Genomic DNA, 144,179 nt, shown 5'->3' on the forward strand with positions numbered 1-144,179 from the left:
CATCACTATCTTTAACCTCTTCCATTATCATGATCAATAATCATTGTGCTGTACATTTTGAAGCTATGTTGCATACTTTGCGGAATTACCTATTATCATGCCCATATTACTGATGTAGAAACTGAGTGTTGCTATGGCAGGAGAGGGTTCCCAGCTTCGGGCAAGTTTACTATGAATGCAGTTAGACCAAATAAAGACAACGGAAAGGTTGGGGGTTAAAAGGGGTTCATACCAAGTTTATTCTCATGGTGTTCACCCAGCTATGTACAAGCGGCAAAGACATTCTCCATCTCAGTCTCTCCCGGCTCTGGCGCTCTCCCAACTGCTCCCCACCTCGGGGCTCTCTCCTCCCTCCCTAGCACAGTAGCTGTGCAGCTTCGCCCTCTTGCTTCCTCTCTCCACTCCCTGGGGTCTCTGCTTCTCGGCTTCCACGGCTCTCTGGGTTCTCTTCTTCCCCACCCCTAGCACCCGGGAGGAACTCTGGGCGGGTCTCTATGATGACTGGCTGACCCCGGACCAACTACATCCCTGCGCTTGCCTATTTCCTCTCCACTCTCCCCTGGGCTGGTACTTCCATGACTGACAGTTCACTCCTGGTAGCTCTGTGGCTGGTAGACATCCTGCTGCCCATAGGCATGCAAATAGATCCTTTATGTATACAAAGGGTGATATTAAAGCCAGGTGAGAATCCTGGTCATAACATTTCCATTTTCTCTACACTGAGTTTTAGAACTGTGAAGTAAATTTGGCCAACATCTCGAAGTAGGAAAACAACACTACTAAGAGGGTACTATCAGCCAGACTGGATCAGAAGCTTTCAAACCTCTCAGATTGATTTTATTTTCCCCATTTTACACAGAAAGGAACTAATGTTCTAAGTGGCTCAGTAATTTGCCCAAGGTCAACCTGTTTGTAATGTAAGGGCTCTAATTATCGTCAATTTTAAACCAAATGCAATTTCTTCCAAGGTGTTTGAAGCATACAGGGCCCTGTCCCCTTCCCACTAGATATTTGCTGCTTTTCTTCCCCAGAAGATATCTTCACATCAGATAGTCTGTAAAAACCCTAAATAGGCCTCTACCTAACCTCTTGATCTAAATTGATCACCGAAATCTCATTACTTTAGCCAGTAAATAGACTAGATATGGGCATATGACTGACTCACTTCTGGCCTGCAAGATACAACTGGAAGCTTGCCAAGGATGAAAACTCCTGGAATAAAAATACAAAGCTTCAAAAGGATAAGACCTTTGCCATTCTTGTGTCTGGAAAGCAGAAGTAAAGCCTGGAGCTGTAGCATCCATCTTATATTCATGAGGCAATGACCATAGTACACAAGCCCCAAAGCCAGTAGACAGAAGGTGACAGAGCACAGAGATAAATGGCAGTGTTCATAATGACATTTTTGATCTGCTGTGCTAAACTGTGACTTCCTATGAAAGGGCAAGCTCCCAGATCCTATTTCAGACAATCAGAGCTTAGTCTCTCTCCAGTCAGCAAGAAGTACACCCACCACCCCTAGACCCTGCCAACTGACCAAAGCCACGACTCATCACCCCCCCAACTATCCCCAGGCCCAGCCAATCAGCCAGAGCCATGGTCATCACCCCCCAAAACCGCCCTGGAAACCCACAAAACCTTTGTTCTGGGGAAAATGCACACTCGTTCTCTGGCACCTGGCCACTGTGTTGGCACAGGTGTGAGACTGAGCTCGGGCTAGCTCGAATAAAGGCTCTTTTGCTTTTGCATCGGTGTTGGCTCCTTGGTGGTCTCCTTGGGATTCACGACTTTGGGCACAACACCTAAATCTACCATTAGGGTTGGCTTTGTTTGTTTCTTTCCATCTGAATACATTTCTAACTGAGACATTGACCTCACAGTCGTGCCAGTAGCTATAGGACAGAGCAAAGGGGGTACCCACCAAAGGCACCTCATCAGCTAGGATTTAATTACACTAATCAGTATTTTCTAGGCATTCCCTTAGAGTACTTCCTTGTTTGGAGTCCTAGCTGAAAAGCCATTATCAGTGGTCACACCTAAACTGCCAGTGAATTCTAAGGCAGAACAAAAACAAAAGTTGCCACCAGGAATCCTTGGTCAGATTAGATTGCATTAACATTATGACAAAAAGAATTACATGCATTACCTTAATCACTCACCTTGTACTCCATGCCATGCTTAGCACTTTACATTCACTATTTAATATAAATATTACTCTAGGTGATAGTTACATCAGTACTATTTTAAAAGTGAGGAAATTACGTAAAAATAATAGCTGGTTCAACCACAGACCTATAGCTGGAATGTGGTACAGTCAGGATTTGAATCCAGGTCTCTGTCAGCACGAAGGTGTTTCCCTAGTTGTCTGAAAGTAGAGCATTCTTGTGAAAGCTTTTATAAGCCAAAAAAAGCATAAAGCTAAGATGCAGTTACATTAATTTATATGGAAAAATTCTTGAACTATCCCAGACCCCCAAAATAATCTCTCAGACTTTTTTGATACTTAAGAACACATCTTTCTAACGGATGCACAATATAAATCAAGGTAAACACAGATGCTCACAGACACAGTTCAAAGCTACAGCAGCTTGAGGCTGAGATGCTGAGAAGCTCCCAGGAAGGAGTTTGGCGGTGCTGTTCAGGGTGTGCGCTGCCTCTGCTAACGGCTCGCTGCAAAACGATCATAGTGAACACTCTTTTGGCTTTTTTTTTCCTTTTTTTAACTGAGGTAAAATTGGTATATAACAGGTAGACAATATTATAGGTGGACAACATTATAATTCGACATCTGTATGCATTACAATGTGATCACTACCAAAAGTCTAGTTACCATTCACTTGACCCCCTTTACCTATTTTGCCTGCCCTCTATTCCCTTCTCTTTTTGCCTTTTTTCATAAAAGAGAAATCCTCTTAGGATTTCTTTTAAAACAGGTACTGATGTAGGTCTTTCATAAAAACCAAGTGACATAATGCAAACTTTCTAAAAGATACCAGTATTCCGTCTTTAAAACCAATCAACTGAATGAAATGACTGTCAGTGATTGGATGTTTCATTCAGTTGTGATTACCTTAGTTACTTGTGAACACCTTTGAAAACCAAGTCCATTAAAGCCAGTTCGTGGTTCAACTGAGGTGCAGCTTCCATGTAGACTAAGAGCTTTGCAACCCTGGAATCCCTTGGACCATGTTTCCTTTTGATACCCCTTTCTTCCCTAGGTCTAGTGTAATTCACTTACGCTTAAAGAGTCATTTAGCCTCTGCCCTGGGGATATAAAGTTGACTAGGAGACATTCATGGTCTTCAAGTTTTTTTCAGTGTAGGAGTAGAAACAAACATGTGCCTAGGTAGAGTGCCAGGCACATTGGAGATGATCATTAAATGGTTCCTGAATAAACAAATAACTGAAATCAATGAATAAATGGACAAAGCAGGCAGCTGCCTGTTATTTTACTATCAGTAGTTGATTCTCACTGTGTTGTCCCCCTTGAGGCTTGGGTATGTGTCTTCCTGCTAAAAGAAACTATCCTCCCCCCACCCCACTCCCAATTTGTCTCTTACTGCAAAAAATTAACTCACTGAAAGAAAACACTTTCCTGTCGAAGAACACAGTGATTGGTTGTCTCATTGACATCTCTGCCACAGGCACCTAAAATATATGGACGGCAAAACAGAAGCATCAGTGCAGTGTGTTGTCACTTGGTTGTCATTCCGAAAGCAACAGAGGGCTGTTGACCCTTGCTGTTAATGCTTTCAGGGAAAAAATACACAAAGCACTTGAAAAACTACATTATGGGATGATCTAATGCTTAGTTAGAGCACTGAAAACACCAGTAAAGGAATAAAAATATTTATGATGTGTATTTTACTTTGTATTCATATTTGAAAATGTACAGGTGAAAAATACAAGCAATGAATCCTTTGAAAATAAAGCATTTCATCTTTGCTATTTATTAACTACATGTGCATAAGACTAAGCTTGCTCAAGTGGAGATATTTCATATTCTCTCTCCTTGTTACATTAATGTTTGATTATATATCCATCTGAGTGAGGTGGCGGAGGTTGGAAGCAGGGGAACAAGCATGCTTGTGTACATATCCAGAGGTGGTTTACTTATTAATTGATTTTATAACACAAGCATTTTCTAAGTACCCACCCCAGACAAGGCAACACAAGAACTGAAAGTCCCAGGGTCACATTCCCAATTGCCTATTGAACATACTCCAGACACTTTTTTTAACAGGTCCCAAACTCAGTTGCCTAAGATTTCTAATTCCCAACCCAAACCTCTGTTCTTAGTCCCAGCCTCAGTTAATCTTAGCAGTGTTCACTGTGTCACTCAATTTTTTTTAAATGCTTGAAATTATCTTTGATTCCTTGTCCATTATCCAACATATCAAATCCCTATGCTGAACAATGAGACATGAAGGTACTTTTGCTGGGAACATTTGAACTTTTATACGTTTTTCAAAATTCCACCCTGTCTTCCTCTCCTATATACCTTGAGAGGTAATGCAGCACTGAGGTCAAAAGTTTCTAGTCTGGATATGAATGTGGATTCTATGTCCGGCTGGCCTAAGCCTTGAAAGCTGTGTGCTTGCCACGCAGTAGTATTCCCAAATACAAGGTGTTATTTGTAGCAGTTGTAGCAGGAGGATGAGGAGAAGGAGGGGAAGTGGTAGACCCATTTGGATATAGGAAAATTTATTCTCTCTTACAATAGGAAGAGTAAGAATTAATTAACTCAGCAGTTCCACAATGTCATAAAAATCACAGGTTCTTTCTTTTTGCTCTCCTACGTGGTCAGCTGTTTTGTCACAGTTCACAGTATCACATCTGAGAAAGAAAACATCCAGTAGAAGGAGCTGTCCAGCCCAGTGTCTCTTTATGAAAGGAAAGAAACATTTTTTAGATCTTCCCAGTGAAAATGCCTTCATGTCTCATTGTTCAGACTGTGTCACATGGCACACCCCTCACCAATCACTAGCAAATTAAGTGGGTTCCACAATTACCTTAGACTAATCAGGATTTATTCCTGAACTGGGGATGTGGGCACTTCAGTGGGAAGTAGATGCACAAACCCAGTTGGAATGCCATTACCGATGAAGGGGTGACAGTGGGTCTGTTGGACAGGGACTCAGCAATGATCACAGTAAGTACATAGTTGCAGTTCAGGTCTTCATTGCTTCTTGCTTCCTTCCCTCCTCAGTCTCCACATCTCAATCTCCAGCATCACCACAATGTTGCCAAATCTTTTTAAAATACAGACTCAGTGCCTCCTTAAGCTTTTGCTTGGTTTTCTACATATATTAACAAAATGCAAATCCCTCGGTCTTCCTCTGTCAGTCCTTTACACAGTGGTCCAAGTTAATCTTTCCAGCTTTGTTTCCTGATGCCTGTATTTCTCCATCTACCCACCACACACGGGCATCATATGCGCTCAGCTACACAAATAAATGTACCAGCAACTTCCACAATTCTAAGCCTTGTACTCACTCCTCCTTGAACCTAGAATAATGTCCTCTCTATTCCCGTCTAGCTGCTACGATCTCATTTATCCTTCTACACACTTCGACTGCTACCTCCATGCTGAAGCCACATACTGAATTTGTCACTCACTCCTTTGTACAACATCCAGGCATCAAAATATCCCCAGAAAAGAGACTAAAGTATGCCTCTCTGGCAGAACTGCCCTCAGAGAGAAAAACAGCTACCATTGTAAGCTTTTTGTCATTATCTGATTTTTTAAAATATGGTCATGATATAGTAAATATGATTATGCATAACTGGTTACATTAAATTAATTTAATTAAATGTAAGAATAATATTATCTATTTGTATTAAATGTATATATAAATATCAAATTAAATATTCCACGTGAGAGTAATACCACCTACCTAATGAAGTTGTTATTACGGTTACATGAAAAAATAGGTACAAAGCATACAGCTTAATATAGGAAAAAAAGTTAATAAATGTCATTTACCTTGACATCCCTTTACATCCCCCACCTTTACTTGTTCATTCATGAAACAAATATTTATTACTTACTATATGCCAGGCACTGTGCTAGGACACCGTGAAGAAGGGAGGCAGGATTGCAGTTTGTGGAAGAGATGGGGGTAAGCAGGAATCAGTAGACAGATTGCTCCCCAAGGGTTGAGTCTGTGGAATTGCAGATGAATTTTAAATGACTGCATACATATTACATGAAAGATTAGCTTAGACACACATTTATAGTTTTTATCATACTTAATTTCCTAACAAGAAATTGGTGCAATGCCTGCTAGTAGGTGTCAGCAATCTAAAGACATATGGAGATCACTGTGGGATATTTTCCCTTCTTATTAGTGACCATAGATTTAAGGTTACAATAGTTACTAATTTCTTCAGGCCATATTAATTTATGAAATATACACATATATGCATGTTATTAGATCACAGAAATGTATATCTTCAAATATAATTCTGTTGAAAGCTTGACACTCTCTGAATGAGAAAATAGCCCCTGAATGGATAATTTGGTAATTTTAATAGAGTTTATTGAGATTTTTAAAGACAGTTGCTTTTTCTTAATACTATTTGATGATTAATGACACATTGATAGAGAATTAACAGCTATCTTGTTTATACAATTCATTTAAAGGGCTGTTAAGCCCCAAGCTATGATTTAAAAAATGATCTAGGCTCAGTTTAGCATTCATTACATTAAACATCTCAGCCAATGGCAGACCAGAAAAGTAAATATCACTTCATCAACAAAACACAGAACCACTAATTGACAGCTGGCAGAGTCCAATCAGATATCTCTGCAGACAACTGACTGGCCTCTTTTGTAGCATCTGTTTTATTTTGCTTAACAACTCTGCTCCTTTCATTTGCTCTTCTAGAAAAGAGAGCAGAAAGGATAGCATGTAAACCAGCAAAATAAAATGTTAAGTCTGTGTCTATATATAGTCTTAGTTGGTGGGAAACAGAGGCCATGGTTTTATTTATGATTTATCCCAAAACTCCTGAGGGAGAAGTATAAAATTTAGTCAAGTGTCAGGGTCTAAGTTTGGACACTCTGATGTCAGGTATGCAGATTTTAACAAACACAACTGAAATGAAACATGAAAGAATCAAAATAATTTGTGTAGAAAAAGTTATTACAAATCTAGGCTATATTGTTAAGTGTTTATGTGGGGAGATGATGTAGGAATTCAGTAATCTCTCCCAAATATTGTTTTTGTTTTTGAAAGGCCCAAAATTCTTTATTTCTTTTCTTCCATTTAATTTGTGATTAGTTTAGCTGATCAGGAAATGCTCACCTAGTGGAATGCACAAGGGAGGAGAATGGTGTTTTAGATTTAGGATTTCTTTTGTTACACACCCATCCAATTTCTATAGTTAGTCACAGCCTCATCCACCCTACCCTGTCCCTCTGCCACAGCCCCACAAACAAAGAAAAAGAAGGAAAAGAAGGGAGAGAGGACAGAAGAACCAGAGGGAGAAGGGAAAAGACCAGTCATTTAATATGTTTGCCTACATGGCATTCTACCCTTGAACCTTCCAAATGCAACTTTATACATTGTCTTTTGACATTATGCAGTTTGGAATCCTGAAAGCTCTCAGTTTAGACAACTAAATTATTGCTTGTCAATTTAGTTTGGGATGAAAGACAGGTGTTTTGTTTCACAGTAAAACTCCATTTAGAGTTTACATAGGCTCTAAATCCAATCCCAGCTTCTTGTTGTGGGCTGGCTTTGAAGTGTATCACAGTAGGAATTATCAGTCAGGGCTCCAGCAGTCAATCCACCCAAGATCCTTCACCCTGGTTCCTCTCGATGGGCACGCCTAATGCCGTTTAAAAGCAATTGAGATAAAGACTCCTTCAGCTCCAAGGGTTAGAGTTCTTGCTGATACCTCACTACCATTTTGCCTCCAACAAAGAACTAAACTGAGCAAAGTTGAAAATCCCTATTAGTCTTCCGAGGAACCAATGCGACAGTCTGATTCTTTAGGAAACATTCATTAGGATTGTTTTAATCTATTGAACAGTTACCTCTTTCACATTTCCATTTCAGTGAAATGATGTAGTGGACCTTCTCTTAACAGGAAATTTTCCTGTAGTACATATGCATGTGTTACTCTGATCTGAGGAATTTAACATAAAAGGCCCAGCAGAGTGGCTACAATTATTCCATTACAAGTTGAAAAATAAAACCTTTCTATACACTTCTTCATTTGTCTACCCTCCTCCACTCTGCTATGGTTTCACCATTTCTAGTATCATCTATTCTAATCTGTGATAATGAAAACCAGTCACTCATACCTATTACCAGGGTATGAGAGAGCTCTCAATAAGTCTAAGGAAAACCATAGCTCTGGTATCACATTGTTTTCCTTCTACAGTGGAAAGTGAGTAGTGGGACCATTATTTAACATGGCTGAGACTAGCTTATACATAGAACTCATAATACTTACTGTTAACAAATCAAAACACTTTTTTTTTTTAGTATTTCCTTTGTTTCCAATGCATTTTAAAGCAATGGAGGTTTTAAGGTGAAAGAAGCCTTAGTTTAATATCATTTCCAACTTTACAACCATTTTAAAGATGAGGTTAAGTAACTTGATAAGATCAAAAATTCAAATAGTTCACAGCAGAGCCAGGATTAGATCCAGCTTTTCTGAATGAAAAATTAGTTCTTGTTAAATCACATAGTCTTGAATTGAATTTTTCATGCAAATAATGTTTAGAATTCTTCATGGGGTTGCATAAGTCTGTTATGATCAAGTTTTGGGTCCTATGTAGGCATGGAAAATTTCTAGTTAAGGTTTAATTCAGAGAATATTATAAGCACATATTTATCATAGTTACATAAATTCAGTTCCACTTTGAATGTAGTAGTAGCTTTTTTACTTTTTTTCTTTCCTGAAAGTGCTTAGATTAGAATGGAGGCTTGTGAAAAAGTTCTATATGAGCTTCAATAAATTAATAAATCTCTTTCAATGGATCTGTAAAGCATCTTAAAGATAAAAGCACTATCTTATTTATTATCAGTCTTTCAGTGCCTAGCATAATGCCTTATCCATAAAAAGTCCCTAATTTGTTGAATTTCTAATTTGATGTGTTTGATTCAAGTTATTGATCCTATATTATCTATAATTCATCTGACTAGCTATAAACTATATTAATTTCTTTGGGCTAATTTGCCTATTAACCAGTCAAACTGTTACTGGTCCATCCTGGCCTTAATGTTCAGCTAGAAGCAAAATGATAAGATAAGGGCATGACTTCACCAAATCTCCTTTATTTGGCTATTATAGGATGTATAGTAGGGGGAGATAAAAATAAGAATAGTTGGGTTTTCTTGAAGTCTTAAAAATTTCCTGTATTGAAATAGACAAAATATCTAACTACAGTCCGGAAATAAATGACCAGATATGTTTTCCATGTGTCAAACGAAAACAGTAATACTAAACTACTGTGAAAAACCAAATGCGATTAGATGTGACAGTAATGAAAATGTTAAAAGCAGGTAAACAGAAGGACATTGGGAGTAGAAATCATAACAAAAATAGTAACCCTGGGGTATACTGCATATTCTGGGGGTCAGAGTGAGGATCTTGGGTTCTTCTAGAGAAAGAGTTCTTCAGGTTCTGGGGCCAATGAATCAAGACATAAAACATATAGTAATTGACAACGAGGGTATCCCTACTGGCCTTTCACTCTTACTCTGCCTATAAAAAAGAACTTCATTCAAATGCATGGTTGACAATGAAATGGAAGTTTCATTACATTGCCCTACTTATGACCTCACAGTTGACCTCCATGTCACCCCTCAGCCAAAATATTAGAGGATTCACTAAACGCAGTTTTAAGTTAGATTCAGCCAAGTTTTCCGAAAAGAAAGCCAGAGTATTGTATTTTCAGTGGTTGTCTTTTAATTCTGTGGTTGAGGGCTCCTGTGACATGATTAGCTTTAATGATATGATTAATTTATCAGTCTACTGCCAACATTTTTTTCATTCTTCATTTTCCAGGTATCTCCTAAGCTGTTAGGAACAAGCTATCTATTTTTCCTTGTATTGCAGAAGGTTAGTATTATTGAATTAGTTTTAGAATTTATCTGGATAAAAGGTAAGTGAAGAGGTTAGGATTAAAACCCAAATAGAGAGTGTGGTATGGGTGAATTTTCAGTCTGACCTTTCTCTGCTTATCTGAGGATAAATCAGTTAACTGTTTAAGGAATCAATCAAATCTAGAAGGTACACACTACATAGTTAAGCAAATTGTTTGTTTTTGATGATTTTTTTTAAGCAAACTTGTTTTCTTTAGCTTTTTTTTTTGAAGGCAATAAGAAATCATACAAGCACAATGCAAATCAGTTAATTTATTAAAAGCAGGTCAGTCAAAACTGTCCTTCGGCATTACATATATCAGTTGAGTCCTTGCTTTTTACCATGAACATTTATTTCCCCAGTTTTTTGAAACCCCTGAAAACACATATACCAGATATTATGCAAAAGACTGAATATGGTTTACATACATTTATACTACTATTTTTCTAACAGAACAGCTTAATTTCATTTTAAATGCATGATTACATGCATAACTTACACGTAGTTATTTGCTACCATGTAAAATGGCCTGAGACTTTTTTGAATTAAAGAAGATATTCTTGAGTAAAAATATTGGAAACAATGGCTTGAATCAAATGTCATTTATTTTTTCCAGTCTTCAGTCATTATGCCATAAAGTAGGTACATGTCTGACTTTCCTCTTCAGGAAACTATGTTTGCCAAATAGTCATTTTAGGGACTTCCTAAACAAAAAACTCATATATTTTTTTCTCTTTGACCTATAGATCTTGAAACACATCTGAACTACCTCTTAATTATCTTTAGGAGCTGTAGAGAGTTGTTAGGTATCCCAGTTATGGTTCTGTGGTCACGTGGCACTTATATTTGAATGGAAGATTTTATCAACTTAATGAATGCTGGATCCTTCAAAAAGTGATTTTTAATAACATAAAGGTCAACTCTAAAATTTTGTATTCATTGGTTTCTACAAGATGAAGTCCAAATTCATTGAAATAGTATTTAAACTTCCTGACAATTTGGTCTCAATCTATCAGCACTTTATATACTAGAGTAGGTATTGGTAAACTTTTTCTGTAAACATTCAGAGAGTAAATATTTTAGGCCATGTGGGCCATACAGATTGGGTCACTACCATCAATTCTGCTGTGTAACACAAAGGTAACCATACAGAATATGTAAGTGAATGGGTGTTGCTGTGTTCCAATAAAACTTTATTTATGGAAACTGAAATTTGAATTTCATATCATTTTCACATGTCACAAAATTAGTCTTCTTTTGATTTTTTTTCTACCATGTAAAAGTTTTTAAAACATTCTTAGCTTGTAGTTTGTACAAAAATAGATAATGATCTGGATTTGGCATGTGGACTGTATTTTGCTGAACCTTATATTAGGGTCCCAGAGAAGTTCATATTTATTCTGAACATACCCCAGAAGTTCCTATGTTTCCATACCTCTCCTTATATGGTTTCTATATTCTACATCTTTCTCTTTTTACTTTGCCTAACTAAATAAACATTATTCTTGTGAAACTGAGCTCAAGCGACACTATCTCTGAGAAGCCTTCCATGATTAGAACTCACCCTTCCATGCCGAATCAAATTCTTATTCCACTGGATTCCAATACTACTTTGTACATTCTTGTTATAAGAACATGAAAAACTTAGGTGTCTGCTAAATATTTCTTGAACAAATGAGTACATGAATAAATGAATGATGGAGACACAAATGAAGGATTGGTGACAAAATTGTTCCCTGAGCTATTTTCACATCCCGAATATGAGCTTTACAGGGCAGCTAGTTGTACTCAACTTTTTATCCCAAGGCCTGAAAAGCGTTTGGCTCATGATAATATTTTAGTAGCTTTTTAGAATTAATGTTTTGAGGGTATATCTCAGAGACACACCTATGGAGAATAGATTTATTCTTTGTGGACATTCTTATGTTTTGGGGTTGAAATAGTTCAGTCTGATTCTGTACAGAATTGCCATACCTAGACCCCTGAAGCTAAGTTAGGAATACAAACAACCACTTTTCTGTCACTACTTGTAGACATATGCTTGTTTACGTTTAGCTAATTAAAATTAATCACCCTAGATCTTCCTTCCCTTCAAGGGCATTACTTCCCATTAACTTCAGTGAAGCTTGTTTGACTTCAATGGAAGTTTTTTTACCTGTGTAGGGACAGTGAGGAATCAGGACAAATATCTTTAAGGATGTCATTTGTCACCATGAACAAAAGAATTGAGATCCTTAGGCATGAGGCACGGTAGCACACTTCATATGCCTCTCTTAATTCTATCCTTGCTGACAACCCATGACTGCCACATAAAAGGAAGCATCAGAATTATAATTGAATGGTTCTGAAATATCAGAGACGGGGCCTCTGAAAAGGAGGTTCACAAACTTATTCTTTGGCAAGGTTAGTAATTTGAGTAACTACATGCGGCCTGAACACTGTTGACAGCATGTCCAGCGCAACAGCATATGCATTCGCTTTGAGTTGGTGTTGAAGAGGAAAGCATGGTAGCTTAACTTTATTCCTCCAGCACAGTTTTCTTTGACAACTTCCACTATTCAGAACACCCCTGAGAAACAGAAAGTTAAAGAGAGAGAAAGGCATCTGTGCAACCACAGTGATATCATAGAATCCATGCTTTACAACTTGAACATTTTATTGGTAATACAGTTATTTCATGCAGAGTGTGAGATATTAGGAGTGCTTGGCAAAATAGGGGTGCCAGTCTGGTGCACCCTGGTGCCAATGGGATGCAAAATTTCACATATTTTAAAGGTTCTCTAGATATCAAAATTTAAGTCAAGCTAGGCTTGTTGTTTCTAAGGCACTAAATTAATTATAGGCACAGCGTGAAGGCCTCCCAAAGATGACTGGTCCAGAATTCCCCCTTAAATCTAGCATATAGCAACTAACTGCTTCAACTGTACCTTTATAAGACTATTTGCAATATTAAGTGAGATTTTATGTATATATCCCCAGCTCTAGGGTTTTGGCACTCAGTTCCTTCTTGACATCCTTAGCTCTTTGGAATCAAATAGAATTATTAGCTGAATAACCTGGAAAAAATACACAGCAAAGGATCACAGAGCAACCCACATCCACCCAGATGGAGAAGAGGGTATAAGGAAAAAAACAGTATTTATTCAATTCCAAGTCTTACAGTGGGGGCTTTAATATGTCATCTCATTTAAATGTCCTAAACAGTCCAATAAATAAGGTGTTACTGCCTGTAATGATAGTTGTAGTTTATAATTAAAAATTTTTAAATGTAATTATAAAAAGGACTGTTCCCTAAACCATATTCATCCTCTGCTTGTCCTAGTTAATTAGTTTCTCTCCATCTAAACAAAATACCTGTTCTTACCCAAAATTCCATCATTAAAGTCACCATCTTAGTTTAAGACACTGTCTCTATAAAAATCTTCTATTAAAGTGCACTTTGCCTGGGTCAGATAAACACTAAGTCATTGCAAGGCAGTAAAACTTTGACAGAAATCAGGTAGTCAGACTCGAATAGTGTTGCCTTTGAGAGAAAAAGGGAAAATGGAACTCTGAGAGAAAGGTAGATCTTAGATGTAGAAACCAGGAACAATCCAGGTACTTGGGGTGCTAGCCCGCGCTGGCTAGTGTGTGTGCTGCGGTTCGGAGTGGTTGAGGACTGTGTGGATAACATAAGCACCCTGGGTAAGGATGCACCAAAATCAAATTCCATGTGCTTCACATTTCTGACAAGGACAAAAGGCATCACAGCAAACATAAAACCCTCCTCTCTGGTTGGACAAGTCTCCAGCCAGAAGGTCCTCTGCCTTCGCTTGTATTGGCTCTCCGGTGCAGCAGCAGATAAGCATTGTGTGGGCTTCAAGGCAGGCACTCCACTGCAAAACTGAAGAATTATAGTATTAGTCACCATAATCAATGTTAAAGCCTAAGGCTGGATTTGGATGGGAAGCTGAGCCAATCTTTCAATCAACGAATGAGACATTTCTATTGGCAGAAGTTTCTTAGTTCCATTTCTCAGATTCAGGGAGAGTACTCTCTGGAGAATTTATTTCTTATTGTTTTTGCTTCTTCTCATTGTTTTTCTCCATAGAGTAGCTTAGAAAATTTCCTTTTAACCTCTGCCTCTGATGCCTATGTAAAGGTAGTAGGATCCCCTATATGTATACATTCATATATAATTTCTCTCTATATGGATCATTTCAACTCATCCAGATTCAAATGTGTTATCTCATACAGTGTTTCCCAGACTCTTCTGATGACAACTGTTAAAAACACCGATCTCTGAGCTCTAGAACCCACGCCTGCTGAGAGAGGCTGGCAGTCTGCACAGTTAACACATAGATGGTTGTCGCCACTGAGCCATCGCCACCAGACCTGCTCCTCTTCCTGTGTTTCCTGCACAGAGCCTAACACTTGGGGACATACCACTCAATAAAACTTCAATGGAATGAATGAATATATCTCACAGTTTCTGTAATATCAAGTGGCCAGTCTATTTCTCCAGCATCCACCCGGTTAGTCCTCAAAGTCTGCTGACCTTACCTTTATGAGAATCTTGGATGATCCCCTCCTTCCGATTCTCATTCTGCTATCCTAACTGAGGTTCTTTCCATCTCCTCCCTGAAGTAGATCCACAGCTGCTTAATTAATCTTTTTCTTTATGGCCTCTTCCACTGTTAGCTAACCCTTCAAGTTCCACCAAAGGAATCTTCTTAAAATGCAGATCATTACATTGCTTGAAGATCTTTCAACAATCCACCCTTCTCCCTGTAAACCTGCAGTAGTGTCTCCAATGCCCAGAACCTGGCATAAAATAAACCCTAAAATTTAGAGATGTAATTTGCACTCAAAGCTCTTCAAAACCTGTCTCAAGCTAACTTTCCAGTTCCACCACTTGTCTCCACTTGCATCTCCTTCAGTGCCGCTGCAGCCCCCACACAAGCCCACACCCTGCTCCTTGCATTTCCCTTCCATTTGCATTCTTTTCGCTTTCCTTGTTCAGGCTGTGGTTTCTGCCTCACATACCCATTCGTTTCCCTCCTCTTTCTCTCCCCAAGTAGGTAATCTCATTCCAGCCATGGAGGAACTACCTCAAATTTTTCTAAGCCTCTCTCTTGAGCCATGTTAGCAGGGCTACCTGAGCCAGATCAGGGTCTTTTTGAGTCCTGACCTCTGTCTCTCTTTTGGGGTGCTATGACATTCCCTGCAACCATGGGGTTAAACAGATGCCTCAGGAGGTCTGGGGCTTGAGCTTATGGTCATCCTGGGGCCCATATGGCCAGCCAGTTCCAAGAGAGTAAGTGGTGAATGGATTTCTCCTGCTGGTCAGTTCAGTATTTCTTTTGGGGTACCAGGTAATAAAGGTAAGACTCTAAAGTCAGACACAACAAGGAGTACCTATCCTCTGCCAACCTTTGGCTTAAGCCATGTACGTGACCCATGTGTTAACTCTCATCCATGTTCTGACCAACCACAGATGCCACCTTCAGTCTGTAGTAACTGAAGGTGGTGAGGGTAACTACACCTCATGCACCCATCATTAGTGCATTCAGAGAAGTCACCCTATCCCTTCCTCAGGCTTTGCGCTGCATATCAGACAGTCCTGAAGGTGGCCACAACTGTCTCCTCTGAAGGCTTCAAAGATCATTGCTCCACAATGCCAAAAGGTCCTTCCCATGAATGTTCTGATGATTAGTTGTTTAATTGATATGCTCACATCATACTATCCTAGGTAGGTTTAAGCCATGCTGATCCAAGGACAGACATTTGTTCTACAAATGGGACCATTCTTCCTGCTCAGCACCTCGTCCCTTGTTTGCTCCACCTTGCTGGTAGAGGAGTGTGGCAAGTGGAGGTGCAGACAACATTGGAAGAGATCACATTCAGGGAACAGTGACTATAGCCCAGTTAGTTTAAGAGAAAAACATGCTGGAAGATGTACTGCTCCACATGTGCACAAAAGAATTTTGAACTGGAAATTCAACATGATCAGGAAGTAAGTTATTCTTCACATTTTTTTACATACTCTAGGCAAGTCTTATATTTGTGGTTGTCATCAATGAAAAAAACCTCTTTTGAGAGAACTCTCAGAAACCAGGTACTCACAGACAGTGCAGTCAGTGCTGAGGTGGCATAAGTAATATTGCAACTAGTTATACATTTAAAAATAGTACTGGGAACCTGCAGAAGCAAGAGCCATACTGTTCCGATATGTACAGGTTCCAAAGAGTCATGGCATTATAAGTAATAACAGCATTGCTATCTTTTTCTCATGGTGGAAATTGTGCTTTTAGTCAGAAACAGTAAGTCTTAAAATTAAGAAAAATAGAAGAAAAAACTTGAGAGAAAGTTTCCTGCATTTGATCAGAAAGAAATGGTACATGGGCACTGAAACATTTACATAGACATTGATTGCACAAGAAAAAAATGCCTACTTTTTTTTCCTACCCCTTTTTCTAAATCTTCAGTGATTGGCCCTTTAATTTGTAATATTATTTAAATGGTTATATAGAAAGAAGGTCCTGCATACCTTAGGGACAGCCTTGTTGGTCATGTACTGTGCTAAGCAATTTATGTGCACCACCTATTTTCATGTTCAGAACAATTCTATGAGACAGTTAATATTTTACTACATAGAAAATGAAATCTAGAGAAATTAAGCAGTTTGCCCATGCATACAGTTAGTAAATGGCTGAACCAAGATTCTATTCAGGACAACCTGATTCTGATGTATATATATGTAAACCTTAGTAAACCTAGAACAATTCTATCCAAGCCAAGCTGTAGTTCCTGGATTTAGGATTACCCTTTTTTGTTGTGGGGATTATTGTCATTATTATCACCATTACTATCATCAAAAAAATATTTGTTGAATATTAGCTATGTGCCAGACATATTCTAAGCATTTTATGTGCATTATTTATTAAACAATTTTAACAACCAAGTGAGGTACATATCAATAACTATATAAATGGAGAAATTGAGGACCAAAGTGGTTAGGTAACTTGCTCAAGGTTACTAGGCTATCATTGGTAGAGTGGAAATCAAACAAGCCGCTTTAGAGCCCATGGAAATCAGAACCAAATATTCTAGTTTGGTGACTTCAACCTATATTTCTGAACTAAATTGGTACTTACTAGACACACAGCATCACAAACCATAACATATATATGACTAGAATTGATCTATGGTTTGCTCTCTGGTCTGGTGATTCTTTCCATTTATTTTCACAGGTCTTGGCAGAATCTGAAAACTTAGCATGGCCAGAAGTGCCACTTCCGGTTCTTGTAGATACAGCCTTACTGGAAAGAGTCACATAGTCCAAAGGGGCAGATTTGCAGCTGGTTGTGGTGGGGTCACAGGGATGGAGCCACAGCTTCAGTCACCACTGAGGGAGAACACCTCAAATTTGAATACATTTTAATTCAAAAATATGAAATCATTCATTCATAAGGAATTCATGTGTGTGACCATATGTATGTGTGCAAATATATGTGTCTATCCTGTTTCTTGCATATTGATTTTTTGCTTATTACAGTATTTCCATTTCCATATATGAATAGGAGGTTTTATAACTGAAGGTGTATATTTAGACATAACACAGATATAAGGAATTTATAAAATATCATGCTTGCTATAGATGTCTTAGCTTAGATGCAAATACAACAAAACACAAATATCTGGCCAAAATTCAATAACAATAGCAATAGCCATACATGTAGTACTATTTAAAAAATTCAGATAATTGACTAAAAATTTCAATTTTCATTCAGATACCTACTACCATGCTTTTTATCATTTGATTTTTATTTTTCACTACTAGGAGCAACAAATATTTTACTCCTTCAAATACTCTTAGCAATAACATACCTACAAAAAAGCTGTAATAAAAATCTAATGGCTTAGAGATTTACAAATGATCATTTTTATATTAATTTTTTTTTTCATTCAGAGCAAAAATTCTGATTCTTTTACCCCCATCAATTCCCAGTTTTGTTTCAAGATTCCACTGATCATTTACAAATGGTGAAAACCTCTTTAGCCTGCCCTATATTTCATCAGGTGACCGAACTCTGCATTTTGATTTCTAAATGGGAGATAGATGTACTGTAATGAAAACACAAAGAAACAGGTTTATAACTTGGTACATTATGGCACCAGGTTCAAAGCAGTGCTGTACGCCTTTGTTTCTGACTCATGCAGATAAACTCTAGCATTTTCTAGGACTGTAACGATGCAGAATATGAAGGAGGAAAAAAAGAAAGAGAAGGAAAGAAAATGAATTAAAACAAAGCAAAACTCTAGGGATGGTTTAGGCTGCAGGGTATTTTCCCAGAGTTCCGTCCAAGAATAATCTAGTAAAAATGTGGACAGAGAACCACCGACCCCTGCTTTCCCCCGAACATATGCAGCTCTGATCAGTCTGGTATTTCAAGAGAAACAAGGTCCTGAACCCGAGTCCTCAGACACATAACAAAGCGCACTTCACAGCTGTGATGCACGGCGACGATCGGCACTGAGGCCTGAGTGGGCCCCAAGACAATGCCTCCTTTATCACCCAGAGGACAAATATCTAGACAGCAATATTTTCTGCTTGAATGCTTCAAGCAGCTCGGGCAACTCCTGACTGAAAGGGAAAACTGAGCTCAGAGTGTTTGCTGAGTGATTATTTTAATTTACTACTTGATGTAAATCTAAATGAACTGACACCCAGCTCGAGATGGACAGAAAACAATCATTGCGGAGGGTGGGGGGCTGTGGGAATGAAGGGGGGTGCACAGGAGAGGGGCTGATGTTACGCTGGCGTTTGAGGTTTAGTGCGGGTTTAGCCAACTTCCGCAACGGCAGTGTTATAGATGGGGGGCAGGCTCAGCACTGCGGTTCCTTCTCTCAGCTACCATAATAAGTTCGGTAATTTTGTGCTGTTTATTTATCAGGCGAGGATAACAAAGGAAGCTGAGGAAGTCCGCTCTGGAGGCACCATGACAAAGCACCAGACAGAAAGCAGTCACGTGCGGGGAGATGAACAGAGACGCCACTTCTCAAGCACCTGATTATTCTTTCTCAGTATTTAGAAGCAAAAATTACCCTTAAGAAAAACAACGGCAAGCACAACACAAGCTATGCAGATGAGAAAATGTGGTAAGACAGGCACCGCAGAGAATTACAGGGCAACTTGACAACTAAGTTCTAATTCCTTTATAAAAGGCTATCTTTCTTTCATGTCAATTACTTGCCCAAACTTAGTGGTAGAGAGAGAATATATTTTTTTAAGGAATTGTTTGGTTCTCTCCTCCCCACTGTCACATTTGGCTCTAGTTTTTTAGAGTGGAAAGTTCTTCATATACAATGAATATTTCTGAGAACTAGATGGCAAAATCATAGCTGTGTCTGGCTAAGATGAACATCAGATTTCTTTGTGGTGCTTGTAAGATATTATACAAAGCATCATTTCTCTCTCCCCTCATGAAACACTATACTAAATAGTCACAGGACCAAGATATAGATTCCTATTTCCAGGTTTGTCTCTTCTGCCTAGAAATGACTTTAATGTCAGCCATGTCTGCCTAGCATCCCCTTTAGAAAAGTAGCAATGTTTGCTAATGAGCTTAATCCTTGTTGTTTGTAGCACTGTTATAAGTGGCACAGGGTATTGATATAAATCCCCATGCATGATTCTGAAAATATGTCCAATAGAGAAAAAATATATCACCCCTGGTTCTCCACAATCACAGTATAGAACCAATTTATGGTTTCTATCATTTTTCCTTGTCCTTACCAACCAGTCTGAGTAGTGTATTTGTATAGATCTAGACAAATAATTGGACAAATATATATATGTAATATAGTGTTCATATCTTTATTTAGTGAATGAAACATTGATACACACACACACACACACATCTGTTGGGTACAATGCCAAGCTATTTCTATGGATATGGGTCACTGCCTTTCTAACTAGGAGCCCTGGAGTTCTCTGTAATGACCTTGGACACTGCCATGGGGCTCCCGCCTATGGTGAGCAAGGAAAAACCAGAAGAGTGGGTCGTCCATAGGTATTTTTATCTTTTTTACATGTTGGGGTTGTTGAAATTTTGAGTAAGATTTTATTTCAGAGAAAGCAATGAAGTCTTTGTTTTTAAAAAAGATTTTTTTAAAGAGAGGATTTTCTTAGAAAAACTGCCCTAGGTTGTCCTTAAAACACTATGTGAAAAGTAATGGAAAAAACACAGTCACCTGTCCAGATGCTATCACTACAGGATGCCTAATGCCTTGTGGATGAGACACACATTGGTATTGTCTCTGATATAAAGCTAAAACATTTGCAACAATACCTGTTCCTTTTTTGTCTCTGACCATCTCTATTTATATATTTAGGTACATATATGCAGTGTGGTACCCCAGTAAAATTGTTTTCAGTATCCTTCCATGTCTATTTTAATGCCTTTCTGGTGATAGGTTACTTGTTTATCATTTTGTATATCTTAGCAGCTCGTAGGTGTACTTAGGTGCTGAGGATTCAGACGTGATTAGAATAGGACCCCAGAATTAGTTTGATTCATACTTGTTTTATTTAGGAAGCATAGTAGGATGGGTGAATTATGTCAGATAGATTGGGGCTGGGCATATAAGTCCTTTCTGTAGCACAAAAAAATGTCATAAATGGCCCCCATGCCTCAGTTATTGGGGGATTCCCATTTTGTGAATCAAAATTGAAGCACTCCATTGTCAGTAAGGTTAAAATATACCTCTTTACAATACCATGTCAAATTTGCAGGTAAGGTACACAACTTGCAAAACCCAGCTATCAATTCTTAACACATTTCTTTTTCAGAAAACTAATTGATGCTTAGAGCTTAGACCCTAGAGCAATCTTTGTAGGAGAAATACGGCTTCCTTCTGCTTTTTTAGGGCATGAAGAAGTTGACTCACAACATGGCCCTTTTGAATGTCTCCAACAGTGTCACAAAGAAGAAATTGTTGTCTTGGCTTATAGTTTTATCTGACTATGATTTATAGGCAAAGAGTAGCAGAAAGAGAAAAGAACAGATTTGATTGAGTAATACAAGAGAACGTATTTGATTGAATAATCAAAATAGAAATTTTCTTCTAGATTATCATTCCTCACTCACACAAACTTGGACAAGCCCAAGTAGGCACTTTAACAGGCTTTTAAAATAACTCTTTCATAATACAGTAGACCATACAAGACTGTTTAGATTATTTTATTTCCATAATAAACCCTCATTAGGTATATTTATCTAATGATATGACAGAACTGAAGGGAAAGGGAATATAAAATAATATGTGCGTGTGTTAAACATTAGCCCTTGCAGATTTATAAATAAATTACAGATAATTTATAGAATCATGTCATATTTATAATTGCATGTTTAAAGCAATCTTCTTATGGTAATTGCATTGTATGGCCAACTCTAAGAAGGGGGAAATTATAAATTTGTATTTCCAGAGTTTACTGAGATGTGCTGTCTTTTTTAGGTAAAATTGTATTGTGTAAAATTCAAAGTGGAAAATGGAGCTTCTATTTCTGTGTGACTCATACTCCATTACTAAACATTCCAAAAGCAGAGCATAAAAAATTAAATGTTCACTATTTCTCAAAGAGGTCATTGCTTAAATTCCAAATTAATTTTCAAACAAGTCTGCTACAAAAGAATCAATAAACTTTGTATGACAAAGCAAAACTCTACCGGTGCCTTCATGAGATATAATATACACATCATGCTTTGAGAAGAATGAAGAATTTCCCACACAGCCTTCCAATATGTGTTGGTACTCATAATTCCTTCTGAAATTATTTCAACATAGACACAAGAGTGAGGCTATAAAGTGCCCAAAGAACCAAAAAGCCAAACCCACTGGTCCCAGATGCATCAGTTATTGTTAGAAAGTTTCTTCTTGACACCTTAGACAGGGACAGTTAGGTGAATTAACCTGTCATTGTGCTGAGAAGATAAAACACAGTATACTGTATACTTCTAAAAATATAACATAACCTTATGGGGTAGGTTGAAGGCCCTGTAAATTCATACTTTCAGAGGAGAAACTGATGCTTAAGATAATATACCCATATAAATTCATTCATTCAGCAAATATTAATATTCAGTAATTACCTACTCCCAGGCATTGTTCAAGGTGCTGGGAAAACATCTTTGAACAAAATAATGCCCCTGCCCTCAGGGAGTTCACATTTTAGCTTTAGAGAAAGAAAGTAAAATGATAAAGAAAAACAAGCTAAGGTATGGAGAAGAATAAGAAAGATAAGCATAGAGTAATAAAGGGAAGTACTTTAGACATAGTTAGGGATGTCCTGCCTAAACAGGAAACATTCGAGAGAAGGTGTTTATGAAATGAAGAAGCATGTAAAGATGTAGCCATAAATCATTTTAAACAGTGAGCTGGGAATAAAGCTGGTATGTGTTAGAACTGCAGGTATAAAACAGAATGAGAAAGGAGAAGAGAGGTGAGGGAAGAGGTCAGTCAGGATATGCAAGGTCATGTGGCAGTAACACACAGCCCTGCAATCTCAGTGGCTGAAGACACCAGAGGTTTATTTCTTACTCACACCATGTCTACCACAGTTAGTGGGGAGGTCCTGCAGTGTCAGCCTTGACCTGGGAGCCGGGGGCACAACAGCCACTGTCAGGAGTGTTGTCAGTTATAGTGGCAGGGGAAAGGAAACCTCAGAAGGGTCTTCTACCAGCAAGTAATATCCCAGCAAGGAACTGACACATCACTTCAGCAAACCAGTCATTGGCCAGATCTACTTAAACCACCACACTCAGTGATGGTGGGATGGGGAGAAGGGACAGCCATGGGCAGGAGTACAATTTTACCATGGGTCCAGTAAGCAGAGACCAATACACAGTTTGTAACCAGTATTAATGAATCCTATGGTAAAAATACTGGATTTTATTCCAGTGAAATGGGAAGCCATGAGAGCATTATGAGTTGCTTTTACAGGATCTTCTGGCTTTTGGGTGGAGAACATAGAGTTAAGGGGGCAAGAGGGAAGCAGAAAGATCAATGATTACATTACAGCAATAAGTAGGTGAGAGATAATAATGGCTTGGGCTAGGGTGGTGTGGTGTGGTGAGAAATGCTTGGATTTGGGATGCCATACAGAGTAAAGTTACGCCTGAGAGTATAAAAATAGCCTAATAAAACATACAGGGAGTAACAGTCTATGGCCCAACTGGGCAGAACAAATTCATTTTTAAATCACAGCATTGGCCAAACAAAACAAAATTTTTCAACTTCTGTAGTAAACCATGTTTCTTAGTTAAGTAAATCCAGTTTAAGTAAAAAATGAGTAAATAAAGCAACCAATTCACCAGTCCTTGGTCTGAAGAATTTTAATGATGCTGTAGCAGATACATGGTAACACATAAACCTGTATTAAAGCACTCACCTGCCAGATAAAAAATCAGCTTAATCAGAAGTGAAAGACTGATCTAACATCTATTCAAAACCCACTATATAATTTCTACCCCAACTGAATTGAATTTAATTATGTGAATCTTGTGATTCTAGGCTTAAAACATAGGCTACTAAGCCCTCGCCTTCACTGAATGGTGATGCTACCAACATCCAGTGTGCAAAGTTTAGTGTGTAAAGGATTACCTGACATGCATCAACGACAAACCTGTGTGCCCTCAGATCTGGGGTGGGGGGTGGGGGCATGGGAGCCAACATTTCCAGCAAGCACTCCATTTGGATGTAGGCCATCTAAGGACCATACCTTGAAAAACTGTGGCTCAGCCTAATTCTTCAAACAATTTACAAATTCGACTTTTATTGAACATGGAAAGAGCTTGTACAGTCTTACAATTCCCAGTAAGTTCCTATACTATTCTTGTATGTGGTCAGCAGCTATTATCACACTGAGCAGTGAGGGAGAAGTCTCGCAGGGAAGTGATCCACCAGACGCCATGGTTACCTGCTTGTTTCCTTCCCCCCTCCCTGCCTTCCTCCCTTCCTTCCCTTTCTCACTCCTGCTTTCCTGCTTTCCTTTTTTCCTTCCTGTCTCTCACCGCCCCCCAACACACACATTATTGAGCTCTTCCTACACAGTCTTCTAGGTGTGCCTAGAAGGTGTTAGGTTCCAGAAACATAGCACTGATTGGAAAGAACAGAACTCTGTCTTTGTGTTGTGTATATTTTATAGGAAGCTGTCTTTCTAGCTCCGAGAAGTCTTATTAACAATACTTCAGTGAATGAACAATATTCACTACTCAGGCAAGAATATTTTGACTCTAGTCAAATGGTAGTCACCATGAAAATGAGTGTCAGGAAACTGTAACTTTGACTCGGTATTTGGTTGGAGTCTAGAAGAGATCACTTGTATGGATACAATCCCGGGTATTAGAAGGAATCAGATGGCTCACCAGTCTTGCTACCTCCTCCTCTTTTTAAAGTTTACTGCAAATAACATTTTGTTTCCTAGGGCCTCCACAAATACTCCAGGCAACAACCTTGCCCAGGGCTCCCACAACTCTTTTCCTATGACATATACACTCTCTATATTGGGGGGGTCAACTCAGAGGCTAAGCAAGTAACATAAATGAGCGACATGCATGTGCGTGAATGCCTGCCAGACACTGGAGCAAACAGAAGAGGATTAAGTGCTCGTTGTTTCATGTGGAAATTTGGACCACAATGTTTCTAAAGCTAAGGTTTTTTCACAGCTGAAAATCTGGAATATTATATAAATTTCTCCATTTTAAACCAGTAACTCAAAAATTTCAAATATTATATAAGACAAATAAAACATATCCACGAGCCCTATTGGATCTGTGATTCTCCAGTTTGTGGCCTCTGTATACACCATAAATATTGGCACTTGTCACTTAACATTGAATTCCTGTAGCATCCAGGGAGGCTGTAAATTCCATGAAGGTAGGATCACTTATCCATTGCATCATCTAGCCCAGTATTGATCATGTGGCAGGTGGCTAGAAGGTAGTGTGCAGTGAGCAGGGACTCAGAATCAGATTGCCTGTGTTAGAATCCATGCTACGCCATTTACTAGCTATGTGACTTTTGGCAATTTTCTTAGTTTACTTGTGCTGTACTTCCCTTAACTGTTAAATGAAGGTGATATTAGATGTATCTATCCCATAGCATTATTTTGAGAATTAAATGAATTCATATTTGTGTAACACCCAGAACATAGTATGAATCATATAAGTTTTTTATGCAAGTTAAATTAAAATAAATGCATAAATATTTGTTATATAGAATTGAGTGATCTACTAATACTTCCAACTTCATTTAATGATAGGAACTCTAAAAAATGAGTTCTTTTTTTCTTATTTATATAGAGAACCAAAGTATACATAGCTGACCCAAAGAATATCAAGAAATGTAAAACTTAACCATGAACCTGTTGACATTTTTCTTTAGACTTATTTTTTTAAGATTTAAAAAATGTATTTCTGCAAGAAAACTAACAAAGGCACATGAAATAGTCTTTGCTTTTTAATATCAAGCCACAGGTGTGTGTGCTTCTAAACAGCTGATGAACATCTGGGCCACTTAGTGCACTGGTTTTTAAAGTTTCCCATTATTTATTCATTATGTGCCAACCCATTAAAGCATTTAGTGATTCCTCATAAATTAAAACAAACTGATTAATTGCATCAAATGTTCTAAAAAAAATATTTTTTTAGTGTCATGGATTTCTATGCTTTTTTTCCACATTGGAGTCACACTGGTAGACAGGCTGCACATAGATTTCCTGTATAAGATATTGAGGCATAATTTAAAAGGCACTTCTTATTTTAAAGAATGTCTCCTATTAATTTCCATTACAGAAAATATAATTTCATCAATTGTTATAAAAGAAAAAGGATATTTTGGCACTCAGACACTGCTAACAAGAACTGTAATAGTAGTTATTTTATTTAATCCACATAATATTCCCATTCCCCTCAGTTTTACAATTGTTGAAACTAAGATTTATAAATGTTAGATAATGGAAAAGCTGCCCCCATTTCACAAAGCTAGAAAGTGCCACAAATGGGATTTGAACCCAGCCTGGGGTATGGCCAGAAGAGAAATGTTTTGGAACCTGTTCAACTTCATAAATTGTGTTTTGAACTGATGTAAGTAAATAGAGAGTGACGTTAAGCCTCAATTCAATCAATCAAAAATATTTATTGAGTCACTAGTACATGCCAGGAACTATTTCATTCTCTGACTCTTTTATTATCTATTTCTATACAGCAGAGGTTAAGGATTTTTTACTTAATAACATACACAGAACATTGCTTCTATATACAGAGCAGTGGTTCTCAAAGTGTGGTCCCTGGACCAACAGCATCCACAGCATCTGTGAACTTGATGGAAATGGAGATTCTGGGGCCCCACCCCAAACTTGCTGAATTGGAAAATCTAGGGGGGAGGCCCAGCAATCTGCATTTTAACAGACCTGGAAGGTGATTCTGATGAATGCTAAAGTTTGAGAAGCTCTAGTAGATTGGCAGAGAGCCCTTACTAGAAACGATGGGGGGTTGTAAAGAAAGAAAAGGATTTCTATATGCAAGGCCTTTAAAATCCTTGGTATGAACTCCTGTAGAGAACGGAGCATTAGCAAACATATTGCAAACTGATAGAAATGAGAAAATTCTGAGAGGAGACCTGATTCCCTGAGGATAAGTGGTCTTCTCTGATTGCAGCACAGAGGCAAACATGGCCCTTAAAATGTAGTGTTCCTACTGAGTGCATTATTTGATTCTCCCTCAGAAAGTTTCTCCCTGAGGTGTAATCCTGTGTTAATCTGAAAAGCACACACCCCCTTTCCCTTACTGGCCCTCCTCCCCTACTCACAAAATGTTCATCTCAGAAAGCTGTCCCCTGATCAACCAAGTCTACCTGTGTAAATGCTTTAATTTATTCTTCTTTGCATTGATTTCTCCTTTTCCCCCTATCCATCTTTAATTATGGGGCTAAAACCATCAATCCATTCAGAAACAGACTGGCCATCACTTGCAATTCTCTGAGCCTCTAGTGTGTCATCTGTTGAATGGGTGAATTTCCTTCCTGGTTCCTCCACCTCTAAATTTGTCTGATTCCAAGGATCTATGGCACCCAGACCAATGGTAAGTGTATGTGAATTAGGGGACTCTGGCTGATGTGATCAGTTTAGACACTGCCTTGATTAATGGCAAAAGCCACAGGGAACATAGGTACCCAATGAACCTCTACGTCAGTGCTCTCAACATAAGCCAGATTCATCCCATATATTTTTATGGTCACTGAGTCTCGGATGATCTTTCCAAGAGGGGGAATAAGAGAAGAGCAAGAGAACGTGAGGTTGACTTTCATTTGCCTAGATTCCTATTTTGCTCTTCCATGGCTTTATTTATATTTTAAATATGAAGAACACCATTTATTTGTATGTTTGGGGCAGAGCACTACTTTTAAAAAATTAATTGCAGCTTTTCTAGAGGAAGGAGGATGGTCAAGATGAACCACAGTGGTGCCTTGCAGCCTTTAGATGTCCATTTTTAAAGCTTTATTTGGAAAATGGCACATTATAATTGACAGACCTGACAAGCATTCTGGTTTCACGGGCCACATGTCAGGATTCCTGCCCTGTATTTCCATACTGCCGAGCACCTCCAGTGTGTCCTTGAACTAATTTAAAATCTCCCTGGGTTTCAGGTTCCCCATCTTTGGTGAAGGCCCCACATCATCTGCCGTGCACTTTGCAGGATGTTCCTAAGCATGCAGTATGCTGTCCTCCAGCCTTGAGAGATTGCTTATCTCTTTATCCACAATGTTGATGTCTATTTGCTTATCATTTAGAGAGAGCAGCTCACACTGTATATCGCATTCCCCCAAATAACATGTGAATTGCATCAATCAGGGAAAAAATTTGACAACTGGTGTTTTAGTGCCATAAACCCAGTTGGCTAGGTTATTTTTCCCATTTTTTGACTTGTTTTTGACATCACACAGGTAGGAAAACAGCTTAAATTTTCTTAAGACTTTTAAATCCAATATTTAAGGCTAGGAGGTTCTCTCTTTACCCCCAAATTCTGTGAGTTTTAATTAATTCCCAGAAGGGGAGAGAGGTGCAGAATATCAGATAGTATCAGACCCAATACCTCTAACTGATCTGTGGCAGAAAGAATACCTTTAATAATGACTTACATGTTTCAAAAGCAGAAATTTATTTCACATACTGCAGTAAGACAAAACAAAAGGTTCATCTGCTATAGGTATAAAGAAGCAAAGTGTTAACTGATAATCATGTTGTTTTCAATAGATTTTAAAAAGAAAATGTCTGAATCCAAAAGAGGACAGATTCTTTCTTCACTCAGGGCTTTGGAAAGGAACAATTGGCATGTATAATCTTGTCCACATTAATTTTTACCTCCATGGTCAAAAAGCTCCACCAGACTGAAACTTGTGTAGAATTTGCTTTCTTTATTTGGTTTGATCATAGAAGAATTAGCTCCCTCGGTGAACCAATGTGAAAAGAAGCTAGTTTGGGGAAATAAGCAGTGTTCACAGGAAAGAGCAAGTTTGAGGCAAACATATGGTTGAAATGCTCTAGTCGATTTCAGATCAAGCTGAGAGAGTTGAGATCTGTTGGTTCAGGGATCCAGTTCACTGCACATTCCTACTGTGCCTGACTGCTAATTGCATCCTATGTTTGTCAATCAAATATTTGCATTTAACAAAAATATTCCCTTAAGAGACATATAACAGAGCTGGCAAAAGATCTGGTGCTTTGCAAAGTAGAGCTAGCTCCACACCGAATTTTTTTTTTAATGATATTAAAAATATTCTGCTACTGATGACACCACTAGACACTCCCAGTCAAAACATTAACAAGCAGAATAGGTGGCATGGGGGCTTTTCAAAGGGATTTTGCTCAAAGAATGGAAACTTTGATCTCAGTGTCTCTGACCCCTCCTCCACCTCTGATTCTTCAATCTACAAGTACATATAGTGGTTTAATTTAACTCTGCATAATTTGCCTAAGGATAAAAGTTGATCTAGATTTTTTTAACTCCAATTTTATAAATGCTCTACTTTCTCACTCCCCCCTCCTCCCCACACACAGATTTCAAGAGAGAATAGTGAAGAGGAAGGTGACTGGAATATTAAGAACCATGAGACAGTCTGAGGAAACTCTAATTTGTAAATGGGTAGAAATGCCAGTAATTTGTTGGGAATTGAAGACCTTCTCTATTCAAGAGTGAAACTTGGCAGCTGTGCACTGTTGTTTTATAAATCAATATCACATCTGAAGGTGGTGTTTGAATGTTTGTGTCATTGGGGTTGTCTCTAACATAGTTCTGTGATAAGAAATGTTCAAACAAAACAAACACAACCCCTTCCCAGTCCTTTAGGATGAAGTCCAAACATAATTCCACAACAGGGATATAACATTCAAATCAACCACAGAACTTCTGTAATTACATAAAACCCCTCGACCACAGAAATGCTATTGAATTGGAGATGCACTGCAATATTCCCCAAGACAGGACTGTGTGGCTGTCAGATTAACAAAAGTCAAGAGGAGGTGAGACAATGCTCACCCCTGCAAAAAGAGCTGCGTGCATAATGAACAGAATATGCATGCCTGTTTAGGAAATTAAGGTGAATTCAAGGTGACTTAGGGTCACATGAGGAGTCACACACGGTCACTAACTGGAAAAGTGAGCATTAAAAATTAGTCGTTTGGTTTAAATAAATTCATCTCAATCATTATTAGATACCATATAGGCTTAATAAAAAATAATTGCTTCAGTGAATTTGTCAGTGTTATCTGGTTATTATCTGCCTCTGAGCTTCTGTGATTCTGGTTGCTACATGAGAAAGGAGAGTTGAAGCTGAGCTCCTATTTGATTGTGGCCAATTCTCCCTAACATTTAAATATAGTCCACTTTCACAGTTATACTAGCATGAGCCATGTAGAATGGGGTGTGTAGTACAAATATATTAATTCGTTTCATAGATAAAACCTGATACAAGATCAGTATGGGAAAAAAATGAAGTAGTATTGTCAGTCTCATCCTACTCACCCAAAGAACTGTCATTCTTAGAGATGTGACGAGAGCAGGCAGTACCAGGGGTTCCACAAACTCAGGTTCTGGCCAGTGATGGGGCTCAAGGCCTCTACTGCTCTGGTTCAATGGCTTTTGAACATTTTTTTTATCATATGTCCCGTGAGTAAAGTATTTTGGGACACACCCTTCCAATGTATCCACAGGTACACTAATAAATTAGATACATTATAAAGCATTAGCAAAACAGAACATTTTAAAGGAGGGCATAAAAAGTAATTAGAAATTAATGCTGTCTTCCTGAACTCCATCTTCTGCATATCCTCAGATCATCATACTCCATTCTTAACAGCGGAGACCCGGATGAACTTGCCAGGGCCCCAGGTGTTCCTGAGTGGTCTAGGCCTTGGCTGAACTGCAACAGGGGCAAGTGGAAAACCCTTGTTTGCCATCATTGAGCACCAGCACTAAGCTGAAGATTAAGTGGGAAGTTGGTGGTACTTAGATTTGCAAAATTGCAGAGAGAACACTGTTGGTTCATTTCCATTCCATCTGCAGTGAAGCACAGAACTCAGAGCCTACTAATAAGCAGATGAAAACTGAAAAATTCTCTCAAACAATTCTTTTTGATTAAGCCCAAGTGCCGTCTAATAATGGTTGAGATTGATTTTTTTTTAAGCCAAATGATTAATTTGCTCAACACCCTTGGTGTAGGGAAGAGGGAGAGCAATGCAGATGTGTGTGTGTGTGTGTGTGTGTGTGTGTGTGTGTGTAAAATATCCCAGGAGGATATTAGCGGAGGGAAGAGAAAAGAAAACTATACTTTGGCAGAGAACACTGGCCCTGCCATTTGTCAGTCATGTGACTTTCAGGCTTAAGTTTGAGCTGACCAGGTAGAACCGCTGAGTTCCTTCTCAACTGCTCCTCTGTAAAATAGGAATAATAAAGTCTATTTTGCAGAGTCATTGTGAGCATTAGAAATAATTTATATAAAGGAACTCATAGGGTGTTTTTGGAACAGCTGCTCAATACATGGTGGCCACTCCCATTACAGAGCTGGAGGAGACACTAAATCTTTGGCTTTGCCAAGAATATCCATTCAGTTTTCAAGTGCAATGAATAATAATTGTGGCAGTCATGAGAACATTTTCTTTTAGAATTCAAAGTCCTTTCATTCCCATTATCATATTTAATACTCATGATGCATTTGAGAGATAGATAGGAGAAGTATAATTATCCTCATTTTAAAGATACAGAAAGGTTGATGAATCATGATCATACAGTGGTAGAAATAAGAGCTGAACTCAGAACTCCTGAAGTTTGAACCAGAGGTGGGAAGGATGCAGACATATTTGGCACATATTACTTTCCATCAAATAATTCAACCTGGTAGACTATGTGTATGTATAATAGGTGTGGGGTTTAAAGATTTTTTTTTCCCTTTCTTAAGTTAATTAACTCTGTTTAGCTCAGTCTTTCCTCTCTCTTCTCTCTATCATTTGGCAAATTCTTTGTTAATAAAATAAATACCACAACATAATGAATGGTAAAAATGAGAAAAGTACCTTTTACATTTGTCTTCTCCATCAAAGCTTGTTTGGGCTGCTATTTTGAGACAATAAACAGTAAATATCTTATCTTTTGCTGATGTAAGGGATGATGAGTAACAAACCAGAGGCAAGTTCCACGTCCAACACCACCACCCTTGGCTCTCCATCAAATAAATTCTGCTGCAAGCAATGCACGGCCCTTCAGGAATATTGACTAACTTCCTTGCTGTCTTTAGGCAAGACAGGAAGACTTGTGATCTTAATTTGGGTGATTTTGGAGTCTGTACTGGGTAGACTAGTGTTCCCCAAAACTCATGTCGACCAGAACCTCACCATGTGACCCTGTTTGGGAATACAGATATAATTAGTTAAATTAAGATCAATCATACTAAAGTGGGCCCTACATCTACTATGACTAGCATCCTTAAAAGAAAAAGAGAGCATACCTCAATCCAGACACACACACAAAGGGAAGACAGCCACATGAACACGGAGGTGGGACCTGGAGTAATGCAGCTACAAGACAAGAAATAATAAGGATTTCCGGCAACTACTAGAAGCTAGGAAGACGCAAAGACAGATTTTCCCCCAGAGCCTTTGGAGGAAGCAAAGCCCTGCTGACCCCCTGATTTAGGACTTCCGACCTCTAGGACTGTGAAAGAATAAATTTTGGTTGTTTAGCCACCTACTGTGATAGGGCTTACATTGACTCTGTAGATCATTTTGGGTGGTATGACATTTTCTTAACATGAATTCTTCCTATCCAAGAACATGAGATATTTTTCCATTTACTTTTATCTTCTTCAATTTTTTTCATCAATGTATTATAGTTTTCAGTGTACAGGTCTTTTACCTCCTAGGTTAAATTTTAGTTTCTTGGATAAGAAATCAAAAGCACTGGCAACAAATGCTAAAATAAACAAGTGAGACTATATCAAAATAGAGAGCTTTTGCATAGCAAAGGAAACCAAAAAATTTAAATGGGTAGGTTTACAGAATGGAGAAAATATTTGCAAGCCATATATCTGATAAGGAGTTAAATCCAAAATATATAAAGAACTCATGCAACTCAGCAAAAAAAGCAAATAATCCCATTTAAAAATGGGCAAAGAAATTGAATAGACATTTTTCTTTCAAAGAAGACTTATATGTGCCCAATAGATACATGAAAAGATGTTCAGCATCACTAATCATTAGAGAAATGCAAACCAAACAAAATGAAATAGTACCTCACATCTGTTAAAATGGCTATTACTAAAAAGACAAGAAATAACAAGTGTTGATGAAGATGTGGAGAAAAGGGAACCCTTATACACTGATGGTGCAAATATAAATTGATGTAGCCATTAGAAAACAGTATGTCAGTTCCTCAAAAAATTACGATCCAGCAATCCCACTTCTGGGTGTTGAGATGAAAACAGGACATTGAAGAGATATCTGCTCTCCCATGTTTACTGCAGGATTACACACATACACACACATGCAGGAATATTATTAAGCCATAGAAAAGAAGAAAATTATGCCATTTCTGACAACATGGATGAATATGGAGGGCATGATGTTAAGTGAAGTAAGCCATACAGAGAAAGACAAATACTGTATGGTATAACTTAAATGTGAGATCTAAAAATAAATAAATAAATAAATAAATAAAATTCATACAAAGAATAGAATGATGGTTGCCAAAGGTCGGGAGGAGAAGGAAATGGGGAGATGTAGGTCAAGGGTACAAACTTTCAGTTATGAGAAGAATAAGTTCTGAGGATCTAATGTACAGCATGGTGATGATAGTTAATACAACAGTATTATATACTTGAAAGTTGCTGAGAGTAGATCTTAAGTGTTCACACCACACACACACACATACACATACACATGCACATTTAACTATGTGAGGTGATGGGTGTGTTAATTATCTTTATCTTGCTAATCATTCCATAATGTGTATATATGTCAAATCATCATGTTGTACACTTTATATACATACAATTATATTTGTAATTACTCCTCAATGAAATTAAAAAAGTAAAAAAATGAGCAAATCCAGTTGCACAAGCTCTCAAGCCTCTGTTTGCTCTATATTTGTGATTAGTCCTTTGGCCAAACAAGCCATGGCTGGGCTCAGTCAGAGTGAGAGGCTACTCTAAGGTTACACAGAAAATCATGGGTATGGGAAGGGGTAAATTATGGGGCAATTAATCAGTCCCTGGTGGTTTTATACAAGCAATGGAGCATGTTAAGGATCAGCCTCAGTCTCACTCATTTTGTCATCTCAGTGTCTGGAATGCAAGTTCAATAAATGCTTTATTCATAAATGAGTGAATGAATGAATGAATGAACAGCCCTGCTCGGAAGTAGGCTGGACAATTTTGCTACTTCTTGGACAAAAAGTCTATTTATCTTAGTCCGTAAACATAGGAAAGAATAACCATGTTCTAAACAGACTTTTTTTTTCTTTCAGAAAAGTCCCTACTCTTAGTAAAACAACATGATTCCTGGGCACTATTTATGTTAGAGCAAGATGGAAACACCCCAGATGAAACAGTACAAGAATATTCAGGGGAAGATAACAGATCAAATTGTGTTGAATCTAGCTTCTAGCTTCAGCCTGATGCTGTGCTGAATTAGCTATGCCCCCATCAGGCAATTATATGGGACTCATAACATGTCTTCAGTTCTGCGCTTATTTTCATAATAAACCTCTGGTTTCACTTTCTCTAGCACTGTTTTCTCTAAGATTTACCATTCGAGAATAATAAACACTAAACAGAACAAGTATTTCTGCTGAGTTAAAGCTCAGCTACTCAGCTCACATTTTCATGGTTCTATCTCGATGTCTACAGCTTCCCACCTAAAATCTATATTTCTTTTGAACAGTAGTTATAGCATCTGTCTGACTCTCGCCTAATCCTATATTTTTTAGGAGCACAGAATGAAGGTGGGAATAGAACTAGTCCGTAAATTTGGCGGGAAATGTGTCTTTCAGTATGTTGCTTCTGTAGAAACAAAAAGAGTATTTTGAGCCTGCTACAAAACACAGTTTTGCTGGTTTGAAAAGAAGCCACAAAGGTGTGTTCTACTTGGAGACACATGTGATGGTGCTAATGAAAGAAATACGAAGGTTTGACCTTTAAAAAAAGTTTGATTCTATCAGTGTCTTTCCAAGAATTAAGGGGCTCAGGTCATAGTAATCTTAAAGTTTCAACACCAGGGGTATAGATGGACACCCCTCTTCCCTGCCAAGCTGTGCTTAAAGCTCCATCCTTGGCCGCCAGCAGTAGTGTGTGGTAAACAGCCATCAGCTGCTTCACACCGGCCTTCGTGGTCGCCTGCCCGTGGGCTCTAAGGCCACCTACTGAGCTACTTTGGAGGTAAATGATGCATTTTTAAATAGCACATTAATATTAAAAAGAGTTCGGTGAGCAGATCAAGGACAAAGCCATTCATTCCTTCATAGGAATTTAAGCCTTATGTAAAAAGCATGTCATTTCCTCCTATGTGTCAGATGATCTTGGCCTCTGAAAACAACAATTTAGCCTGCATGCATTGAGATTAACATATGTGGTAATACTGCATGGGGACAATATCTTGAAAACACAGACAGGTGTTTGGCTGTGGGTGACCAATGTAGGAAAGAATATCCATGCAAAGAAAATATTTCCTTTGCTTATGTCCATAGTTCAGTGCTTTTCTTGAGAGGCCAATTTGGTGTCATAAACAAGTCTCTTGTTGCTTGAATTTCACTGTTCCTTTTCTCCTGGGAAAGTGGAGAAAAAATGATCTGTACATTTCCCTCAACCTCCCTCCCATCTTCCTTTATAATCTCCTTAGTATTTTGTTCTTCCTTGACCATGGAGTTCAGAAACAGAATGGTCTCTAGCTTAGATCTTGCTTTTTAGCGTCTTGACTAAAACCCTTCAGCATCTATAAAATGTCCCCATGTCTTTGAGTCACATGGCCTGACTGCTGAGTGTAAGCTTTCTGCCAACAGGAAGTGTATCTCACCCCTTTGTGTTGTATTGACGGACTAAATATGAAAGAGAAAGTTCTGTGTAAAAGTCTTGTACATTTAAAAAATTCAATGCCAATTAAAAGTTAACTTACTGGCTATCCTCTCTCTACCGGTTCAGGAAATGTGGGAAGGAAAGACAAGACAGACAAAAGATGACCAGATAGAAAGAGGCTGCCACAGATGGGGTTCTCCAGAGCAGAACCTGAAAGAAAATTTAAAAATTTAGGTATAATGTGTTTATTAGGTATCAAGACCTCTGAAAAGAAGGGGACAGAAGCAGGACTGGGCAGAGAAAGAACTCTAACAGCTATGTGGGCCCAACAAATCTGTGGTCCCCCGTAGGAGGGAGCTCTGGAGGGAAATGTGGCTGTTGGCATCCCCAGTTTGGGCCAAAATGGCCAGGCCTTGATGCCCTTGCCTCACCCAGTCACCAGTGTAAGGTGTAGGCCCTCCAACAGGGTGGTCTTGTCAGCTGGGCAGACCCTGAAGGAGTCCACAGCTGAAGGTGGTCTGCTCACTGTACTCCCCACAGTGGGTCAGTGTGAAGACACACATGGGCAGCGCAGCTCTAGGTCAACCAGAGTTCTCATTGACTGACCCTAAACACCCATAGCTTGTAGAGTGAGTGCCACAGAACTGGGAACTGAAGGTGGCTGTGTGTAAGACAAAAGTGTTTTGACTAATCCCCAAGAGAGACCAGCACCATCAAAGATGAGGACTTGAAGAAAAAAAATCTGTGATGTACTGTTCTTCTGTATCTCAGAAGAAAACAGCAGGAAAGGGGTGGGAATGGGAGACCATATTCATAACCCAGCCCAAATCTGACTAGAGTCACTTTTGCTAAAAAGCAAAACAGAACAAAAGAATTTAAAGCATTTGAAGCTGGGATGGAACTTGTCCACCCCTGAAATTGGAAGTCATGCTCTCTCAGCCATAAATTCACAAATAATGATGAACGGGAATGACGTTAGGTTAAGGACTCAGCCTGTTCCCTTTGAAAGTTGTGGAAAAGAGCCTCCCATGTGTTTGATGTGTATTTTATGAGCGACTAAATGTTTCATGTCAGGAAACATGTATACATGTCTGGACATGAGTGTTGTATATTGTATACATCTCAGTAGGTATTATGCCAGTTGGATCCTACTTAATAACTAAACTACAAAAAGTATTTTTTAAATCTTCTATCAAAAATATTATTGGGCATGATTGAGAAACCACTTCCTAACATCTCACCCTTAGAGTTACTTGCTGCTTACACCCATGACATGCAATCTTCAAGAATTATGCATCTTTAAACACAAGCAGGAAACTGGTCAGCATGTTCATTTTGAGAGCTAAATTTTACCATCATTTCTATAAATGGTAATTCACTTTTAGGGAGACCACAGGATGATCTGGTGAGCTTCGGGCATATATAATGAGGGTTAAATAACCTTTCTAGGTAGTATTAGCATCTATGAAGTGTCAATAATTCATCAGCTGTGTGCCAGGCATGGTAATCGTCACACTATTCCATAAAGTTAGTGTTTTGTAATGACATTGTCCCAGCTTAGGAGTTTAAAGTTTGATCCAATCTAGTCCCTAGTTCCCATATACATATTTCAAGAAAAGCTTCATGAATGTGTATCACACGCTGCATTTATAGGTATGCAGGACCATTTGCAGAATGTAACTCTAAGGGTGAGATGTTAGGAAGTGGTTTCTCAGAGTGTATTTGGAAATGACCAAGGAGAGCTTTGGTTAGCATCTGGGTCCTGTGCCTCCTGGGGCCTAGCTTGGCTCTGACGGGAGGATCTACTATCTCAGGCCTTGGGTAGAGATGCTGGAGCTGACCTAAGCCCATTCGTTCATTCACAGTTATTAGAGTCTTCCGAAGCATATGTGGGGCCTGCAGCTGTTAAAAGAAGCTCTGGGTTCTAAGTCTCTGTTATGGGCTGAATTGTGTCTCCCAGTCCTCTCAGATTCATAGATTGGAGTGCCTCAAAATGTGACCATGTTTGGAGAGGAGGTCTTTAAATTAAGGACTAAGTTAAAATGAGCCCCTTAGGGTGGGGCTCTAGTCCAGTGTGACTGGTGTCCTTGGAAGAAGAGGAAGAGACACCTAGGACATACACACACAGAGGAAAGACAATGTGCAGACACAGCAAGAAGTGGTCGTCTGCAGGCCAGGGAGTGGGGCCTCAGAAGAAAACAACCAGACCAATCCCTCAGTCCTGGACTTTGAGCTTCTAGAACTGTGAGAAAATTAATTTCTGTTGTTTAAACCACCCAGTCTGTGGCGTTTTGCTATGGCAGCCCTAGAAAAATAATAGAGTCCTCCCCCGGGGTGGTATAATACAGATCGCGTGTTAGGTTAGATATGCCCTCGCTGCCCCATGTAATTACCTGTTGATAGGAAGATGGACTACTTCTCTCCACCCCTTAGAAACCCTATTGATATGGAGACGCACTAAAGTCAGGTGAGAGATTCTGGAAATATTGCAATTTTACCCACAATCAGCAAGTAGGCATAAGAACAGTTATGCAGTGTAGGTTATAAATTCAAGGACTGTGGGCTCCTTTAAGATTTTGCCTGAAAGAGTTAGTAGATGTAGATGAGATCTGTTGATTGACAGGATTTGGCTAAATTTCTGGCTGGAGGTGAGCAATGAAAGCTCTCCAGCGAGAGGCTGTCAAATGGACTGCTTGGAATCCTAAGCTTGGGATTCCATTATGATGGGTGAAAGCCTTAGAGGTGGCTAGATTCTTACACTCCGTTCGTGAAGAGTGAAAGTACTGCAGGGTTTTTACAAGATTGAATATACTCTTACCATATGATCCAACAATTATTTTTGGTGTTTACCCAAAGAAATTGAAAACATGTCTCCACAAAAAAAGGTTTTGTGGATATTTGAATTAAAAGGATATATGGATATTTACAGCAGCTTTATTCATATTTGCAAAATATGGAAGCAACCAAGATGCCCTTTAGTAGGTGAATGGGTAAATAAACTGTGGTGTTTCCAGACAGTAGATTATTAGTCAGTGCTAAAAAAATTGAACTATCAAGCCATGAAAAGGCATGGAAGAAATGTAAATGCATATTACTAAGTGAAAGGAGCATTCTGGAAAGGCTACATTATGTATGATTCTAACATTCTGGACATTCTGGATAAGGCACAACTATGGAGAAAGTAAAAAGATTAGTGGTTGCCAGGAGTTGGAGTGGGGAGGGAGGGATGAATACGTGGAGCTTGTGGATTTTCATCATGCATTTGCCCAAACCCATAGAATGTACACCATGAAGACTGAACCCTAGTGTAAACTTTGGACTTTGGTGATTCTAATATGTCAACACATGTTCATTAATTATAACAAATCTACCATTCTGGAAATTTTACATGTGTCTGTTTAAATCACACAAGCAAAAATTCTGTGAGATCCTTAGTAATACATGTGAGAGAGTAGCAGGTATTTGGGAAATCTCTAATTTACTCTCAATTTTGCTGTGAACTTAAAACTGCTTATGGGTAAAATTGCAGTATTTCCAGAATGTCTTGCTTGGCCTAAGTGAATCTCCATATCAGTAGGTGTTTCCAAGGGGTGGAGAGAAGCAGTGCATCTCCATATCAATAGGTAATTAAAAGGGGGAGCGAGGGCATATCTGGACCAGAGAGGTTGGGTGGAACCCTTTTTTTAGCGAGAGACATGGGAGAGCAGAAGTGGACAACTGCTTGTAAACAATAAACAGTTTCTCTCACTTTATTTCTCCCTTTGATTGATTTCAGTTTCAAAGGTATTTTGCTCTGGGACTTTCCCCCGAGAGTTACACTACTCTAAAAATCAGCCTCTAAAAAATGTGAGTTTTCAGATATTAACTCACTTTTTTCCCCTCATTATTTCTATTGGGTTCTTATTAGCTATCTTTGTTTATACCAGCAATAGCATTTGTGAGTCCTAATATTTTCCAATATGTCCATATTTTGAAATCCAAAATTGAATTTTCTTTGGGAGTCTTTTTCTGGAAATACAACAAATTTGTATACCTTGTAGTCTTGCTTGCAATAACATATATCTAAATTTCTCTATTATATATATAATAGAGAAATATGTGTATATGTGTATACACACACACACACACACACACACCACAAACAAAAGTTCTATGAGATCCTCAATAGTTTCTAAGAGGGTAAAGGAATCCTGAAACCAAAAAGTTTAACAACCACTGTCCTGACACTATCTTTTTGGGACACAAACACCATGCTTATTTCCAACTTTACATTTTCTTCCCTTTACCAATTTCAAAATCATAAACCTACAATTAACTTAGAATTAAATTGTTCCAGTGTATTATTCTAAGATACCAAGGGGAAATGAGAATAATTCCTAACTACTAGTTAAAGTAGTAACTAGTCTACTGGTAATGGAACCCCTCTTGCTTCTACTGCTGATCACCACTTCCTCATGCCAAGGGCCGGGAAGCACCCTCACTGACAGGATTGCCCCACTAGGGGAAGGGGTAATCCAGTGCTCAGTACATCCTCACCTGTTTTGCCAAGAGGCAAATGAGCCTCCCTTACTCCTGTTGTGTGATCAAATGGTGCTAATAAGCCAGGAAACTCTGCAGGTGTTTCAACGAAGCAGCAGCATTTATAAGATGGCAATGCAAGTGTTAGGAGGCAGCTAAATGGCCAACTGCATGCAGTGTAACTGTTTGATAATGAGCAGAGGAGAATAGGCTTTGCCTTCAGCCAAACTTTGTGAATCTTAGCTTTGGGACCAATATCCTGAAACATCATCCTGTCACAGCTGGCCTATTCTCTAGGAAAAGGAATGCCCATGGACACTCATTGCATTTTAGACAGTAAAGAGCTGAACACTAACCCATTTTGATGAGTTAAGTATAAATGAAGCAGGCAGATCAGATTAAGTTCAACTTCACCTTCCTCTGATAAGCACCCCTCTCCTCTCTCTGTCTCTTTCTCTCTTTCTCTTGTTTGATGTTCAGGGAAAATGTACTTGGCACAAAATCATGTTCCCAAGTGCCAAACATTTGCAAATACTTTCAGATGTATGCTAAAGACAAAGCGCTGTGGGTCTAGCTCAGCTGGGCCTGCTAGTGCCATAGCCATGAAACAAACACACTACCAGTCCTTCCAACTTTCCAAATAATAGGGTGTTTTTGTGTTTCATTTCTTCCCTTCTCGAACATTCAATAAATAGAAAAGTTCTCTTTACTTCCCCATTTCCAATATCCAGACTTGGCTTCCAAACTGCTAATAAATTGAGGCACATCCAACAGAGTGGCTACAGAATTCCTAGAAGACACTGGATCCAGATTGACCCAGACAGCAAGTCACACCAGCTTGGACATGAAGCCGGAGTTGATTCAGTTCCCCTCCCCTCCTCCCCAACCTCCAGGCTTTGTCTGTGTCCTAGACTCTCTTTATTTCCCCACACTGTCATCTCCCTGGAAATGTGGGGAGAGGCAAAAAGGGTTTGTAAGGGCAAATGGCTAGTGGAGCAGACAAAAGTGACCCGGCGTCCATCCTTTGCACAAACGCCATTGTAATCTCACCCAATTCATCTAGGCACTTGTTATAGTTGTGAAACATAGGAAGATTTCAATTAGTTTCCATCCTCTATACTTGTAGGGGTCCTGCCTCCAGGGTTGAAGTTGGAAAGGTGTTTGTATTTGGTAAGAATGGCCCCAGAGGTTCTGCTCATTTCCCAGGAAGCCACTTCAGAGTGAAAGATATGTGACTGGTAATGTCCCAGCTTGGTTCATATTTATTCCATCCTTCTCTCCCTTAGGTATTGTTCAAGCCCATCTAAGCCAAACCAAATCTTTAAAAAATCCTCACAACTTTCATCTGAGCTTGGTATTTCAAAGTGTGGGTAATTCCAATGATCATATAACCAGTAGCTCATAAACACACTGTCACAATTCTGGGCTCCTGACTGAATACAAGCTTAGGAATCGAATTTCTCTATAGGCCCCAGATATTAGCTATTAGTATCTTTTGTCCAAGGTGGCAGTGGAATTGAAGATGCTTATTTTCACCTTTAAATACCAATTTATTTTTATCAATGCTAAAAAAGTCTCATAATTTCTTGATGAATAGGACAGCAAATAAAAATGCTGTTTGTTAGGTCAAAATCTTTAGTAGAAATAAGGGATAGGAGGAGCAGTAGCAATAGTATTAAAAGTAATTATTGGCAGGTACTAATGAGAAGCTACTGCAAGCTATGGCCAACCTCCTGCCCCTTGTTACTGCTCACACTGTACGTGAGACAGGCAAGCATTTCCCTTCTACAGGCTTCCTTACAACAAGGAGCTACCATATAACATACATTTGGTCCACAGCATGTGAAGAAAGTTTCCTGGGGAGTGAGGAAGCCCCTAGAGAAACTTTTCTTCCTTCATATGAAAAGACAATAAACAATGAGTCCCATGTGAAACTTTCCTCTTCGTACTGCCTTCAATTGTGACCATGAAGGAAAAGACAAGAAAATGACAGCAGAGACACATTAATGTGGTCAAGCCAGTCACCACATGGCTCTGCATTTCTTGTTATTTGAGAACAACAAACTTTGATTTGTTTAATCTGGTGGCCGTGCTGAAGCTTGGCTTTCTTGCCTGTGATGTGGGGGATAAAAGTAAATACTTGGTTGAGGTTACTGCAAAGATTTTTCTTTTTAAGGCTGTGAATCACATTATAAGTTATAAAATTTGACACAAATGCAAGAAAGGCATTGTTTGGGGATGGCAGTAGATTGGATTGCTCATATTTTTTTCATCCCTATTCATACGTGTTAATTGTGTGTCTAATATTCACTGGATAATCCTCTAGTTTTTGAAAGTGCACAAAGGACCCAATCATTAAGGAGTTTACAGTTATTAAGTGACACCTTCATGAAGTCTTCTAATTTCTGATATAACACTAGAGAGAATAAAACAAAGAATTATTAAACTATTAATTGTGAAATTACAAGATATTGAGTGTTAGTTCTACACGAATTTGAATAATAATCTTTAAGATACATTAAGTGCTTACTATGTTCCAAGCATTACTCTAAATCTTTTACATGAATGGGGTTAATTGAATCTTAGGATAACTCTATGAATAAATATATTACCCTCTACATTTTACTCATTATTGAGGTGCATGGGGTTACATACGTCAGTGGAATCCATAGATGGTGAGTGACAGAGCACTGAATCCAGGCACACTGCCTTTGACTCACCACTCCCCCGGAAAGGTCAAAATGTCAGATCACTTGTCTGTAACCCCTGCTCTGTTGCTTACCTAGTTTTGTGACCTTGGGCACAGCATTTATAAACTTGTTTTCTCATCTTTAAAATGAGGATAATAGCTATCTAACTGGGTCACTTTAAGGATTAAATCAATAATGTATGTAAAGCACCTTGGGAAATAACTGACACATGATAGAGCATTGCCAGTATTTCTATTATTGGACTGGTGAAGCCTCAGCACCTTTTCCATTTCCTTAGCATCTTTTTCCCATTAGCAGCAAAGAGGAGAGGCCATCAGTCCTAAATGTACTATAGATCTTAAAGTTTAAGACCAGCCCCCAAAATAATCAGAAGTTCTTAGAAAAATTATTTCTAGGTTATTGTTTTAAAATAGGCAAAGTCCTGCTAACTCTTATGAGACAAGCCTTTTTGAGAAAAGATAAATGCTTATCTTAGTGTGAGTGAGTGTTAGGAAAACTAGTGAGGAAATTAGTCACAGCTCAAACAGGTAGAGGGACTGAATAGAACAGTTGTCATCATTTGTTTATTCGACAAACATTTGCTGAATACACCCCATGTGCCACAATTGGCACATACTGTTATCATTTTGGAATGAATAGATATCTGTCCATCCCATAAAACCCTGAGAGAGACTCAGTGGAGCGACTTGGTATACAGGAATGAGTTTCTGAACAGATGCCTGAGATGTTTCTCAAGGACAGGCAGAGATGGGCCATAATACTAGGTGTTCAGAATATCTATAGGGCATTAGGAGAGTATGTTCTGGGGGAAAGATCCCAAGAATACAAGAACACCCACTACAGGGTAGTCAAGGGCATTTGAATAAACTACCTGCCTCATGATGTAACTGCAGATGATCAACCAGGAGAGCGGGATCTGAGGATGACTCAGCTCTGTCCCATCAGGAAAAACCCTTGGCCCACCCCGGCAAGACATTCCTTGTTGAAGTGGCCTGCACCAACCCTTGTCTGCACAGGGATAGAAGAAGTGGCTGGAACCAGTGCAAATGTTTCTCGTTTGTATTCAATTTGTGTCTTCTGTCTTTCTGTGGCTAATGGGAAGGGGCACCACTAGAGCTTCCATCTCTTAATCTTCACTTTGGAGGAGCTTCAGTTATTTATATAGTAATCAACTCTGAATGGGGAGCAACTCTACTCAATAAAGGAACAGGGACTAAAATTGGCCTTAAGGCAACAAGTCATAGTGTCAGTTTAATAGAGGACAGCTTGGGGTTCTCTGCCTCCACCTCCAGGTAGAGAACAGTTGTTACATAATTCATAGGGGCTTCGTTTCTTCAGAGGCCTCCCTCCTTTTTTAAATGAGTCTATAAATGTTTCCTGGTCTAGTCCCTGACATGGGGGACAAGTTCCTGCTGTGCCTTTCCCCTACAGTAAAGCTCTCCCTATACTCTTGATTGAGCTTATGCCCTCAGCTCTACTTGGGGCCATCACTCTAGCCTGTTTAGGTTTTTTATCCTGAATCTGTCAACAAATGTAGAGCCAAACCTTGCAACTTGGTATCAGCCATGCAAATGTAATCTGGATTCCACTTTTTAGCAATATGGAAACTTTCAGTAGAAATGTTGGGGAGACAGAACCAAGAACACAGCCTGTATGTTAGTACCAAACATGACATCCCCAGCTGGAATTTATTATTAACTAAAACACTATGACTCAACAAAGAAAGAGCTGACGAACTATAAAATCGTTTTCTACATACCCTCTTTGTCTTTACCCCGTAGAATATTGCCAGTGACTCTGACAAATCTAGACGTAGAAAAATCTGCTCCTCTGGTTTATGTATTCAAGCAACCATGTAACATTTGCTTACTAAGCACCTACCATGTGTCAGACCCTTTCCTACAACACAAGATTAATACTTACTGGCATAGTAATGCTATCAAAAATTAAAATATCTCTCATCTGTCATCACTTACTTTTAGTGAACCAGTGAAGTCTTCAAAGCTCGTAGCTTTTTTTTTTTAAATCATTGTTCACAAGCTGGAAATTGAAAAAATTAATTCCAAAACTTCTAACAAATGGATATGAAAAGTACTAACATGTAGTTTCCGGAATGCACATTTCCTATTTTTTGGTTCTCAGAACATTTGCCTATTTCCTATTTTCTTGTACCATTCCTATTCCCATTTTCTGCAAAACCCTCCAAAATACATGAGAGTTCCACAATCATTTTATGCATGTTTTCTCTATGTTGCCATACAGTTCACTAAAAACCAGAGACCAGAGAACCGTGGTGCACTACATATGCTATCTGAGTAATACCACAGAAATAACGCTTTCATATAAGACACATCACTTCTAAAAATGGACAGGTCTCCTGATAACCATTGTGTCAGTCTTAAATTTCCTTGGCTGCCTTACAAGAACTTCCAGAAAATGGTTTCTTCTTACCTGTCCACAGTATTCCTACTACTTCTCAGTTCTTACTTCCCACTTAGTTAAACTGGCTCACACTGTCCATTTTTATTTCTATGGCTCTTCTCATGCTATATTCTCATACTGAAATGTACCCAAACCCCTTTTTCTCTCTATTTAAATACCAATTCTTACTTTAAATTTTTTCCCCTTCATGAAGTCATCGCCTGCTATTATCAGCTTACACTGATCCATCTAACCCTTCCGATACCGTTTAGGCACTCACTGCATAGTTCAACCATTTTCTAATTGTTTCATCTACATAAGGCTTGTTTTCTCAGTTACATGCTAAATGCCTTAAAATGTCTTTGTTTTACCCCCTGTGTCTTGGAGGGGTTGAATACATGTTGTACTTGGTACAACAGCTTAATTGATGTATAATCAAGTACCAAATATGAGTCTTGAAACACAAAGAAAATTTGAAAATGCAGCTTATTGTGATTCCTGAATGTTTTATAGAAAATCTCATGGAGATTACACCTTTAGCTATTTGACTATAAATGTCAATTTTCACCCAGTATTTTACATCACATTTGATGAGTTATTTGCATAACCCATGGTATCCCCTTTCTGTCCAGGAATATGAAAACTCCCCTTGGGATATCTAATGACTCTTTAATTCTAAAAGTCATATCCAAGCAGGAGGCTAAGTTCTATAAGCCCCAATAATTGTCTCAAAAATCAATACATTCTTATAGTTTTTGAAATGCAAACAGGCAAAGATAATAGAAACATTTCTCACAGGTTATTCAAGACCAGAGTTCTTTAAAAAAAAAAAAAAACCAGAAACCTACATATCTTTGTAGCCTGGCATAGTTACATTTGCTCAATGAACTATTAATATAGAAAAGAAACTGAGCTTCCATGAACCATGTAGATTGGAGTCTGACAGCTACAAACATATCTAGTTAAAATAATTCCAAGTTATTCAAAATGTCTCCTCATGAGGGCTTGAGGTGACCTTGAATGAAAGCTCCAGGCTTGTGCTCCTTGCCCGATGCCGTGTCACAGGTGATGATATGATGTGACAGGAAAAAGAAAACTGCATTGTGCTGGTGGTCAAAAAAAATCACTGAGTAGCTTTAGAGATGGAATCATTTGAATTTAGACATTACAAATCCTTAAAGGCAGAAAAGTTCAGTGATAGCAATGACTGAAGCAGAAACTCCTGGAGAGCATCTTAACCTTCAAATACTTTTCCAGTCTAGTCAGCTTTCTTTGCTGAACTTTCCTTACAGCCATGAGTGAGATCTGGAGGAACTTACATGTCATATCTTTAGATATAAAGGGAGATAATTGTGTTTCTCGCTAATCAATTGATGAATAATAGATTAACATTCAAATTTTAGATCTCGTCTCTTGATCTCATCCACAAATTATTCTGGTTTTCATTTGCCCGATTATTCAAGGACAAGATTTGGTTGACCTTTATGACAAACTTCAATGAGCTTGACTTTATTTCTAATCTTATTTGAAAATCTTGCTTCAGCTTAACACTGTAAATCCTTTTCTTCCTCCCTTCAGTGTGTTGTACAACATTCTCTCTAAAAATCTGTTTAATCTTCCACCAGTGGAAATTAACAGTTAGATTCTTTATATTGTAAACTCAAAATTAGATGATGGCTCCAAATAAGAAAACCCAGTGGACAGACCTAACAGTCATTCTCCTGGCAAATGAGGTTACAAAAAAGAAAACAATGGAGCAGGGCCAGATGTTATAATATGGAAATTTACACTTTCACGTGGAAACTAGAGATAGATAAATGTAGACAGGAGTTCAGTAAAGCCATTCACACCTAAAGACACAGATTAGACTAAAGAATATATGGGTGCATCTGTGAGTGAGCACACATGTATATGCATGTGTGCATGGTCAGAGATGGGAATAGTGTTGAGAAGATGGAAAAGGAACTAATATATATATGAAAAACAGACTAAGTGTCAACTATCACAGTTACACACTCAGTATCAGCACTCAGAGCTATGTTTGTCTCTCAAATGATTATGTCTTAGTTAATTCAGTCTAATATTAACAGTGTACAAAATTTTTTAGTCTATATGCTAATGAACCAATTCCAAGCTTTTTTCCTTTCTTTACTCCAAGAACAAGTATTTCTGCATCCTAGCAAATGCAAAACCACTGTATGGCATAAGTATTACATACCCCCCACATTATAGGTGAGGAAACCAAAGCTCAGATCAGTTGATGGGTTTTCAGAGAATCTCATCAATAAATTGTGTGTAGTAGAGTCAAGGGTTTAAGCTAGTTACTGACAAAGTAAAACTCACTCTTTCTAATACATCATAGTAACCCTAAAGGCAAATAATCAGAAGAGACAAAAAGAAAAGTAGAAAGGAAAAAAAAAATGGAGGGAAAATTCCTTCAAACAGGAATCTCTGTGGAGGGAGCAAAAATAATAAGGCAGGGAGAGGGTTTTCATGTGGAAAGAGCAGTTGGGTGGGGAAATTGTCTTAAAGTCTCCAATAATGTTTATTTCTCATTTCTACATAAGCAAAGTAAATAGATCAATTTTTCATTTAAACAAAATCCATGCTAATTTTAATAGAACAAAATATGCTATTTTTCTTTAAAAGAGTAGCCTAGGATCTGTCTGAATGATTTAATTCACTTTGCCAATGTAAACATAGTCTATTCATGTGTAGATCTGGTTTGCCTCCATACAGTTTATTTAAAATCACAGTAAATCGCTACCTTTTTGTATATTCAAAATGAGTTTGACTGATGTTTCCACTTTTCAACTATTTCTTTTAGTATCAGGAGTTCACTCCAACAGTCTTAGGGTATGTTACTTGCATTTTGGCCCATCTAGAACTTTGCAAGATAAACTTCAGCTTTAGCCTTTCAAGTCTTCACGAGTCTCCATGATATTTGAGGGCTTTTGTTGTTATCCAGGTACAGCCATGGAAAGTATTTTGAAAGAGTCCACAACCCTCCATGAAGGCTATCACCTTTGAGATGTGAAGCCCCCCAAATTAGTCTCTAGAGTGAATTAGGCCAACCTGGAATCTAGAAATCTTCCCTGGGGTTGATGTCAGAGCCTTTACTCAAGAAATGTCTGAGCCCTCTGTTAGTGTGGGGAAAAGACTCAGCAATTCTCCTCTCTGGGTTTAATGTCCCCAGATTTAAAACGCAGGTATTAGAAGCTGAGCCCTCGAACATCTCCCTTCATTTCTTGACATCTTTATGACAATGTATGGTGCAGTACCTCACTTTGCTGCAATTACTGAACAGACAGCACTGTAGGCAATGTAAGTTGCTCCTAAGTGCAGCAATCCATTCTGAAGAGATGTACAAACATAAACTCTCAATCGTGGCAGGCTTTGATGAAACCTAAGCATTATCTGTGAATTTTCTCTCTCTCCTTTTTAATCATTCTGTTAGCTCACCTCTAGAACCTAGTGGCCTAATTTACTAATTAATAACTATTATTACTTAGTGGGATTGAAAACTGAAATTACTGCCTGCCTTAAACATAATAAAAACTGGCAATCCATTCAGAGTTTTTTGAGCTGCTGCTTCATCTTTTGCACAGTCGTGGCAGCTGGTAGATACCCCTGTTTGCTTGCTACATGGCCCTCATTTCCAGATGGGATGGAGATGGGAGGCTGTGTCTCTGACACATTCAGACTTGGAAGGAACAGTATGTATTGCAGTATATACCTGTAGGATCTTACTAGACAATAAATAACTATACAGTTGAGAAGTGTCTGTCTTCTTCGTTTGTGCATGGTGTTCCTAACCCTGGCTTCTCTGGCTTCCCTTCATACTTTGGCAAGTGATTTCTAAAACTCAATGACTCTTCTTTCTTCACTTGTTAAATGAAAAGTCCTTAAAGAGAGATGGGTGAGGTGAGTTCACTGTCTCTTATACAACCATATCAGTTAGTGACGAGGTAAATCCAAGGGAAATTAAGCAGAAATTATTACCATCTGCCTTTTTTTCTTTTTGTAGGTATCCTTCCAGTTGGCCAAGTGAAATCTGATTAAAGCAATAAAGTTTGTCCTTCAAATTCATATTTCATTTTCCTACTACCATTTCCAATAGATAGCCAACATTATTTCCCATTGCCTTGATCTGGGTTAACTTTCTATTGTCACTAGATATATTTCCTTGTTTAAACTAGGGTCTAATATCTACATAAGGCAAATACCAGTGGAACCACTGAAATTACAGACATATAAAGGTCTAGCTCTCAAGGAGCCCAGTATCTAGCAGGAAAACTGAGTATGGAGCTATTATGAAAAAAAGCTACTATGAAAAAACACCTTCAAGGTGCGCAAGAGACTCCTGAGGAACACAGCACCCTTAAAAATTCAGGTCAAGTCTGGAAAGGTTATAACTAAATAGAGGTAAAAGATCACTGCCCCTCAAACCACATAACCTGGTCCAGATACTCATAAAACCAATCACTAGCAGCTCCCTGCATGGAGGCATGATGTCATCAAGAAAGCAGATGCAACAGGCTAGGAATAGATGCCTAAATATGCAGCATGCTTGGTGTGGGTAACTCCTTAGTCAACTTAGCAGATAATTGGCCAAAATGTCAGTTAGTTCTTAAGGTTGTCCCAGGGATCCCTTTCATACAACCAGACTTAAGTATCAGGTCTTCATGGCTGAGAGTTTTTCTTCTGACTTCCTAAAAGAATTGTCATGTCCCTTAAGTTGAATCTCATTCAAATAATCAATCAATCAGCTATGGAGGGCCCACAATTTCTCAGCTCACTGGGCCAGTGATAGAGGTTACTGCTCTGTTCTGCATTCTCACTCTTGATCAGAAGATGGGACAACATTCACTAAAAGAGCAAGCTTATTCAAAAGAGCCCTTCAAACTTGACCCATTAAAGTCTTGCTCCATATTGTGTTGTGCAAAACTCAACCTCCCATGAGTAGTTTACAATTGATTCATCTTTTTTAGTCCAACTGTATACTTTTCTTTCTAATTGAACACACACACACACACAAAAGCAAGCAAGATACTAAGAGAACAAATGCTCAACCTAATGTTTCTAGTCACAGAACTAGAAGTGAACCAGAAATAAGAATCATAAACTATGTTTTTTTCCTTAAAATCACTAAGGTGATCACTGACACCACTAGATTCTAGCCACTCCTTATTTTCAAATGCTAACATCACATAATATTAACCATGAAGTCAATGGCAAGTTAAATTCTAGATTACACTCAGGTCTAGGTACTATTCTAGATTTAAGTACTATTTTTGTAGATATTTTTGTGTTGTGAAATTAAGAGGAGATAACAGAATGGGTACGACAAGCAGCAGAGCTCTCTTCTCAAAGAATTTTTCCCATTCTCAAAATATTAACTCAAAGAAATTATTGCAAATTGTTAATTCAAAGGATTAGAAACCTGAGGTACAGAATTTAAAAACAGTGATGATTGTATAGATCAGGGGTTGGCAAACTATGACCCACAGACCAAATCTTGTCCAAAGGCCATTTTGTAAATAGTTTTATTGGAAGACAGCCACACCCATTTACATGTTATCTAAGGGCCAAACAGCGCAGTATGGTAATTGAAACAGAGGCAACAGAACCTGAAAAGCCTCAAATATTTACTATCTGGCCCTTCACAGAAAAATTTTGCTGACCCGTGGTATAGATTAACAACCCCATATTTGCAAAACCCCAAATCTCAAGTTTTTAAAAACATACTTGGCAGCAAAATACGAACTGACCTGAAATCCTTTGGTAATAATGGCATGATCTTACCTGAATTGATATGAGGCTATTTTTAGATTTCATTTATACCACTGGGAATATTTATATGATTCACTCAGAAATATTGATATGTCTTTTTATAGGAAGCTGCCCCACCCCCTACCAGGGGAGTTAAAATATTCAGTATATATTTCTCTAAACTCCAAAATATTCTGAATCCTGAAAAATACCTGGCCCCAAGAATTTTGGATTTGATTTAGTGGATTAAAGATGCCAATGCTCGGGGATAAAAGAACACTTTTCTAAAAAGCTTCATTATTGAACATCATCAAAGGTATCAGGTACTAAGTGAGAATGGGAGCACCATGAGTCATAACTGCCACTCAGAGCCATAGGACTTCTCAGATGGAAGACACACAAGTGAATTGAAGGGTATGCATTTTGTATAGAGGTTTATGGGCATTTCAAGTGTGCAAGGGCAAGCAGCAATATCACTGATATTAAAAAAAAAGAACTAAATGAGAAGAAATTTGAAATAAATAAAAAAAGCAGCATTTTTACTTTCAAGAGCCCTTCTATGTTCACCTCTGGTGCTTTAAAAGCTTCTGTCTTCTAGAATTAGTAATTTTACACTATAAGGAGACAATGTTTCCACCTAAGGAACTCACGGATCTTGGGATATGACCAGAGAATGAATTAAAAAGCCTTGAAGTGTAAAACTAAAATTTTCAAAATGCAAATCGCAGGGACATCTAAAGGAGGCTGCTGCAAGCATAGAGTTAACATTGATGCCCGTGTTTGTGTGTGTCCTTACCACCTCCAAGACAAAAAGCTTAGCTGGCAGCCCAGTGATGGTACTTTATGGCAGGCAGAAGAAGTGGACATAAAAACATAATACATCTGAACAGGCCCACAAAGTAAGTAGCAGCCTGAGTCATCAGAAAACAAAGAAGGAAAGATTTTGACAGAGTATTTTGATTTCAGAAAGACTATTTCATAGCTCCCATAGCATGTTCAGAGGGTCCTGAGGCAAACACTGGGGTCAGAGAAAGAATCTCAGAAGCATAGCTGCATTTTTAACTCACCCTAAAGTAAAAGGTGCAAAAATTCTTCAAGTCAACACCAAGTTTCTTCTTGGAATGACCAAAACCAAATAGCATGAACCGAGGGTTAAATTCTGCTGCCCTCTCTCTCTCTACGTGTCCAGCTATGAGCAGAACAAAGGGAGATTCGAGCTGTTTCAACAGTCTTACTGACTTTGGCGTGTGCACCAACCATGCCATAATTTGGCCCTACCAGCAGACATCACACCATTCCACATAGCTTTTAACTTGGTATTGTATTCCTAGTCTTTCCAGAGAATGTCTCCCATTCTTTTTCAATATCAAAATAATTAATGAGAAGTGCAGATATATTCTTAAAAATATGAACACTCAACCTCTAACAGTATCTACAAAACCAAACTGATAAGTCATATAAAATTGACACAGGCTGCCAAATTTGGAGGTCTCATTTATTTGTCCAATTATCAAAGAGGGTGCATGCCACGCAGAATGGCTAGGCAGATATATTTGATGAGCTGTCTGGGTATATAGCCCACTGTGAAATCTAAGAGGTCTTCATGCCAGTGCAATTACGTCAATGTTTTTATGTAGTCAGTCACTGGAAGGATTTCTCTCTTGGTGAGCACTTACGTGTAAAATATCTCCTAATGGCATTGTCTCCAATGGACTAAAAACAACAAAAATTAAATATCAATAATCTTATATGATTCAATATAATATATGCAAAGGGTTCTTTTGCATTTGTTAAATATGTTTCTGAAAAAAATTGGAGTAATGAGGAGAATGCTGTTAATATTACATGAGAATATCAGAACACTAAATTGTTATTTAACATACTATCAACTATGTATAAAATTCAGGAAAAATGAACTGGGAGAAAATATGATACCTGATGGGATTATGGATGATTTTTGTTTTCCTAGACTTACTCTGCTTTTATTAATCTATATGGCAAACCCATATGTTTTTTAAAAAACCTAAAATTTAAAAATAAGAAAGATAAACTGATTCACTGTTTTTGGCAAGTATTTCACTCAAATATTTTAAATATTATCCTTTTAGATGGATGAAATATATTTTGTGGCAGAAATATCCATGTTTGTGCTAACAATTATGTCATTAGAGAATTAAGGCATCTGACTTAGGAAAGCATGGACATTTCTGCCACAAAATATATTTCATCCATCTAAAAGGATAATATTTTAAATATTTGAATGAAATACTTGCTAAAAATAGTAATTTTTCTATAGGTTTCATTAATCAAAAGGCATAGATGCTAAGGATGAGGACTATCTCCACAACTATCTCCATAAACTCAAGGTCTGCCAATATTTTGTTTTGATTCTGTGCTAAAGAACTTGTTTACAGAAAAGCTGACTGGAGTGAATTTTTGAGCCTTTCTTATGTAATGATTAACATCTGTTTCCCTGTGTTTGTATATTTATATCCATACTGGAGATGTTCACTAAGTAGATGTATTTGAACTCTTTCTTCATTCCATCCTTGCATTACAACTACTGAGATTGTGCCATTAAAAACAATTTAAGTAGGTATATACTCATAAAGGATGGTCCAGAGAGAATCACCTAGGGGTTATTTCTGATTTCTGTTGGTTTCCCTTGGGATCTCTGATCATTCTACATGCAGAGGTTCATCCATCATGGAGCTCTTACCTTTTTTTTTTGAACCAGATCTAAGAATTTTCTTTACCCTGTACTACAGCAAACAAAAGCACCATAATAAAACGGCCTGGTCTCAAGAGAGTAACCTAGTACAAAACAATTCAATGAATCAGATTGTTCTAAAGAAGTAAGTACATGTAACTCTGGAAAAATCCCAGGGCAAAATACCTTTGAAACCAAAATCAGTCAAAGGGAGATGTAAAGTGGGAGAGACCCATTTATTTCTATCAAGCAGTTGTCCACTTCTGCTCTCCCATGTTTCTCTGCGACCCAGCAACCAGGCTGCAGAAGAAGGGATCCCACCCAACCTTTCTGATCCAGATATGCCCTCCTGGCCCTTGTAATTACCTATTGATATGGAGATGCACTAAAGCCAGGTGAGAGATTCTGGAAATATTGCAATTTGACCCATAGAATAGTATAATCATTTTGTCCCCATCATTTCTCGAAATACCATAAACTATTCAGATAGGAGTGGGTTGTGTATTTGGGACAAGTTATGCAATATAAGTAAGTTTAGATAGAACTTTCTCCATAAAAGTGTCTTCAGAGTTATGTTATGAAGCTTCCTTGCAAGATTGTCAAAGATTTCTCTTCACAAGAGAGCTCTTGTAAGATTTCTAATATATCACAGAAGCTGAAATTGTTTTAGGGAGCTAGCTCTCAGTTGCTTTGGGAAGAGTATATTCTGGATACTCTCCTCTACCAGCTCATTCAGAACCTTGATTCATCGATTAGTCCCTCTCCAATATATTGTCAGTTTGAAACTCCAGTGGCTCTTCATCTAGACTTGAGACTAAAACATGTTCAAGTACAGCCTACTTTAAAAACAAATGTAAGCCTCTTTTGTCTATAAACTTTCCTCTAGCTCCAACCTATCTCTTATTTATTTCAGACTCAAACTTCTAGAAAAAATGGTCTATACACTTCCACTTCTTATTTCCTCCTCAAAACCACAGTCTTTCAGGTCCCCACCATCTTCTTGATGGTGCTGTTACCAAATCAAATTGATACCCTTTATTCTTTAGCATACTTATCTTCCTTCCTGTATTTAATTTCATAAGATTCAGCCTAAATGATCCATATCTTTATTTGCTTGATGCCATGTGAAAGGTAGTAAAAAGACCATGAATAAAAGAAAACTTTCTTTAATGTCTTTGTCTTCCTGTGGTTTTCTTTCCCATTCCTCTCATTCATGGGTTCTGCAGGAAGCCAGATCACACACACACAAAGAAAAAGCTTGCTTATTTCAATGCCTGTCCTTGTCTGTCATTTCTGTGTTTGAACACACCCACAAGGGTATATTCACTCCCTTTCCTGCAGACGCTATGGTCTGATAAAAGGAAGGAAAGACCCAGTCAGGAAACCTAGTCCCAGGTGTGCCAACAGTGGGGAAATAGATGTGACTGACTGTAGTGGTGATGGGTAGGAATGGTGGTAGAGCAAGACCCTGAGGAATAGCTAGAAGTGTGTTTCCTCCAGAGAAATATCCATTCATTCAAAAGGTATGTCCCACACTTATAGGCACTGGAAAGACAGCAGTGAGCAAAACATACTATAATCCCTGCCCATATGGAATTTACATTCTTGTGGGAAATTTCTGTTTGTACCACAGGCCTTAAGACTTGTAGGATCAGAAATCTGACTAGCCCCCACTGGAGTTCATCCTCCAGAGCTGGATATGAATTAATGAAGCCTAGAGAAAATGATGAATAAAACCAGAAAGTCGAGGCAATAGAAAATAGTTTTAGCTTGGAAGAAAAAAATTGTGCCACTATGATCACCACATTCCCTCTTTATTGTCTGTGGTCAAACTACCTGAAAAAGCCAACTCATAACCAGAAATGTATTTTTTTAAATGCAAGATTGCCAACATATTTATTTACAATAAGAACAATGAGAAAACATAGTTTTTTTCCATATAACCATCCTATTTTTTCCTTAGAGAACCAAATCTACCCATAACAAGCACAGATGCAAAGGCACTTAATGAAGTAAACTAGAGGTTAGTATCATCAGACTTAGCGAGACTCATCGATCTCATAACAGAGATAATCTTGCTCATAGGACTTGGAACATTCAAAGCCTAACAGTCCACAGTCTTTCAGCCCTAGATGAGGATTGGAAGATAACTATCAACATTTCTTCTGTGAAGCTTCCAATTAAGCATATTAGCATTTCTGAAGGAAGAAGATGTCAATCATATCACAGTACAGTCTCAGAAGCCTGGAAGCCATTAGGTCTCTTGAGGGTAACTTTGTTGAACAGGGTTCTAATTCTATGTACAGATTAGAAGAATTAATGCTGAAGGTGCAATCTTATTTGTTTCATGTTCTCTATGAAAACAATATGAACTTAGACAAGTGTCAGACAATCTCTCTGTAAATTAATTTTGCCATCTTCAGTTGAACAGATTGAATTTTATGACCACAGAGTTTCATCTAAGGCAGATGCCAACTAGGTACCACACTTGATTTCACCTGAGAGAGGAATTCCTTCCAGGTCAACGAGGGTACTGTGGCAGGGTTATGGCCGAGAGAAGGGTATTGAGTGCTGAAAGAATGAGAGAGACTCAAGTCAGAAACTGGAGGTAATCAAGTATGAAGAAAGTCTGAAGATGACAGTTTAGAATTAAGATAGTCTATGTAGAAACTGGACTTATTTATTTATTTATCAGTGGTTGTCAACCCATTCAGACCCAATACTCTTTTTCTAAAACATGTATTTTGTTACATGTTATGACAAAATAATCATAATGTTTGAAATTATGTAGAATCACTATGCATGTCAAATAGCTACAAATGCAGACTGAGAAGTACTGGTGGTCTAAATGGTAAATATAATACCATATAAGATGCGCAGTGGCGTGACTGTCCAAAACAGTGAACGATTTCCTGGCATTGCTTCCAAAGAAATGAAGTATGCTCTCATTTGACTTCCATGGTGGTGACAATTTGGAGAAAGTTAGTGTAAGTTAAAATTATGTTAGGTATATAAATATTAAAAGTAGAGATCTTCTCTAGGCTGGTTTAATTTTAGACTTACTTATATGCAGTTGTTGCAGGGAATTATCAAGTTTTATAAAACTGAGGAAAGGCCAAGGTCATCTAGAATCCTTGTCTATGATCCTTATGTTGATGACTAATGCTCCCTAAGATTTCAAAGTGTTCTGTAAAAGGCAAGATTGCCCTCCATTTCTTGCCCTATCCCCTCAGTGGGCACTGTAAAGAATATCTGCAATGAAGAAGGGTGGATGTTTAAAGGAGACTTGCAGGCTTGCATATCCCTGAGATCCAAATTGTATGATGTTTATTGTTTTTGATGACAACATCCCTTCACTAATTCCCAACCTTCAGTTATTCCACTGCTGTCTAAACTTTTCTGGGGAAAGGTATACTGTTTGCTCATTGAGACCATACTTAGCCTTCATTTGAACATGGTAAATCAAAATTTTCTATCTGCTCCACTAGGCTTTCCCTAGCTTCCTGGACCACTCCAAGCCCCATGGGAGGTCTCTCTGACTGGAAACTCAGTGCTTCTGTCTCACTGACCATTTAAGCATATACTTTGGCTTTCAGTTTCCTCAAGTTGACATAAGTTACCCCACAGATAGGGAATTAACTAAAATGTTTTAAAAAGAATTGTGCCAGAAAAGGATATAAAATGCTTATTTTACCATGTTATCTGGTTTCTTTCAGAGCCTGGCATATGAGCCCATATTAACTTTCATGGCTGACCAGCTTTCAAGTGGCATAATCTGTGAGGGGTGTGTGTGACTATGTGTATGTACATGCCAGTGTGTGTTTTTGCTATGCAATATATTTATGAGATGTATGGATAATTTACTCTTATGTCCAAGAGTCGATCAATATGGGACAATATTTTTTGCACATTTACAATTTTGTCAGGTAACTCAAAATGGAAATTTAAAATTAAATGAGGGGCTCTCTTGTCCCCTCCTGGCATGAGCCAGGAGCACTTCCCTCTCACTTTATTTCTAAATAAAAGCCTGTACATTGCTCTCCTACCTTGAAAAAAAAATGAAAGGAAAAAAAGACAATTAAAAGTGTTATCAAGATTGGATTAAAGATGGTGGCATGAGAGGGGAGACAGAGGCTTCCTCCTAAAATCACATATAATATGAAAATATAATTAATACAACTAATCCTGAAAGAGCAACAGGAAAGAAGACTGCACCAAACTGCATACACCTGGAGAAAAGAATAATCCTCACAGAACAGGGTAACATACCAAAGTTGTGGCCTGGAGGGACCCAAGCCCTTCCCCCACCACAGCTCACCAGGGGGAGGAAGACAAATGGAGCAGGGAGGAAGTGGAAGCCTGGGACTGCTGAATACCTAACTCCGGAGATCTGCTCTGGGAGCACAAACATATATTTCATGGTGCTTGCATGGTATTCTCGTGATTACTGGGCTGAAAAGCTAAGACAGGCAGAATTCCTAGAGAGACTGAGATTCCAGCCTCTTGTGGAAAACAGGGATCCATATCCAGCTGCTCTGGGACAAAAGAAAGGCAGGCAGTCTGAGAGACTTCCTAACAGCAAGAGGGCTGCTAAAGGGGCAAGGATTGCAGAGCTTACTGCTCAGGAGTAAGGACACGTAGACAAAATTGTCTGGGTGCACTCTGCCCAGCAGGCTGGGAACTTTCACTATCTTCAGGCGTTCCAGCTCCCTGGCTGGATACACAGCTCCAAGGACCCCATCCATGATAGCAGCCTACTGTGCCTTTCCCCCACCTGGCTTGCAAACTGGCAAACCCTACCCTGGCATTAGGCCAGCCAGAGGGAAGACCTGTCTACAGCAGGTACAAATGCAAAGCATAGAGGTTTATTCCTGTGTGCTCGGCCCACTGGTTGAGGCAGCAGAGACAGGCATAGCAGCCGGGAAGTAGAAAACAGCTCTTTTCTGCCCCCAGGCATGAACACCACACCTCTGCGACCCCAGACATTGCTTCAGGGGCTGAGCAGCTCCAGAGAGTAGAGCTTCTGGGCACTAGAGGGCACCATATACAAATATGAAACAACAAAGGAACCTGGTTCAATGTAAAATTATGAATACAACTCCGGAGAAAAATTCGAATGAAATTGACCTCATGAATCTTCCTGAAAGGGATTTCAAAATAAAAATCATTAACATGCTCATGGAGGTACAGAAAAATATTCAAGAACTCAGGAATGAATTCCGGTCAGAGATCCAATCATTACAGAACACAGTATCAGAAATGAAACTTACAATGGAAAGCTTTAAAAGTAGATTAGATACAATGGAGGAGACAATGAATGAAATAGAAATTAGAGAAGAGGAAAACAAAGTAACTGAGGCACAGAGAGAAAAAAGAATCTCTAAGAAAGAAAGAAAGAATATTGAGAGAACTGTGTGACCAATCCAAATGGAACAATATTTGCATTATAGCATTATAGGGGTACCAGAAGAAGAAGAGAGAGGAAAAGGGATAGAAAGTGTCTTTGAGGAGGTAATTGCTGAAAACTTCCCCAATCTGGGGAAGGAGATAGTCTCTCAGGCCATGGAGGTACACAGATCTCCTAAAACAAGGGACCCAAGGAAGACATCTACAGAACTCTACACCCAGAAGCAGCAGAATACACATTCTTCTTAAGTGCACATGGAACATTTTCAAGAATAGATCATGTATTAGGCCACAAAAAGAGCCTTGGTAAATTCAAAAAGATTGAAATTGTACCAACCAGTTTCTCAGACCACAAAGGTATGAAACAAGAAATAAATTACTCAAAGAAAATGAAAAATCCCACAAGCACATGGAAGCTCCACAACATGCTCCTAAATAACCAGTGGATCAATGACCAAATAAAAACAGAGATCAAGCAATATATGGAGACAAATGACAACAATAACTCAATACCGCAAAAAATCTGTGGGATGCAGTGAAGGTCGTGCTGAGAGGGAAGTATATTGCAATACAGGCCTACCTCAGAAAAGAAGAACAATCCCATATGAACAGTCTAAACTCACAATTAACAAAACTACAAAGAAGAAGAACAAATGAGGCCCAAAGTCAGTAGGAGGAGGGACATAATAAAGATTAGAGCAGAAATAAATAAAATCGAGAAGAATAAAATAATAGAAAAAAAATCAATGAAACAAAGAGCTGGTTCTTTGAGAAACTAAACAAAATAGATAAAATCCTAGCCAGACTTATCAAGAAAAAAGAGAGTCTACTCACTTAAACAGATCAGAAATGAGAAAGGAATAATCACTATGGACACCATAGAAATACAAGAATTATTAGAGAATACTATGAAAAATTATATGCTAACAAACTGGATAACCTAGAGGAAATGGACAACTTTCTAGAAAAATACAACATGCCAAGGCTGACCCAGAAAGAAACAGAAAATCTGAACAGACCAATTACCAGCAACAAAATTGAACTGGTAATCAAAAACCTACCTAAGAACAAAACTCCTGGACCAGATGGCTTCACCGCTGAATTTTATCAAACATTTAGTGAAGACCTAATACCCATCCTCCTTAAAGTTTTCCAAAGAGCAGAAGAAGAGAAAATACTTCCAAACTCATCCTATGAGGCCAGCATCACTCTAATATCAAAACCAGGCAAAGACACCACACACACAAAAAAAATTACAGACCAATATGCCTGATGAATATAGATGAAAATACATCAAAAAGATCATCCATCATGATCAAGTAGGATTTAATCTACGGATGCAAGGATGGTGCAACATTTGAAAATCCAGCATCATCCACCACATCAACAAAAAAAAAGGACAAAAACCACATGATCATCTCCATAGATGCTGAAAAGGGATTTGACAAAATTCAACATCCATTCATGATAAAAACTCTCGACAAAATGGATATAGAAGATAAGTGCCTCAACATAATAATGGCCATATATGACAAACCCACAGCCAACATTATACTTAAGATTGAGAAGCTGAAAGCTTTTCCTGTAAGATTGGGAACAAGACAAGGATGCCCACTCTCTCCACTTCTATTCAACATAATATGGAGGTCCTAGCCACAGCAATCAGACAACACAAAGAAATAAAAGGCATCCAGATTGACAAGGAAGAAGTTAAACTGTTCCTATTTGCAGATGACATGATATTGTACATAAAAAAGCCTAAAGAATCTACTCCAAATGTATTAGATTTAATATGTGAATTCAGCAAAGTTGCAGGATACAAAATTAATACACAGAAATCTGTGGCATTCCTACATAGTAACAATGAACTAGCAGAAAGAGAAATCAGGAAAATAATTCCATTCACAGTTGCATCAAAAAGAATAAAATACCTAAGAATAAACCTAACCAAGGAAGTGAAAGACTATACTCTGAAAACTACAAAACACTCATGAGACAACAATAAATGGAAACACATCCCGTGCTCATGGATAAGAAGAAATAATATTGTCAAAATGGCCATCCTGCCTAAAGCAATATACAGATTCAATGCAATTCCTATCAAAGTACCAACAGCATTCTTCAATGAACTAGATAACGTAGTTCTAAAATTCATATGGAACCACAAAAGACCCCGAATAGCCAAAGCAATCCTGAGAAGGAAGAATAAAGCAGGGGGGATTATGCTCCCCAACTTCAGGCTCTACTACAAAGAAACAGTAATCAAGACAGTTTCATACTGGCACAAGAAGAGACCCATAGACCAATGGAACATACTACAGAGCCCTGATATAAACCCAACCATATATGGTCAATTAATATATGATAAAGGAGCCATGGACATACAATGGGGAAATGAGAGCCTCTTCAACAGCTGGTGTTGGCAAAACTGGACAGCTACATGCAAGAGAAGGAAACTGCATTACTGTCTAACCCCATACATAAAAGTAAACTTGAAATGGATCAAAGACCTGAATGTAAGTCATGAAACCATAAAACTCTTAGAAGACAACATAGGCAAAAATCTCCTGAAGCAACTTCTTCCTAAACACATCTCAAGCAAGGGAAACAAAAGCAAAAATGAACATACGGGACTAGATCAAACTAAAAATTTCTGTATAGCAAAGGACACCATCAAAGAACAAAAAGGCATCCTACAATATGGGATAATATATTTGTAAATGACATATCCAACAAGGAGTTAACATCCAAAATATATAAAGAACTCACATGCCTCAACACCCAAAAAGCAAATAACCTGATTAACAAATGGGCAGAGGATATGAAGAGACAGTTCTCCAAAGAAGAAATTCAGATGGCCGACAGACATATGAAAAGATGCTCCACATCACTAATCATCAGGGAAATGCAAATTAAAACCACAATGAGATATCACCTCACACCAGTAAGGATGGCCAGCATCGAAAAGATTAAGAACAACAAATGCTGGTGAGGATGCCGAGAAAGGGGAATGCTCTTACACTGCTGGTGAGAATGTAAGCTAGTTCAACCACTGTGGAAAGCAGTATGGAGGTTCCTTAAAAAACTAAAAATAGAAATGCCATTTGACCCTGGAATCCCACTCCTTGGAATTTACCCAAGAAATATAGCTTCTCAGATTCAAAAAGACATATGCACCCCTATGTTTATTGCAGCACTATTTACAATTGCCAAACAATGGAAGCAACCTAAGGGTCCATCAGTAGATGAATGGATAAAGAAGAGGTGGTACATATACACAATGGAATACTATTCAGCTATAAGAAAGACAGAAGTCCTACAATTTGCAACAGCATGGATGGAGCTGGAGGATATTATGCTCAGTGAAATAAGCCAGGCAGAGAAAGACAAGTGCCAAATGATTTCCCTCATTTGTTGAGTATAAGAACGAAGCAAAACTGAAGGAACAAAACAGCAGCAGACCCACAGACTCCAAGAAGGGACTAGTGGTTACTGAAAGGGAGGGATGTGGGAGGGCAGGTGGGGAGGGAGGGAGAAGGGAATTGAAGGGTATTATGTTTAGTATACATGGTGTGGAGAATCACGGGGAAAACAGTGTAGCACAGAGAAGGCAAATAGTGAATCTGTGGCATCTTACTACACTGATGGACAGTGACTTCATTGGGGTATGGGTGGGGACTTGATAATATGGGTAAATGTAGTAACCACATTGTTTTTTCATGTGAAAACTTCATAAGAGTATATATCAACAATACCTTAATAAAAAATTTAAAAAGAAAAGTGTTATCAAATCACCAGTCCCTCTATTTCCTCTGGAATGACCCCTGTTCTGGCCTTCTTCTTATATAACCTGTACCAGGTACTATGATATTTTAACATATGCAAAGTAGCCCAGTGGGATCCCTGTACTGTATGTGCCGTAGCAACAGCATTAAATAAAATAAAAATGTTTAAAATATCAAATAATGATCTGAAGAACAGGTGTTATTTTGGAATTTCTTGGGGTTTTAAGCAGAAACCTGGTGTTACAAGGAAGTTATAATTTGAATATTTGATACATCTTGGCATCTGCTTGCAAGAATCAGACCCAAGAGATAGAGTTTGCCCAGTAGAGAAAGTGCTAAAACTCACTAATGCAGCATTCATCAGCAGAAGTCATCACTTTCATACTGTCATACAGTGTACAGACTTTGCTATCAGGATGATTTTTCTCAGCATCTTGAAAACTACTAGACCTTTTTAACCTTGAGGGCTGTCATTGGACATTTATCCAGTGACTGAGGAGAACCCTACACTTAGAGCTTTTTAAGATCAGTTAATAGGAGTCCTGACACACCCACAAAGAGCTTAGTGCCTTGGCATCCAATACCAGTCCCTGGTCAACATCATCTGGGATCATGGCCCTGTTATCATTATTCTGTACATCTCTATGGCCAGTGCACTGGGGAACGTTGTGTGTGCAGTAGATACATAATTAATATTTCTCAGTGACTCATTGGCTATTCCCCCATGAAGGGAAGCAAACAATCTCAATAAAACCACACTCTAATGGCTGAAATGCTCTCTAGACTCAGGATGTTAAATACCCATTTTTAGTGCACTTGCTAAAAATAAATCAACTTCAGCTGGCCAGGGTCAGAAAAGCTATCATTTCTTATGGATATTTTGAAATCTTTTCAGAAGCTTTTCTATCATACAAGCAAAGCCTATTTCTAAAAATACTTACTCATTCAAGAATGTTAAAACCCCACCCACAAGTTCAATGGCCATTTTACTCTGGCCTTCTCTTGAGTATTTTTTTGCCTCCTATCTCTTGAATAACAGAATGATATTCCAGAATCCAGAATCCTTTGATTCTTAAAATAAAATGAAATATTATCCTAGGGAGAAATGCATGGCTTATTTCAGCCCTAGATAATCATTCCCATTTCTCAAAGACTCATTGAGCAAACATTGTTGTCACTGTTTATACAACAAAATGTTCTTTCCAAAGGTCTTTCAAATAAATAAATAAACTGTAGGATTTCTGCACACTGCCAAGTCCTCAAATAGTTAAGTTGAACAGTTTACTTAGAAAGGCTGACAAATTTGCTTCACTTCAAAATATCATTAACACCAATAACACATTTGCCCAAGCCTATTTCTAAGTTGTAAAAAAAGATCGCTACAGATTAAGACCCTTGATATAATGCTATAAGCTCCTAACAATGGTATCTTTTATAGTGAAGAGCAACTGCAGACACAAATTGCCCTCTTTCCTGCACCTTTTTCACAAAAATCAATATTAAAGTAGTATCTGCCTTAACTCTCCCATACACTGTATGAGAAAAAACCACAGCTGTGCTTAGGACAGTTTAGGTCAATAAAGAATCAATACTGTGGCTGAATCTGTAGAAAGATAAAAGACTTAGAACTCTCTACACAGGGACCCATTGTTTTCTCTCTATTCTGTAAAGGAACAGAAGGGCATCATTTGTGCGTGTGTTGCGGGGGTAGTTTTTCTTCTCTTTCTAAAGTTTTTTTAAGGTGCGTTAACTGTTGGTAAAAAGTAAAGGGGGCACAGTTCATAAAGGGGAAAAAGGGATTGTAGACACTATTGCTTCTACTCAATTTTGGAGGGGGCTCTTTTCTGAGCAGTTCATTCACAAGAATGGGGGATGGGCAGAGAGGAGTATGTTACACAAACCCACCCACAGTAAGTATGAGGTTAGGTGATACTGAGAGAAGATAGTCTGGATTAAAATTTTGGCTATGTTGTACAATCTTGGACAAGTTACTTTACTTATGCCTCAGTTTCCTTATCTGCAATGACATAAAATATAACAATGTTAGCCAACTTATAGAATTTGTAGTAAACATCTGATGGGCTTATGGATGTCCTAGCACATGGATGACCTCAATGCTCAGTCCTTTTGCAATTTGATAAGGCCACCTGATTAGTTTTGGCTGATGACCATGAAAGGAAGTGGCACATTTAATTTCCAGATTCATGACTTTCTTTCTCTCCCTGAGATGGCAGATTTGGAGGATGCCTCCTGTTGAGAGGTAGAGCCACAAAATCAAAGCCACCTATATCTGAGTCACCATGCAGAAGATGACTGTCTTAGAGAGTCACTCAAATCTGCAGTTTTTCTGTGAGAAACAAGTAAACATTTATTGTATTATGTCACTAACATTTTTAGGTCATTGTTTGTTGTTCTTACCATATTATAACCTAGCTTATGCTGACTATTAATTATTAGTGAGGAATACATTTAGAAAATGTCTGAAAATTTCTTACCACAATTCTGGGAACAAAATAGTATTCATTTAATGTGGTCCTTAAAAAGGTACATTCCAAGCAGGGGAGCAGTTTGAACAAAGGGGTAAAATGAAACAGCACAGTGCCATCAGTGATTCTGCAAATAGAAGGATTCTTAGAAAAGAATCATAACATAGTAGAAATGGAAAACTTCTTTAAAAACATTCAAGTTAGGATTCCTGAAAGGGTGTTGTAAGGAACATCAGTCCTATTAAATATGGGAAAAGTATTTCACTGAAGAAATTTGGAAAATGTTGCCTACTTAATCTCCCACTTAAAGATTCTTAATGTACATTAAATTGCTAAAGGCTCTGAGAAGTACTGCAGTAGAGAAATCTGATAAATTTCATTTTTTTCAGAATATCTCAAGTTTATTTGACCATAAAGTGCTTTTTCTATGTGCTTCCAATTAACTTCCTACAGATGGCCTTGTTATTGTCCTCAAAGAACCTATCAGATACATTTTTAATAAATTGTTCAGCTACATTTAACGCTAATATTAGTTAAGAATTACGTTCAGCTATGCATAATGAGAAATCTATATAACAGTGGCTTTAATAATACCAATAACAGCCATACTTAACAGCCTTACTTTAAGAGTTATTTTCATAATCTTTACATATATCTACTAAATTCTCAAACATCTTCTCTTATGTAGTAAGAGATCTGAAGGTCGAAGTCCAAGGTTGATGTGTCAACTCAAAGTTTTATGTCTCTGTAATACTATTGTCCCTTATCTCATGTTCAAGCCTATGATCGCCCTAGACTTTAGGAAGAAGGAAAACATGCTTAAAGTTTGCACGCTCTCTCCCTGTTAAGACCCATCTTAAAATGTCTATGCCTCTTGTTTAGAGTTGTGCACATAGTCATAAATTTCTGCAAAGAAGAGAGGAATGTAGATTTGAGTTTTTGTTGATTTACCTGAGCACCTTGTTGCCCCCAGCCCCGTGGGAAGGTTAGGGGAGGAGGAGAATGGATATTGGGTAGGCAACAAGTTGTTTCTACCAGTCTGGTGCATGATTGGATTTTAATCTCTGCTTTTAGGCTGTGTCAATACTGAGCCTTTGTTTATCCATGTATGAGAGGAAGTGCAGACATGATGGAGATTTAGAAATAATATGTCAAGAATATATCTACAATTAAAAAGAAAAAAGGAATAATTGTCAAGATTGAACCCAAGGAAACTCAAACTATTCCTCATTTTGTTCAGAGCTATCCCATATGGGAGGCCAGTCTCCATAGGCTGAAGAATGAGATAACACTAGAGGTGATATCCCATATGGAATCATTGTTCCTCAGCTTTAAGGGGGGGGATAAAAAGAGTCTCCCCTTCCTTAGTGTGCAGTGAGGATATTAAAAAAAGTTAATCCAAATAAATTCTCAGAATAAAGCATGATCTAGCAAGTGTTCAAAAAGGTTAGCTATTTTAGCTCTCACCACATTGACTTTTAAATACTTACAAAGTGGCCAATATACCTTATTATAGAGTCCAGTTCAAGGACATGATGTGGGCTCCACACACAGGAGGAAGCTCCACTATTTCTGGAAAACACTCTGCTAAAGCCAGACACATTTCCTTGCTGAAGCAGTGAATCAGAGCAGCCAATATGGGTGTCATGGAAGATGTTAGGGTGGGAATTGGAAGTGGGGTACACACTCTTCTCTCTTAGCCTGTAAGTTAAAGGGACCCCCAACATACCTCCAATCCCCAAGGAATACCAATGACATTTATTTGTATGGTAAGACTTAAGACATATGGAATTTCTGGTCAGGACTTATTTTTCTTTTCCTGTTCTTCCCAGGAGGTGCATTTCTTGAACAGCATGTATATCCCAAAGTATGTCATTTGCTTTTCCTACGGATGCCCAAAACGTAAGATAGATTAGGCATTTATACATTTTGTCCCCCAAAACTAAGAATTGAAGAAACGTTTGTCACAACTGTTCTCACTTTCCAAACTATAAACACTGAGGAACATCCTTCCCCAGGATGTCATTGTTTCAGCATGACTAATCAGAGAAAATTGCAACACACTGTTTAGCTATCCAATTAGGAGAAGTATTGATTAATTCTCACCTGAGGGTTCCCTGCTCCAGCTGCTGCTCACCTCACCACTCCCTGCTTTCCCCCTCTCTAGTTTCTAGAGAAGTTGAGCAAATACACACTGGGCAGAGGAGGGCAGGTGCAACATGTCTGTACATCCTTCTGTTGCTTTGTGGGTACTTGGCACTAAGCCCAGGGCAGGTATCCCACCTTCTTGACCACCACCGCCACTTCTCTGGGCATGTGGGTCAGAGCTAAAGCACTGTTCCTGCTACTGGAGCCACAGGGCATGAACCTGCTCAGTACCCCCGAAAGCTGTATTATGTGCAAAGTACCCCAATCATCCATACCAAGAAGCTCATGTAGAGCAAATGACAAAGAGATGGGAAACAGAGACAAAAACTGCAGTTTTGTCCTGGACAAAGCGGGATTACAGTTGCCCTGGCCATGGCCACAGTAGCTCAGAGGTCGCCTGAGGATTGGCTTGCATACAGATTTCGGCTTCTGACAAGCTTGTGATCATATCCAGGTTGAGCCACTTTCAAACTGGGTGGCCTTTGGCAACTTACTTCCTTTTTTCTCTCCAAATTGTGGTTTCCTTATCTCCAAAGCTGGGATGGCATTATTAACCTCATTGGGCCACTGGGAAAATTAAATGAGGTCTCAGAAGGACTTAACGGAGTGACAGGAAAACAGCTATTCATCTTTTTTTTCTCTTGAAGACCCTTAAAGTGACATATTGAATCTAGGCTCCAGGTGAGGAAGAGAGAAATGGAAAGAAGAAAAGTGTATTCACGTTTATGTACTCCAGTCTATGTCACCATCATAATAATCCTCATCTAGAGAGAGAAAAGGAGAGAAAATAACACATGCACAATATCAGAGTCAACATATTTCTGCCAATGAAGAGGGCATTGTACTATTTGGAGGTGGCAGGGCAGCTAAGTGCCCAATAGCCTCGTTCTGGTCCTTGGGGGCTGGCTCATCAGGGCCCAAGGAAGCTGAGGCACACTTCACCTCCTTTGGGGTTAGTCACCTGTCAGTCATGCTCCTTTTTTGGCTCACCGCTGGGCAGAAATATTGCTCTTCCAGCCACCCCCACCCTCTGCTCCCATTCAGTACTTGCATCAGCTCTGCCAACTGGTTTGGGACAGGCTTAACATCAAAGTCTTTAATTTGGATTTTTCCTTCATCTCCGACTGACTCCATCCCAAACTCAATTTCCTCTTTCTTCTTTTTCAATTAACTACAGTTGCCCAGAGCTGGAGAGATAGGAGGAGATACTAGGGGCATACATCTGTCATCATTTATCTGGTAGTGTATGGGGTATGCTGGCATTCAGATCCCTAATATAGCCTGTTGGACTCAAATAATTCTAGACATATTTGATTTTTGTAAAAGATAGAAACAACACACAATGAGCCTTTACATCAACCACCCAAGGGGGCATTTAGGGAAAATTTCCAATCTATTCATGATCTGTTATTCCCAGCCCCAGAGTTTCCATGGTATAGCAGAATACCTAGGGACTCCATATGTTATGGGAACACAGCAGAACCAAAATGAGTTGAAAGAAGAATGCATTAGATTCAAACATGGGATGAAACAGTATCCAAGGACCCCTGTTTCATTGTCTCTACCTGGGACTCTGGGACAACACAGCCATCTCAGCCCCATTCAAGTGTGACACTTCTTTTGAATATGACAGTGGCGGCGACCTTGTCATTAACTGATGCTATGAGCAGCATTTCAGCTTTCATAATTCAGTTAATTTTCAAGCCACTGGATACTGATCCCCCAGTACAATTTTCATATAATTAAACTGCATACACTCACACACATTCTCACCCCCACAAAACATCCACAAGAGCAACAAACAGCAGAGGAAAACAAAACTGGAAACCCAGAAAAGCAAAAAGCAAGACTTAAATCTACTTTTTTGATTTCCTTTTATTACAGGCATGTAGGTGCCGAAGAGAAATGAGCAAAAGTCATTTGGGGTTGAAGCAGGTGGAAGGGGGAGGGTTTATTTTTCCTTTCCCGTTAGTGTTAGTACACAAAAGCAGAGTACAGCCCCAGCTCGGCACTCTTTACTGACCAGTTACATATTACACATACACCCAGGGAAGAAAATCTGATTGGGTAAAGGGCACTACATTTTTAACTTAAATAATAGTTTCAAATTTTACGGAAAAGTCTTGCAAAGGACATTTAGGTTGTATCTTCCTAACAGCAAGAATCTCAATGAGAGCTTAAAATTTCAACAAAAATGCTTGACTATTTGGGTAACTAAAATCTGACTTTTAAAGAGAACAACTGGTTATTTCATTTGTAATAGCAGAGGTTTGAATTAATGCTGAAAAAAACCAGTATATCAGAAAATTTATGTGTTTGTTTTTACATGAAGGTCAGGTGAAACCTGCTAGATATGTGTCTTCACCATTGTGTTCTCTGAGCTTTTTATTTGCATGAAAGGTAACACAAAATTCAGAAAATTGAGTTTCTTTCCTAACTGGATATGATCTTTTCTCACCTACATAATCGGATTTTTCTCAAAGTGACTTGTCACATCAGTATGGGCCCTTCTCTTGATTTTTTTTAAGTAACATCACAATTTTAGGGTATTTTATCTGCTGCTAAGAGAGATTCAAATTAATATTAGACTGATGCTGATACTGTGTTTCACAGGAAAAATACATATGCAACTTAGGGATTTGAGAGGATGGAAACACTAACCAGATTGTAAATCCCTTGGAATCAGTTTTATTATCTCTCCCTGTTCCTCTTCCTCTTTTTTTATTTTTGTTACCTCTCTCTTTTAATCTCTTACTTTCTTAGCCTTGTTTGTCCTTTATCATTCCCTATTCACACTCAGAGGGTAGCGGAAAAATAGGAAAATAGTAAATATTCAAAGAAATGTTGTTCTAAGAGCTTGTGCTCTCATCTCTCTAATACGTAAATAATTTAAACAGAATCTGGCCAAAGTTCTTACAATAGCTCAGTTAAAATTCCACCACTTAGTTGTGGAAGGCAGTCACTTGGGAATTACTTTCAAACTCTGTGTTTGGAGTGACCAAATATGCTATGTGGTAGAAAATATAGGTTTTCCAAACTTAAAGTAACTTAAAATGCTAAGAGGAGTGGAAATTATTGAATGTATAAATGATAGTGAAAGAATGATACACACAGACATGTTAACATTGTTTATTATTGTCAGGGGGATTTCAGATGAATTTCTTTGTTCTAATAATGTTCAAAACATTTTACTCACTCCCAAATCAGTATGCAAAGTGGGTACTTGGGGGGTATTTTCCTCCTCTATCTTTACCTGTATTTTACTTTATTTTTTAATTTAAAGAACACATTGTGCATGGCTAGGTCCCAGGATACTGGAAAAAGTGATAATGTCTTAGGAGGAAGATGTGGGAGAATCAATAGGTGCGGGTCAGGCCCACCACCATTCAGCCTCTCTTTTTCATTCTTGTCCCTCTTATTAGACATTATTTTGCCAAGACTTGAAGCATCAGAATGACAACCCTGCCAAAATGAAACGAAGAACCAAACAAAAGAAAGCTCCCATGGCACAGATGCTCAGCTCTCTGGAGGCTTCCCCAAGGACAGCTTGCTCCCCGGCTGGGTGCCACCTCCAGAGGATGGAAACCTGCCCAGTTCTCCTGAGAGGTGGTCCACCCGCCAATGGGTCTCAGTGTCAGAAAGAATTCTGTGATACCCATCTTGCATTCTCATTTCCTGAATCTCTTCACATTATCCTCAGTGAGAATCCAGCTTCTAGGTGAGGTAATTCTCTCCTCTCCTCCAGCCCATGCCTTCTGGATTTTAGTAGATGACTGAATATCAGGTGCCCCCGCTCTCTGCTTAGCCAAGCTCTATATGTTTAGTTTTTTTAATCTTTCCTCATGAACTAGTCTCTCCAGCCTCTTAATCATTCTTGACAGATGATTTACCCAATAATTTACCATCAGAATGTGAGATCATTGTCTTTGAAAGTGTATCAATGTAAATTATTTTTAAAAATTATTAGCACTGAGTCATTGGAGAGAGAGAGAGAGAGAGAGAGAGAGAGAGAGAGAAGAGCCAGCCAACATAAGTCTTTAAATAGAGAGCTAGGACAAGAATTACAGTCTTCTTAAAAGAAAATACACACATGATCGCCCTGTGGCCGAGAGCTCTGAGCCAATGCAAGGGAAAGTCTTTCCTACCTCATGGAAAATAAATGCTATTTCTAAAAGGGCATGTTTGACCATTTAAACCTTCATGCAGTAGTTAAACCAAGGAACTTTTTAAAAAGTTTTACTGCCACTCTGTTACAGAACGAACAAGTTCTAGGAATAAAAGCCAGCTCTATCCCAGGCAGTGCTCACCTCACCTTCACACTTTTGGCAGGGGTTCTTGGGAAGGAGGTGGAGGGAAGAAGAAAAAGAACACTGTATTTTCTGTTCAGCATTGCATATAAACTTCCCAACACGGCCTAGGAATTCTCAAAAGCTTTCCGATCTTGTTACAGCCTGACATCATATTTGTTGACAATGACATCATGGCTTTTAAGGGTAGGAATCCACTGGCACTGGTATCCTAACATGTTTCCAACCCGTCCAGATCAGGCGTTTGATACTTTTCCTTAACAATCTTAAGTTTCAAAAGTTTTCTCTGGGGTTTGAAGACTTCAGCCATAGTTCTCGGATAAGTTTCTATGTGTTTACAAACTGTGAGGCCAACCCTGTGAGTAGCACCTTATAAAAGAGGCCTGGCCGGAAGGGGGCTTTACCAGAGGGAGGGTTGATGGAGAGTTAGAAAAGAGACAACACAGTCTTGGTTTAAGCAGTAATGCTTTCTTTTTCTTTTTCTCCAAGTCCAGAATTTGGCATCTCCTCCATTCTTCGTGTGTCTACTCTGACCAATAATTCTCACCACAAGACCAAAAAAGAAAAAAAAAAATCCAACCTTTCTCATAGAGCCTCTGGACTAACTTCCCAGAAACAATGGCACAGCCCTTACATTTCTAAAGTACTAAGAAGGGAAATGGAAAGTCTGAATTGCAGGGTCTCAAGCAGGCAGAGTAGAGACCATTAACCCAATCTTTCTTCACAAGAAAGGCAAGTGGGGCTAGCAGTTGGGATAGGACACCATATCCTTCTCACCTAGGATCTGCTAAAGCAGCTTCTCAAGCCGTCTGTGGCAAAAAACCAATCCATCCGTTTTGTACTGTTTTTTTAAATCCATCATGGACCTATATGTGTCCTACTGAGCATGACCAGTGAACAGCTTCACAGCATGAAATAACCCTGCACAAGGTCAACATCTGAACTGGTCTATTCTTCCATCAGAGAAAGTAAGGCACTGCTCATTCACTCGAATACTGTGGCAATGTCAAATTGCTATGAAAGTTTCTAACCACTTACTTTCAATTTCTGTACTTGCCATGTCATGGACCATTTCTAAATCGTTTTGACCTGGCAGCCTGCCACTACACTCTTGAGTAGCACTGAATTAGAGCAGGGTCAGCAAAGTAGGCCTGTGGGCCAAATCCCACTCAACACATGCTTTTATAAATAAAGTTTTGTCAGACACTTGTAAATTGTCTGTGGATCCTTCACACTACCACGGCAGAGCTCGGTTGTTCAACAGAGTGTGTGGCCTGCAAACCAAAAATATTTACTATCTGGCCCTTTAAGAAACAGTTACTGGACCCTTGTTGAACGATAGCGCACTAGGTGACAAAACCTTGGGGAATATTTCAGCAAAGCCTACACCACCTATCCTTACACAACCCGTTCCCCTTCCAAGAAGAGATGGGATTTGATATTTCTCACAAGCTGCTTGTCCTGGTGTGGACTGTTCTGTCCCCAAAGGAAGAGGCCAAGGCTGCTTTGTACTTCAGCGCACAGGCCTACCTAGAGGAGCTTTACACGTCCATTTTTTTTATCTAGAAGAAAGCCTTTCTGGGCCTTCTCCACATGTATGTGTATGTGTGCATGCGCACTTACCTGCACGTGGGTCTAGGAAAGCACTGCAAGGCGGAACCAAGTCGCTGCAAACTTGCGGTGAGAATCGCAGGGGAGAGCCCACTGACCGCGCTCATAAAGAGAGCCGCTCAGGCAGAGGGAAGGAAGGGGCGGAGGGGAGGCGCAGCCTGCCTTTAAGGGGTCTATGTTGCTTTAATCAGGACCAGCTGTGGCCAGTTTAATGCTATCATAGGGCTCATATAGATGTGACATCACACAGAACTAAAGCTTGGCCAAGGATTTTACTGATAAATACCTTAAACTCTAAGGATTTGGTTACAAATTTGTATGTGGCATGTTTTTTGAATGAATTCACAACTGGGAGCCAACACCACATGACATCCCCTTCTAGTAACTCAGAGGGCTGTAAACAGGGTTGGTGGGGTTTTTTTTAAGCTTAGAATTGAGATCTTTATTAATTTTACACTAAAGAGAAGTAAATGAATTTGCCATCATCCCAGTTTATTACATGTGTAACTAGAAAGACTTTCATAATCAGACCAGTATCCTGGCCAAGCAGGAGGAACTGGGAGACACTTTATATTCTAATTTCAAACTGCAGGGTATCCCAGGTGGACTATATAGGATTTCCTGTAATTTACCAGCAAAATAAGCAGTCTACAGGAATAGGTTTGCCATACTGTACATTTATATTAATTACCCAGCAGAATAAAGTGATTTCTTTGTGATAGAAAGAGATGTGGATTTACAGGAAAATCATTAAACCAACCCAGGAAAAAACAGACACTTTTCCGTTGTTAAGCAGTTTGGTTGGATTCAGGATTGGGGTCTGGGAGTGTGTAATTGGTACCGTTTTTCTCACACTCAGTTTTCTCCAGGAAAGGAAAGGAAAATAGTCTCCACTGAAACTAGCAACTGGTGAGAAAAGTGCCTGCTGGCCTCTCTGAGCGGTACCAGGAAGTGTAAGGCACAGCACCTTCCCTCAAGCAGTGTCATCTCATTAGAAAATAACCCAGAGATATGCAAGATTATAACAAGGATGCAAAGCAATCACTTGCTAAGTGGAAAAGACAGTAAGTGCCAGAGAAATTCAGGGGAAGAGAGCACATTGTAAACTAAAGTCATAAAAGAAGGCTTTATGGCTGGGCAGAAATGGGGCAGGATTGCCCAGGAAGAGTGTAACCCAGACAGGTCCGGGAGACAGGAATCCCAGATGGTGAAGCGCAGTGGAAAAGAGGGATTCGAGATGAGGAGCCAGGTATGTGCAACAGGGGCTCAGGTGACGATGTGTAGTCAGGCAGCATTCCATATGAGTTCAGTGTGAGGTTGTTGAAAAGTAATGGAGGGAGAGGGGCCAGCAAATTGACAACTGCTGAAGGAGCTAATCTAATCACCACAACTCTTTGAGGTAGGTCTTACCACCATTCCCATTTTAGAGATAAGAAAACTGATGTCCATAAGAGCTAAATAGTTTGCCCAAGGTCATGAGGCAAATAACTGAAAGACTCAGGCATTCAAATTACATCCATTCACTCCAATGTGTATTTTTATGCTATCTTCATGGTATACAACTCTACTTGCCCACCAGAATCTTGCTTGGAAATTTACAACCTACCCCAGCAGATTCTGACACAGCAGCTGTCTGGGTGGTGGCTTGGGGGATTCTCCCACTGTAGCCTGAGTTTCAGAGAAAGCAGAGCTTAGGACAATGGTGTATGTGCTTCTACTTGATTTGGGAGGGAAGTCCAGGAAAGCTAAGCGAGGGAAGTGGGGACAAGGCAGGAGAGAGAGTACATGGCTGAACTGGTCCCTGCTGAGTGGCGAGTGTCACTGCTTGCTCCATATTGTAGATTTTATTCTAGTAGGATACTGGATGATGGCTCATTCACAACACTTGGCTAGTGGGAGGCAAGGGGGAGATACATATGCTGGCTTCTGTCTGCCAGTGGTCAAGTCTCTCCCCATGGGGCATCAGTTTCCCCACACTGGGAGCTATGCACATGAGTTACCAGTAGTCCTGTGGCATCGCATGCTTTGGCATCAACAGGGGTGAAAGCCAGGTGGGGGAGGAGGCAGATAAACCTGTGTATCCCTGAAGGGGTAGTTGTGTGGCCAAAAGGTCCACCAATGAGCTGAGATAATCTGAAGTGGCACACGAAGGCATATGACTCATATAATAAAACTTTTCTCCTAATTCCATGAAGAGTTCATTTTTTTATCCTCAGGTTATCTTAAAAACAGTGCCACAGTACTAGAAGAATGCACAGTAAAACACTGAACAAGAAGTCCCAGAGATCAAAATGCACCTTCCCCCACCCTCTCAGGCCTTTCCCAGGGATACGGAAGGGCGCATTTCATCTGAGACCAATGTGGAACAGGAATACATAATAGTCTTTACTATTTAAATAAGAAACTTGTTCTGGGAATATCAACTGATGTCATATAGTAACAGTGCTACAGAATTATTTGTATCCAACTAATGGGGAAGAAAGGCCAGAAAGGGTTTTTCCTCATTTCAGTGTTTTTCTTTCTCTTCTGCTAGATGAAGATATGTGCACTGTATAAACAGAAACTGAATATATTGTAAAGATAGACTTCCGGGATGTTCAATGAATGAATGAATGAATGAATGAATGGATGGATGAACTAACTGAGTAACCCTGAGTAACTATCCATAGTACAGACCAGCGGTTCTCACACTTCAGCGTGCAGCAGAGTTACCAGGATGGGGGAGGAGTTATGGGAATACAGATGTTTCCAAATGTTGGTGATGGTGCTTTTCCCAGGGACCATACTTTGAGAACCAGTGGTATAAACTAACTTAAATCTGTCATTTTTAGTCAAGCAAATGCTGACCTGATGATTATGGAAATACACAGAGATTATTTGATTTTTCTGAGTAATTTAGGTTTGACTCAAAAACCTTTAGGTTGAGGATTTTGGCGTGGATGTATTAAATCTTTGATACTTCGGATGTGGTCCAGACCAGCAGCATAAGCATTAGCTGGGAACTTGTTATGAATGAAAATCTTAGTCCCACCCCAGAACTAAAGAAGATTCTTCATTTTAACAAGAAACGCTGCATAATTTATATGCACATTGAAGTCTAAAAAGCACTGTAACAATCCCCCCTTAGTAAGGATGGGGTATGTGTACAATTGGTGTGATCTCGCGGTACTTCTCCATCAGCCCTGAGTTCCAAGACAGAAGTAAGATTTGTAAAGATTGCATTAACCCTACACTGACTTCAGAGCATTCCAGTGTAGCTTTTTCTTTCTTTTTTGTAAATTAAATGGGTATTTGAAATTGTCATTAGTCAAGAAAAACCTTGGTACCACCTTATTTTCTTGTTTCTTATCTCAAAGTCCAGTGAGGTCTGCAACCAAAAAGGTACAAGTTAAAGGTCAAAGCTTATCTCTATCACGTATTTTTGGGGGTGACAATAGTGATACTATTCAAGCCAGAGATGGCCAAACTTGTTCTGTAAAGGACCAGATTATCACCATGGCTCTGTACGCCATACAATCTCTGTTGCAACCATTCAGCTCTGCAGAGCTGGCATGAGAGCTGTCAGAGCACACAAACCTACTGGTGTCACTGAGTTCTAAAAACTCTTTTTTTTTTTTTTTACAAAAGCAGGTAGTGGAACAGGTTTGGCCCATGGACCATAATTTGCCAGCCTCTGTTTCAAACTCCTTGGGTCTCAGTTCCTGTGTCTGTAAAAAGAGCTTGGGAAAACCTCCTTGTAGGCTAGGTGTGAAGATTAACTGCAAGACCGCATACAGAAGGGTCTGGTAGAAGAGTTCGGTGTTGTTAAGTCCTCGCTTGCTACCATTTCTTCTAAAATTCAGGTGCACAAAAATTCTAATTAATTGGCTATTTTGAGTAGACAAGTTCCAGTTAATTCAGTTCCTACACAGGCACACACACAAACTCTCCCTCTCTTCTTTGGCTCACACTCTCAAAAAGCCAGCATATCCCATCCTTCCAAGCAGTGGTTTGGAGATGAACCTGATCAACAAGAGAAAAGACATAAGGAAAACTGGAATTTTTGACTTGCATCTTCTTGGATTTCTGTATCTTTTCAGGCTGCTTGGATCTAGGAGGCCTTTCACCACTATCACATGACGATCCAGCCAAGGAAAATGCAGCAGGGGCTACATGAATATGAGTGTTTGCACATATCCAAGCAGCCGTGATGTACCCCAGGAGGCTGCCACCTGATAAAGCTAAAAACACAGTGATTCAAAATAAAAGAGAAAAGGACAGGTTAGGAAGGAGGACGGAGAGAAGCTCAGGGAAAAATGAGTGGGTGAAAGAACTGAGCAGGACAGGACAGGAGTGAACTAAAATGTAAACGCCTTTCTTTTGAGCAAAACCTTCCATGAGCTCACAGGTGCATGTGCCAGTGTGACTTCTCATCCTGAGACTGGGTGCTTGGGATATCTCATGGGCACAAGTCTTATTTAAGCTGCACAAGTAGAGGTGGGTCCGTTTCCATCTTGTGATCTGATAAGCTGATATGTCAGAGTGAACATGAAGTTTCCAATCCACCCTGAGGACAGGACTTGGCCCAGTGACTTCACAGATGTGATCTGAGCTTCGTCCTGTGGCTTCCTCACACCCCTCACATCCCAGTGTGGCTCAGGTCCTTCCATGGGAAAATCTACCATGTGTGGAATCTGGTCATGTTTTCTGAATAATCTGTACTCTCATATCCACATTTAACCAAAGAGAAACCATCTTAGCTTTAATATTCTGATTTTGAGCCACACTGTACCCACACTTGAGCTGCCCCCCCAATCTTTTTTTGTTTTTTTCTCCAGAGAGCATTTTACATGCTTCTCCTCAAGGTCATAAAGAAATTAAACCAAAGCCCCACCTCCCTTCCCTTTTCATATATCCTGAACAGTTCTAGAGAAATTTTCTAGAGAAAATAGAGCTTAATTTTTTAGAGGTGTTTTGTTGACAAGAAAATGGAAAGCATGTGTCCCTGCTTCGCTTATTGTACTTCCAAGTAATGAAAGTATTTAAGAAGGTACAATTATGATCTTGGCAAGCACCTGGGGCTCTTTGAGCTGTTTTTTTTTTCATACTGAATAAACACTGCAGATAATCTGTTTACGTTCCACTGTTCTGAAAAGCTCTCTACAATAAAAGGCCACAACCATTCTTTAGTTTCCTTTTCTTGGAAGGAAAAAAATATTTTGCACTAATGATTTGCTGAAAATGATTTCATTGTCTCCATTTTCACTCTAGCCAGACAGAAACAGGTTTTTAGTAAAGGAGTTTATGGGTGTCTTTTTTCTCTGCTACTTTTAACTGAATGGCATCATTCATTTTTTTCTAGTTACCTAGAATTCTCCTTAAGAATCCCTGGTCACTTGCTTGCCCTGAAAAGTTAACTATAATGTTCCTTTGAATAACATACCTCAAATTAATTTCATCTTTTCAACCTGATTGACTGTCTAATGAGTATACTTAGTTTCATTCAAAACCTGGTACAGCCACAGAAAAGAGAACACAATTCATTTCTCTTTGGGACAAAAAATAAGAGAAGATGGTAGCAAGCCACTGCATTAAGGAGCACTAGCTAGAAAAATGCACATTTGCAGCTTGGCTGGTCAAAACCTTTAAATCATACAGATGCTATGGAGAATTATCTGCCTAATATGGTAGAACACATCAGAACATCTAAAAAGATGACATAGGAAGAAAAGAATCAGTGGTATGTTCATCTGGTTTGCAATGTTGTGAGAGAGCCAGGGAGCAAGTTTCACAAAGGAGAGAGAACAGCCCTGCAGTATCATGTTTGAGGAAGTCTCATTCTTACACAGAGCAATAGGTGGTCAATATCCCAGCAATTCCAAATAATTGTTTTATTTCTCACTCCATAAATATAAAGGTGGGTCTCCTATTGCCCTTTGTTGTAGTAGTTTAGGGCGGTCTTAATCCTTTCTGAGTTATAGTAAGTCATTTTTTTGTGATTTGTGGCCTGTATGCTATTGGGGTGCAAGACATGAGTTAGATGGGGGAGTCTTCCAGTGCATGGGAAAGTGGTGTTATCTGTCAATTCATTCAAATAGGTGTTAAAGAAGGTAGATTACCTATCCTGCCCTGCTTCTCTTCGCTCACTCTCAGAGCATTCAGAGAGGGCACAGAGGCTGTCCGTGGACGGAAGCTTGTATTTCAAGGGCCACTGTGGGTTCATCCTCTTGTGCTGCCTTTATCTCAAGCACCCTTGAAGAATAAGCTCCCTATCTTTGCTTGCACTTAAATGTGATTGGCCCCTAAATCAGAGACCATCAGGACACAAACTCTGCCTGTTTCCCCCAGGAAACATGTGGGGGACCACAGTGCCACAGGTTGTGGTTCTAGAGTTATGCATCAGTAAAAGCAGGAAGAAATGAATCTTTGAGATCTAGGCCACCCTTTTCAATTTTCCCGTGTGGAGTCTGGGGTCTTGAGAGCTGAGGTCACACCGCTGAATAATGGCTCTGACGATCCCCTGCGGTGTCCTGCTCCACCCAGCTGCCTCTTCCATTCCATGGTGAATATTCCTGTGGTGCAGAGAACCAGTTAGCTCACGGGGTCCCTAAGCCTCTAACCACTAGGGGGCAAAACCAACCCAGCAGTCCCAGTAATTCAACCCAGCTGAGCAGCCCCGTTTCCTCCCCCATCTCAGGAAGTCTCTTTCCTGATGTTTTGAATTAAGAAGTTGGAATAACATTCTCACAGTCCCTTTCAGCTCTGTGGGTTGGCCTCACCAAAGGCTAAAGGAATTCACAGCAGCCCCTTCAACAACGTAGGGCCTGTTTCTCCAACAGTTATAACAAGAGAAACCTATTGTCAGAAATGACAGCCTGATTCTACCCCTCAGCCCAACGTTTACTGCATCCAAGAACATTATGAGAGCAGGGAGAGAGAGAGGTCTGCATCTGCTTCCTGTTCCTTTAGGTGTGTGTGGGTGGGGGCAATCTGCTGCCGCTGCCTCTCATAGCTGAGAGTAGATGCAATCAAGTGTGCTGCTGAAAGAGTCAGGGTGAGGAAGTACTTTCAGAGGCAATGTCGAGACTGGCAGAGTTTCTGCACACTCACATAGCCCTTGGGAAGTGCCCAGTATACTTCTGTATTTTGAATAACAAATGCTTGATGACTGAGTGATTCTGTGATGAATTTGTTCTCAGGACATTGGTGGGCTATGGACAGAAAAATGTATTAGCCCATCTTACAGATTGGGAGTGAGAGCAAGAGGCCATGGTTGGGACTAGTTGCCGTTGCCTGGGAGTAATTAGGATGGCTCTGCTTTGCAGAAGTTTCCTTCCAAGGGCTTCTCATCGTCCTGTATGGTCAGTCACAGTTAAGCAGACTGCCTGCTTACCTACTCAGACTGTCTAGTCACATAAGGGGACGCTACTGGTTGCCATGTCCTCCCTAACATGGTGTGTGAAGAGGCCCTCAACTACCTTTGACTTACTCTGCCTGGAGAAGTTAGCAACTGCATTTCTGATGACTCAGATGAGAAAAGATGTAGCATGTTTGCATAGAAAAATGGGTTGAAAGGAGAACTTAGTTTTACTGATAATAGCAAATCATTCCTCAGTTATTGACATCATAGCTCATGTTAGATAGAGTTTGTTATCTGATCCACCATCTGAGGGACTTTCTGGGACATATTCTTGCTCTCTTTCTCTCTTTGACTCTTAATGCTCACCCACCAAACACTGTCTACCTGTTCCTGGCAGGATGTTAAATACCAGTATTTAACTCAGCCAACCTTCTTCATGGATCAATGATCATTTATCCTATAGGCCCTGGAATACTGGCCTATACATCTGCTAAAAAGTAGAATGCTGACCCCAATTTTTTATTTGGATGTCACTTCCTACCTGGTTATTTCTGATCTGACTAATCTGTTTGGACACAGACGCTTAGCTACTTACTTTTAATTCACTGTAGCTCCCCTCAGCCTATAGTGAAGTACAAGACAGAGCCTCTCAGCACCAGTCATGAAGTGTGCGCCACAAGTGAATTTTGATGAGTTTGGTTGTTGCCCTAAAATAACCTAGCCTAACCTTAGAGTGAACTAAATATTAAGCAAATAGTTTTCAATGAACAGAAGCATAGAAGAGGCAGTGATGAACCCCCCATAAACCAAGAGACTGCTTAGGAGAGATTTCTCAGGGCCATAGCTGAGCTGGGGTAGGAGGTGGCAGACATGGGTACAGATTTGCCAGGTCCATGGTTTCCATGGGATTCCTGGCCAAAGTAATAACTTGCAGAGAATCATGTATGCCTGGAGAAATTTTAACTATTTTTGTAGATATAGAAGGAAGTGCAAGTGAGTAAGTGGAGAAGGACAAGATCTAAAAGTTGGTTAGGACCCAGTTCACACATGCCAGTTTGCCTAGGACAGTCAGCGTGCACCCATTGATGTGGTGTATTAGTTACAGTTCTCCCTTTTCCTTTCAAAGCTATCCCAGTTTGGATGATGAATTATATGGTCTCCCTACTTATGTGACATGATTATAAGACTGGCTTTTACTTTAACAGGTGATGGAGAGTCAACAGGAAGGAGACAAGATTAGATTTAGAGCATAGAAATAATTCTCTCACAGAGAAACTGCCAGGTGCCTCTACATATTCTTTCCACCCTTTTTTTTGAAATAAGAATCCTGATGCTCATGAGGCCCAATATTATCTAGCTAAAAGACTAACCTCTTTTGCAGCTCAGCATGGCCATGTAACTCAGTTTTGGCCAAAGAGATGAAACGAGAGTGTTACATGGAACATCTGAAGAGGCTCTTTGAGGAGTGAGGAGGTATATTTAACTGGATCACAAGTATAGGCTTGTAACATTCGTGATACAAAACCATAACAGGAATGGGGAATCTAGGTCCTTGGTGACGTAATGGAGCCACCGTGGGAGCCCTAGATAGCCTCCTTTCAGAGCTCTCTAACATGAGACAAATCAATTTCTATTTTGTTTAGGCAATATTATTTTGGATCTTTCTTTAATGTTGTTGAATGAGTTGCTAACCTATAGGTCAATATTTCACAGAGAGTCAGTAATCGTCAATCTACCAGGGAGGTAATAAGAGCCTACCATTTGGGTCCAGATCTCAACATTATTGTCTTGTATTGTCCCATATTTTATGAATTACTGGACCCTCACAAGTAAACTGATCACTCTCCCTGTGTTTCCTTGGGTCTCTTCTCCATTGATTAGAACTTGGAGGAGAGGTCACTCCTTTTAGCCAGAAAGCGCTCCTTAGAAACTTAGCTCTTGAATTTGGTTTTGCACATTTTAATAATTTAACTGAAAAAAATCTATTGTATGTTAAAGTGCTCTCTTTTGGCTATAGAGTAAAAATGATTTTAAATGGGATGGAGGTGGGTGTGGAATACAGAGAAAGGCAAGAGGGATAAGGAAGGGGGCAGACATTTGAAGGAACTATTGAAAGAACAACAGCATTCTATACTAATTAATGGCTATCACCAACAAAATGCTTTCTTATGGACAGTTTCACATTTCTCTCTGCCACTGAATTTGCTGTGTAAAAAGAGCAAAAGCAAAGAAGTCTTCCCCTCATACAAGACTCTTGGTCAGAGGAAATAGATACTTTATGTCTATGCATGCGTGTATATATACATACACGTGTATATATACACACATATATGATTTAATATATACATATTAAAGCAGCCAAAAGAAGAGCCTAATGCAGGCAAGGAGTAAATGTAAAGAAACAAGAGTGGTTCTAGCCAGATCATATATTAAATAAAAGGCAATGAATAAGCACTGAGTGAAATTTTATATGTGCACATTACACTAAACCAGTCAAAGATTCTGACCCCTGGCACTGCAGAAATGATGCAGCCATCTTCTTCGTTCTGATGCTTTCAATAAAATCATTCCCAAGAGAGCTAGGGAAAAATTCTCTCTCTCAATAAAATGTGAAACCATCGGTATTATGAAAAAGCATACTAATAATTGGATAGTGTTCTGAAGTCGCTTTCATAAAGCCTCCCTTTTCACTTCCCTCCTCAGGTTTTAATATTACCCAGTGAGTCCATCAGATCACAGGGGTTTTGTTGGAGATAGAAAGTTGTAGCATTGATTGGTGCCCTTGTGAGGGGCAGGTCAACAACACGCATATCAACAGAGATAACTTGATGAATAATGCACTCTGAGTTCCTAAACACAGCCCACCCATAATGAGCATGCTGCTTGACAGCCTCTGATGCCAATCAGGGAATAAAGCTGGTGCCTGGGCCCTCCAGACAGGGGGAAAAATAGGTTCCTAGTAACAGGAGCCTTCAGCTAAACTCTCACTGAGCCCTACAAATCCTGGGCTACATGCTGCAGGACTGATGGAAAGGGTGTTGTGATGGTGAAGTACAAGGTTCTGGAAGCTGAAGTCTTATCAATGGCAATGAAGCTACATGGGAATGTGGGACTGGCCCAGAATGCTAAAGGCAGAAGAAGTCTGCAACAGCATCCAAGATAAATGAAAGTTTGCAGTCACAACAATTAGTACCAGTTGACAAGGTCTTTTAGAAACATGTCAGCAGAGGGAGTCCACATATGGTACCTCTTTTACACCTTTCCAAAGTGGGGAGAACAGTGGGAGGAGGAGGAGGGATGTTGACAGTAAACATTCAAGACAAGGGAGGAGAAGAATTTTTTAAAAGCAAAGAGAGAAAGGCAATTCTTCAGTTTCAGGGCAAGCAAAGGGAATGAGTAGGTCTTGCCAGTTGCCAAGCCTCACTGCTCTCTGCTGTCCTTTGGAGGCATCTGAGTCCTGCTCACCACTGCCCCACAAGCCTCAGCACAGATGGCACCGCTCCTTCTGTCGTTTGGTCAAATCCCCTCGATGTGTTCACTGACTGCTTCTTTACGGTCTTCTTGAATTTTCCACTTCCTCCTCCACGCCTCACAGGTACTCTGATATCCCCCCTGCCGACCAAGAAATGCATTCAAGGCAGTACTGAAAATGCACTGTTATACTCCCCCCAGTTTCCAACAGATAAAAATCAAGTTGAAACAGATATGCACACAAGGATTCAAAGGGGAGAGAGCTCAGTGTGATGAGTGTGCGGGTGAGGGCGCTGCTGTGGTGGTGGCGTGGCAGTGATGGTGGAAACAGAGGCTGCACACCAAGCTGACATGGAGTACTCTCAGGCTGGCTGCAGCACTCCCAGGCTGAGTTGGCTTTAGCCCAGGAAGTATGGGCTTTCTTCCCATGTTACACTCCAAAGAGTGGGGCCCATCTCAATGAGCAACAGTTTTTTCGATGATCAAGATGTTTTCACTACCAACAATGCATTTAGTAAGATAACAAATAAAAAGGCAGTTGAACTAGAGCAGTTTGGAGGCAGAGAGGAGGACGAGGCAGTGTTTGTGGGACGAACCAGAACACGAGCCATTTCCATCTCTTCTCCTGACAACTCTCCTGCACAGGGAACTGTGCGGAGATGTTTTCCCAGGTACTAAAGAGTTGGCAAATAGTGAAAGGGCTGGGTGGAGTACTCTTCATCTCAGAGCCAGTAGAAGGCGATCGTGTGTTTACATTTAGGATACCGGGTCATTTTATTCCTTCTATCCTCAGGTTACATGACCCATTCAGTCCTCTTCCTCCCGGCACCCAGGACGTTCGTCAATGTGCATAAACTCTACCTTCTGAAATAATAGTGTTTGGAGATAATAAGTCCTTGAAGGAAGGCTTTAATCAGTTTTTCCATTGGAACTAGAAAGCTGAATTTGTAAGCCCCTGAGTAGAAACGGAAGCACCAGCTTAACATGCTCTCCGCTCGCTTAAAGGTGCTGCCCCTTGCCAAGGAGGTCCTGAATAAGCCCCTACTCCTAACTTCTTTCCTTGGTCTTTACCCTTCCTTATCAGATCTACAACCCGAACAAGGAACCACCGAAGAAAGCAATCTTTCTTCTTAACCTGATCAGAAGCATGACTCATCCAGTGGAATGAGGGAAGCAAAAAGGAATGCTGGGAGGGACACAGGCGCACAACAGTATCTGCCTGTCACCAAAACGAGAGGTGGATGCTTCCAGTGAGGAGGGTTTGGAACACAACTTCTGGCCGTCTGTGCCAGAGATAATGAAGGGGCAAGCTTTTGTTAGCAGAGGGCCATGTGGACCCTCTGGCTTCTCCTCTGTGAGGTGTGGCATTTACCTAACAGCAGTATTTCTGAAGTTATATTCTTCAAAGCAGCAGTCCTTCCACATGCTTAGTGAAAAAGGAGGCACAAAGATTACAGGACCTGGTGAAAACCAGGGACCTTCCTCCTCTGTGTAACAAAGCCAAAATTTTAGAAAAGTCACTGAAACTTTCAGCTTTGACTTCTTTTCCTGAAAATGGAGTTGGAAGATGAGAATTGAACATTAATTTCTAAGGCATCTTCATCTTTAGACTTTTATGACTAAAATGTTGTCTTTGGCTCCATTTAAACAAGTTTTACCTATATTCTTGGGGGAGAATAAATGCTCTCCAAGGGATTTGGGTCCCTCAGTGTGTATATTTGCTTTTCTAGTGCTTTTCATGAAGAGCTGAGCCCAGACATTCAGGCTCTATGTAGGCAGGGACAGAATCATTTGAGAGAATAGTGGTGCATCCGTATCCTTTTTTTAATATAATGGAAAATAGTGAGTCTACTCACTTCAGGAAATGTTTATTTAGTTCCTACTGTACTCAAGGCTCTGAGTCAGTTCTGATAATGCAGTCTTGCATTTTCAAAGCACTTCAAGTGATTTTAAACAATGTTAACATGAGGTATACAACAGGGTCCTCAGAGAAGTTCTGTGAGTAAAGGACCCAGAATTGACTCTGATTTTACCAGTGAGGACACTGAAGCCAGGGTGCATGAGGGACTTGCGCAGTCTTGGCCCTGAGTGGCCGAAGCAAGGATACACTCGGGATCACCTGCTTAAATCTGCTGTGTTCTCCACTCTGTTGTCCCCTATTCCTAGTCAGGTAACCATTAGGCAACTTAACTGGGAGTGGAAAGTTCACAGAATGATGATTGGTTTTCAAGCTAATTTGAGCCGACCAGAGTCTTTCCTATTTCTTTTGTTGTTGCCATATATATACATATGAAGGAACAAGTTGTTTTGATTTCTAAATGGATCCACTTAAACAGAGAGTTTGAATTATTCAAAATGGTTAACTCAACCCTGAGTTTCCTTAATATCTATGGGTCAAGGATACTTGGAATGATGAGGTGTGGAAAATGGAAGGCAGATAATACGAAGGTAAGGGGAAACGGTGCGGACACAGGAACTGAGCTCATTAGTCTGATAAACATCACAGCCACAGAAGAAGCAGAGGGAGGGTCTGCTTGCCCTGAGGTGATGTAGAAACCCAGACACAGAGGCTCTCTAAAGACATGAGAAGTTGATAATAAAGCCAATGATAACAGCTGAAACTTCTGCCTGGCATCCTTGCTGCTTAACATAGACCCCAGCTTCATTTAAGGAAGCGTTTTGCTTTCTCTTTAAAAACACTCTGGGCCTTGAAAAATAAAAACAAACTTCTTCCCCCTAGGCAGGTGTGCATGCAGCAGCTCCTGCACACGCACGCGTGCGCACACACACACACACACACACACACACACACACACACACACACACACACACACACACACACACACACACTCTCACAGTCATTTAACAAGGAGGAGAGGGCATGATCCCAAAGGCTTCCCCACCTCCTGTCCAAGGAGAGTTCTCAGCTAGCCTAATCACTCCAGCAACAGAGCACCTGAGCATTCCCCTCTCAGCCCAGAGGAGAAGAGAGGGAATGGGAAGCTAGTTCTGCTGGACAACTAGAATCTGAGGCTAAAAACAGCCAGTAGATTGTCTCCCATTTAAGGACCTTAACAAGCAAGTTGGGGAAACTATCTCTTCCAAGGTTTAAATGTGACTCAGCCACTGCCTTGAAGTAGATAAGTTGACAGAGTCTGCTCTCCCTCAAAGTTTTTCAAATAATAATAATAAAATTTGAAAATTATGATAATTAGGTGTTCTGTACCCTGGATAGGAGCAGGCTACAGTGAAGCATATTTTCTAATGTAATTAAGGCTGTCAGCTGATCCCTCCCAATTGCAGTTATCTCCAAAGTGAATTAATAAATCACGTCCAGCCTGCTAAGAATAAAAATTTGTCTCGAGTATTCTTGATGCAACCTGTAAACTGTCAGAGCAGGGAGGGGAGGTTCTATTCGACTAGACTGTACTGAGTCCCAACTTTGGATAAACTTTTAGGGAGAATGTTCAGCTGAGACAACTAGAACCATTTCTAAGCTTTATTGCAAACAATATGCAAATAGACTTTCCCTATGTTCACTTATGGTTCCCTATGCTAAACTCGAAGCAATTAATGCTGACTCCTCAATGCCCAGGGGACTCAGATCTCCTGTGGTTTTACACAGAGCACTTTAGCTATCATGATGAATTAGTGTAAGGCCTGGTAATGCACCTTTGAGTACGTGAGGCCTTTTAAGGCTCTTGGAGGTCAAGCCTGTGGCTGTATAAAGTACATTTTACTTGGCAGACCAGAGATTCTGATCGCATGCAAGCTTGTGTTTCTATTCCTCACAGGTTCAGGTTCCAGATTCCAAACATCCAAAATCACCATTTTGCTCCACTGGACAGAAGATGTTTCAGGCCTGTGATGATTCAAGGTAAATATTTACCATGAAGACTTGGCGAGACTGTGCCTGCTTGGTGAAAGAGTGGAGTGTCAGTTCCAAGGAGAGGTGTCATTTTTCTTTTTGTCCAAATAGAGAGTGGGTACAAAACTGAGGACAGACACCACTGGTTGGAAATCTCCCTGGACCTAGTTAGGGGCATCCGGCTGGTCTCCCTCTAAAAGGAAAAGCAGCCAGCATGGACCTGCCAGCACCTTGATCTCAGACTTCTAGACTCTAAACTGCGAGACAATATATTTCTGTTGTGTAAGCCACGCAGTTTGTGGTACAGCAGCCACAGGACACTAATACAATGAGCAGAAATACAGAGGCAAGAATGTACAGGGAAGATCTTAGGAAACACTAAATCTATGGATCCTACTCTTCTCTGTTTTCATTTTCAGGCACATATATCTATGCAATGTAACCATACTACTTTCAAACTTGTCTAAGAAATGACCTAAGGAAGTCTCAGAACCCCGAAGTCTGATGAGGATCAGCCACCATCAGATGAAGACCTATCCTTTGTTGGTCCAAAACACATCATGTGAACTTCATAATCCTACAAATAAGTGGTTGGTCCTTTAAAAGTTGTACTTCTTGACTAAAACAAACATGGGTTGAAAAGCAAAGCTCATTTGAGCAAATGTGGTGACTCTTAAGGTCGACAGATAAGAAGGCCACAGAACCTGAGTCACAGGAATTTTACTGAGGTGACACGACAGAATTGAAACCCACAAAATACCAAAGTTTGCCTGATTGGTCATGGTACAGGTATGAGAAGTACAGGAAGCTGGGCAGCTGCCGTCCTCCTGGGTGTGTTTAATTTAAATTGGAATCAATGCTGAATAGATTGAGTGAGAAAAGCCTTGCTTCCTCACACAGATGTTCACAGGGGCATTGGTGGGACAGACTGCTTAGTGTGAACACCTTGAGACAAAATCTGCCTGATGTTCAGTTCTAAACTATTGATCCTTATAGCATCAACAGGTGCTGACAATGAAGCCATGTGAAAGCTGGCTGGCTGTCCTTGGCAGAGGCAACTAACAGGAGTCATAGAACTGGAGTAATATTCACCAACAGTCAGCCACCAAGAGGGGCCTAATGAAGCTGGCTTTAAATTAATAATTTATTTCCTAAACTCTTTATCTAATGTATAGATACATATATATGTACCTGCATATTTCCATTTCAGGCAAACCATGTACCAGCTGATAATCTGGAGACTCCTCTTTATCTCTATATGTATGTGTATAGACAAAAATACATACATATGTATCCATATATTAGACAGAATGTTTAGACAAATTCTATAGATGGATAGAGATGTCATTGTTGATGTTTAGAAAAAAATACTGCCTCTTTTATAATCTTAAAAACAAACTGTACTGAAAATGTATGCAAAAGGTACCTGCTCCCCCATAGGGCAACATTACTAAATGGCAGCTATCTCTGCCCCAGGGAGAGTTGGGGGGTAGAGCTGAAATTCTGCGAGGATGGAGACAGTGCAATCAGACATATGGAAGGACCGGTGATAATTCACAGTCTCATGGGGAAATCATGTTTCTACACCAACACAAAATGGAAAAACCAAGCTACATCTCCTACATGCTGAATTAATGGAGGCTTTTTTTTATCTAGTCAAAAGAGATACAGGCCTAAGGAAACCTTAAGCAAACCAAGATCTTGGGGAGAAGTTAGATGACACCAGGTGAGAGACAGTGAATGCGCACTGCCTTTACTTTATAACAAACCCAGGATGGGAGGAAAATGGAAAGTATTAGTAGGCTCCTTCAATTATGTTTATGACTTTCTTCCTTTGTTTTTTGAAGTTGATTGATTGAAAACTCCTCTGAGCTATTTAACAAAGCATTACTTACATTAAGCTTGGGAAAAATACCAAAGAGAATAGCGCTTTGATTCCACTAATAACCTCTTACCTTATTAAAGTAGAAATTAAAAAAGAAATCTAATTACCTCTTTGCCAGACTTCTGATTATTCATGTTATGCTTTTTGCCCTGTGTAAAGTGTTCCCTAACACTCATACTACATGTTTTTGCTGTATTCATGTAGACATAGGTTTAGTTGCATGATCAAAAAGCCAAAAGCAAAAGATAAAATTTCCATTTTTCTCCAAGATAAAAAGATGTAAGTTTATTTCTGTCCCAAAGAGTATTCTGAAGCTGGTGTGGGGTTGCTGCTCCATGAGGTCATCCAGAGCCAGAATGGTACTTTGCACTAGAAGCTCCAGGATCTAGGTTGTCACTTGGCCATCTCTAGGGTGTTAACTCTTGCTCACAGTCCAAAGAGACTTCTAGCACATCACACTCCAGTCAGCAGCAAGGCAGAAAGGAGGGAAGAAGATGCACATCTTTCTTTAAGGATACATTCTAGAAACTATATGCCTTCTTTCCCCTTGCATACAACTGGGCAACATTTAGTCACATGACCATACCTTGGTATAAAGGAGACTGGAAAATGTGGCTTTTATTTCAGGCAACCATATGGTCAGCTGAAGGTCTAGAGGGCTCTCTTTATATTTGGTTTTAGTAGTTTGATTATGATGCTCATTTCCTTTCATATTTATCCCACTTTAGGATTTTCTAAGCTTCTTGAATCTGAAAATTTATGTCTTTTGCTAAACTTTGGAACTCTCCAGTCATTATTTCTTCAAATAGCTTTCCTAACCCATTCCTTCCCTTCTGGGACTCCAATTATATGTAAACTTGACCTTTTGTTATTACATGATCTGACCCTAAGACTGCTTATTTTTTTAATCTTTTGATCTCTCTGTTTTTCAGACTGAATAACTTCTATGGACTTATCTACAAATTCACTGACTCTTCTTTGTTGTCTCCTTTTGCTAACCTTTTCTAGTTACATTTTTATTTCGTATAGTATAGATTTTTTGTTTCTAGAATTTCTATTTGGTTCCTTTTTAAGTTTTTATTTCTCAGCTAGGCTATCCCATATTTTTATTGATTATAAGCATACTGTCCTCTCTGTCATTGTGCATAATTATAATTGCCTGTTTCAGCATCCTGGTCATCAAAGGATTAGTTTCCAACAATGGCCTTTTATTTAAGAGTGGATAACATTTTCCTGGTTCTTTGTAGGTCAAACAATGTTGATGTATATTCTGAACATTGTAAATATTTTGTTATGAAGACACTGGATCTGTTATATCCCCCCTGAGAGATAACTTCTTTTTTGTTTTAAGAGGCAATTAAGTTGGTCAGATTCAACCCAAAAATTCTGTCTCTTGGGCTATAGCTCAAATCCCAGTTCAGTTCTTTAATATTTAGCTGGATTTTATTCTGCTCATGTATGGTTCAGAGTAAAGCCAGAGATTTGGGCAGAGTTTATGTGCTGAAATTGGAGTTCTTTCTCTTTGTCTCTCCTTTCTGGGGTGGACCCCACTTTCCAGTTGCTGCATTTGCTTCAAATTCTTTCCTCTGTTCCTTTACATCAGAAAGCCTGTAGGTTTTCTGTAAGAGTTTTAACAGTCTACTTAGTGCTAACTCTGGCTTGCTCTCCGTCTAAACGTCATTAAAAAATTGGCAAATCAATCTGTCCTTCTTTTTCATATCATCAACTCCCTCCAGAATCCACTTGCTTTGTTCCATCTCCAGGGGCTTTGAGTCATTGTCCTTGTATTTTGTCCATAGTTTACAGTTGATGTCTGTGAAAATTCAGCCAGTAGAAGTTTACTCAGTGATACTAGAAACGGAAACTCATCTGAAGTTTTGACTGGAAGAAAAGGGGAACATATTTATTGGGGGATGATAAGCAGTCTCTACCCACAATGGCCTTCCCTACATTTATGCTTCCTCTTTAGAACACTCTTTGACTCTTGTATCATACTCAGTTTTCCAAATCAATTTACCACTGAGTACTTCGTGATGAGACACAAAGGCTTGCTTTGTGATACATGCATTTCCTAAATTTGTTACATAAAATTAATGATTTTCAAATAAAAATTTTAAGAGCTTTACCTGCATATTGCAGTGGGATAGCCTAGGAAATGCAGTTTCTTTCTGTATACACAATGGTTTAACTGTTTGGATAGAATATATTAGCCAATAATCATAGTCTCAGAGCCATAAGGCTTTCTACCTGTGATCAACCTTAAGCATAATCAGAGATTAAAGACCAAAACTCTTGATATTGCCAACATTGAAATGATATAGGTGTGCTAAGAGCAGATATTAGCTCTTTCACTTAATGGCATATTGTTAATAATAGCACATCAAACAAATCAGCCAGAGAGCACTGCCTGCCTACTATGTATTAAGCACTGTGTTGTGTAGGATATAAATGCAGGTATTCCTGGGCTGTCACTCTGAAATAATCTCCATTTCTTTGAGAAATTGATGATACCTCTGTTTTTATCCTGCAACCATAGAGAGAATGAATTATTCTAAATATGAATTTTGAGGATTAAATACACAATCTTGTTTTTAGTGTGATACTTGCATATGTCCCAAAGAATTTCTTTTTTTCCTTCTTCTTTCCTCCTTCCCTATCCCCACCTCTTTCTCTCTTTCTTTCTTTCTCTTTTTCTTTCTTTCTTCCTTTTTTCCTTCCCTTTCCTTTCCTTTGTTGCAGGAGTTGCAAGCAGTAGTCAAATAGAAGTATAAAGCTCATATTTATGAGTGATATGAATATGAGAAATTGAAAATGACATAAAATATTTCCTGATGAAACGTTTCTGTTTTACTATAGATTTAAGAGCCTGTCTCTTTCTTGGTAGGACTATTCCTAAGTTAGGAAAATTGAAGTGAAAATTATTAATTTTATTCCAGAGAAATATAGTAGGATACTTAATGAGAGAACAAATACTAAAACACAGATATAAAAAAATGTAGAACAAATAACACATGTCCTTTTTTCAAATGCTTTTAGTCCAATGATAATACAGCTTTAGGAATGGGAGGACTGTAAAGTAATTAGAAATCTATAAGCTCAACAGGAAATATATGAATAACTAAATATGTAAGTTGGGAGTTTGAGAATTTTAAATGTTATAGAGTACCCACATTCAAAGAGAAATGGGACCCATTGCACTCAAAGTATAGCCTTTTAGTGTTTGGCATAGTAAAGAAATGAGGTTTTCTAAGTAACAGGAATTTAAATCAGCTTTTTCAAAGAACTTTTTAAATAAAGCATGTGTGCCCAAAAAAATAGGCTTATTATTTATTCATGATTTGAAAGCATCTCTTAACCTTGTAACATCAATGATCATCCCCTTGAGAGGCCAGATAGCAGAGTGGTTAACAGCCAGGATATTATATCCTCCTTTGCCAATAATAAGCTCTGTTATTTGGGGCAAATTACTTGTGAACTTAGTGCCTTAGGGTTTCTTCCTCTGTAAAATGGGTTTAATACACTTACTCTATTGGGTTGCTGTAAGAAGTAAGTTATTTAATAAATATAAAGAAGTAAGAACATATCTGGGATATAATGAGGGCTATTTCAATGTTAATCACTATTATTATTATTATTACAATAAATGATATGGAGGTGGACGCTTGTGGCACTTCTGTTTTAATATTCTGGAACTCCATTTAAAAACCTTCTGACACTAATGGCAATTAACGTATGGAGTATTTGGTTTGCATAAACAGATAGCAAGCTGTTTATCTGTGGGAAACTTGTGTTCTAACCTTTTCTCCATCACTGATTTGCTATGTGTCTATTGGCAAGACCCTTTACATCACATGAGGCATGGCAGATTCCTTACCTGTAATACACTGAACCAAAATCACTAATAGGTAAGATTTGTGTTTTGTTCACTGGGGCCTACCACAGTGCCTGAAATGTAGTGTTACTAAGTAATGGTAGTTGAAATAAAGAATAATATAATTTTACTTGCATGAATATGAGACACAGAATCAGATGCCTTCTTTGAAAGTCCTTACAATTTAAGATTTATGACTACTTATTATACATTTCTCATCCATAAAGATTAAAAAAGTATTTCATTTTTAATAATGATGATTTAAAAAATATAATATGTTAGCCTTTATCAGCCAACCATCAGCTGATGATGAGCATTATTTTCTGGTAGAAAAGATCAGTATCAAGTGGTTTGTAATCTCTTCCCTGGTCTTCTTAGTTACACAGATTGTGGCTAGTTATAAAGGTGTATTTTCTGGTCAGGAAACAGGTTGTTTTCTATTGCAGATAGAAGCTCAAGCAAGATTTTAATGTCATTTCATGTTGCATCTGCAGAATAATGGAATGCTAGTCCCTGACACAGGAATATTCACCTTCATAGCTATTACTGACTTCCAGAAAGGAAAAGATCTCCTATGCCTAGGTCATGTACTAACTCCATGTATAAATATTTGTGAAGGGTCAGTCTGGATAATGTGCTTGACTTGCACATGTTTGTGTTCAAACACACCTACACATTTCTAGTCAATGTGTAAACAAATATGCAAGAGGACTCACTCTCAAATCTAGAAAAACTTTTACAATCACTCATTTTCAAAAAATGATTCCAAGACCAGAAAAAACATGTGAAAGGCAACAAGCAATAGAGCCATTCTTTGTACAATAAGATGCCCTAAATAGTGCAGTTTTATATATTGGCACTAAACTAGGACATATTGATAATCATTAGATGGCCTAAGGGTTTTTAGATGCATCATAACTTCACACCACATGATTGGGGAGATGGGTAGGTGAATGAGAAGAAGCAAGTTATAGTATTTTTATTGCTCATATGACCAGCTATTCATTTGTTTACTCATTTATTTGTACATTCAACCATTTATTATTTACTCATTATTTTACTATTTCCTTGAAATCTGAGGTGAGCATAGAATCATCTTTTCCTCATGCCCTTAAGATGTTTACAGAGCATCAGAAAACTGAAGCTTGATAATGTGTGTGTGTATGATTTTCCTAAAACTTCAGTGAAAAAAGTTTCACATCTAATTCCTAGATGTTTCCCCTATGAAGCCATTAAAATGTGTTATAGATGGTTATCTCTGAAATAGGAAAGATATTAATGCACAGTTATTCAAAATATGTATAACATATACTTTTATAGCATAAGATTTTTCTACATAGTTGGATTAAATTTTTTTCTTTTACTATACTTATCTGGATTTTTGACAATTAACATTTTTAACCATCACCTTAATTTTTTAAAAAAGAAAGCATGTTCATTCAAGATGGACCACAATTTCATGCTTCAATATATATCTCCATTTTAAATCCATTAATACATAAATAATAATAAATGAACAAATTTAGAAGTTCCATAAAGATAAGACATGTTACCCAGTTGAGATGCTAGTTGTTTTTTGACAGCAGGCTTTATCAGCAACAATAGAGGTCAGAAGATAGTGGATTATTATTTTCAATGAATTGAAAGAAATTAACTGTCAACCCTAGAATTTCATGCCTAGCCATATTGTATTCAAAAAATAAAGACAAAATGAATACATTTTTAGACATAAAAACTAGAAGTGCTTTTTCCCATATAGGCCCTTATGATTAAACATATGCCTTTGCAAAAATAAAATATACAATAAGAAGGGTTTAGAGAGAAATATTAAACTGTGAAGAGCACAGAACTTGACTAAAGTTCCTACATAATTTTAGCCTGTATTGATTGCTTTTTCAAATCCTTGGTTTTATGTTAATGTAGGTAAAATTGTGATTCTAGACAATAAGATCAGGAAGAGTGGAACATTTAATGAGTAGCTAAATTGTGCTAAAATTATTCTACTGGTTATGAGGAAAATAGAAAAAATTGAATTACTGTAGATATATTTTAAAATTACAGTTATATAAGTGTGTTAAAAAATTAAGTGAACTGCAATGCAATGCATATATACCAGATCAGCATAGAAACAAAGTTTATGGTGGAGTTTAGAGAGGAATATCAAGAATCTCTTCAGTTTAAAAGAAGGTTGAAATGAAGAAGAAAAGGAAAAGGATAACAGCAAATACAATATATGATGGTAGAAATATCCCAAGTCTATCAGTAATCACAGTATATGCACATGGTATGTACAAACGCACAGTAAGTACCTAAACTCCTACATTAAGTTAGATATTATCAGATTAGTTAAACAGATAAAGTTACGTTACTTAAAGGAGATCTCTTAAAGCCACATTACAAGGTTAAAATGAAGGGGAGAAAAAAAGATACACCATATAAATAACTAGAAAGGAGGTGTTAGCAATATTAATACAAGACAAAATAAAATTTAAGGGAACAAAGCCCTAAAAGGTTTAAGAATATTGCATATTAATAATGAGGAATCCACTAAAAAAGATAGTCACCAGGAAGCCTATCCACCTAATTGCATAGCTAAGAACTCTGGACAAAAAAACCCCACAATGTTACAGACACTCAACAGAGACACAAGTGCCTTTTGTCCAGCTAGGCTCAGGGTCAGTGAGAGAAGGTCTGAGAACCACCTGGGAACTAGCTTGCAACCACCTTCAACTTGTACAGAGAGTGGATCCTGAGGTTGGAAGGAGAGAAAATATTTTGAGCCTGAGCCATGGATAAAATCCATTCTCCAATATAAAATAGGAATGAGGTGAGATAGTGAAAAGAAAAGAGAGAAAGGTAAAGAGGGGAGGGAGGAAGCAGAAAAGGGGAGATGGATCACACACGCGGATGAAAACAAACTTTGCATGAAGCTTCTTAAACATGCTGTTATAGCCCATGTTAATGCATCCTCCCATAGAGGCAATTTTATCCCTGTTGAAGGGAACAGCTGATAGGTAGGTGATGTCTGGCTCGGGAAAGCATGAAATATTTAATCAGGACATGCTTGGTATTGTATACAACTCGAAACACTTTTGGCCTCGCCAGATGTTCATTTCCCTTTCCTTGCCCCTTCTCGCCATCTGAGCTGCACTCAGTTAAAGGTGTCTTTGGAATGCAGGCTCTGAGGCATTAGCTACGGACTGTCATCTTTGGTGAAATACATGCAGAATGTATGATTGGCCTTCTTCCATTGAAGTTCAAGGCCCCTGCTAAAACAACACTGCCCAGACCAATTTCAGAGTCCCTTCAAGTTTGCTTTATAAACTATCACATCAAAGAAAAATAGACAACTCAGCTGAAAATGAAATCAAAGCTGGCCTGGAACATAGATATGGACTTGGAAGGTCAAGCTGATATTAAGCCAGCAGATGAGTTTGGTTTCTGGAGAGCAGAGGTGGGTATCACCGTGTCTTGGGGACTCAGTATCTATGTTCAGAATACATAGCTTTTCTTTCAACTACCTTGAGATGTCTAGGTGTAGAAACAAATGCCCTGGTAAACTCCAGACATCATTCAAAAGATACTGAAGTAAGACCTCTACAGAGAAATGGAGCCCACAAACATTTGGAGGAGCCTGGCCAGACCATTTCAGTGTGGAGCATAAATAACCTTAGCAAATGCTTCACTTTATAGATAAGGACACAAAAGCTCAGAGAGGTTAAGTGACTTGTTTCAAAACACTCAAGTTAGTTGGCTAATAATAGACCTAGGGCTCTTATTAACTCCCAACCAAGGCTCTTTTCTAAATGGCTGATGGAATCTCCTAACTCATGTGAGTGGCCAACAAGGAGAAAAAAATCATTATAGAGCAGCTTGCTAATTTAGCTGGTCCTCAGAAAGACATTCAGGTAATGACTGGACTAGACTCGGTTGATGTGCACACCGTTCCCATCCTTGCCTTGAGCACATGGTGACAAAGCAAGGAGTGAGTGCAGGCTGGGGTTGAGCTCTCCATCTAAGTATGATTCATTATGTTAATAAAACAGTTGGCTAATGGTTTTTGCTTTGAAATGAAGTCTTTTGAACTTTACAACCAGATTCAGCAACTGATTCAAAAGACCCTTGATAGCATTTAAGAGTAAACCATACTTCAAAAGTTCTTAATGTTCAACAAGAAATACAGCACAGGCATTGGGACGCTTTGATTCTGGGTTGGGTTCCTTGTGAAGACGGAGATGTTTAGCAAGAAAGTCCTTAAATGCGTATAGGCTTTGCATTCACTATTGAAATGCAATCCAGACATAGAGCCAAGTCAGCAAAATAATGATTACTGCAAATGGGTGTGCTAAGTTGGGTTGTTAGCAATTTATCCAAATTAAGAGTTGGGGCTTTATCATAATCACTAGAGAAGTATGCCAGTCACAGCATCATTTATTTTCACATGTGACGCTCATCCTAATTTCTAAGTTTACCACCATCCTCTTCCAAAATATAAACATACACTATACTCATAGCTCACTTAAAAGAGTTCTTTTGAGTTAGGAGATAAAATAGAGTAAACACTTCTCTTTTTTCCTTTCAGGAAGCCCTCCAAATTTTGATTTTTTATTTAGATCTTTAGGGTCTTTAGGCATTTCATCCTCAGTATAATACTATTATAATATATGGTATCAGTTAAAGTCAATGAAAGCACATTCAAATAGGGCAATTAAAGGAAGATTAATAAAGGGACAATTAAACAAGGTATGAGAAACATAAATGCTTGTGTACTACTTTGGGGCTGGTAATGTTCAGGGTCATTTACCACTCCTACAACTGAATGGGCAGAAGCAGGGAGTGGGGACAGACCCCAGAGAGCCTGGCCATAGCTGGGGAGAAAGCTGCCTACCATCAGCTGTGGTCTTCACTCGAGAAGCCCAGTCGCACATGGCGACACGCAGGATGGAGTTAAAGGAACAAACCCCCACGCGCTCTCATCTTGCCTGGAGATCTCCCGCTGGAGCTTCCCATGGGCCAAGAGCAACTGTGAGCCCGAGGGTAAGGAGCACGGACGGAAGTAATGCCCCTATCAGGCTTCTCTGCCCGGAACAGGGTGGGAAGGCGGGCAGAATGGATCTGGGCAGGGGTGGGGGCTGGAGTGAGCCGCACACAGTGGTAGATGGTGGGCTTTTCTCCTTTCACATCCTAGTGTCAGTGTGGGTTTGCCAACTGTAGCAAACGTATGGGTGTGGTGTGGGATGTTGATAATGGCGAGGCTATGCATGTGTGGGGACAGGGGTATATGGGAAATCTCTATACCTTCTTCTCCATTTCACTGTGAACCTAAAATTGCCCTAAAATATGAATTTTGTTAGTTTTTAAAAAGTGATATTATTTTAGTAAAGCCCAGAAAACTCCTCTTTACCAGGATCCCTTTCCCAAAATGATCCTTCCATCCATCCAACAAGTATAGTAAAGCCTTTTTGAGATATTCCACTAGGAACTTCAGGAACTGGTTCAAAGTCACATATTTATTACTGTGTAGATACTACTGCTTTCCAAAGAAAAGTGAGCCCAGGTTGATGGCACGAGAGGTGTTCCTTCTGAAGCGTTTTCTGGGGATTGGATCTGAATATTCAGTTTTATAAAATGAGAGAAAGACTGAGCACTAGGAAGAAAAAGACATTCTCTTGAGGTTCAGAAGGAGGGGCTTGGTTGAGCAAATTTCCATGGGCCAGGGGAAGGAAGCCCCAGCAGAGGGGCAGTAGCCTTGCATATAAAGAGAGTACAGCAGATTCCTTTCCCTTGAAGCAAGTGCTTTTGGTCAGTTTCCCAAGCTAGAGTGCAGGAGTCAGTTTACAAAGGGACAGTTAGAGACATGCAAGACCGGTGCAGACGGTGCCTTGTTAGGAAATAAGAACCAGATAAATCTTTCAGATCCCACATCCGCATTTCCCCACCCTGCAATCTTGGCCAAATTGCTTAACTCTTTAAAAACTCAGATTTCTCAGCTATAATGTGAGAGCAGTAATAATACCTAGCCCAGATCATTTTTTGAGGATTGACTGAGAAAACTTAGGTCAACTCATTAGTTGGTAAATTGATTTATGGTAAATAATAATTTACCAACTATTATTATTATATTTATGATTATAAAATATATATTATATAGTTCTCAACAATGATGATAATACTAATAATGTTTTAATATTATTACTGTGATAATTGTTTAAACACAATTTTTCTAGGCAAAAAGGCTAAAAATCTTACCATGTGCTTAAATGCTTCCTACCAACTTAGTGGAACAGGTCTAAGACTGGGTCCCTCCATAAGGGAAATTCTGATCTAATAGGGGAGATAAGATCACATGAAGGAAACAGAACAGAAAATATGAGACAACATAATCAGGCCAATCCTGTCGTACAGAGACAAACCTTTCATGCTAGAAAGGTTCAGAGAATAAGATCAAAAGGACTGAAGTTTCAGAACTAATTTTATGGAGGAAGGACCTTCAACTTAGGTGTGGTTTAGTGAGAGTAAAGGGATTGGCGGGGAGCATTCCCTGTGTCATAACAACTGGAAGAGAGGTAGCACGGCAGGTAAGCCCAGCTCCAACTTACACAGGCCTGTGCGAGGGAGGGGGGAGTCCTGCTCAGGTGACAGTGGGCTGGATAAAGAAAGGAGGTGGGGCTTGGGCTTTGGCAGCAGCGGCCAGGTAGCTGTTGAAAGTTATTCAGGAGCAGAGTGACCTGGTGAGCACATTATTCGAGGAAGATCAATCTAACCAAGTAGGCGATGGAAAGAAAGCACAATGGCTGAAGTCAAGAAGATCAATAAGGAGTTAGTATTACCAAAAAACTTCTCTTTTTATTTTGGGAAGTTTTGTAAAGTTTTAATTTGAAAAGTAACCATGTATTGTTTCTGTTATTATGAAAGACAGTTTTGAAAAGGAAATGAACTATAAAAGAAAACTTCAGGATTAAGAAATATTTTTGTCTCTCTTGAAAATGGTTTAATGAAATGAAGTAAAGGAAACAGTATATTTCAGTTTCTCTTTTTACCTTTGCTGCTAGGACTCTCAAAACTATTTTTAATGCAAATCTACTGACTGCTCAGAAAATAAAATGTTTGATGTGGTGCCCTGTCCTTGTAGCCATGGGCAACACAATGGGAAAACCACACCATTTTTTTGCTAGCACCCTGCCACTCACAGCTTCCAACAGTGTACCTAGAAATCTGTTTTGCCTCTAGGAAATAAACTGATGGAAAAGTGACAGAATAGTCTCTCATGCCTCCCAGAATGTACCCTTGTGTGACTAAGGTCACGAACATAGCTAAAGGAAGGCTGTGCCATTCAGAGGAGTGGCAGGTCAGCCTTTAACCTAAACAAACAGGTGAGGCAGAGGGAAATCTTGACAGGGCCCATCCAAGTAGAGTGGAAAAAGGAAGACAACATATCAGGCTGATGTGGATATGATGATGTTACAATGACATCATAGTATTATTTATACTTAGCATTTACTCTAAGCCAGACTCTATGCTAAAGGCTTTGATTGCTTAATGCACTTAACCTTCAACCCAAGAGATAGGCGTGATTGTTATTCCCATTTTATTGGCTAGAGAAACTGCAGCTTGAAGATTTTAAGGGCCATGTTCAAAGTCAAACAGCTAGTAAATGGCAGAGTCAAGGCAATACGACTAGTGGTTTATATCACCATTCCCAGGTATGGGTTCAGATCTCTGCTCTCCTATAGGTTAACTGCATGACCCTGGGCTGCAGTTCAACCACTTTCTAAGTCTCAATCTATTCATCTGATACTGGGAATACCTATATCAGTAGGTTGTCATGAAACAATATGTGTAATTGGTGGGGTGTTTTCACAGATACATAGTAAGTTTGGTTACAAAATGCAGACCAGCAGGCCTAGCTGAGCAGGAGCTGCATGAATCACAGGGCTGGGTCCTGTTGCCATTAAATATCCATATCATCTCCTAATTCCCCTTGATCTAATTCCACGATTGCCAATCAACTTTCTAATGACACAGCTTCTTTTCTGATAGGAACTGATATGCTGGCGAACCCCTTGTGTCTGCCACATTTGCCAGAAGGGTTATTTGCTTGAAAGTTAGATTAATGAATCAGCATTCCAGCTTTATTCATCACTCACTGACCTTCATTGGCATGAATTGGTACCACTGACCCAGATACTGTCAAGACCCACTTTCCGAACCTGAAGGTCTAAAGGTGAGACAATGAAATGTGGTTAATTCCCTAAAGAAAACCTGCTCAGGGGATCCTCTGAGAATGGCAGCAAGGCCTTCCCTTGGGCGGTTCCCTCTCTCTTATTATGAGACCCCTTTAAACATTGGCAAAAGGCTGTTGCAGGATGACAGGTGGGCACAACGCCCATGTTCATCAAGATACCAAGGGAGTACTGAGAACTAAGCCCTGTGTCACAAAAACCGATTTCCCTCCACATAATAGTACCCAGGCGGCTCCTTCAGGACTCCCTCTGGATGTCAGAGCCAACACCCAGCCCTGTGTCCATTCCCCTCATCATTCCCTGAGTCCATTTGGAGAAGGGCTGGGGCAACCAGTGTTCATTAATTGGGGCATGTGGGGATTCTCTCTCCCTACCCTAATATCATATATTGAAACAATCATTTTTCCCCTTTTAAATCTCCATTGGCTGTTCCTCTTCTCTGTCTAGTCCTTTATTTATTCATTTTTTAATTGTATAATGTCACCGAAGAGTCCTGAACCTTATTCAGTAAAGAAATCTGAATTTTCCTACTGATGCATGTAAAATCTTAGATGCCTGGATTCTGTGCCACGCTGTGCTCTGTGGGGATCAGGAAACAAAGGGGTGAAGGACGGTGGCTGCCTGGTGTCTTAATAAGATGCAGATCAGCTGAAGAGCATCAGACCATCAAATCCAGGGTTTGCTGCAACAGCGCACCTTTTGGCAGGCTTGGAATGGGCCGAGATGGATTCGGGGCTTTATTGAAAGATCATACAGGATGACTGCAAAATCCCATTACTTGTTGATTAAGTATTGATTGCCTCAGTATTAACAAGCCAGCTAATATGAAGTGACCTCTGAGGCCAGTGGTTTGGGGGGAGGGGGAAGACAATTTACTAAAACAGGCAGGCAGATGAATAAGAGGGCTAGATTTGCTCTTGGCTTTTAGCTTCGGTTAAAATGTCACACTCGATAGTGCAGATCAATGCCCACTTTATTTCCTCACAGCCGTCTTATTACCATCATGAGGCTGCCTCCTTTGATGCTTTCTAATGACCCTCTGAACCGTCTGCTCAGCTCACCCTCTGCTTTCAACTAAAAGGCCAGCCCTGCCTGCCCCCTCGCTGCTGATGGAGAGGCCATGGATCCAAGGCAGGGCCAGAAGGCCCAGCCAAGCCTTGTCTGGGGTCAGTGGTGTTGCACTCATTGCGCTTTTCCCCTTGTCCTTTGCTTTCCTTCGAGTGTCTACAGCATCAGAGCTCATCTCCTCTTCGCACAATTCCGGGTAATGTCGAGGTGTCCAGACAAGAAGCCCTGCCTGTGACTCCCACCCAAGGCCACCGTCTGGGGCAGGGGCTGTGTGATGCATGATCTAGAGGGCAATCTTGCCTGCTCCTTGAAACCTGCCCCTTCTCACCCAGAAATTGATGTCCTTGATAATGGCAAAAATTAAGTACATAACTCAAAGAAAACCCCAATTCTCCCTCACTTCAATTGAGCAAACTGTGATTTAAGAAGGTCCCGGTTACACACCTAGGGAACATCAAGCAATCCTCTACTATGGAAATCATAGTTTACTTTTCGGTGTAAGAAGAGGAGTTTTTGTGAACATGCTTTACTCTTTTAGGAAAGTGTTTGGCTTCTATGCTGCAAAATGCTCTGCAGACCACTTAGTCTAGCTTTCTCTGAGTATAAATATTTTATGTGCTGGCCAGGGTAGGGATTTGTCAATGCCCTCCTATTGGCCAGAGGTCTGAGTCCAACTTTCTGCGTCAGAAAGAAAATAGAGAAGTGAGTCTAGTGAAAAACTTTCTCCTTGGCAAACATACTCAACTAGTCTCTGAAATGAAAAGGTTTCCAACACTGGATGGCTAGAGGGAGGAATGAAAGTACAGAGAGGAAACTTCAAACTCTCCAAGGCCGGCATTCAAAGCTGGTGTCGGCCTGCAGATGAAACCCACAATACTTTCTCTGGGGCTTCAACGAAACTGCCTCAGCAAGTTTTGTTGCTGCAAAATTCATAATTTAAATGCTCTTGCCACTGATTCCAGCCTAAATTGGGTGAGTAAAGATAACTTCTCCCCTTATGTAACTTGATCAGTCTTTTATCTCAGGGTTTTATCAGGGCTCCATAAAAGTCGTATAATTCAGAACCACTGAGTCTAGCCACAAACAAACCCATTTTCCTTTTTTCTTTTCCCCTATTGTTTTCTGCTCTGATAGGAAAAATCTCCTAAAGCCCTCCCCCTCTTTCCTTGTTTCTCAACTACAACCACTAAAAATTATTTAATGGAAAATGCATATATTGGCAGCATTAAGGTGGTATTCAAAGGTTTGTTGAATGAATAAACTCATTGTTTTGAATTATTTTTTATACAATTCATGAATTTATTACATGTTTCTGTAATATATGGAGACTAATTCTCTCCACTTGACAAAAATTTAGAAATCGTAAGGAAAGCTGGCTTGCATTCTTTCCTCAGTCTCATGACCTCCAATGAATTTGTTTGAAAGCTTCTGTAATAATGAGATTGATAATGGAAGAGTTTAGAAAGAAAACATAAAAATCTCAGAAAAGAACATTCCACACTTTCTATACCCAGGAACCCCTGCATGTAATGATATCCTATCTCACATTTCTGCAAACTACTCTTTCCTCAGAAAATTCTTTAGTTTCTAAAAGATCTTAACCTAAGACATTCTGTCTCTTTTTTATTAGTTCAGAAGCACTTTATCTCTTTTATCAAATAATTATAGAGTGATTACTGCTTAGCACCAGGCACTCTACTAGGCACTGTAAAATACATACATGAACAAATTGATGGCAACTGAGCCAAGGAGCTCTGTCTAAGGGAAACCAAAAGATGAGAATCAGAGGGACACAGCAGTATAATATGCTTATAGTCAAAGATGACTAAGACTCTAAAACTTACTGACCAAGTGATTCCATTCTGAGTGACTGCCCAGACTCAACTGGTGTCTTGATTTCTGGCTTCTTCTCCTTTAACTAGGCATTAAACTAACTAGATTTACCGAACCCAAAGGTGATACCACAACCTTTCATGACTCTCAATTGCCACTAACACAAAAGCCAAACAAGTGTTTTTCTTGCAGGGTTCCTGGGTGAGTTTTAGGTATTTCAAGGCTCCCAAAACAGTAATGTTATTTGTGTATACCAATACATTTATTTTCTATGGAAAGACTCTATGGATGCTTTCAGATTTCAAAGGGCTCTGTACTCTTAAAATTCTAGGGACCAATGCTTTGAATTATGCTTTCTCTCAGAATATTGCTTTATGAAAACTTTCATTAATCTACCCAGGCTTCCTCAACAACCTCATTCCCTACCTTCCCACAGCTCCTTCTCATCACCTGCCACATGCTTGTGAAACACTGAAACACTGAGTCCTTGCCCCAGCCAGCCCCAATTTTCCCATATCCTTGTGCCTCTGCCTGCACTGATCTTATGTCTGGAATATATTTCTCCCTCTTCCATTCCCAAATATCATCCTTTCTGTAAATCTTCCCTGATTGTCCTGATAGAATTTGTTCACTTAAAAATACACATGTATTTAAATGTGCTATTTTCTAGGCACTGTCCTAGGTAACTAGTATATAAAATTGAGTAAGAAATGATCCCAGGCTCGAGAACTCCCGTAGGGAAGAAGATAGGTAAACAAATGATTATGATGTAATGTGATAATATGGATGATGTAAATACACAGAAAGGTTACTATTAGTACAAAGGAAATGGTCCTTTCTGGAAGGGAGCAGCATGAATTAAGAATGTTCACATATAAGATATAACACAGGATGAATAGTTTTTAAAAATTTAAGGTGGAATGCCATTTGGGCCAGAGGGAGTAACAGGGAAAAGCAGAGAAATATGAAATTGTCCGGGTCCTTTCATAGACTTTACCACATTTCATTTTTAGTCCTAATGTGACTGTCTCTTCCCACTTGAGAGTGAATTCCATGAAATCAGGTCCTAATTCTTCTCATCTTGTCTCTACTAAATCGGTACCCACCATGTTTTTGAAAGAATGATTTCATAAAACCCTCTACAGCTTTTCATGATACATAATTTAAAGGATGAAGAAGCAATTGTAGACTTTTTATGTTCCTCAGTATCAATCGGGTCTGCAACACAAGAAGACACCTCAAGTGAGATTCAAATATGCCAACCACATCTCCTTAAACAGGTGTATCACACGTGATAATGGTCTGAGTTGCACATATTTGTAGCCATCATGATGGTGGCATGGGTGGGTTTTGAGTGGTTGGTGGTGTGTTTGAATTGGCAATTGGCATACAGGCTCTTTTTAATATAAAAGCCACACTTTGTCACTGATATCAGCACTCACGCACTGGGTGAGGCAGGTAGGTGAATGTCCCTTGGGAAGGTAAAACAGGCTCAGTGGGTGTGGTGGGGAAACTAAAGACATGAGTTTTTAGAGAAAAAAAAGGGTGAGCAATGCTCTGTGTTAATAATCTCATTTAATTGGTCAGTATTTTGTGGCTGTGAAATTCAAGATCCAGTTATGCCAGAATGTGGCTACTGGGGAGTGTCGAGGAAGGAGGGGAGGGGCAATTTGCGTCGTGAGTTCAAAGACTAGCACCCTAACATACAGAGCAGCTTTAAGGAATTCAGCTAAAAACAGACAATATGAGAGGAACAAGTTTTTGCATGGCATTCCCAAGAAGAAATAATACACTTGTTATGCATTACAGTCTGTGCTCAAAATGCTATTTCAGCATTCTGGGTATTAAAAAAAGAACCTTATGTGGTCTTGTGGTGAACGACTGTGAAGGATTATTTAAAGTAAACTGTAGGGAAATATAAAACAAACCCAGCTAATTTATCACAACAGTGAAGATGCATAAATAAGATGTTTATGAATAACAAGGACAGCTTACCTATTATTTCAAAAAAATTTCATTTTTCAGTAGAAAATATGCCACATTTTATTTAAAGGAGAATGACCCCTATTTTGTTCCCCACAGCTCTATAGCCTCTGGTACAGCCTTACTTATTACTAGGAATATAACATGAAAAATATAACATGGAAGTATTTTAACTATATGATGAGCTTCTGGGAATCTTTGTTTGAGGGATATATATATATATAATAAGCTAGGTGAAAAGAAATGTTTTCATTATTAATAAATTTAAGAGAGGATGAGAGGCTAACTCATAGATACCCTTCTAAGGGTAATATTAAATATAACCAAATCATAGATCCCTACATCATGTAATGTATGTATTTACACAAGATGAACATTGCCTTAAGCCTGGGAGCTCAAGAACCCAGTGAATGTGGTTGTCAATCAATTGCCAATCAAGGGAAAAAAATGGTTAAGAGAGTGAAGAAAGCCCACATACCTGGTGATTCTTTTATTACTAACACCCGGAAGTCTGTGGAAGAAAACCTCATTGTATCTCTCTGATCAAGTGAATGAACATCCTACACAATTTTTTCAATGAATTAACATCCTACACAATCTTCTTAGAAGTCACCAGTGACTGGCTTGGATTTTTCCTGAGTCTTTGAGTTTTGCATTGTTTTTCTGGAATTGCACATCATTTTATAGAGCACTGACTGCCAGCTCTCCAACCAAGACTTTCCCCTCTCTTTCTGGACATTCTCAGCCTGCTTTGCGGTTATGTTGTCTCAAATCTCCAGCATATGTCATGGCCAATAAAAACTCCCTAAACAATCCTTACCCTGCCTTTTTCACTATGTGCTAGGTGAGTGGAAAGGTTTCCAAGGACCTGGAAGGTGGTAAAGCCACAGTGTGGGAGGAACCTGGTTCCTGAATGACTACAAAGAGCTTCTTTTCACTTTAAAAAGAGGAAGGAGCTACTGTAATTGTATAATATCACTCAGATTTGAGGTTGTTACAGTAATTAGCATACTCTCTCTAATTTGCTCAAATACAAAATCTTTCCTGTGTCTTTTTTACATGTCTTTGTTTCTTAACTGAATTTTAACTGGCCCATATTCTTTCAACTAATAAACAAGAGAAAATAAGCTAGGTGAAAAGAAATGTTTTCATTATAAATTTAAGAGAGGATGAGAGGCTAAATCATGGATACCCTTCTAAGGGTAATATTAAATATAACCAAATCATAGATCCTTACGTCATGTTTGGAAATGGGTGGTTGAAGAAAACAACATATAAACAATTCATATTGATTAAAACAAAAAAACTTCTGATTTGATATACAGAGTGCAGGTGTGACAATGGGCCATGAGTGGTCTGTCAGTGATCATTAATTCATGTCTCCTTGTGTCAAGTGAGAGAGAACCAAGATTATTTAAAACCCCCTTTGGAAACTCTTGTCATCATGGAAACAAGCTCAAGCTTTTTGGAGCCGGTTCATTTATCCTAGCTGCACCATCCTGGAAACCCCAGGTAGGTCTAGGTACTTGGAAACATTGAGTGTTTTACAAACTTGAGGTGCCAACATAGTCCAAGTAGCCTTTCAGTGAATTCTGCTATGATGTAAAATAAGATGTGACAGTCACAAAGATGTTTGTTGAATACTCTCATTATTCACCTTCTACTGGAAAAGTCATATAAATGAAAGTCCTACACCTTCTCCCCCAACACATCCATTAAAAACCCATCGGGTTAGGAGAGCCAACCTTCACCCATAAAAGAGGCTGCACATGAAAATTCATAGAAAGGACAGATTTCAATACATCATCTTCAAGAAGTGATACTCTCAGAGGTTTGCACCACTGCTCTTTTACAAAATTTTTTATTTGCTTTTGATATGCATTTTCAGCCTTTCAAACGCAACCAGATCTCAGTACATATCACATTTTTAATGAGAAGAAACAAGCAGGTGTTGATGTGTTATATATAACTGCAACAATTCCAACTACATTTGTCTAATGGGTATGAATATCACTTTTTAACAATACACTATGAAAATGAAAAATAGAATCAAAACCTATCCCTGCATTTGGCATCTAGAGAGGACATATTTAAGCGGTAGCTTTCTTATATTTGGGGAGACTGCTGAAAATTAGCAACAGTTAGAGGTTACTGAGAAGACACTAATGTAAATCTAGCTCACATTATTAATAATTTGTATATTACTTAGTAACCCATGTTTTCTTCTTGAAATATTTATTCCCTAATATACATCACCAGTTGCCACTTCTGTTACTGAACCCCATCCTTACTAGTGGCAAGTCACTACCATCGGTGCTTCAATTGCTGTTTCTATTGAAACATCTAAAATCAGAATATATATGTACTTTTAAACCACGGAAAAGTTGATGTAACCATAGTGGTTGTAACCTTGGCTCACAATTATCCAAAATTAGAACTTACACCATGCTCCTGGCAACAAATTAAATCAGCATCAGCATCATCAACAACAACAAAGCATTTTTCAGTGGGAAGCCTATAAATGTAATGTGGTCCATGTGTTCAAAGAAATTAGATTATTTGAAAATATGAGAAATAAATATGAGAATAATAACTACTAACATGGGCGGCCTTTGCAATAACAGTGCCATAGATTTTCTAACCAAGGTTCATTGAGAGTCAGTCTGGGAGCAGATAAAGTCGTTACTTACACAAAGCTGGGCCCACACTGGGGCAGGTCCACAGACCAGGCAGTAGGAGGTGATAAAGGAAGGCATGTCACTGGGTCCAGGGGAGACCGAGTGCTTGGGAACGGGCCTGGCCACGTAGGTTCTGATCATTCTGTTTCTCAGTTAAGGAAATTCCCTCCTGTTCCCAGTTTGCTGTCTGTATCATGCATGGATGTTGAATTTTGATTATCACACACACATGACTTACCTTTTTTATTCGGGTAGTATGGTGATTCTGCATTGATCAGTGAGTGTTTAACTAACCTTGCCCTTTGGGAATAAAGCCCACTTGGTCATCATGTATATACATGTCATATAAATGCTGGATTTGATTTGCTAACATTTTGTTCAGTTTTGCATCTATGCTCTTGAGGGATATTGACCTACACCTTTTTTCCTATGTCTTTGTCTTGCTTTTGGTGTCATGGTAATAATGGCTTCATAAGTTTTGTTGGAAAATGTTCTTTCCTCCTCTAATACCTGAAAGTTTGTGTAAAATTGGTATCATATCTTCCTTAAAGGATTGACAGAACTCACCAGTGAAGCTATTGGCCTGGAATTTTTATTTGGGGACTATTTTAAAATTCATTTAAAATTCATTAACTGTTTCAATTTGTTTAACACATATATTACTATTTATATTTTTTATTTATCCTTGTCAGTTTTGGTGATTTTTGTCTTTCAAACAACTTATCTAGTTCATCTAAGTAGTCTACTTTTTTGGCTTAGTGTTTTTTATAATATTGTCTTAATATATATATGTACGTTTAATGAAGTTAGGGTATACAATGGTGTCACCTCTTTCTTTCCTGATGGATTTTTCCTTTCCAATCCCGCTGCAAATACGAATGTCCCCCAGACCTCTGTGAATTCGGGGGTTGCTCTGCTTTCAGCACCCCGGTGTGTCTTCTCTGCTGCACAATATGGAGTCCCCTGTGCCCCTCCCGTCAGAGACTCATAAAGCCCCTAACAGACTCCTAGAACTCTTTCTCAGGGTTGCTCCTCTGTACTGCCTGCATTACAAATTTTAGCAACATCTTCCTCCCTACATTCCAGAGCTGTCTCCTTGTATCAGTGATAGGCCATTTCCATCTTGATTTCACACCTTTTCCTGTGCTCCAATGCGTGCCTCGGGCTGAAAGCTGGTGTGGTTGGAGGGCTTACCTCGCTGGCTTCCCTTTTCTCAGGGATCACAGTTGTGCACTGTCTGTTGTCCAACTTCTGAAAACATTTATTTCATGTGTTCTGTCCAGGTCAGCAGTTGCTTGTAGTTAGGGTGAGGCTGGTACCTGTTAATCTGCCATGGCCAGAAACAACCATGTCATTATAGATGGGGGAAACTGAGACTCTGACACTCATCTTTCCCCCGTACACAACTAATAAATACAATTAAACCTCCAGCACTTTTTCCACTCTATCATGTGGCATCTCAGCTATTCAGAAGATGATTTATGGAACATACAGGTAGAATCTTGCTGAATTTAAGAAAATCCCTCAGACTTATCTAATTGGAGTAAAATGATATATTCACATAAGGCAGAATAAGACAGTGAATCATATAACCTGTGATAATAAAGTTTAAAGAACATGGGAGATATTATGTTTTGCAAAGTTGTTTTAACAGAGGAATGACTATATATAATAGAAGTACAAGTAAACCAGAGAGAGGAAATACAACTAGAAAATATCGTCTAATGCAATGGTTGACTTTGGTGAGAACTTTCTGATTTTAACACATCTTAATGTCAATCATGATGGTCTCATTGGTGCCAAACAAAGTCATTTGTATCTTTTTCCTTCTCTGTGAACCCCTGAATAAGTCTATTTGGAAATCACTTAGTGTTTCCATTACTAGACAGAGATCCTGGAGGCTTATTTTAATCAGATTAAAGACCTTAATAGTAAGAAACCAAGCACATTTTAGCATCAGTGGACAACTTAAAATGTTTTAAAGCAACAGCTCCTACAGAAAGCAATTAAGAGTATCTAAAATGTTCAATGTTATTCAGTTAGTTTTTTAAGATTTGGTTTATTTAAGGATTTATTTAATAATTTAAGGTCTTTGTATATGAAGGATCCGGACTTAAGATGACCAACACACACACACATGTATACCTATGAGATTTATTATTGTTAAGTGTCAAAATGTATACCTCACTGCTACAAGAAAGTAACATGCCCAATACATAGCAGAATTCCATGAGTTTAAAGTTTTAAAATAAATATTAGCATCCCATATATTGGTGGGTAGTGTGACATACACAGAAATGGGAGCTTCTTGGCTATTCCCCAGGTCGATTCTAAGTTTCCTGAATTTGCAGATGTACTAGGAGCTACTTGTAACCTTCCCTCCCCCAACTCCCACCTCACCCCCCTCCAGACTTCTAGTTTCTAGGTTTTGGTAGTCATTTGATTGTAACAAAAAAAAGAAGATAGTCTGTTGACCTTTAGGCACCCAGACACATCAAATTACTGATGTGTTCATAGAACACCTCATTCTGTTTTGCAAGAGAGGAAGCAAGAGATGAAAAGTAAAATGTACACAGAATGGTTCCTGGAGCAGATGTGTTGAGCATGCATTTGCCTCTAAGCCTAAATGTTTGAGAAAGTACCTCTCACTGAATCATAATTTCTAAATTAAAGGTAGAGAAAAACACTATTGTGGATCATTTTCACCCTGACCCATGTGATAAGTGTGACGGCTTATAGCTCATCACTATCATTTTTCTTCCTGAAAGTGCTAATTAAGCACTTTGGTATGTAGAAAGAAAAACAGTTACTATAGTCCTGATGGTCTGAGGTGGACAGTCTACAGCACACACAGAAATCAAATACATCTTTCAAATGTCTGTGACTAGAGTAGGATAAAAACGGGCTCTGCTTGTGTACGACTGCAATCTGAAAGAACCCCTCACTCAAACTTTGCTCAGCCCAGAGGGCTTCTTCAGCTTAGGTACGGGGAGGGGGTGGGGATGGTTCTGAGGCTAGCTCACAGTATGGTGAGCCTCAGGGACCAGCGCCAGCACCATTTCAGTGTTTGTCTCACTTCTGTCTGTCAGGACTTGAGAACTTGATTGGCCTGAAATAGGGCTCCTCAAGCTCGGTACTACTATCCGCATTTTGGATCAGTTAATTCTTCCCCACGGGGGCTGTTCTGTGGACTGTAGTATGTTTAGCAGCTTCCTGGGCCTCTTCCCCATATGTACCAGCAACACCCCTGCTCAAGTTCTGACAACCATGAATGTCTCCAAACGCTGCGGTAGTTCTCCTGGGGGGAAAGCTGTCCCTGGTTGAGAATCACTGGCTTAGAGATTAATAATACAAACTGAATGGGTTCAAATTCTGTTTCTATTACTTTTAGCTATGTGACATCAAGCCAGTTACTTTAGGTCTCTGTGCACGAATTTCCTTATCTGTCTAGTGATAATTATAGCATTATCTACAAGATAAGGATATTGTGAGGATTACATGAGATAATGCAAATAATGTATTACCAAATAATGTAATGTAGGGTTAGGAGAGAAGGGTTTGGGTGGAAGAGAGTGACAACGGCCAATGCATGGTCTGTTCTGCTCGAGAGTTCCAATTGGAATCTGGACAGAATTCCCCCCCACCTTTTTTTTTTTTTAACAATAATCCCTGTTTCTCTTTAACATATCTGCCCTCTCCAAACTGCAGCCCAAGGAGGGGCCATCAGGACCCATGACATCTAATAGCTTTCCTTTCCCCACATTTCATTCTTCCTTTTTGCTGTGTGTTCCAGGGGTAGAAGAGGTGGGATCCCTGACTCCACCCCGTCCTACCTCCCACTCTTGATTCCCATAACTTAAACCACTGTGGTCTAATTCTCTGAACACAGCTTTCAATCTTGTCTTGCTAAAGATGTCAAGAGGTCTTGATTTCCTGCTTTAAGGCACTACTCCAGAGGGCACAGTCTGAGAAAAAAGGGCAGTGAGGGAATCACATTTTTAAGGGAGAATGAAAATGTATCCGGGTGTCTGCAGAAATGCTATTACACACTAATTCCAGATCACTTAGCTGGTGGTAGGAGGCTGATAGGGCCCTTTCTGTTTGGGTCTAGATGGGCTCAGGAACTGGTTAGAATAGAGCCTGTGCATGGAATGCATGGTACTCTGCTTGGGTAGGGCTGGACAGAGCTACAGATGGCAAAGCTGCGGTGAAAAATAGGCCAGTGTTCCCAGACGATGTTTGCAAAAGGCTTGGGGATAGAGCTTTATATAGTCACCTCATTTCATTCATATTACAACCCTGTGAAGTGGGTGCAATCATTAATTCAAATTTTAAAGGTAAGTTTAAGTAACTTGTCCAGGTCCCAGGGCAGCAAAGTGGTAGAGCCTAACTCCAGGGCCTGACCATGTAACTGCTCCACTTGACTTCCTCTCAGCAATGTAGGAATACCCTGGTTCAAGGCCTCGGAAAGGGGAGAAAATTCACACACACTGAGCACCCATGTGCCGAGCCCTACTTACAAAATCATTTCATCTGAGCCTCTAAATTCTAGGAGATAAATATCTCTATTGACCCCATTCAGATGAGGAAAGACCAGTGAAATCAAGACACTTGTGCAGTACCACATGATCCACCAATCCCACACTGGGGACTATATCAAACGGAATTGCAATCAGGATCTCCTAGCACTATCTGCCCTCCCATGTTCTTTGCACCATTACTCACAATAGCCAAGACCTGGGAACAACCTAAGTGTCCCCCAACAGAATGGATACAGAAGGTGTGTATCCACATATATACACAATGGAATATTATTCAGCCATGAGAAAGAAGGAAACCCTGTCACTGTGACAACTTGGATGAAACTTGAGGGCATTATGCTAAGTGAGACAAGCCAGAGAAAGAAAGATCCTAATGATCTCACTTATATGTAGAATCCAAAAAGGTCAAGCTCAGAGAAACAGAGAGTAGAGTGGTCAGATGAGGGCTAGACCACATGATCCAAACACAGAGTAATATCTGTGGTACCTTTAATTCCATCAAAAGAATGATTCCATACAGAAATGAAAGTAAATTAGGCAAGATCTCTTAACTAGGGAGTTCTTAACTTTGTTAGGCTTTGTTTCCTTAAGTCCAAGAATATGTCTACAATATGCCCGAGCTACCTATGGCTGCAGCTGGTGGTTAGGTCCAAAAACAAAAATCAGTATTTCCAGGGTGGGTAGGACATGAAGCAGAATGTAGTGAGTGGTTTTACATAAAACAGAGAAGAAATAACAAGTTGCTGCTCCCTTGTTCTGTACAAGCAGAATCCATGATAAAGAGTTTGGGTTGCACAGAGGGAACTGGAGACCTTAATTCAGTATGTGCCGAGGACCTGCGCCCCGGCAGAGGGGGCTAAGCATACAGGGAAATGGAAGTACTCAGGCTGGGCTAGGATGCCACAGGCAGAGTGGAAACTGCTCTTGTGTTTGTGTGTGTTGGCCTGGCTGTCCATTTCCCTGTGGGACAAAGGTCAACGATGCCATATGACAGATGAGGTTGGGATTTATCCTCTGCCTGTTCTGAGCAAACCGCTCCAGCCTCTGTCACCTTCACATGTGTGAATGTTAGTCCTCCAGGAACACTGTAACCATCTTGAGAGCAGGGACTGCTTTCCACTTCTCTGTAGAAGTGCCAGGTAGGCAGATAGATGCCTTTCAGTAAGTACCAGATGAACGACTGGCCCTGCAATGGCCACCCACTTCCATTCACTGTAGCAACTGAAGAGATACGTGGAAAAAGCAGAGCGATTCTGCAGTTCAGTGGATCTCCACAGACACTCAGCCCTAAATTCTGAGTGTCTGTTTCCCTCACAGGTTTCCCCAACCTTTCCTCCTGCAGGTCCCTCCACATTATCTGTGTTTCTTCCTCTTTCCCAGCCTATCACCTTCCCTTTTCCTCCCTGCTTTGCCTCCCAGCCTCATAACCCAGGGGATGATGCACATTTATGTTCCTGCCTCGCCTGCTCATGTGAGCTTTTGGCCGAGTCCCTTTCAAGCCTAGAGATACTTCTTGGTACTCTGGCTTCAACAATTCTGCCCAGTATGTTCTGAAGAGATCGAATGGTCCTGATACAGCCAGATGCCCTTCTCTCTGACATACATGAATTAGGAAATAGAGAAGGAAGAGAAAAAGGATGGTGGGAAAAGAAGGTGAGAGAAAGTAAAAACAGTCAAAGCAATAATTCAGGTTTGAGAAATATAGATATTGCCACAAACACAGGGAAAATCAAGTATTCTAAGTCTCAAAATGATGGACAAAATGTGGGAGAGTATTACAGTTTAAGAAAACAAAAAAAAGACTCAGGACAATAGCCAGGAGGGAGGCAAGGGAGAGACAAACAAAATGAAATAGTGTTATGTTATTCTTCCAAAGGAAAGACGGAGAATTAGCATGATATGATCAGAGAGAATAGGTTAATCTTGGAGATAGTGGGACTGAGCCTGATTATTAAGAGATCAAAATAATTTAGGACAAAAGAACCAGGTCCCTTCTGCTGTCCAGAATCCCAGATATCAAGCCCTAGAAGCTGTGACATTTTTCTGTCTATGTATCATACCTACTGAAATGCCAGTGATCAGTGATAGAGCACCTTGAGATGTTCAACACTGGGAGCTGTCATGACCACATCTGGGGTGGTGTGTGGGAGGTACCCTGATCACAAAGTGCTTCTCAGCATCAGCAGTCAGACCTGCCTCTGACATTTCAAGACTAAGGTCGGGAGCGTATCTATCGTAGACCTAAATATTAAATTATATCTAGCTGGAAAACTATTAAAAATATGGCCTATCCCCTTACCTTAGTGAATACACATTTATAATAACCTGAAAATTCAGGTTCCAAGTGAAAACTTTTGGAGTCTTTGGAGTTCTGTGCTACAATTGGGGGTGCAGAGAAATCTGTTCTTCAGCCCCAAATCCTGCCTCAGGACACAATAGCCTCACTTCTCACACTGGCTTCACCCGGTACCACATTTATGTGGACCTCCCCATTTGCACATCCAAACTTTCTTGCCTCTTATCTCTGCCCACAGCCACTCCTTGGCTTACCTTGACCACTCCTGAGGCCCAGATGTGCACTTAGCAGCAGTGTGGTCTGTTCCCAGGAAGATGGAGCTGGGGGAAACTCTTCTTTGGCCCTGGAAGCAGGTTTGGGATAAGTAGGACATGGTTAGAAGTGAGGGCACAGTCGCTGCTTGTAGCCCTGCGAACTCTTTGCCATGGGAGGAGGAGCTCGCCAAGGGAGGACCAGAGAGAATGCTTCTAGAGCTTGATATCTGAGGCCTGTGTTGCCCAGGTTTAAGGGGAGCATTGCCCCACAGTCATGAGCTGGTGTTCACTGGGCACCAGCCTGTGGAACCACCATGCTGGGCTGGAAAATGTGAATAGCAGGGCAAGGGGAGACAGTTTAAATGACCAATGTTTAGTGTAGTTAAATAGCTATGTAAAAAAATAGGTAATCAACTCATATCTCACAAATCTCTACCCTTCTCTGGTTCCTTCTCTATCCTTCTCTGGTTGACCCATGACCATCAGAGACCCAGGAACTAGTCTACATTTCCCCTGCTCTCCTGCTTCACCTACTCCATTTCCCACATGCTTCTCTGGTCAGACTGCTGCGTGAGACACCACCAGCTGATGTACGGGCCCTGAGACTGCAAGTCCCGGGAGCTCAGAGGAACAGCCATCCTGCTGGGCCAGTGGGTGGGGAGGGACTCATGCCACACTGAGCCTCTCGCCAGGAACTTCACACCCATTATCTTTTGAAAATGCTTGGCTCTTGAAGGAAAGATTCATCTTGGATAAGAGAGGAGGGGTAAGACTACTCTGAGCCTGCATGATGTTGTGCAGGAACCTATAAGAAGAAAAAGGAATCAGGTTCCAAATGAAAATTTTTGGAAGTTCATGCCTAACTAACCAGAGCCACAGTCTTCAATGGAAACACACCAGTACGGGCACAAAGAAACTATTTTGCATCTCTGCTTTGTACTTGTGCTCCTATTGTTCCTCCAAACCCTTAACTGGCGGGCTTGTTGGACTACCTCTGAGAATCTTTCACCTTTCAGGGACCTCAAAGAATCCCGTACACAGCAGGGCCTATAGCTCAGGAAAGGCAGGGCTGCACAAGCCTGGGGAGCAGGCTTCTAGCTTTGCTGGACGGAGGTGTGAGAACCCAAGTGCCACATCAGTCTGCCCCTTGGGCAGCTGGGACTCAGCCTGGATGTGTGCTCAGCTGCCCCACTCTAAATAGAGTCTTGTGAGCAACAAGGAACCCCAGCTGTTTTATAGCCATCCTCCCAAACTTCAAAGCACTTGGCCCAGATGAGCCAAAGAAATCTGAGATATATATATATATATATATATATATATATATATATATGTGTGTGTGTGTGTGTGTGTGTGTGTGTGTGTGTGTGTGTATATATATATTTTTATTTTTATTTTTATTTTATGCTTCTCGTGTCCATGCAATTGGAATAAACTGTAAATTAGGTGTTATAGCACTGTAGCTTGGTTACATGCAATGGTTTAGAAATGTAGCTTTAGTTTGTTATAAGATAATAGCTGCTATGCTTTGTTGTGACACTAGCCATAAAGTAAAGTTATTACAATGTAAAATGTGGTAACCAACCCAAACTACTGAAACAGAGCCGCAAATCAGATGCCATCCAACTCTGAGAACTTTATGTGCAGAAGCAATGATGGGCTCCCATTTCTGAACATGTAATACAGGGAGCCCTGCCATAGGTGTCAGTGTTATATGGACTCAGATATTTGACATGGGCCAAGTCATGTTCCCCCAAACCATATGGGGTGAAATTCTGTTGAAATAGAGGAAAATTCCATGCCATTTATATTGCCCAGAGGGGAAACTCCACTGAGCCTAAGCTGGCATTCAAATGTGCCTTGGCACGTCTGAAGAACTGCATGTCAGCCAGGGTCCCGAGGAGCCGCCTGAGAAGGCTGGCTGGGGAAGGACTCTTTTGTATGGATGCCCTAGAGAAGCCTGAACTAGAGAAGAGGTATCCTGTCTATGTTGGGTATTGGTCCCTCTTTGACCCTACAAAGGCAGGCATGAACCTTGCAGATGGTGCTGTAGGCAAAGGTTGAAGGTTTTTTTTAAGGAACTATAAGCAAAGGGGCTACCACAGAAATGTTTTAACATCCTGGTAATAAAATGTGCTATTAAGTGAGGGAGAAACATATCACCAAGGGACTCTCAAATAACAAGGAAGCAGGAGGCACAATGCTATCCTGGCTCCTGACAGGTTGGGAACTTTGGCAGCAGCAGGAAAAAGGCAGGGCCCGTGGCACCGGCCTCAACTTTCTCAGATCTTGGCTGCAGCTACCACTGGCGGCTTTAAGCTGGCCAACAACAACAAGAAAAGTAAGAGACAACCCCAGGAATACCAGCAAATCCTGCTGGGGTCAGGGGAAGAGGGACGTGCCTGCATCCAGCAGTGTTTTACGCCCAAAGGTTAGGCAGACGCTGCCAGTGCCAGCAGAGCTAGGCCATCAGTACGAATGTACCGCTGTGTGCAACAGGGAGCTAGCAAGGCTAAGACAACACGAGTTACAGACAGAAACGACTTTGGTATGATTCTAATAGCTAGTATTTAGTGAGTAGGTATTGTGTGCTAGACACTGTCTTAACACGCTTCTCATGTTTATTTAATCTTTACTGTAACCCTATAAAATAACTACCTTTGTTTGCTCCATGTCTCAGATGAATGATTGATAGCATATTAGTCTTACCCAAGATCATAAAGACTAAGTGGCCAGAGCTGAGAAGTGAACTCATAGAGTTTGACCCTCCAGCTGTACTCATGACCATTATGTGATTCCCCCTTATTCACACTATTCTGACAACCACTTTTTGTAGAGCATTCCAGATGGTTTATCTCGTTCCATGCAATATTCCTGAGCCCCAAGATACTCACTAACACATTTTCATCATTAAATTTATATAGATACAATGTGCACCTCTTCAGACACATGCACATTATAGGAAAACAATTTCCTGAGTCAATAGCAGAGTCAAATTTATGTAATTTTCTGGAAAAGGGCAAATGTTTTAAGAAACACTCACTAGAGCCCAGAGAATAAAATGTATTTTGTGTACAATGGCCCACTGTGAAGCCACCCACCTCTCTCAGAATTTCACTGAAACTCAGGCCAAATGCGCCCTCCCAAAATGGCCTTGGAAATAACCCAAATATTCAGATACCTCACACATGAAAGGTATATGCAACCAGATACATAAAATTCACTGGGCTGGAGGAGAGGGCTCAACTTTGTTTATAGACTTTCTGACTTTTTTTTTTTTTTTGGTTGTTTAAAAAGCTGACAGACTGTGTTACAGTTAACAGTCCCATATTGATTATACCATTTCTGAGCCTGGCCTTTCTGTGCCAGCAGGAGCATAATTAGTTTTTTCATCGTTAAATATTTGTAAATCATTTGTACTTTTATGGGGTACATAACCTGGCTGTTACCCTTCAAATAATCTTCTTGTAACTTGTTTAAACAAGAAATATCTCCTAGAGTGCAGTGTCACTTCTGTCCTTCAACGAGATGACAACATAAGGACTTCTTGTGAAATGCGAAAGGACATCCATGCCACAGATACATAAAATAGGTCTGTAAGAGGCTCTAGCCAAACAGATTCAAGAACAACAACCAGTGCTGTCTAGCTGCTCTGCTTACACCACTGGGAGGCAGCTAGACTGGGGAAAAAGTTTGATTTTTTTTTTTGGCTTTTTGTTTATTTTTTAAAGATACTGGTAGCCACAATTATTAATCTCAGCCATTAAAAAGCATTGACTTGGGTTGCACAATGGATAAAGTGAATCCACTTATAATTAATATCACTTATAATTATACCATCAGTGATCTTAAAGTACACATTTCAAGGTGCAACTCCAAAACATGACTTTCTCTTTATTTTGCCCACTGAGAATTGCTAACTCAAAAATAAACAACCTGAGAGGCTATCCAAATAGTCCAACGATGCTACAATTCCTAAAAAGGATCTTGGAACTCCTCTTTGGATGTGGACTTTCCGGTCTAATAGCACAGGCTTATGAATAGCTTTAACATTCATAAATCCTTTTTTTTTCTTTTAAAAGTTGGAGTGAATTTGTGGTTGATTAAAGGCCGAAGTCACTTGAACATAAATCTGATAAGTTGCATTAAAAAATACTGTGTATGTTAATATAACATACATAAAATAGCAAGATATAAATCTGAAGTGAGGAGAAGGGTTGTCTAGTGATTTGTAAATGAGCCAAAAGTCCATGGAATCAAAAGCAGGGTCCTCGGAATAAGCACACACCTTCAGCGTAAGCCCCATGTTTGTAGGTGACAGAAACCCATTCAGGCCATTTTAAGTAAAAATTACAAGAATGAACAAAAGTTGACAAACCTTAAGGCAGGAGATAAAGCTGGGCCGGCCGGGAGACCACAGGCATAAACGAGAGAGCCCTGGGAAAAGCAGTTGGTGCTCGCTGAGGTGCAGGATCCGGCAGCTGCCGCAGGGCCCGCTCTGTCATCTCTGGGCTGGGCTGGCTGCTCGCACAGGACCTCCGCCCTGAACCAGCTGCAGCTGAGCGGAGAGCCGCGCACCGCCCGGGCGAGCAAGGGAAGAGACTGGGTTCACCTGGGTGTGCTGTGGAATGGATGGAGGCTGCGGAAAGGAGATGCAGTGCGGGAGAGTAGGAGGCTGGGAGTCTGTGTGAGGCCCGAAGGGAAGCTGAAGACAGAAGACCAACTGTTTGGTTACCTGTGGATAACGAAGGTGGTATATGAACCAGAATCTAGTACTTAAATGTCATTGAAGGAAAGACACATTTGGACCAGATTCTGAATGCTTTGCATCCAGATGATGGCTCCAGAGAAGCCAGTTCATTAATCTGCCTGATAGGTAAAGAAGAACTTGCAGATAGGCAATGACTCCTTTGCTTGCTATTCAGTCTTTAACTCATATATATATATATATATATATATATATATATATATATAGTTTTTCTATATCTATCTATCTATATATATATATATGAGTTTTTTATATATATATAGTTTTTCTATATATATTCAGTCTATAACTCATATATAACACATATATATATATGTGAAGGCCAAATGTTAGACATCTCAATGGAGAAGAAATGAGCAAAGTTGGTTCATGCCATTCAGTCCTCTCAATCCTTTTTATATCCCGTGCAAATCAATGTGTGGCGATCTGTATCAGTTATTACAGCTGAACCAAATGGTTTTCCTGTGTGTGAACACACACACACACACACACACATTAGCATAATGATGTAATATTTTTACATGTACATGTATTTTATAATATTCCAAAATGTTTCAAGATTTTTATTTCATGCAGTAACCCTATAAGACAGAGGAGCACTATTAATTTAAACCATATAAAATTGTCATTTTTCTTGGTTAAAAGTGGCCAAATATTGGCAGTTCTATATATTTCAACCTAATGTTGGTATAAGCATTTAATACATGAGTCAACCAATTTACAAAGGTGTTAAGCAACCAACATGAGCTTCCCTGGTTCCTAAGTGCTAGAGATGGAACCAGAATCCATGTCTTCTGACCCTTAGCTCAGTGTCATGTCCACCACAATATTACATAGAAGGAAAGAGCCTGTCCATGTGTAATATAAAACAAATGTAAGCATCTTGTCTATGTTTATTTTGTGTTAAATTCACTATAGATAAAGATAATGAGAAAAACTTCAAGGAATCTGCTTTAAATGCTCTTCATTAATTTTTTGCAAACTTACGCATTTTTTTCCAAATCAGCAAAGTGCAAGGAATCAAGTCATTTATGCTGTGAAAAGATTACATATTTAGTTTTCAGATTAGTTGGCTATGGGCAAATTATTTTTTACCTCTGCTGCATAGGGTTCAGGAAACTAAAGAAAAGGAAAAAGAATTATGTCTGATTAAGTGGGTAAAAAGATTATCATGTTATCATGTCATGAAAAGTTATTTTTTTCTTGACATGTTTTAGTTTTCTTCTATCAAGGAGGGAGCCAAAGTCTCTCCACTTGGAGAAAGATGAAAGTGTATCTTTGGTTTCTGATACAGTCTTCCTAAATATCTGAATTGGAATTCAAATCAATAACCCAATCTCTCTTCTGATTATACTAATGTTTCTTTAAAATACAGATGTTTCAAATGAGTAAATCACATATAACTTGTTAGCTTTTTTTTTTTAATGCTACAGGGGATTCAAGCATATTATTATATATGCAATGTTTTCCCGAGGTTTAGCAAATGACTACCAAACATGGAAATGCAGTTTAACAACTTAAACTAAAAGAAATGTACATCATTAATTTAAATTCAATTAGCTGGCTGCATCCCAGCACGCGGCACTAGTTAAGTGCCTCAAGTGTGTGGCATGGGAATTCCACTGGTCCAGCCAGCTCCTGATTTCTGCAAGCAGCTCGGCAAGTTGTTTTGTTGCCCTAGAAGGTAGATGCTTACTCCCTACGCACTCACAGCTTCTCAGTGCACAGGGAAGATGGCACTGATTTGTTTACCCATGAATGCTTTTTTGAGAGGAGAGAGGCCTCTGTGCTTCAACATTTTCCCCCTAGACAGAAACGTGGGGAGGTGGAAGGAGGGTACTCCTGTGTCATTTCACTGTTTGTTGTGTTTTTTTAAAATCTTCCTAGCTATTTGAGAAGCTTCTTCATCTACCTTCCAAACTTAAAACCCAACAACAAAAAAGATTTTTTTTCATGGATAAGAAATGGACTATGAAAAGGTTAGAAATTAGCAGCTGTGTCAGCTGACAATTACTACATAATAGTAATAGCCCAAAGGTACCAGAACCCCAAAACTCAGTGGCTTAAAACATGAAATGATTATTATTGCTTGCAAGTCAGCTGGGTAGTTCTAGTCTCTCCTGGGCTTAGTATCAGCACTGCCGATCATAGCTGGGATTGCTCACATGGTCAGTGGTCAGCTAAGGCTGGCTGGTGTAGGACAGCCTCACTGTTTCATCTCATGGTTGACTGATTTGTGCCTAGGACAGCAGGGGTGACTAGTCTATTATCTCAGCATTTAGCAGCCTAGCCCAAGCTTATTTGCAGGGCTCTGAGAGTGAGTGAAAAAGTTCAAGTCCTACTGAGCTGTAGCCTCAGATCTGGCACACCCTTGCCTCCACCAATTTGCATTAGCAGAAGCAACTCACAGCATTACAGTATTCAGGGGGAGAGAAAAGAGACTCCACCTTTTAAAGGGAGAAGCCACAGAATCACACTGAAAAGGGTGTGGATACAGGGAGGTGTGAACATTTGTGGCCATTTAAAAAAATAATTCTATCATAGTAGTTAGTAGAGTGTTTCCAAAGTATGCTTCACAAAACGCTGATTCTACACTATTAATTGGTGGTTTGCAAAACAACACGCATGTACACATAAAAAAAGGGAGAGGTGGATGTCTACGGCCAAATGCAACTGGAAAGCTGCATTTATGGGATCCCTAACTGTGATTCCTAGAAATAAGCTAGGAGGAACAGCACTCAACTCCCTCCACAGAGGCAGTTACAGCTCCCTGTAGGTCTAGAAGCTCCTTTTCCCAGCAGCAGGGGTTGCACTGACACTCAGTTTCTCAAAGGCCCCTCAAGACTCCAGATACTGGGAAACGAATTTCCAGTAATCTCCGATATGACTGGTATGCAAACTCAGACTGCTAGATGTCTGAGCCCCCTCACTGAAGACTGTCCTCATTTCACATTATGCAAAGGGAGAGCACCAGGGTGGCAGATTCCTTTACAGGAATACAGCCTTCAGTATATCCAACTGTGCCCTGCCCCAGCACACCTCTCACATCTCCACAAGACTGAGAAAACAGGCCTGTGCACCTGCTGAGGTCCTGCACCCAATGCCATTTGCTGGTGTTCCCACACAGGCCCTTGCATGACAGGGTCAAACAAAAATTATCAGGATTCTTTGCTTCCTTTCTTTGATTCTTAGTGCCTTTCTTGATCAACTCGCCAATAGACAGATGATACAATTTCCAAGCTTTTTGATTAAAGAACCTTTCCTCAAGGAGCATCTTACAGGACTGGTATTACAAAGAGCACATGCTAAGGAATGATGTCTCATTTAAATAATAAATTTCAGTAAGATAAATACATAAAAAATGCAAATTCATATAAAACACTCATTGTTTATTTTCTCACATATGCTTATTCTACTTTCAATCCCTTCTGAGGAATTTCTGACAGTCAAAATAAGCAACTAAACAGAAGCAACTAGAAAACAACAACAAAAAAACAACAAAAAATAAGTTGATGTTAAAGAAGGCCAAGAATGGAAAACCGTTAAAGCTGTCAGATAAAATAGCCCAGTGCCTGTTATATTTTAGGCACCCCACAAAAGTGTGCTGACACACAATCTGAACATAAAATTTAATTTAAGTGAGTAAACAAAGAAAAGTAATAGTTTATTATTTAGTCAATGAATCTTAGGGCTCCACTGTCCTTTAGTCACATAGGTTACTGGAGAGACAAAATGAGTAAGACAGAGTCCTTGTTACAAGAGGCTCACAGTCTAGAGCAGGAGTCAGCAAACCAGGGCCTGCAGCCAATTTCGGCTCACCACTTGATTTGACAAATAAAATTTTATTAGGATACAGCCATGCTCATTTGTGTATGCATTGTCCGTGGCCACCTTCATGCTACACAGCAGAACTGTGTACTTGATACAGAGACTGCATGGCTTCCAGAGCTAAAATATTTATTGTTGTTCCTTTCTGGAAAGTTTGCTGACTGCTGCTAGGCTCTAGGTCCATCTTTAACTACTCCAGCTCTGTATTTCTTTTCTCCCTTATGGTTTCAATTATTTCTTCTGCACAAATGACTCTCTAGTCTCTATAGCCAGTCATAGGCACTGGAGGTATTTCTATAATTTCTCAGGATGTCCTATGAAAGCAATTAGCTGCTGTGCCTACTCTACATGCTATTTCTCTGTGTAGGTCAGAGTGGACCCACAGATTAGAAAAAAACAAGAAATGTGACCATTTAGATTTGAAGTGCATATGGAATACTTTAGTATTGCTCTAATAATATCTTGCTTTACTTTGAAATTCTCAAATTGTTTTGCCATAATGAGTTTCTCTAATATGCCAGGGAAATTTTTTAAAAAATCATTGATGTTATTACTGTCCAGTGTGAAAACAGGTACAAGGGAACTAAGCGACTCACAAAAGGCCTTGATTCCCTTACAGTGAAAGTTACTCTTAAGTTTTAGCAACAGAGCTGCTCCTTCTTTCTATCCCAGGCAAGAGCTAGCCTTACATCAAACTGGACTTCCATGGATTCCATCCTCCAGGCCCCAGTTTCAGTTTAGCTGCTCTCTGTCTCCAGACGGTGCATGGAGAAAGGCACCCCCCATGTTCAGCACTGTTTAGGTGGAGGGATGGTGCAAACAACAACGCTATTTTTTTCCCTAGATCCCCAAGTTGCTACCTCTGCCTGTGTCCTTCTCTGTGCCTCTATCATGGTTCACTTCCTCCCTCCTTTTGCTGCCACTGTTAAGGTTGTTTCTGTCCCTATGCAAAATGACAGTGGTAAATGCAATCAGATCCAAATGATTGCAAAATCTCTAAGTCTGCCCTTTCTCTTCACCAAAGCACTTCCTAAAGGAGGAGGTGACTCCCCTAACCCACTCCACTGCCTAGTTCTGAAAAGCAAATTTCCAGGAATGTAGAGACTTTCGAAGCCAAAGAGATTTTCATATAAGAAATAGAAGGCTGCCTAATTTTCTCCTAGGACTGCTCGAGCTCAGCTGCTACAGAGCACTGAAACTCCACTCACTCACTCTGTCCTCCATGTATTGTATTTCAATAAAAACTTAATAAACAGAATATTAAAGATTTGAAGAATTATACAAAGTATTCCATTTCTAACCCTGCCATTTATTTTATTTTTATGAGATATCAGGACTAGTTTAATAAGTATAATAAACATTAACTCTGGCATTTATAACACTCTTCACCTGATTAATACCAGATAATATTTTCTAGAAGTGCCATTTGAACAGGAATAAATGGATAAACAGATACGTCTTAGACTTGCTCCACCAAGATTCCAAGAGCTCAATTTTTGAAAGCAAATTAACAACCAAGATCAATATTTTCCCCATCAATTCCATATTCACTGAAAGAGTTTTACTAGTAGAAGATGGAGAAAAGATATGCTGGTATCAGACCAGTCAATGCTGCCTTTGATGCATGTTAAAAAGGAAAGTCCTTCTCATTCTTTTCATCTTCGCTGGTGGCTCTGGTCTTGCCACTACAGAGATCTTTACAAAACCCCTTCACCTGCATTTGTGCGCAGTTGATGGTCAGTATATATCAGATTCATCTAAGGGAGGGGCAGTAGGATGTGTTTTACTATTAATATTTTTAATTTGTTATTTCCCACTGCCCTCTTCCTTTCTATCTCCCAGCTAAGACCTTGCAAGATGCTGACGACTTTGAAGAAGACCCAATGACATACGAAAGAATATTAAGAGAAATGGGTCCTTCTTAGACCTCAAAAGAAGAGTACTCAGGTCATTAAAACCACTTTAGATAAAGGATATATACTGTCACCCTGCAGAGAATGTACATTCAATATCTAATAAGGTACTAGGGATCTAATATTTTTTTAAAAACCAACATTATCAGTGAATGGTCCCCAAACCATATTAGTGTATCATATTCACACATAAAATTACAAAATAATTAAAAACTTTGACTAACATCAAGTATTGGTGAAGGTATGTGGAAATGGATATTCCTCGATGCTGCTTGTGGGAGTTCAAATTGTTAAGGAAACTCTGAAAATCAATTTTGCAGCATCCATCACAATTTAAAACATACATATACTTGCTACAGCACAGTCAATCCATTTTTCAATGTTTAACTTAGAGAAACATTAGTACATGTTTACAAAGAGTCATACACATGAAAGTTCATCATGGAATTACTTGTGCTGGCTGAAATTTGAATCAGTTCTACTAGTAGACTTTGATGGACAATGATGTGTTCTATGTATTATAATATAGACAGTTATAGATTCATTCTTTAGTGAAAAGTAAATTGCACAAACGATCACAGCTACGTGTGCTGAAGCATACATTTAGTATGGCACTTATGTAGAAACATGCAACATGCACACACACACAGCCCCATGCACATGCACACACTAAGCCATATTCTCTGGTACTGATTTACGTATTTGTACAAACAATAGCAAATGGCTTGCTATTATTCTCAGAAAACTGATATCTAAGCTTCTCTTTTTCTGAGAAGAGGGGAAAGAAACTAAGACTCTTCACAAGGAGGATATGTTTGTGTAATATTTCCTTCCTTAAAAAAATAAAAATAAGTTATAAATGAAATGCTGATATGTGGATAAATGTCCAGAGTATGGTGATGAGAAAATCCATATTTATTCAGCACCTATTTATTATGTGACAGGTATTCTATAGATTAATATATTTTATTGTGACAGACAGAATTATAAGATGATCCCAACCTGTGGAGCACATACACAAACATTAATGTAGGTACTGCTGAGAAGGGATTTTTCAGATTTAATTCAGGCCCCAAGTCAACTTTAAAGTAAGGAGATTATGTGGGTGGCTCTGAATAATCACATGAACCCTTTAGAAGCAGAAAGTTTTCTCTCAATGGTCACAGAAAAGGAAATCAAAGACTCAAAACATGTGAAGAATGTAACCCTCTGTGGATGGCTTGAAATTGGAAGGAGCCTCATGGTAAGGAAAGCAGATGGCCTCTAGGAACTGAGAGCAGCCAGCAAGGGAAATGGGACCTCAGTCTTACAAGGTCAAGGAAATGAATTCTCCCAGCCATCAATATGCTTAGAAGAGACTGCTAACCCTAGGTGAAAACTGCCATTCCACTAAATACCTCGCTTTTAGCTTGGCAAGACCCTCAGCAGAGAACCTAGCTACGTCAAGCTCAGACTTCTGAGCACCACTATCTGTGAGGTAATAAACATGTGTTGTGTTAAACTGCTGTGTTTGTGGTTGTTTGTCACACAGCGATGTAAAACGATCACAGGTACGTGTGCTGAAGTAGTGAGCAGCCCCATCCCTCCACAGAGTAACGGAGCCCACAGCCACCCCCTTCTCATGCTCTGTGCCTCATGTGAATATCTGGGGGGGTGGGCTGGGATATGCTTCCCAGAATTATTAAGAAACACAGCATGAATTAGACCTTACAGAACATATGATCCCTCAGCTTCCCAGGTGATGAGGCACTTGGAGGGTTGCATACCTGGTCCTGTGTGTGTTGGCCATAAGGGGAACACAGTGTTGGTCAGAAGGGGAAACACAGTCTTTGACCAGAACTAGTCACATGGCACCACCGAATTGTAAGGCAGTGAGGAAATGCGAAGGGCAGATAGAACACTGGCCAGCCTTCTCCATCTGCCCTGGGCACCTGATGAGATTCTTCCTATGAGCAGGTGAGGAACATATCGGTGGTTCTGAGCAGATGGGCTAACTGAAGCTGGGAGAGGACAGGCAACTTGCTCAGGGTTGCACAGGTGACAGAGTCTGGATGTGAACTTAGTTCCGTGTAACTGTGAAGCACACAGTCCTTTCACTGCACCGTGCTCCCTCCCCAGCACGGAGTCTTCTGGAGACAACTCAGGAGGCTTGGTCTGTGGCAGAAAATAGGTGACTGAGCCAGAAATTGAAAGTCATGACTCACCTTCTGAATGAAGTACATAGTGTCTTAGTCTCCCTACCTGTAACATGAGACTAAAACCATATTTCATCAAATCTAAGGTGCCATGGATTGTAAAACAAGTTTGGTACATTTTTTTATGTACCATAAGAAAGAAAAATTGTTACCAATTAAGCTATGACATAACGGTGATTATAATAGCCAGATAATGTACATTTCAGAACTGCTGAAATATATCAATATCTACGCCTCTGTACTTGAAATTTCTGTAGGTATAAATACTATGGGGGGGTCTCATTTCAATTTTTTAAAGGCTCTATAGGGCTGGATTGTGATTACTAAAGAAAAGGATTCATTTGAGAAACTAGGTCCTCTCAGTAAATCGTGTAAGATGCCCCTCTACTGACTTCTGAAGGGGTTTGTTGCAATTAACCAATAAACATAGGCAATAAGGAAATATTAGACATGTAGAGATGAAAATAGCAACTTATATTTCACTACGTGTAAACACTGTTTTAAGTACCTTAAATAATGTGACAAACCCCACAAGCTAGATGCCATATCTCCATTACAAATACGCAAATTCTGATGTTGAGAGACATCAGAGGCACTCAGCTGGGGAAAGGCAAAGCGAAGATTCAAATCCAAGAACTTGGTTTTAGAACCCAAGTCTCTAACCTGAGGCTACAATCTACCTACTATGCTTCTCCCCTTCTATAGCTTCATCCAAATCTTCCATTCATTAGGAATTTCTCTCTACCCTTTACAGCCTTCAAATCTATACCTATTTTCAGAGCATAGTTTACCCTTCCCTTTAACAACCTGTTATTATCAATTGGTAGTGAGTTCATTTTCTCTAAAGCCCTGCAGAGAGTGCTGCAGTGAGGCTGTGGATGGTGTGCACCCTACAGCATCGATCCTCGATAAGCATTGGTGGTAAGTTGAAAAATGCCCTCCTCCCAGACATCCACATTCTATTCCCAGATCCTGTCAGTAATCTTAAATGGCAAAAAAAGGGTCTTTGCAGATATAATTAAGGGTCTTGAGATGGGGAGATTACCCTGGATTGTCCAGGAAGGCCCTAAATGCAATCACACATATCCTTGTAAGAGGGACTCAGTGGGAGATTTCACACACACACACACACACACACACACACACGCAGAGGGAGGTAGAGAGGGAGAGAGAGAGAAGAGGAGAAGGCGATGTGACTGCAGAGCCAGAAGCTGGAGTGATGTGGCCACAAGCCACAGAATGTTGGCAGCCACAAGAAGCTGGAAAAAGCAGGAAACAGGTATTTCCTTGGACCCCAGAGGGAGCACAGCCCTGCTGACATCTTGATTTAGGCCCAACAATACAGATGTTGGACTTCTGGTCTCCAGAACTATGAGAGAATAAATTTATGTTGTTATAAACTGTGCAATTTGTGCTAATTTGTTACAGCAGCCACAGGAAGCTAATTGTTCAACATTTCTAAAGTAACTTGTTCAAGCCAATTATGTATTTTTTTACTTTAAAGTGGGTCTTTAGGCATAAAATACTGAATAACGAAACTGTATTATAAAGACGTAACTGTATTTTACATCTGGGCTAATTATAGAGAAAAGTTGTGATCTAATTACAGGACATTATTAAAGGAAAAAAATCTGTGAGTGTCAGTAATGTCAGTTCAGTTTTCTGTTTGCAGTTAAAGGAACATGACAGGAACATGATATGGTATGATAGTTGATTTCTCTTACAAAAAGTAGAAGATTCCCAAAACAAAAATATCATTTATATCACTGCTTCCAGTAAATGGGTACATGAGCTTGCTTCAGGGTTAAGTGATGTTTCATTTCTCACCAAAAATATTTCTATTGTTTGTTTCTTCTGGTACAAAAAGCAACACTTTTAGGAACCCAAAAGGCACCCACTCAAATGTATTACATGAAAAGGGCTAGCACTTTCAGAGGAGAGACAATGCTCTCTATTTTCAAGTACCAAGATTTACTACTGAGAGTCTCCTAGCATTTTTCAAATCCTTAAAAACTGAAGTAGCTTCAACTATTTTCTAAATGAAATGCAAGATCTTTGTAACTTAAGAAAAAGGAGAAAGTCATTTCATGAGACTTTGATCAATATGAAATTAATATTGCAGGTACAATGAAACTCTGGAGTGGGCTCACAGTAAAACACGTCAATACACCCTGTAAGTGCTGCCAAAATAAGCAGGAAGTCACTTTTCGTTGGAGCAGTCAGATTTTTTCTTCTGTCTGCAAACAGAGCAAAATTCAGGACATTTCAGTACTGGAGAATCTCTAATGAGTGGGTAGTAAAATACCCACCTTTCTGACTGCCACTGGATATCAAAAAATTACTCACTTCTGACTCAGTAATTACCCACCAAAAATTTAGATCAAGTGGTCGTCACGTCACCCAAATTAGTACCTGACAAGGAATGCTTTCGGTGAGGTTGGCAGCTGAGAAACAGGAAGTGAGTTGCAAACATTATTAAAACTTGAAAATAACAGCTTTAAAGGTGTGTGATCTACTGTTCAAATACTCAAAAACTACTGCAGAGAGAAAAACCATGCCTGGGCAGTAGGGATGCTCAGGAAGCCAGAGGAGAAGATGAGGCAAAGGAAATGCTGCTCACTCTTCACTCACCTGAAGGACCACGGCCGGTTCCCTGCTGGGCCACTCTTACTACTACCACTACCTTTGCGAATGCGACAGAGTCTTGCGATGGTAGCGTTTGGAAGGAGGTAGAAGTTTACAACTGGCTTTGAGGGCCACAACTGTGCTCTGAAAATCTCTTGCCAGTGGTTGGGGTCCTTCCTAAGCCCAGAGTTCAGATTCCTTCACAGCCTGACTTGGACGGCAGAAGACTCGCCTTAGACTCTGACCAGGCACCTCACATCTTCTTGTCTGAGGAAACCTGGCATGAATCAAAGAACTCAGCTTGTCTTTGTCTTCGTGCTGAATGTTATCTGGAAGCGAATGCAGACCTCTCAGAAGAATTGAGTGGTTTCTTGATATTTTAACTTTAAATTAGTTTAACCGGGTCACTGAAATTCAATTTTTTTGTTTGAACATTATTTTTGGTAGGATCATTGCAGTATTCATTCACCACTCAATCCATATTCCTATAATTCAACTTGAGCATTACAAATATAGGTTTTAAAGGTGCAGTGACTTCTGAGTTATATTGTCATTTATTTTTTGTTGATCTATATATAGTGTGTGTGATAAAAAACACTAATAACACTATTCACCAAGGACTGCTCTTGCTATTCAGAAGACTTCGGTCAAATGGTCTTTTTGTTAAGAAAAAAAAGCGTCAAACAACATCAGAAGTCACCAAACTATGTCGCGTGGGCAAAATCCAACCTAGCCCATTTGCTTACATCTTGCTGGTGGCTGTTTGCCCTGCAAAACTGAGTAGCTACAAGAAACACCAGAGAACAGAAAATACTTACTACCTTTCTCTTTATGGAAAAAAAACTGTGGGTAAATTGCACTTGGTAATGGCATGGATATTATGTGGATTGAGTCTTTACCACAGGAACGTTCTCTGGTTTCCTACCATTATTATCTGAGACTGTTTTGACTGTGTTCAAGAACCTCCATGATGGGGTCCCCTGTCCTACTACCCTAACGTTTATTGCCCAGCCCTGTCCAGGACTGCATTCCCCCACTGTGCTCGTTCACATTTGAATATCATTGCTAGGCTTCAGGCATACTAAGTCTATTAAGATTTGATCCTGCCTGTAAAGCACTTACTATCTATCAGGGGCTCATTACCTAGAAAGCACACACCTGCGACAGAGTAGGCATCACCTCCATGTGTACCTTACAGGTAGTTGAAACGAACTGAGCCAGATTAAAATATATAGAAGAGAACTGTTGTAGTAAGTGTCCTTCATGCCCCATCCTGGCATCACCTCCAAATCAGACTAAAAGGTCTTTGTATTACAAACTTTTAGAAGAAATTCCCTGATAAATCTTTGAAAAGTTTATTCAGCAGCATTTTCTAAATTCAAATCACACAGCAAAATTAATCTACATTGATTAAAACATTTTACTAAGTTACTCTTTCTATATAGGTCTTGAAAAATTTTCTATTTTTTCAGCAAGAGAGAGAGTCTACAATACAGGGCTGATATTCTGAACATTAAGGACTTCTCTGTTTTGGTTGTGGATAATTATTTGTGCCATGTCACAGACTCCATTACGATATTTCTTGGTATAGTACCATTATTGGCACTGCATTTTTCTCCTGAGGTGATACTTGGGGGTCCACTTATGAAACTGTGTTTAAATGAAGACTAATTAATTGTAAAGGGCCTCTTAGCAAAGATTGCTCAAATTAAATAATAATTACCAACTATCCTATTCACTTTATGCTATGTAGACTCAGCCTCTAAGTTTTGCCAAGCTCTTAACAGGTCAGTCCTGGCTGGGAATTACTCAATAATCTCTTCTTTCAGTGGTGCAAACCCCTCAGGTTTTTCACAGCTTCTTAAAAAAAGAAGAAAAGAATTTCACCTCTGATTTCCATCTAGATGTATCACCTAAGGACTGAAGGCATTTTTAGCTCGTCAGCTCCTCTGAATTACTCTACTGCTAACTGACAAAAACCATCGGTGGGCTTTTGGGTAACCTACAGATACTGTGGCTGTAAGTTTGGTTTCAAACTGGAATCCTAGACCTTTCTGGCACTGAGTCCTGAAAACCCTTACCCACTGGACTGCTATGGAATGTTAAGTAAATGTCTGTGAGGCATTAAGTAGAAAGGAGGATTGGTGCAAATGTTCATTATTTTGGATCTGCTCTAGGAACACAGCACATGTGCTTGGGTCAAGTGTCCTGATCATTGCAGATGCCTTCACCAAGTTGAGCTGCACCAAAGCAGTTTGCTTGCCTTTATGACAAATGTGCATGGTGTCTGTGTCCCTTGTCTAAGCGTGAGGGACACAGGTAATTTGGGGAGCTATAACAAGATGACTTCCTAAACTCTTAGATAAAATGGAACCAACTCCAAGGACTCATCGAAATATGTTTAACTGAAGATTTGGGAGCAAAGGCAGGGTGAGGGGAGGGGTGCGGGGGTTAGTGACAAATATCCAGCTGTAACCTGTGCTATAGACTGAATTGTATACCCCCCCAAATTAAACCCTAATGTGATGCTATTTGGAGATGGGGCCTTAGGGAAATAATTACATCTAGATGAGATCATGTGAGTCAGGTCCTTGTGATGGAATTAGCATCCTTGCAAGAAGAGACACCAGAAAGCATATACTCTCTCTCTCTGCTGTGTGAGGACATGGCAAAAAGGTGGCCACCTACCAGCCAGGAAGGGAGGTTCACCGGAATGTGACCATGCTGGCAGCCTGATCTCGGGCTTCTAGCCCCTAGAACTGTAGGAGATAAATTTCTGTTGTTTAAGCCACCCAGTCTGTGATACTCTATTATGGCAGCTCTAGCTGACTAAGACACCTTGTATCCAGAAGCTTTTCATATTTTTTAGTGGAGGATGTATCTGAAGGAGCGGCCTGAGCCTGATGCCTTGATTAATACATAAACAGACTCTGAGTGGCTCTTCTTCTGCTTATCGCCAACATACAATCTGGCACAACAGTTTTGTTTGATAGACAGCATTGGCCCATGCTTGTCAACTAGCCAACGTGAAATAACATTATTACTGTATAATGTTGAGGTAGGCTGCATAATATTTCCATTGTATGACACACATGATGAAGAGATCTCAGAGTTCTCAACTGTTTACATAATTAGCATTACATATTTATAAAATTAAACTTCCACTATCACCGTTATTACCATATTTCCTTCCTTCCAGGGTGCTGCTTCCTAAGTGTGTTTCCTTTTGAGAATGATCAGAAGAAATGCCTGCACCTCCAAAGGCTCTCTGTGCCCCTTGCAGCCCCCATATAAGGCTTCTGAACCCCCACTTCATCTTGTGACCTGGCCCAAAAGAAAATAACTGGGACCAGCTCAAGGAATGAGAGGAGAGAACAAGAGGGAAGTGGCCTAAGAGACCAACTCCAAGTGTAGTTTATCGCTCTACTGCTGTTTTGAAAGGATTATGTAGCCATAGGCTATCTCCAGATAGAAAGACGGTTCAGTGACATCCCTTTGGTAAATAAGTAGCTATTCCTCCTCCCTCTAAACGTCACATTGAAGTAAGCTGTGTTTTCTGATTAATTCAGTTTGAATACTGCTGACTGTCTGTCACTATAGTCATATGTCACTGGTGGCAGCTCAGAGAGTCTAACCTTCTCTAACATCAGTGCACACAATTCATTTTAAAATGTGGTCTAATAGTTACCAAATACCTGCAAGGTAAAGGGAAGATGGGATGTATTTTCCCTCAAAATAGCCAGCAACCAAATTTATGAAAGCAAACTTTGTAGGCACAGCAGTGTTCTTTGCAATGCAAAGATTGTAAGTCCCTTGGAAATTTCCCCAAAGAATTGTCTTTATCTCTTACCAGAGCCTGACCAAGTCCTTGGTATTCAGACATGGGAGGAGATACAGCACCTCCTGAAGTTTCTTTGGTGTAGAATTAGAGAAGGACAGAATACTGTGACCCCTTGTCCTCCGGTGGTCTGATAGCATAGCCCTAGGTTTTCAGAAGCAGCAGCAGACATGAGCAAGCTCTGCCCAGCACATGTCACTTTTTTCAGTTCTGGAGGGAGAGTGGTATGGTGCAGACTCTGGGTTTAGGAGTCAGAAGTCAGCTCAAGTCATAGCTCTTGTGAATAACTTGCTTCCCACTGTAAGGCAAGCTCCTAGACTTCCCTGTTCCTCAGTTCTCCATCCACAAAATGGCAAATCCCATCACCTCAAGACATTGCTGTGATTAGCCAATGAAGCCCAGAATGGGGACCTCTAGCACCTCATCCCTTGCTCTTTGAACACACGTTGGGAAATGCTGCTGCTAAAGTCTGGGCACTGCTTTCATGCATGGCCATGTACAAAAGCAACAAGGCTTCGACCTAATCTTGCCCCAGGCATTGGCCTCCACCTCCTACGATAAATACACTGTTACAACCCCATAAACAGGGACATGTATTTCTGGTAACAATTCATGCTTTGGGCTGTCTCCATGATCACTTACTTTATATCATTTTCAAATTGCCACGTGTTTACATCTTTCCAAATAGCTGTCCCCTGAATGAAAAAGGCCTGCCTGACTATGGCATGGTTGGAGGGGTTCCCTTCCACTTATCACATCTAGAAAAGCTATGGACAGAAATGCTTCTGGGCTATTTGCTAAGAAAACTAGCATAAGCTGCTTATCAGAAAATATTACATTTTCCCTGAAAGATGAGCTGGTTTGTCAGTTGCTTGGGCTGTATGAAATTCCTTTTCTGTCATGACAGGTCACTGCGTGGAGCTAGCAGTAGACGGCCATTTGCCTGGTGGATGCTGGGGCCCTGGGCAAAACCCTGAACAGCTAGCCTTTGCTCCAGAACAAGTATGCTGTGACTGGAATGCAAGCCCAATATGAGCCTAAGTGGTGTTTGTGGTGTGACAACTGCATAATTTTTAAAGATGTGTATTAATCGGCTTACCTTGTGGATCCAGACCTGACACAAAGCATGGTGTGAGTCTCTAACTTCTTATCCTGGCTGAATAATAGGGCGGAAAATATTCCATTCTCTTTTTGGAACACCACAACCTGAGATTCCAGATCCAAAAGTGCCCCGAGGGAGCTCAACAAGAAGCCAAACAGCTGAGCTCCAGGTCCTGTCCTGTTAGTCACCGGTGGCATTGGGCAGGTCATTCCAGATTGCCACACCGCAGTTTCCATATCTGAAAAACGTCAATAAAATTATTGTTTATCTCTTGGGGGTTATTATGGGACTTATGGGAAGACATTGAAGTAAAAATTCTTGCTCACTGTAGATGCCAGGACAAATGAAAGGCATGGAAATGTCTTTGATTATAATCAAACGTGCTGCCAGGTTCCACACAGCCGCGACGTGCAGGCCTAGGCACTGCCGCAATCAGCTGTCAGATCGGTGCTCAGGGCTGTGGGCCCAGCCAGTCAGTGCCCTGTGTTTGTGCTGGTGGGTAATGACCTAGCCGGATCGGATGCTCCCTGGTTTAATGGTCTGGACTATACAGTCTGCATTTTGACCAGAGACCTGGAAGAATTTACTGTGCTTCATCAAGTTTTACAATGGAGTCTATTAAGTATAATAATATTAATAATAACAACAATAATAACAGGAATAATTGAGCACTCAAAGAGGTTAAATGACTTTTTCTAGGTCATAACAACTAGGAAAGATCAAAATTGAATTTACACCTTACTCTATCTGACTCCTAATAATATAATTCACAGGTACGAGGCTTCACAGACTCTGTACCCCGGTAAGTCTTCTGAGAAAGGTAACAGCCAGAATTGTGTAAACTCAGGCCCCTTCTTTTAATTCTCAAGAGCACATAGAAGTGGTTTACATGTGATTCTTGTTGATGTTGATGTTAGTCAGGCTCAAGTTTGGAACAGACATGTGAAAAACACACTTCCATTTCTTAAATATCACATTTTGTTTTTCAGTGGAAGACTCAAATCCCCTTTCTGTGCTCACTCCGTCTGTCTCTCTCCCAGTCTCCCCCTCTGTCCCTCCCTCCTCTCCTTCTTGTTTCCTGCACTCCTTCACTCTCTCTCCCTTTTCCTAGCTTTATTTCTCTCTCTCTCTGCCTCCCTCTCTAGGAGAAAGATTGGCCAAGGAATAGGAGAGGGAGATTTTAGGCAGCAGAACCGTATTTGAACCATATTTGAGCTCTCCCCCTACTAGCTGTGAGATTGGACATTGACCTCCCTGCATAGACCTCAGTGTCCTGAATCTGAAATAAACCTTCACCCCTTCCCTGTATGTAAGACTGTGGTGTGGACCACAGAAAATGACATAAACAAGGCACCTAACAGGATGTTTGGCATTTATGAATGGAAGTTCCTTCTCTAATGTATACATAGTATCTGAACAACTGGCACTAAAGTAGCAAACTCAGATCACTTAGATTTTATCACCTTCTAAACATAAAAGTACTTGTCAAACTGATGTATTTTCAGTGAACCGAATGATTGTTTTCACATCTTGCAAAAGGAGGCAGCATTTTTCTGGATTACAATTTATGGACGCACCTTGCTTGGCCTCTACAGTTCTTTTCCATGGTTGGCCAAAGGTCAGGCTCAAGGCCTCTTGTATGTGCTCAGGGATCAGTATATTCCAGCCTTGTCCTTCCTCCATCTCTCCCTCTCCCTACTCATCCTGATGCTTCTTTGCAGCCTGTGCTGAATTCCTGTACAGAAGAGGGAAGCTAGGATGGCACTGGGGTGGATTGGGTCTGCTTGATTTGCAGGAACTGGTGTTTGGCAATTTCAGCATCCAAGCTCATGTCTTTTCCTGAGCTTGTTACCAATCACCTCTATTAGCAGCCTCAGTGTCCAATATGAAGCAGGAATTAAAATCAAGAGTGCTGAAAGGCACTACTATTTGAAGCTCAAAGTATCCCTCCTGCAAGGGACAGAAAATAGCCTCTGATACCCTCCACAGCCCTCTCCATGGACATCTATGAATTCTCTCCAGCTGTTATGTCCTTTTCTTAAATATAGAGAGTATTTCCTGACTATGTAGAATCACAAGCCATGTGTGCACCTGCAAAGCACACCTCTGATTCAAAGATATTTCTTTTCTAAGAATTATTGCACCCAACCATACTGAGTGCATGGGAAAGCAAAGTGATGGAAGAGCTTGCTGGAACCTTTTATTTATTCATTTATTTATTTGGCAAAATGGCAGATAAATCACTTAGCCCACTGTGAAGAAGCAAGATAAAGAACTGTTTTTCTGATGATTACCATGGCACAAGCAATCAGAAGGCCAAGCTCTAACCCTCTGAACTCTGCTGCTTTGGGCTCACTTTGAATAAATAAATAGGATCTGAAACACTTAGATCTCAAATATTCCAAATTTGTCTGCTTCTTAGATTCGCCATTATTATTATTCCAAAGTATACACACATATTTGTTTCGAACAATGGTAATAATCCACATTTTTGAATTGAAGGAAGCCTCTATAATCTGCTGCATCTTTTTGTGGTGCATTCATTTGTAATGTGCTTTGAAAACTGTAACACACCATACGGCATAAGGTATTTACTTATGCATGTGGTATGTGTGCTTGTATCTTTACACATAACCACAATAATAAAAGAAGGATTCTTGGCTTGCTTGCACAGTAGCCACAGCAATACTACTTTACCAAATCCACACTCAGCCAGGTTCTCTGCTTCCTTGCGAATTTGCAGACTAGATCGGGTGAACCCTTTCTCATCTGACAAACATCACAACCCATCCACCCGAGTTACCATATGTGGCTCCAGCTAAGAGTATCACCATACAATCATGCATTTTTACAATGGGTCTATAAAACAACCATTATAATAAATGTCTGCTTAATTAATACATTAGGACATAAAGCAATTTATTATGATCTTATTTGCTATCATTCTCCCTGCTCAAATTTAATAATGCAAAAAGGTTTCTCAGATGCCAACCCCTGGAAATAATAAAAATACATTCATCATGGATACTGAACGCAGACACGCCTGGCAGTACTGCTGGCAAAGAAGAGGCAGTCAAATGTGGAGAGAGAGACTGGGGGCTGTTTGCACAAGCTTGGCTAGATCAGGGCTGTACAATAGAGGAAGGAGCCTAGTGTAATGCTTGGCATGGCAGCAAGGAGGGTGCCCAGAATAACTATTATTATAATATGCAACAAAAGCGGGAGGGAGAAAGGAGTTGGGGTGAAAAGCTTTCAAGTCAGTTAAATTCATGAGGGCTATGGAGGCTCAAATTGAAATTATCTCACTCTGTGCTGATAAATAAAGTAGCTCTGGTACCTAAATCATGACACTAACTATACGTTTCGATTTTTTTAAGTAGTGATTAGGTGGATACTCTGGGGAACCTACCAGCCTTCCCAGAGATAACAGACTCAACTTAATATCAACTTAAAAAGAGACTTGAATTCTAACCAATCTCATGTAATGAATTGAAATTCTATAGCCTTCAGAGGGGGGGAAAGATAAAAAAGCGACACGGCTCCATTCTCTAACTTGCTGTCAGGAAATATAATTTGTGCTCTCAGTGATTCACCTAGCTCATATGCAGCATGCAAATTTATTTCCCTAATAATCAGACCTGGAGATTGCCCAAGAGGATTAATAGCATCATTCCTTATGACCGCCAGGATATTATGCACCTCTGACATGGAAAAATTGTGTTAGTTCTACAGAGAAAACGCAAGGATATTTGTCCTGCTAGACAATATAATAGGCTGGTGCATCATCAGATTACAATGTCATTTCAAAAACCTTGAATACAAATAATGGACAGTGGGGGAAATGTTGGAACAACCGCCCTTAATTCAGTAGCCTTGAATTCACATGTAGTTTTGTGTGCACTATGCAATGTATGCATATTTTTTTTATTAGAGCTTTCCAACACTGCATGCAAAAAGGCAAGGATATTATACATTCCATGAGATTTTGTCATTGTTTCTTGGAAAATGGATGAAAAAGACATGAGAGAAGGGCTCTTTCTATGGTTTCAGTTTAATTTTATCCCACCCGTACACAACTGAAAATAGGTTCAGAAATAGAACTTGCATGGTATACACTGATTATCCAGGGTTTATGTAGGGGGTACTCCTTGGTATGTATACAGATAGAGGTATCTAAGAATTTAGTTTCCACTCCTTTCTTTATTCAAACATGGAGTCATTCGTACTTTCATTTGCTTAATATTTGATACTCAAGGTAAAACAATGTATTTCACAATCATTGTTCGGAACGATATTTTACTTTCTTTATCTTTCACAATGAATTGGTCAGAAATTTTCCAGAACAGCAATGTCTCCAGCTGTACTTTAGACCAAAGAACGCTGCCTTGAGACAAGACCAAATTTCATTATTATGCGCATGGGAGCAATAAGATTAGCTCCCACTGCTGCCCCTAAGGTGGAGCAGCAGGATGAACCAATGAGATGATGCTAATGTGCATGTTAATAGTATTCTGCTGTAAGAAGTTGGGATAATTAAACATGTACCGTCTCTTTAAGACAGAGCTGCACACATTTTCTTCGGATGGGTGTTTACAAGAATTCCAATTTCAGGTCATAGCCATTTCTGAAATTGCTTAAGAAGGAGATGGGGGTAACTTATCTTATTCATGTATTCAAGGAACCTTATAAAATGTGCAAAACATAACAGTTTTAAGGGGCAAAACATGCATCTTATCTTGACAGAGCTGCTTTATTATGTGTACTGTTGTATACTGACCTAATATATGGAGCATTTTTAGCTAATATACCTTGCTGGAAACCAGCCTTTAATGTGATGGATTTTATGGTATCTCATTAGGGTGTGTTTATATAACCTGATACTAAACACATTTTCAGATTCATGTTCCTTATTAAAATTGTGAGCCACATTGATTTTTAGTTAGAATAGCAAGAGAGTCATTTTTACTAGTAAGAAGTATAGTCCTGAAGTTACTCCCAGAACTCCTGCTCTCCATACAAACTTGGGGACATCTTTCATAGTTTCACTCAACACAGTCTTCACGGGATGGCCCACTGTCCTCTGAGAACTTAAAAAGCTCTGTTATGCTATTATCCATAGTGCAGAATTTTAAATTTCATAGGAAGTTTTTTTTTTTTTCCTGAAGGGAAAAAAATTCTGATTATTCTCCTGTTGTTTTTCATCAGTATCTTTGATTTTATGAGTTATCCCCAAATCATATTGATAGACTGGCCCCGGAGACATACACATTCTTCACATCTGAGGTTCTGGGGTTTTCATGACCATCACTACCAGCCAAGCAGTGCTTGTGTGACAGTAGCAAATTTAAAACAACAACAGAAAAACCTTAACATGCTAAGCGGTGTTAAGCAAAATAATGGGCTTTCACTTGGTAAAGTCTCCGTTTTGTAAACTGATCCTGTGAGGTAACTCAGAAGTCAGCTGTAAAGTGTCCCAGGTTATTTCAGTGGAGTCAGGGGAAACAGTGACCTAGAGGTACTGTAAATAGTTTAAATTATTGGAAGGTCTTTCTAAGAAATGTAATGTGAGAAGAGGAGAGAGAGAAATGTTTTTTCTCCACCTTGAAATGAATACCTTTTGGAGGTGATCCAAATTCAGAATGCAAATATTTAGAAAAAAAGGACTATCTTCTGAGAAAAGCAAAAACTTTTCTTTTCCTACTTGTTACAGTGGAGCGAGTTAACATGATCCAATGGGAACAGAAAAAAAGAACATTCGGACAGAAGTACAGATATTGGTTTATTTCATTTTTGCATTTTAAAGTGTCAAGACTTTAACAGGGAAATGAAGGAATAGTTTTCCAACAGCAACGTATAGAAAAGCTATGGAATGAAGATCATTACTCATTATAGACTGAATATTGTTAATCATGTGATTTTGTTTGAACCATATTTATAACTTCAACTGTAATTCTGGAATAGTTTACAAGCTTCAAATAATCTCTCTCTCTATTTGGCCTAAGACATTTTAAGTCAGAACTTGTTCTCTGAAAAGAAGACAATTTCCCTTTATTTTGCCCCTGGCATGCAATTCATTATTAAGCATTAAAGTTGTGTCAATTATTTTCATATTTGATTATAATCCCACTTATTCTACCAGCTAATCAAGTCTTCTTTAAAGACATGTCAGGCAGTGGATATGAGCTGATGTACAGAATGGAATTATTTGTGATTTTGTTTCCTGCTTAACCATAGCGATTGGTTACTTAATTCACCCTCCTACCACCACCACCACACTACCCATCACCCTCATTCCCCAGCAAGATGGACAGCTTACCCATTTGTTTTCATCAGTGGGAGATTGAACTTTCAAAGTTACCCTTCAGGTAAACAGAAGAACCAGGTTCAAGTACTTGTTTGAAATGGGGATGAACCAAGCTATCCTGAGAACTCTGTTGTTAGTATTAACAGCTTCACAGTTATTCGGCTTGAGGTGTAATTATTTTACCATTATTACATGCAAAGCTTTTAACAAAACAGTCGTTCCCTCCATTTAAGCCGAGAGTTTTATAATTTATTACATCTCTCTGGTCATCAACACACTATACAAACAGTTGGCCACTGGTGACCAATTACATTAAGGTTAAGCAACATAACTTTAAATTAGAAATAAGCTAATGTATCTTCATCAAGGGCCTGCTGTGTTTTCACTGCTGTTTATGAGATGATACTAAATGTGGATATAGAGCACGCTCACTGGGACCAATTCCTTTCGGCCTGAAAATGGGAAAGTCTCGGGTGTACCCGGGTCCAGAGCTAATTAATGGGATAACATCTGCTTTAAGCATTCAGCTGCAGTAATTTCTATCAACTTCCCTGCGAAGGGGCAGGGGAAACTGTCAGAGAACTAAGTATCTATCATGAGCTGTATTAATCTGTGACAGGACTGCAAAAGGCGCATTTCGGTCTTGGTTTTATATTTATTTGGGGTGTTGCTATTGTCAGCATGGGTTTTTCTCCCATCCT

The 144,179-nt window shown here is 39.5% G+C and overlaps 1 long non-coding RNA gene across 2 annotated transcripts; it reads right to left on the reverse strand.

The window, feature by feature from the left end:
* Window positions 1–5,978: 5,978 nt before the first annotated feature.
* On the reverse strand, window positions 5,979–121,386 carry LOC130682588 (uncharacterized). Of its 2 annotated transcripts, none has more exons than XR_008995839.1 (3): window positions 121,284–121,386; window positions 111,012–111,144; window positions 5,979–6,165 (listed from the first exon to the last, which is right to left on the reverse strand). It is a non-coding gene; the product is annotated as an uncharacterized LOC130682588 (long non-coding RNA). The 2 variants fall into 2 exon arrangements; XR_008995838.1 differs by lacking the exon at window positions 5,979–6,165 and adding an exon at window positions 77,200–77,580.
* Window positions 121,387–144,179: the final 22,793 nt, after the last annotated feature.

This window comes from Manis pentadactyla, chromosome 2, assembly GCF_030020395.1.
Source record: "Manis pentadactyla isolate mManPen7 chromosome 2, mManPen7.hap1, whole genome shotgun sequence".
Lineage (NCBI taxonomy): Eukaryota > Metazoa > Chordata > Mammalia > Pholidota > Manidae > Manis > Manis pentadactyla.